The sequence below is a fragment of the Pseudonaja textilis genome, chromosome 2 (assembly GCF_049901715.1).
Source record: "Pseudonaja textilis isolate UNSWEBS1 chromosome 2, rPseTex1.2, whole genome shotgun sequence".
Taxonomy (NCBI): domain Eukaryota; kingdom Metazoa; phylum Chordata; class Lepidosauria; order Squamata; family Elapidae; genus Pseudonaja; species Pseudonaja textilis.
This window is the reverse complement of record NC_141991.1, coordinates 94352197-94496375: the sequence shown is the minus strand read 5'-3', so window position 1 is coordinate 94496375 and position 144179 is coordinate 94352197. Positions and strand designations below refer to the sequence as shown.

Sequence of the window (144179 nt, the reverse complement as noted above, 5' to 3'; positions counted from 1 at the left end):
TGCCAATAGGAACTCTTACTATACATCAATGATAAAACATATGATCATTCAAATTTTACCCTCCTCCCTCCCCTTTATGTATTGTAGTGCAGCAGATATTATATTATATTTGTTAATGTAGGCTTGTAGAGTAGCAATTTAGTTTATTTTAAAAAATACTGGCACAATAATGGCTCAGAAATGAATGGCATTACAATGCTCACAGCCGACTTTTTAAAGAATGATTGGGCTCACATATTGCACTAATACATGTCCCAAGGGGGTTGTTGTTTTTTTCTTCAAAAATCGGTTGAACAAAGCACCTTTGGGGACAACCATGACCTAGATGACTGAAAACCTCCATAGACATTTGCATGAATATCTGGTTTGTTTAACCAAAATTTATCAAATAATCCACAATTGGACTTACATGATGCCACATTTGCAAATCAGTGGCTCTTCTTAAATATAAGCTAACCACCCTTAAAGACAGTAAGGCCAGTTGTTGACAGAGCTGCTCTCTCCATGCCTATGGAAATTCTCAGTCATCCAGGTCATGGTTGCCTCTTGAAAAAGCACCTTTGGGACTGCTCTCTACATGCTTCATCCACTTAAAAAGAACTGGCATAAATGAACAAATAAAATTGGGTAGTTGGTTATAATGTTTTTCAAAGCAGTTTCCTGGGACGTCTGGACCAGAATGACATCAAGGGTGAAGGGGAGCGGCACTGATATTTCCTTTCTTCCAAGAAATGGAATTGCCACAGTGGCTGGGGCAAAAGTCAAGGTAGCCTTTTGGCTAGAGACTTCCTATTCTTCCTTTCCCCCAATTTCTGCTTGAAAAGGAGGACAGATGACTCCTATTTTCTGTATTTTCTATTTTGAAGATAAGTGCCAGGGTCAGCCAGCATGCCTTTCATGCTCATCAAGGCCCAAAGGTGAACATACTACTTCATCCTCCTAGTTTCCCCACAACAACCATACAAGGCGGATGAAGCTTTAAGTGCTAGCCCACTTTTGACTCTTCCACTTTTGGGCTTCCAGATACAGGTAGTCCTCAACTTACGACCACAACTGAGCCCAAAATTTACATTGCTAAGCGAGAAATTTGCTTAGTTTTGCCCCATTTTATTACTTTTCCCGCCACATCTGTTAAATGAATCACTGCAATGCTTAAATTAGTAACACTGTTGTTAGGAAGCAGTACTCAAGGACATTAGCGGACCTCGCCCGAGCGCGAGACAAACGCTGAAGAAAAAGAAGAAGAAGAAGAAGAAGAAGTAACACTGTTGTTAAGTGAATCTGGTTTCCCTATTGACTTTGCTTGTCAGAAAGTCACAAAAGGGGATCCACATCACTCCACTTTACGACCATCATAAATGTGAGTCAGTTGTCAAGCATCCAAATCAGTGGTGGGATTCAAAAAAATTTACTACTGGTTCTGTGGGCATAGATTGGTGGGCGTGGCAGGGGAAGGATACTGTAAAATCTCCAGTCAGAGGTGGTATTTGCCGTTCTCCGAAGGACTCAAAATTTCCGCTACTGGTTCTGCAGAACTGGTCAGAACCTGCTGAATACCACCTCTGATCCAAATGTAAATCATGTGACCACGGGATGCTATAACGGTGGTAAGTGTGAAAAAAAAAGGCCCTAACTCACTTTTTTCAGCGCCCTTGTCACTTCGAACAGTCACTAAGTAAACATTTCTAAGAGGAGGACTATCTGTACTGAGAACAGGGAAGAAACGGGGCTAAGTACGAAATAAGCATGTAGCCTTCAGCTGGGTCAACATCCGGTCTGCGTGGCCGTTTCGGGCTACAAAGTAGCCACGAAGCAGCTCTGCGCCTACATCCCCCGCACAGAGCTCCAGTTCTCGCTTCAAATCGTGAATCAGCCGCTCCAGTTCCTCGGCAACCTGTTCGATTTTTTGTTGTTGTTCCTGTAACGAAAGCACTTGCGCGGTTGGGGCTCTTTGAACTGTACTTAACTGCATTCCGACGACCACAATATTAATAACCATGAGAGAACAGTTTTACGTCTGCTGCGGTCGCCCAGACAAGAATGTCGAGCAAACGGAAGGAAAACGCGCCTTTTTCTTTCGGGATCTATTTTCGGAACAGCGGGGATATTTACTGCCACGATTGATAATGGGAGGGCTGTGAAGCAGGTGGATGTCACGACTGCGGAACAGGGCTGGAACAGAAGTATAATGTTTATTGAACGCCTCTGGAGAGTGTATTTTTCCCCTCCATCTAAATCTGGATTGATTGTTCCCATAGCAAGCGAAAACGCCAACATTGGAACAATGGCGCCATCTCGAGGCGGTAAAGAGGATCAAGAGATTTGGGGGTGAGGGAATCGGGTGGAAAAAGGAGAGGCGAATTGAATAGAGGTGGGTGATTTTTTATTTTTTTGCCTACGCTGAATTTGACAGTAATTCTAAACCTGATTCTGGGAATATTTTGAGTAGAGTCAGTCTGCCCTTCTACCCACGGGATTATCTTGTAGAAACAAAAAATGACTAACAGCAAACGATAGAGAACGTGGAAGCTAGGATGTTGCGAAGAAAATGCTAGATTGTCTTTTCATCTTTATTTCCTGGGTTTCAAAGACGTTCTCAGATAGCTCTTAGGGGTGTTCAGTATTCGAATAAAGAAGATAAGGACTTTAGATCCAAACACCCCACACCTGTGTGTCCAGAAATAAATAATCAGTGAATATGAACTCCAATATGAGAGCATGTCTATTCATCAGGGTTCAACTGTGGAGTTCCATGTGTTCTCTGAACTTGGTTGCTTGCAGACATTTCCTTATCCAACCAGGTAACATCATCAGTGTAAGGCAGTTTGGGATTTGCTGTCTGTTTATGTACAAGAGCTTTCCCTGACAGTTTTGGTGGGGATTAGTTTCCTCCTACACTCTACAAACTGTGAAAACATCTCAAAATTAACCAAAAAACCCCACAATCACCCAATATTTGATTTTAAAGTAATGTCTGCTGGAAAGAAGACATAAGGACAAATAGGAGGACATGTCTTCCTTTTGCTGTACCTTAACCATAATTAGGGTTGTGAGCAACCCGAACCATGACCACCATAGCATCTGTTATAAATAGGCAAGAGCTATTATCTTCTGAGAAAATGCAGGATATGCTCTCAAAAACAGGCTTCCTGACTTGGAAATATTAACTCAGGATATTGTAATCCTAACTATCAGGCCCATAATTTCCTATCAGCATAGTTCAAATCATTTGATTCTGATATATAAGCATAATATCTTGCATGCATGCTGTTTGTAGTCCTTAGTTACCAGCCAGATTGTTATTGTTAGATTTATTTGGCATTTGGGGGGAGATTTCCAAAGCTTCCTCACCTGCATTGCTGTTACAGTACCCCCATCTGCTAAATTCTTTGTTAAAATTCTCCATATTTCACCTCGTAAGACATCAGTTGAGGATTATTATTTTTTGTCCCCACAGAGAAGCAGGCCTTCCTATTTGACTTTGCTTTCATGTCATTTTTTTTTTTTGAGGGATTTTGGGATTTTATCCTAAATTTTTGAGGGGGAGAGTATCTGTTTTCCTCCTCTGCTAGTTACAAATCGTTGTAGGTGGGGGCAGGAAACAAAGTAAATATCCTTTTAGTGCTAACAGATGAAAGGAGGAAGTATTTACAGAAAGAGCTGTGTTATGTACAGTTCCAGAATTCAAGGTGAGTACCCACAAAAATGGTTTGCCACTCCACATGAAACAATAATCAGGAGTAGTCGTGCTTCATTGGTGACAGGACCCTAAACTTAACCTTTCAGTTACCTATGTATTTGTCAGACTGAAAAAGCACTCATGATGCTAGCCAGCTGAGAGAAAGCTAATCTGTAGGAAATGACAACATTGATTTCTCCAAGGGAACTGTCAGAATACCTGATAGAAATCACCATACTAGCTGAATTTGTCTGGGTCAACAGGGTAGCAAAATTGTTGAAGAAAACAAATGAGTCACCTGAGAACAAGTGTTTGATGTCAAAATAAAATGGAAATAGTGCTAGAAAGGGATCATAAGCAACAATCCTGGAAACCATATGAACCGCAAATTTTAAAACTAAACTAAACTAAAATTCCTAAATCTACTAGCCAAATATTGCAACTGATACTCAAACTCTAGAACAGTTGTTGGTTTTGTAAAAAAAAGAATACAGTAGACTTAATGGCTGTGAGAATGCAGTCAAGATGAAGGAATCAGTAGTTTGATTCTGTGTGCAGTATTTGGCTTAGTGACAACTATTTAAATCAGTGGTTCCCAAACTTTTTCAGTCCACCGCCCCCTTGGTGCTATACATTCATCCTTGGTGCCCCCCACCCAGGGGTGGGATTGAAATTTATGTGGGTATGGCCTAATTTGAGGGTGTAGCTTGTTGGTCATGTGACTGGGTGGGCGTGGCTTGCTGGTCATGTGACTGGCTGGCATGGATTGCTGGCTGGGCATGGATTGCTGGTCACATGATGGGGTAGGTATGATTTGGTGGTCATGTGACTGGGTGGGCGTGGCCAGGTGACTGGCAAACCAAATACAAGTGGTCCTCATTTAATGGCCAGTTGTTTAGCAAGTGTTCTAATTTATGACTGGCCTCCCCAGAGATACTTAACCTGTTTTTGGAGTTTTGACAGCCACGCACACACATACACATGACACACTCCCTTCTAACCCTGCTGGAGCAGGTTGTTGCACTAGAATCAGCAAAGCTGTGAATAAAATCTAATCAGAGATGCTTTGCCGATTCTTGTTGATTTGTTTTATTTGTATCTCATTATTTTATGTTGCTGAATTGCATAGACGTGTCTCCCTTCTTGTGCACAACCCAGAAGCTTTTGTGATTCTTTGCAGCAAAAATTACTGACCTCTGGCTTTGCTCTACTTTTCAAACATGCCGACACTGCCGCATTCTAGGTGCCGCCCCATTGAGCCTACTGCATTGGAGGGACCTGCCCAAGCAAGTCAAGTCAATGGGGTGAGCCTGAGAAAGGGAAAGAGAGAGAAAGAAAAGAGAGAGAGAGAGAGAGAAGGAAGAAAAGAAAGAGAAAAGGGAAAGAAAAAAAAGGGGACAAAGAAAGAGAGGGGGTGGAAGGAAGGGACAGAAAGAAAAAGAAATAAAGAAGGAGGGAGGGAGGAAAAAGATAATGAGATATCTATTCTAGTCCAATCACTTGCTCCAGCAGGGTTAGAAGGGAGTGTGTGTGTGCTCCTTGTAATTTACCAGTAGTTTGGTTTTGCCTTCTTCAGAATTGGCACTGTAATACATTGGGGAAAAGTAATTTTTAGGGTGGAGATCTGGTCCAATGGATCCTGTTTAAAGCCTCAACAAAATGTGAGAGTTTCCTGATAGCCTTGACCATGTTTTGTCCACTAAACCTTTAATAGAAGCCAAAAAGAAGTCAATGTGCTGGCAAAGATGTTTCAATGTGGGAAAGGGCCTCAGTCTAAACTAGGCCTCATTTCAATCAGATGCATCAGCTCTCTCTCTCTCTCTCTCTCTCTCTCTCTCTCACTCACTCACTCACTCAGAGACTGGCTTTGCTCTATTTTCCCAATGTGCCTGCGGGGCTGATGCTTCGAACATAGATAGATGGATGGATGGGTAGAGAGAGACAGACAGATAGGTAGGTAGGTAGGTAGATTGGTAGATAGATAGGTAGATAGGCAGGCAGGCAGAACTTTTGGATGAATGTATGGATAAGTAGGTAGGTAAATAGATTGGTAGATAAGTAGGTAGGTAGATCTATATTGGTAGGTAGGTTAGGTAGACAGAAAGACAGGTAGGCAGGCAGACAGGCAGACATTTTGGATGTATGTATGGATAGATAGATAGATAGATAGATAGATAGATAGATAGATAGATAGATAGATAGATAGATAGATAGATAGATAGATCGATCTATATTGGTAGATTGATAGATCTATATAGGTAGGTAGACAGAAAGGCAGGCAGACAGACAGGCAGATCTTTTGGATGGATGGATGGATGGAGGGAGGGATGGACGGACAGACGGACAGACAGACAGACAGAAAGAAAGAATGTGACAGTGGTGGCACTTTGGGAAAGTAGAGCAAAGCCAGAGTGGGAATTGAAGTCCACACAAGTTGCCATGGTTGAGAAATATGGGCTGAATATATCAATCCAGCCATTCTGGTTTAGAGTTTAGCATGCTGTTTGATTCCGGCTTAGTCAATGAATAAACCATGGCTAAGATCTTCCTGCTCCTTAATGCAGCTGCCCCTCTGCCCCTTCTCCAGCCCCCTTTGGCATCCAATTTTGCAATGTCAACCTCCCCGCAGGCAGAGATGCAGCCGACCTCACCCTCTTTGCTTCAACCCAAGGTCCACTTCCATCGAGCCAAGCAAGGGGAGGTACTCTGCACATGCTCAGAGACTCCCAACTTCAGTGAAGCATTCTGCCCATCTTTATACTCAGCCCGGGAGGAGGAAGGCGTGCAGAAGCAGCCCAGACCAGCGGAGGCAGAAGGAATGATCTCTTGGAAACTAAGCAAGCAAGCAAGTGCAGGGCTCGGTTGGAATAACTGGGCTGCAGAGGGAGGCTAGGTTCTAGGTCCAGGATGGCCACGTAGAGCCAAACTGAACCGAGCCATGCGCCTTGGAGAGCTGCAGCTGCACCCACCCGCATCCTGCGCACAAGCCCAGCTGGCTGGAGAGGCAGAGGCTGGGTGGGCACTGCGTGCTCCCTTGTTCTCCGGGGAAGGGTGCCCTAACGCCAGACCACCCACCCCTTTCACTGCACACCTTGGGAAGGTTTTGCTTTCGGGCCTTCTGGAATGCCTCCACCACTTCCACCGGAGAGGGCAGCCTCAAGTTTAGCACCCTTTCCACCACCTTCCCACCTCCCTGCCAGGCTTTGCGGGTCTGCACATGGGCCTATATTGGAAGGCCTCAGCCACTCCAAGCAATGAAGCAGTCAGCTGCGTGTCGGCACTCCTGTGGCCGGCACCTGAACACCCCCGCCATGTCCTTGCCCCTCCAGCCCTTGTTAAGTCACTCACATGCATTCCATATTCAGGCGACCATCCACTTTGGGAACCACTGATTTAAATTTTCAGGATTTTTCTGATTTTTTTTCTGGCTTGGTCAATTTATAATACCTTCATGGATTAGTTGGCTGGGTGGTTTTCTATATATAATTTCAGTTTAATGGGATAAATTTTCTTATATTTTCTTACAGCAGAGTTGGAAAGGACCTTGGAGGTCTTCTAGTCCAACCCCCTGCCTAGGCCAGAAAGCCTAGGCCATTTCAGACAAATGGTTGTCTAATCTCTTCTTTAAAACTTCCAATGATGAAGCATTCACAACTTCTGGATGAAAGTTGTTTCACTGGTTAATTGTTCTATCCCATTATCCCATCTATTTCATTCAGGCTGTGTTCACATGATGTGGTTGGTTACAGTGGTGGGATTCAATTTTTTTTACTACCAGTTCTGTGGGCCTGGCTTGGTGGGTGTGGCAGGGGAAGGATACTGTAAAATCTCCAGTCAGAGGTAGTATTTGCCGGTTTTCCAAACTACTCAAAATTTCCGCTACAAGTTCTCCAGAACTGGTCAGAACCTGCTGAATACCACGTCTGATTGGTTAGCCTTAGCACTTTTGTGAATCCAACTGATTATAGTTGCTAAAAGAAGTCTAATTAAATGTGATTTAGTAGTCACAGAATTCAAATTCATGTAGTGTTCTTGGTGCAACCTCAGTTCAACACTGAGCTACAAATATTCTCTTTTATTCAAATTCTTGGCCTAAATTCTGAATTACATACAAAAGATGGTCATGAGTGGAGGTATTTACAATAGAGGTGGGTGATCTGGAGTTCCACAGCCAAATATAACTCCCCCTTCTTCATGACACTTGGAGCCCTTTTAATAATAACTATGGAATTGACTTCTTGCTATTTTGCTTTAAATGCAAAGAGAGTCACCCAAAGTTTTCCCAAATTCCTGCTCTATCTACTGCATGGTTTGAATACAGTATTGCAGGCTAACTCTGCCCACAGCCTGGAGTTCGAACCTGACTTAGCCTTCCATCCTTCCGAGATTGGTAAAATAAGGACCCAGATTGTTAGGAGCAATATGCTGACATTGTAAACTACTTAGAGAGTGCTGTAAAGCACTGTGGAGCAGTATATAAATCTAAATGCTAAGTGATATTGGTATAAATATAGACATTGCTGCCTATTCCTGAAATCTTTAGTTATAGAAAAGCAAATTCCAGTTGAATGTCAAGACCAAAAAAACCCCCTAACCTTAAGAACAGGTCTACAGGGAAGCCAATTATCTAGTGAACTGGTGACCTTCCCTTTATTGGATGCATTTAGACACTTAGATAGCCATTTGGAAAAATTTGGATTCCTTCAAAGAGCAAGTAGTTGGATTTAGTGACCTAAATTCTTCCTCCCAGCTTTATGTCACCACAGCAAAGTGTTGTTCTGGGACGCCTGCTCCCTTTAACTTGCAATATAGGGATTTATAAGTATCTCCACTGCATAGGCATATTGAATAACTAACAGTGAGTAAAGTTAATCTTCATAAAGTCAATAAGGGAACATAGATGGAAACTCTGTAACTTTGCACAGTAGACTCCAGTAATTTAATCCTGTGATCTGGCTATGGAGATTACAAGAAAAAAGGGACACTAAGCGGGATTACCATTAATGTAGGAGGCAGAGAGTATTGATTGTGAAAGAAAACAAACTGTTGGATTGAGGAGTTTAGCTTTATGATGATGAGCCATGGTGGTGCAGTGGTTAGAGTGCAGTACTGTAGGCTACTACTGCTGGTTGCTGGCTGCCAGCAGTTTGGCAGTTCAAATCTCGCCAGGTTCAAGGTTGACTCAGCTGTCTATCTTTCCGAGGTGAGTTAAATGAGGACCCAGATTGTTGGGGGCAATATGCTGACTCTGTAACTCACTTACAGAGGGCTGTAAAGCACTGTAAAGTGGTATATAAGTCTAAGTGCTATTGCTATTTATTCTATTGGCTTTTTGTGTTCAGACAAGCGAGCAGATGCTGTCCCTCTGTTTGTGATTATTTCTCTCCCGTTCTCATTATCCTAGTTGGCCCAGATGATCAGTGACAGTGCCTTAAGCCGTTTTATGTTGGTTGGTGAAACATGAGTGATGGTGGGACATCCCATTAAGAACATAAGTGGTGTCCTGCTGGATCAGATTCTTGGCTCATCTAATCCAACAGTCTGCTCCCACAGTGGCCAACCAATAGAGAAACACACTAATCTCCCAGCAGATGGCTTTCAGAGCCAGTCATGCTGTCATCAAGGCTAATAGCGATTGATCTTCATGACTTGCCTGAATTGATCCAATCCTTCTTTGAAATCGGAAAGCTAGTATCCAAAAGCATAGCTTGCAGTGCCTAATTCCAAAGATCAATTATACGCTGTGAAACAACAACAACAACAACAAAACATTTGCCTGTCCATGGAATCCTAAAAGAAATCATAAAAGGGTGAATTCTGTTTCCACTATTTTGAGAAGAGGAAAAGAGATTTTCCTTTCCACTTTATTCATACCGGGAATAATTTTGTATCAATAATGTCCCCTCTTAATTGCTCCGTTTTAGACTAAAAGTCCTAAATTCCTCATAGGAAAGCTGTTCCAGCCTCTTGATCATATTAGTTGCCTCCCTCTGAACCTGCTCTAGCCTTGTACTGATTTAACTGATCGCTTTTCATTGCATAACATCTTTTCTACATTTTAATGGCACTTGGGCTTCTTGGAGTGCAGACCATGAGGAACTCTAGGGCTGTTAATTAGAATATGAAATTGGGAAGGAAATCCCAAACATAAATGGCAATCGCTATTGTGCTGTTGCCAAGAAAGCAAATATGGTTGTGTCAATGTAATTCCCAAGAACTCAAGCTCAAGTCTGAAGAGACTTGAATGGTACTTTAAAGGCTGAAATGTGATAAAGTGCTAAAAATAGAGACTGAAATCACAGAGGGAAATGTGATTCAAAGCAAAAATTGCTTTGGAAAAAATAATAGGGTAGCAAATATTTCTCATAACTTACTAACCCACCCTTGCTCCAATAAAAGTATTGACCCTGTAGATAGTTCTGTCTATCAGGAAAGTAAGTGTGTGAGAAACATGCAACATAGTCACTAAAATTAAGTCTCATCGCTACTTTTCTATCACAACATTTGTTTCCCCCCTTTTTTAAAACAGCAACAAAAGCTTTAATATGCTTATTTGCTGAATGTGTTATGGCATTGCACTCATGTTTTTCACAACAGAAAAAAATTGGGATTAAAAAATGCTTCCTTTCTGTTGAAATGTAGGCCAAGAATTTGCCTACAAATAAATAATATGTATGCATGGGTGATAAGCTTTCCAGATGTTGTTGAACTACAGCTCCCAGCATGCTTCAGTTTTGGCTTTGCCAGCTGGAGTTGATAGGAAATGCAGAACACACATTTCCTGACTCATTGGTATGAAAACTAAAGGCAGAGAAAAGCAAAACACATTATTAATGCTAGAAATGATTTTATATAGCGTGCTACATAAAAAAAAGACAATAGAGCCAAATAGAAGAACTTTGCCAAATAATGGAAAATAGTGGAAAGTGATGTGGTTTCATGAAATTATGATAATATTGGAAGGAAAATCTATCTGGTTTAATTCTAAGCTCGGAGAAAGACTCTAGAAACATGGTGGCTGATTGGAAAGAGGTTTATTGAAGACACATGTGATTCTGGGCAGCTGACAAAATGGAGTTGAGAGAGTTTTATACCTTCTTTGGGCTTTGTATTTGAGCGTTCTGTTCCTGCACAAGAACATGTCCTTTAATATTCTGGCTGTTGTCAGATTCCTATGAGATCATGTAGGGGTTATGCAGGGGTCATAGCTGGCTCTGTAGGTAAAAAAGGAAATGCAAATCCTAGGTGTTTGTTTGAGCTAATCTGGTCAACCATCGGCTTATTGTTTATCAGTTCCAAGGTTTCTATGACTTTGACATTTGAACTGCTTTGGGATGGAGGGGCTTGTGTTCTGAAAGGATGTTGGGCACAGCGGTGGTATTCAGCAGGTTCTGACCAGTTCTGGAGAACCGTAGTGGAAATTTTGAGTAGTTTGGAGAACTGGCAAATACCACCTCTGACTGGAGATTTTACAGTATCCTTCCCCCTGCCACGCCCACCAAGCCACGCCCATAGAACCGGAAGTAAAAAAAATTGAATCCCACCACTGGTTGGGCAATTCCTATTGTGGCGAATGGCTTTCTTCCTCTGTTGGATTTTGGGTGAGGGGCTGCTTCTAATCCTACCATTCTGTTTTTGTTTCAAAATATCCTGTCTTGAATGGATTACCAAATCAGTATTCATCTGGTTAGAGTCCTGTCAGTGTGTGAGAATGCTGAGGGCTGTTTGGAAAGTGAAACGGTATTTGCTGTGTGAGCAAGAAGGAGACAGCAAGGAGCCTTAGTTCAGCTGTTCTGTACTAAAGCTGCTTGGTGCTGTGAAACTAAAACTGAAACTGAAAGAGGAACTTACTGGCCAAATTTCAAGTTTGTAGGCTTTACGGTTCTGGAGATTTTGTGATGATGCACGAGTGGTATTTTGCATATATATATATATATATATATATATATCAGCAAAGTCATCATTATCATCAGACAATTGACACTTTTAATTCCTTGGAAGTATAATGTATATGTCATATTAATCTTAACTATGAATTTCATTATATAATAGAATAATTTAGTCACAGAGACAAGTTTAGATGAGCATTGAGCCAGTGTTCTGACCCAGGCTTCGTCAAACATACTGAAACACAAACTTATTTCAGAAGCAAAACCTATTTTAATGCAATGCTGGGAATTACTTTCATTTCCAGCCAGAATTCATTATACACAGTTCCCCAAGATAAGCCCATGCTTATCAGTGCTGGGGAATGCTGCCAAAAACAGAAATCTTCAAAGTAATTATAACAGAACCCATCCGAAGTATCAGAAAAAAATGACCAAAGTACGCAGAGTTTCAAGAAGGAGACGGAATCTAATTGAACTTTGTCATTGAGGTCTGACGTTTATCTCTTATGGGAGGGGCAATCAATCTGCTTCAGCTGTTCTCGCCTTCTAGCAGTTCTGCACACACAGAGACACTGGGAACAGGCTCCCCTGGGTCCTCTGCTTCGCTGCTGCCAGACTCCAAAGGCAGCACCCCACTCTTAGATGGTCCTGGCCCCATCCCTGCATCAGACACAGGACCCTCCTCCAATCCTCTCCAGAATCCCCGATTGGTCCCCTTTCTTCCTCACTGTCTGACTCCACTGCCATCTGCACTGGCTGCCAGCAAACCACAACAGCCAGTTTTTAGCTTTGTTTGCATGGAATTTCTCTTCGTCTTGACTTCCCCAATTTCCTGTGTTGAAGGTCACCCCCATTTTGCTTGTGACAAAAGATTCTGAATGTGTATATTTATCAATACTGAATGCAACTAAGTTAGTTTTATGGTAAAATGAGATTGTCTTATAAGAGAGAACAGCTAAGAAGTACTTAGAAACTGGCATTTTTCTGGAACACTACTTGCAGAGAAAGTAGCTTTAAAACATTTCAGTGTTAATACAGATGTTTTAATATTAACATAGTGGAGAAGGGAAAACGTATGTTGAAAGATCATTAGCAACAAAGATAGTCATTTTTGTAAGTTAGTAGATATTGTTGGAAGAAAAATCCACTCTGGTTCTAAGCCAGGAAAAAGATGCTGGAAATGAAATGGAGGCAGGCTGCTGGAAAGAAGATCTCTGTTTATTTGGATGCCAGCAGGGGTGGGATTCAATTTTTTTAACAACCAGTTCTGTGGGTGTGGCTTGGTGGGCGTGGTTTAGTGGTCATGTGACTGGGTGGACGTGGCTTGGTGGTCATGTTATTGGTTGGGCGTGGCCAACTCAATATCACTCACATCAAGCCACGTATCTCCTCACCTGGCCTCTCATGACTATGGGGTTGCTGCAACAGTCGTAAGTGTGAAAAATGGTCATAAGTCACTTTTTTCAGTGCCATTGTAACTTTGAATGGTCACTCCACACAAACAAAGTACCAGCAAAGGAGGGAGAAAAAAGCGCCAGAGACATTCCTGAGACAGGAAGTCTAGTCCTGCCAAGAATGTAATAACGGTTAACAGAGAGGCAGTTTCTATAAGCAACACCAGAATGTTTCCTTCCTGCCTTCTTTACAGGATTAGGCCAGTAATTTCTTCTAACAACCGGTTCTCCGAACTGCTTAGAATGTTAACAACCAATTCTAGAGAATAGGTGCGAACCTGTAGAATCCCACCCCTGGATGCAAGAAACTTCAGTGACAACAGCATGTTTCTGGGGTGGCTGACAAAATCGGGTTGAGATAGGTGGGCTTTTATACAGGTGAAACTCGAAAAATTAGAATATCATGCAAAAGTTGATTTATTTCAGTAATGCAACTTAAAAGGTGAAACTGATATATGAGATAGACTCATTACATGCAAAGCAAGATAGTTCAAGCCGTGATTTGTCATAATTGAGATGATTATGGTTTACAGCTCAAGAAAACCCCAAATCCACAATCTCAGAAAATTAGAATATTGTGAAAAGGTTCAATATTTTAGGCTCAAAATGTCCCACTCTAATCAGCTAATTAAGCCATAACACCTGCAAAGGGTTCCTGAGCCTTTAAATGGTATCTCAGTCTGGTTCAGTAGGAAGCACAATCATGGGAAAGACCGCTGACCTGACAGTTGTGCAGAAAACCATCATTGACACCCTCCCTAAGGAAGGAAAGCTTCAAAAGGTAATTGCAAAAGAAGTTGGGTGTTTCCAAAGTGCTGTATCAAAGCACATTAACAGAAAGTTATGTGGAAGGGAAAAGTGTGAAAGAAAAAGGTGCACAAGCAGCAGGGATGACCACAGCCTGGAGAGGATTGTCAGGAAAAGGCTATTCAAAAGTGTTGGGGACTTTCACAAGGAGTGGACTGAGGTTGGTGTCAGTGCATCAAGAGCCACCAACCACAGACGGATCCTGGACATGGGCTTCAAATGTTGTATTCCTCTTGTCAAGCCACTCCTGAACAGCAAACAACGTCAGAAGCGTCTTATCTGGACTAAAGAAAAACAGAACTGGTCTGTTGCTCAGTGGTCCAAAGTTGTCTTTTCTGATGAGAACAACTTTTGCATCTCATTTGGAAATCAAGGACCCAGAGTCTGGAGGAAGAATGGAGAGGCACACACCGCAAGATCCTTGAAGTCCAGTGTGAAGTTTCCACAGTGTTGATTTGGGGAGCTATGTCATCTGCTGTTGTTGGTCCACTGTGCTTCATTAAGTCCAGGGTCAATACAGCTGTTAAGTTTGGGAAAAGAGAGGCTGAACCAGAGCATGAGTGCAACAATACTTTATTATAACAATAAAGGGCTGACCGTGCTTGCCACGCCTGGAACTGGCTCGCAGCGATCAGCGACTGGTTGGACCCCGCAGCCTGCTTTTATAGCTGGCTGCTGGGGAGAACCAACCAATGGGTAAAGGGGAGAACGCCCCTGCAAAGTGAATGGACCTGAGTGAGAACTCCTAGAGTCCTCAGGACATAACACCCCTTCCCCCCAGATGCGAACACGCATAGTCTTTGAGGTAGGCAGGAGGTTTATGTTGGCGCCCGGAACGGCGCAGCTCTGGAACGCTGACTGTCCGCTCAGAGTCTGTCTGGGAAGGCAGAGCCGGATGAGTGTCACCAACGTGCCCCTCGGTTCGGGCAGACCTGGGACTCGTAGGGTTGGTCACTGGGGACATGCTCCCGTAGACTGGATCGGGCTGGTCCACCGTCTGGGCGCCGCTGTCCGTGCTCGGGTTTTCTGGACTGACTGTTGGTGTGTACTGGTCGCCGGGAAGGATGTGGATGTGGGGTTGATGCTGAGACCTCCCGTCGCTTTGTGATTCTGGGTCCCTGCTAGTGTGGGTGCTGAGGCGCCTACGCAGCTGGTCCAGGTGCCTTCTCCAGACCTGGCCGTCCTCCAGTCTGACCCGATACGACCTTGGTCCGGTGATGGCCACGATCTCGCCCGGGATCCACAGGGGGTCACCAGCGAAGTTCCTCGCGAATACTGGCTCCTGTAAGATAAAATGTCTAACCCCCGATGTGGAAGCGAGGGGAGAGTCAGGGCAGTATTGTGGGTGAAGTCTGTCCAATACAGTCCTCAGACGCCTGCCCATCAGGAGCTCAGCTGGGGACTTGTTGGTGACTGAACATGGAGTTGAATGCTGGCTCATCAGGAAACGCGAGAGTTTGTGGTGCCAGTCATCCTTACTGAACCTAGCCAGGGCTTCTTTAGTGGTCCTGACGGCCCTTTCAGCCAATCCGTTACTGGCAGGATGAAATGGGGCTGTGAAAATGTGGCGGATACCCAGGTTGGCAGCGAAACGGCTGAACTCGGTTGATGCGAACTGTGGGCCATTGTCGGATACAATGGAGTCGGGTAGCCCGTGTGTAACAAACAGGCATGTTAATACGTTGGTGATTGCTTGTGTGGTGGTCGTGGATAGCTGTGCAACATCAATCCATTTAGAATAGGCGTCCACGACCACTAGGAACATCTTCCCATGCAAGGGGCTGGCCAGGTCGATGTGAATTCTGGACCACGGAGCGCTGGCGCTCTCCCATTTAGTAGGGGTGGCAATAGGAGGAGCAGGACGGGATTCCTGGCAAATGTTGCAGGAACTTACCCATCTGACAACGTCCTCGTCGAGGCCTGGCCACCATACGTAGCTGCGTGCTAATGCCTTCATTCTCACGATGCCAGGGTGTCCCTCGTGCAACGCCTCCAGGACTCGGGTACGTAGTAAGGTCGGGATGACCACTCGAGTGCCCCACAGTAGACAGCCCTGCAAACTGGACAGTTCCTGCATGCGGGTCTTGAAAGGTGAGAATTTGTTTTCAACATTGCCACCCGGCCACCCCCTCCTCACCCAGTCGAGCACCTGGGCGAGCGTTTTGTCTGCCTTGGTTTTAGCAGCAATGTCAAGGGCAGTGATGGGGAGGTCCAATTGTGTTACCTCGAAAATAGTGTGGACAGGAGCAGGGTCTTCAGCCGGGGCCGGCAAGGGACAGCGGCTGAGAGCGTCAGCGTGGGACAATGTTTTACCTGGCCGGTGTATGAGTCTGTAGGAGTAGGCTGCTAGGAAGAGGGTCCATCTCGTCATCCTAGGGGAAAGGACTTGAGGGGTCTGTTTGTCCCCAGCTAGTAGGCCCAGGAGGGGCTTGTGGTCTGTGACCAGCTCGAAAAAATGGCCAAAAAGAAATTCGTGAAATTTTTTCACTGCTGCAACAGCTGCTAGAGCTTCCTTATCGATCTGGCTGTAATTACGCTCTGTTGCGGAGAGCATTCTGGAGAAAAAGGCAATGGGAGCCTCGGCGCCATTGGGAAGCCTGTGGCTTAATACTGCCCCAATTCCAAAGGGGGATGCGTCTGCTGCCAGCACTAAAGGAAGGTTGGGGTCGAATTGAATAAGTACCGCCTCTGACGTGAGTAGTGATTTCACGGCGTGAAAAGCATGGTCTTCTTTGTGCCCCCAGTGCCAAGGTGACTTTTTATCCAGTAATCTGTGTAGGGGTTCAGCTACTGATGCTTTATGGGGCAAGAAAGACGCGTAGAAGTTTAATAGCCCCAAGAAGGCCTGTAGTTCAGTTTTGGAGGTTGGAGTGGGTGCCTCGTGAATTGCCTTAACCTTGGACTCCAGGGGGTGAATGCCTGAGGCGTCAATTTTATAACCCAGAAAGTCCACCTGTCTAGTGGCAATGGCGCATTTTTCTTTTTTCAATTTGAGGCCATGCTGTCTGAACCTCTCTAACACTGCTCGAACTCTCTGGAAGAGTTGGGGTCTGTCCCTGGCCGAGACTAAGATGTCGTCGAAGTAGGGTACTACTCCAGGGAGGCCCTGTAAAATCCGCTCCATGAGGGATTGAAAGATACCTGGGGCAACACTTACGCCAAATTGGAGACGCTTGCATCTGAAAGCACCCCTGTGAGTGACAATGGTCTGGAGTTCCGCTGTTTGGTTGTCAACAGGGAACTGTTGATATGCTTGAGACATGTCCAATTTGGCAAAAATGCTGCCAGGTTCAAAAGTGTGTAATAAATGCTGAATGACGGGCACTGGGTAAGCGCTAACTTGTAGAAACTTATTGATTGTGGTCTTGTAGTCCGAGCAAATTCTCAGGCTACCGTCTTTTTGAGGGGTGTGACAATGGGCGTCTCCCATTTGGTGAAATCTGTTGGCTCAATGACCCCTTGTTTTAATAGTTTATCCAATTCAGCATCTAGTTTTGGCCGAATAGCGAATGGGACCCTACGCGGTTTTAGCCTGATTGGGACTGCCTGGGGGTCGACTGAGAACGATATTGGGGTACCGTTATAACACCCCAGCTCATCGCTGAATACATCTGAGTAATCAGCGAATAAGGAGTCAGTGTCTGAGGTTGAGACAGCATGGACTCCTGTTAGCCCTAGGCCGAGATGGGGAAACCAATCGAGCCCCAATAAGGTAGGGAGATTGCCGTTAACTACCACTAGAGGTAGGTGACCTTTAAAAGCTTTAAAACTGACAAGGAACTTGCCTCTGCCGATTACAGGAATGGTCCTCCCTGGTAGTCCTTCAGGCTAAACTGGCACTTCTGGAGCCGGCTAGTTGATAGGCTGGGCTGGAGCCTCTTGAGGGTGTTCCACGAGATAATTGAGAGCGCTGACCCTGTGTCAACCTCCATGCGGCACGGTTTACCTTCTAAGTAAACGGAGAGAGAGATTTTACTAACAGTGTGGCAAGTGTGCTTGGCACGGTGATGTGTGCGACAGTTCAATACTTGCCTCTGCGGCCCCGAGTGTGAGACGGGGGGGTGCCTTTGTGTTGAGCTTTGAGGGGCTTGGCAGACTCTCGCAATGTGCCCCCTTTTATGGCAGTTATTGCAGGTGGTTCCTTTAAACTTGCAGGTGGCCCTCAGATGAGGTCCACCACAGGCTAGGCACAGGGTGATGTGCTTGGGTGGACCGATGTTTTCTTGTTTGGCTCCTACCTGTGGCCGTCTGTCGTTGGAGAGGCGGTGGACATCGTTTTCATCACTCAGGGATTCCTCTGCTACCACCTCCTCAGAGTGGACTGGAATTGATGTCAGCTTGGCAGTCGGGCCATGGATTTCGGTGGCTGAGTGCGCTGCCAATTCTGCTGCTAAGGCCTCCTTGACTGCTTGTGCGAGATTGAGGTCTTTTTTCACGAGGAGGCGCCTTTGAAGGTGTAGGTCCTTGACCCCGCAGACTAGTTGATCGAGGAGCATGTCCTCCAGGTAGGTTCCAAACCCACAATGCAATGCTGCTGTTCTGAGAGCGGCCATATACTGATTAATGGTTTCCTTGTCCGCTTGCTTCCTCATACGGAAGGTGAATCTCCTGGCAATCTGTGAGGGCCTGGGAGAATAGTGGTTAGTGAGGATTTCAAGTAGCTCTGACCAAGGAATGTTTTTCAACTCACGTGGAGCCACGAGGGCTGTGGCAGTATCGAAGACGATGGCTCCACAGTAGATCAGGAAATATGATTTTTTCCGATGTTCTCCAGCATCAGCAAGCCCAATTGCATCGATATAATGGTTAAAACGGTTCTTGTATAATTCCTACTTCTCCTCATCCGGTTTGAACGCTGGGAAGACTGGACTGGAGTTCATGGTGATGGGGCCGGTAGAACAACCTGTGGAAAAAATCTCTCTGGGGCAGCAGAAAAATGTTCTAGTGCCTGTGGCAGGCAAGTGATTTCAGCTCTGGAGAGGCTTTTCGCAATCCTCTCTCTCTCTCTGGGTTAGCCACGTTTGGCCGTCAGCCGTTGGTGGCATTCAAATTCGTGCCTGTGTGGGCGTCAGTGACTTGACTATGGCACCGTGCTGTGCCTTTTAGGTTTGAAATTCAAATGACAGCCGTTTGAATTTCGCGCCTAAACAATGAGCGGCTGCGGCTCGCAGCGCTTCACTTTCCTGTAGCTGGGCTAACAAGCGGCTACAGACGCTTCTAACTTTTCGTTCTGACCGCTCTCTCTGGCTGCGGATCAGTGTTCGCCGATTGCTTGCTGGCCGCTTTCTCTGTCAGCGGACCAGCGTTTGCTCTTTTTGTTTGCTCTTTTTGCTTGCTGACCGCTCTCTCTGGCTGCGGATCAGCGTTGCTCTCTATCGCCGACCGATCGCTCTCTCTGGCTGCGGATCGGCGGCTAGTGACTCAGCGGTTGCATGGTGCTTCTGGTAGCCATCCCACCTTCGTCGCCAGTGTTAAGTTTGGGAAAAGAGAGGCTGAACCAGAGCATGAGTGCAACAATACTTTATTATAACAATAAAGGGCTGACCGTGCTTGCCACGCCTGGAACTGGCTCGCAGCGATCAGCGACTGGTTGGACCCCACAGCCTGCTTTTATAGCTGGCTGCTGGGGAGAACCAACCAATGGGTAAAGGGGAGAACGCCCCCGCAAAGTGAATGGACCTGAGTGAGAACTCCTAGAGTCCTCAGGACATAACAGCAGCCGTCTACCAGATTTTGGAGCACTTCATGCTTCCTTCCGCAGATGAGCTTTATGGGGATGCTGACTTCATTTTCCAGCAGGACTTGGCACCTGCCCACACTGCCAAAAGCACCAAAACCTGGTTCAATGACCATGGGATTACTGTGCTTGATTGGCCATCAAACTCGCCTGACCTGAAGAGAATCTATGGGGCATTGCCAAGAGAAAGATGAGAGACATGAGACCGAACAATGCAGAAGAGCTGAAGGCTGCTATTGAAGCATCCTGGTCTTCCATAACACCTCAGCAGTGCCACAGGCTGATAGCTTCCATGCCATGCCGCATTGAGGCAGTAATTGCTGCAAAAGGGGCCCAAACCAAATACTGAGTACATATGCATGCTTATACTTTTTAGAGGTCCAATATTATTCTATGTACAATCCTTGTTTTATTGATTGCATGTAATATTCTAATTTTCTGAGGTTGTGGATTTGGCATTTTCATGATCTGTAAGCCATAATCATCTCAATTATGACAAATCATGGCTTGAACTATCTTGCTTTGCATGTAATGAGTCTATCTCATATATTAGTTTCATCTTTTAAGTTGCATTACTGAAATAAATGAACTTTTGCATGATGTTCTAATTTTTTGAGTTTTACCTGTATATTCTTTGGGGCTTTGTGATTAAGATGCCTGCTCCTGTGTAACAATGTGTCTTTCAATAATTTAATGGCTGTTGCCTATGGCGTCATGTAGGAGTCATGGCTACTCTATAGGCAAAAGGGGAACTGCAAATCCTAGGTGTTTCTCTGAGGTAATCTTGTCAGCTCTGGCTTGCCTAATTGTGTTATTTATTTTGAGTCTCTTTGCTTATGAATAGTTTGGGCCAGTCTTTTTGAATGGGTACAAAATCTCCATTCCAAAAGACCAGCTTCTTCAAGCTTCTGTTTTCTAATGGCAGGAAAACTGGGGCTGCTTTCTGCTCTGTTAAGATTTTTTCTTCTCTCCTCCTTTAGGGGAACTATTCTATCCTGCCTCATTTAGAATAAAGAATATTTTAATCTGGGAAGGGGGGCTTCCTACAATGTAAAGCAGTATCCAAAATTTTTCAAGTATAATTCCCAAGAAGGGGTTAAATAAGGAAACCAAGTTGAACACTTTGGGCAAATATTGTCAACTTGTAATTCTATAAATGTTAGGATTAGAACTCTCATAAATTATTGCCATGGGCATGATGGTAAGACTGGGTTTAAAAGCAATTGAAGTGCATTAGTATGCCAACACCTCATTTAAACCAATACCATCATTCAGCATAAGGTTAAGGTTGGAGTGGAATTTGATTTAAATACAAGTTTCATTGTCATTTTTAACATTCTAAATTTAGCTCCAAGCACTTCACTATCCTATAAAAGCTAGAGGAAAGCTAACAGCAGAAAGATTGCTGGGGCAGCCAAATGTTCCTTTTCTTTAATCAGCCCAGACTTCTGAGCGTTTAATATATAGCTTTTTCTGCAGACAATAATACTTGGATGTTCAGTGAAAAGTTTTCTGCAGACAAGCACACTGATAATTGTAGGGCTGCAAACCTATATATACTGTATGTCCTTTTGGTATACAGAGGATTATCCAGTAAATGTAGATGTACTGGTGAGAATGCTGACTGAATGTTAGAAGACTTTGTAACACATTTGACAGAAACCTGATAGGGTTGCCCTTTGTTGCTGTGTTTAAAGAGAAAGTTAGACAGGCATCAGTGTGTGAAGTTTTTGCTTGGAAACTTCATTTCATCCGGGAATTGATCTCTGGGCATAAGTGAATCCTATGAATTCTATAATTCACAATTGAAAAGGCATTTCACTGTCATATAAAAGTCTACAGTTACTGCATACTAGATCTGGAAGCACCTAGTTATATAATCTCAGGGTTTACATTTTACCAGTATCAGAAGAAAAATCCAGTCTGGTCCCAAGCTAGGAGGAAAAATAAATAAAAGGAGGCTGGCTACAAGGAAAGAGGTCTCTGCATATTTGGTTTCCAGAAAATTTAGTGGCCACAGAATGTTTCTGGGGTGGCTGACAAAATAGCTGAGTGAGTAGATTGAATTTTATAGGGTTCTGGGGTTTGGTGATTGAAATGTTCCAGGGGATTGTGCAATGTAGTGAGCATTGTGGTTTCTTTTCTTTTTTTACTATTTCAATGATGGTGGGTTAATACTATTATGTTCTTCCTTAAAATTTGAGTGGGGGAATGTAAATTCTTAATCCCATCAGCTTCAGCCTTTTGTGGGACCTTTTCGCTGAAAGCATTTTGTTTATAAATAGATTGTCCCAGTCTTTCTGAGTGGATACAAAATCTCCATTTCAAAAGCCCAGTCTCTTCTGCTTGAGGCTGCTTTCTGCCTTTAAGAACATGTTCCTCCATTTCTTCTTTGGGGAAATACAATATTCTGCCTCTTTATGTATGTATGTATGTGTCTGTCTGTGTGTGTGTGTGTGTGTGTGCATGTGTGTGTGTGCGTGTGTGTGTATATATATGAATTTTATTTGGGTTTTCACAAAAACATAATACAAATAAAACATCTTTTTTTGAGAATAGCATGATCCCAGGTTATCACTTCTCCATACAGACACAAACTCAATTTCATATTCATCTTTGTGTTCTATTCCACATCTTATTACTATTTTAACATTTTCTCCATAATTTTTCCCTTCCCTTGGTTTTCTCAGCTTTATTTTAATTGTCTCATATCTAAATTCAATTATATATCTTTTTCTGTTTCAATGTCTTTCTAATCATTATATGTATACTTTTGTCTGTCCTGTTTCAATTTCATATTATCTTTTCTCATTGAACAAATTTTCCCCTGAAGTTACTAATTGCAGTATGACACCTTTGTATCTTTTAATTTTATCCATTCAACTCTTATTTAAACTTCAATTTATGCCTTTAGAATTATAACATTCAATACAGTACAGAACTTCCAATCGATTTCTGCTTGGTACATCCTTAAAATATACACTATGTTTTTTATATATATATAATGGTAATATTAGTTACAATCTTCTTTAACATTTCTTTTCAATTGAATATCATACTTCCTTGGGAACACTTATAGACTTTCCATAATTAATTCTTTTTTTCCCATATTTCTCTTCACTTATATTTTTATAAATCATTAATAATAATTAAAATGTTCCCATCCTTTCCTAATTTCATTCTCTCATTCTCTTTATTTCATTTATTTATTAACAAACATTCCACTGCATGACAATAAGTATTTGTCCATCATTTTAATCATACATTGTTTCATATTTTCTAAATATTTCTATTTCTAATATAACAATACTATCTTATGCACCTTTGCAGAATCCCTCTTTCAATTAAATTTTCACCCATTATCTCTAAATAGGCTTATACTTTCAATCCTTATACATTTTCCCTGGTTCTCTATATCTTGTTTCTGTCTTTTATAACTTTTCCTTTCCTTCTTTCCCCTCTTCTTCTTCTCCCTTCCCTTGTCTCTCTACTTCTAATTCTCTCTTCTGTAATCCTCTCTTCTGTTGCTTCCTAATATTGCAATTATTTTTCAAACTATTCCTTTTTTTGGTTGTTTTTTCGAATCTTAAACTTTTCACTCTCTTTCCCCCGCTTTCCTTTTTTTTCCCCCACAAAGAATTACTTGATTGTTAAAGATGGCTTCTACTTTGTCCCGACCTTCTTGTTCTACAAATGTTTCTTGTTGTTTCTCATAGTTCCAAATCTCCATTTCTAAAAATTGAAATTCGAAGCCAAAAGAACTTCTTCCTTCTTGTGCATCTTCTTTCTGTTTTTTAAAGATCCATTTTCAGTTCTTCCAAAAGTGATGCCATTTTAAACACTTTTAAACAACTACCCGATAATTTTTGATCATTTAAATCCAATAGCCAAAAATCCAAAAATCACCAAGTAATCCAAATAATCCAAAGCTGTTTCTTCTTGCTTCTTTTTTCCACTTTCTCTTCCTGGGGTTCTATTATTTCATTACAAAGTTTCAGTTAGAATGTATCTTTTAGGAATCTTGTTAAAGTTTCACTGTAAGTTCCTTTTAATTCCAGGCAGTCCCCTCCATTCTTCCAGATCCCGCCCTTTTGTTCTTTCCTTTTCTCTCCTTTCCTACTTTTAAAGGTTTTTGAGTATCCAAAACTCTTTATTATCCCTTTGACATTTTATTTTCAGCTTAAATGCCTATTGATATCAATGTGGATTTTTGTCAATTTCTTACTTAAATCTCTTATCTGTCGGTATAAGGAAGGGAAGAAAAAAAAGCCAAATCCTTTCCCTTCCCTCTCTTCTTCGCTGCTTCAAAATCTTCTTTGGGAACAATGTTATTTTTTATAGTTCAAATTCCAGGGTACTTTACGTTGTTGCTTTTTCAGTTCAACCTGGTAAACCAAAACTTTCTCTTCTTATCTTCTTCCTGCACATTCTTTTCCAGTCGAATTCTTCTTTGAGGTGGCCATTTCTGACCACTGCTGCAACCACCTTTGGGAAAGGGAGTAATGGCCACCTGAGGAGGAGAGATGCGGCTCTCCTCAACCCTGCTGGCAATCTCCCCCCTCTTTACCACCTCTACGGGATGGCTTAGCCCCAAATCCAGCCAGATCGGGGCGCTCCGGCAGCAAGCACAGATCAAAACTGCGCAGAATCGCAGATTTTGAACCGTCACCAAAGAAGCTTGTTGGGTATATGGATACTCCAACTGGTTTGGGTTGAATAAATATGTAAACCTAGGTTAAAGTGCTATGTAGCTTTAAGCACAAGAAACTGCAATGTCATTGTGGGTGCGGTTGCAGGCAGCCATATAGGTAGGAGGGGAAATGTAATAGCCCCGGCTTCTGGATGCAACTGTATGACCCGGCTTCTGCATGCACCTGGTTACTGTTCCTGGTCTGCTGCCTACTGTGTTGGTTTATCTGCTTACCTTGGAGGCTACTATGCCAGATACCACAACTGAACACAAGGACTGTTTACTGGTGAGCTGAGGATTCAGTGTTGTCCTTGAGAGGAAGGTATCGTAAGGAGAAGATATACAAGCAGATAAAGAGATTGTATTTACTGTTTAAAGAGACTTGATAACTGATTGATATACTGGATACTGACATATGGACTGAATGACTATTCTTAATCTCTGTATGAATTAAATATCTATTTACAACCACAAACAGTGTTTTTGTCTCAAGTGTGTGTATACTCTAGGGCCCAGCCTCATTCTCATTTGGCTGCCTGGCTTGACTGCTGCTGCACACTCTGCTAGGGGGTTTATCCCCAAACACTAACATTGGTTATGGGCCCAGCAGTGTGCACAGTCTAGCTAACCAGGATATACCAGTGAGAGTTTGGTCAAGAGTTACACATTACTGTAAAGACAAACTGTTTGTTAAATAGTTATTTTTCTGCAGAGCAATGGCACAAGTAAATTTGCCAAGTCTGTCCATGATAGCCAGACTAGATGGAACAAACTATGTTTCATGGTCAATGAAGTGTAGTTTACTGCTACGAAGAGAAGGTTTGTGGGACATAATAACAAACCCACCAGATGTATCAAACTTAAATCCTAATGATGAAGAGGATTATAAACTGATACAGGACTATGAAAGAAAGAATGAACAGGCTTTGTGCATCATAGGTCTCACCCTGTCTGACCAGCAACTCATTCATATCCGAGGAGTGGAAAATGCTGCAGAATGCTGGGATAATCTTAAAAAGATTTATGTTCGAGACAGTGTAGGAGCTCATATCAATCTTACACGGAAGCTGTTTAGAACACATCTTGAGATAAATGGAGACATGTTAACTCATTTAAACTGTATGAAAAGCATTTTTCAAGAACTGCAAGAAAAAGAGCTTGTATTTAATGAGTTGCAACAAGTATACATCATACTGTCCTCTTTGGATCCAACCTATGATGATTTTGTGACTGCTTTAGAGGTATTGCCAAAAGACAGTTTATCAGTAACTGAGATAACCGGCAGGCTATTAGAGGAAGCCAGGAGAAGGAGTGAACGTGAACAGCTGAGGGAAGATAAACATAACGAAGAGAAATTATCTTCAAAGCTTGAGAGAAACCAGCTGTGTAAAGTAAAGCACCCCGAGGAAGAGAAGTTATCTTCAACGGCATACACAATTAAAAAGTGTTTTAATTGTGGAGGCAGAGGACATTTGGCAAGATTCTGCAGAAAAGGAAAAAGCCAGAATTTAAAGAAGCCAAAGAAATCCTTTGAACTGGCCATGTTTAGCAATTGTGATATTAAGAATAATAAGTGCACACTGGAATGAGATAACAAAAAGGTAACTGCAGCTTTAAATGGAGCATTATATGTCTTACATGATAGTAAGAAAGGGGAGGCACAGACTGTATTTAATAATATCAAGCCTCATGATGAATGTATCCATTTATTGCATAGACGTTTGGGGCATGTGAATTTTAAAATGCTAAAACGTACAGTAGAGTTATCTGAAGGAATAAGGTTAAAGCCCTGTGATAAGTATTTGCGTTGTAATGTCTGTTGTGAAGATAAGAGTAAAATAATGCCTGCAAATAGGCTAAATGGTTTCAAAACTAAAGAACCTTTAGAAGTAGTATTTGCAGACATTATAGGTCCAAAGAAACCCAGTATGGGGGGTGCTCGATATATACTGAGCATTATGGACCATTACTCTAGATATGGGTTTTGCTACCTAATGAAAAGCAAAACTGAAACATATCAACATTTCTTCAATTGGTTAAGGTTTGCTGAAAGAAAAACCAAACGGCAACTTATAACCTTGGTGACAGATAATGGTACGGAATTTGTTAATAGCAAATTCCAGAATAGGTTAAAGGCAGCTGGAATAGCTCATAAGACATCTGCACCATACAGACCACAGCACAATGCATATGTTGAGAGGCGAGGCCAAACATTGCAGGCGATGACCCGTACTATGTTAACTGATTCTGGGTTACCTGATTCTTTGTGGGGGGAGGCCACAATGTGTGCTAATCATTTATTAAATAACGTTGTTAACTCAACCACTGGTGAAATACCATTCACCATGTGGCATGGCAGGAAGCCTGATCTGAGTTACCTGCACACATTTGGTGCACCAGCATGGGTGCATATCCCTACACAACTCAGGCATAAAGGGCAACACAGAGCTAAACAATGTTTCTTCGTTGGTTATCAAGCTAACCATAGGGCATATAGATTTTGGGAGAAAGGCACATCTAGGGTGTTATGTAGTGCCAATGCCCAATTTCTAGAGCACGTAGGATGGGATAAGTTAGTGCAGGATAACAATAAAGAGGTGGTTATTGAATCCTACAGAAATCCCATTAAGTATCCCTGTAACTTTAAGAAAGCTGTAAAGGAAGAAGTACAGGAAGAGATAGTGCCCATAGAAGAAGAAAAGGAAGAAATAGCTGAGCAAGATGAGGAAAAGGACCAGGCAGTAACTCACGAAAGTCCTCATACAAGCCCTGTAATTCCCAGAAGGACTACACGTATATCTAGACCGCCTGAAAGATACCAGGCTAACACAGTGTGCCAGGTAAATAGAGTTCCATCTACTGTGGATGAGATAAAAAGGTATCCTTCTAAAGAGAAAGAAAAATGGTATGCAGCAATTAATAAAGAATTGAAGTCTTTGAAGGATATGAAGGTGTATGAAAATGTGAGATTACCTAGTAATGAAAAACCAATTGGCTGCAAGTGGATTTTTAAAATCAAAACTGATAAGGATGGAAACACAATCCATAAGGCAAGACTAGTAGCCCAAGGCTTTAGACAAAGTGCAAAAGACTATGATGAAGTATTTGCACCTAGTCTTAAGGCAGCAACGTTAAGGGCAGCATTAGTGTGGGCAGCAAGCAAGAAGTATATAGTTAACCATTTAGATGTGGAAACTGCTTACTTGCATGCTCCACTAAGACATACTGTGTATATGAAAAGGCCTAATGGAGTTAAAGACAATAATAATGATAATGATTGTTGGTTATTAAAAAAGAGCCTTTATGGTCTTAAACAATCGGGCTATGAATGGAACCAGTATATTGTAAAGGAACTGAACAATATAGGATTTAAAGCTGGTTTAGCTGACCCATGTCTATTTAAGAGAGAAAAGAATGGGAAGATATCATTATTATTGTTGTTTACTGATGATATTGCTCTGATAACTAAGACTAATGATGAAGCAAATGAAATAATATCATCATTAGCCAAGAAAGTAAAAATCAAGCAATTAGGTGAGATAAAGAGATATCTAGGTTTAAATATACTGAGAACACAGAAAGGGTTTAGGATATCTCAAGAAGATAAGATATCTAAATTGCTAATGGATTATAAAATGGAACTTTGTAAGCCTGTAAAGACTCCAATGAGTCAGGATATTTGCAAAATGGATACACAAAGTCCCAAAAGTGATAAGGAACTGTATCAATCTTTGATTGGTAGCTTATCATATATTAGCAATTGGTCAAGGCCAGATATTGCTTTTAGTATTAATCAGCTGGCACGACACAATAATGACCCGCTTCAATGTCACTGGATAGCATTGAAAAGAATCCTAAGATATCTTAAAGGAACATTACACCATGCACTGTATTTAGAACCAGAAGGTGATCTCATATTGAGTGCTTATGCAGATGCTAGTTTTGCAGCAGAAAGAGATACTAGAAAGTCGACTTCAGGAACAGCCATAATGCTGGGTAAGACATTAATAGGCTGGAAGTCTATAAGGCAACAGCATATAAGTTTGTCTACTATGGAGGCAGAATTCTCCTGTTTATCTTTATTGTGTACTGAGTTGATTATGTACAAACAAATGTTGAAGGATATGGGTATAACTGTAAACTACCCTATAGTTGTACATGAAGATAATCAGGCAGCAATTAAAATGGCCACTAATATTGCAGTTAAAACGAGAAGTAAGCATACAGATTTGAGGTATATTAATGTAAGACAATCTGTACAGAGTAAATTGATACAGCTGGAATACTGTATGTCGGAGGACAATGTAGCTGATCATTTTACTAAAGCCCAAGGTGCCATTAAGCATCTACAGAGTTGTCAAAAATATGGGTTTAGAATGTAAAGGTTATATATTTATGTCACCCAAAAGGGGAGAATGTTGGGTATATGGATACTCCAACTGGTTTGGGTTGAATAAATATGTAAACCTAGGTTAAAGTGCTATGTAGCTTTAAGCACAAGAAACTGCAATGTCATTGTGGGTGCGGTTGCAGGCAGCCATATAGGTAGGAGGAGAAATGTAATAGCCCCGGCTTCTGGATGCAACTGTATGAGTCCGGCTTCTGCATGCACCTGGTTACTGTTCCTGGTCTGCTGCCTACTGTGTTGGTTTATCTGCTTACCTTGGAGGCTACTGTGCCAGATACCACAACTGAACACAAGGACTGTTTACTGGTGAGCTGAGGATTCAGTGTTGTCCTTGAGAGGAAGGTATCGTAAGGAGAAGATATACAAGCAGATAAAGAGATTGTATTTACTGTTTAAAGAGACTTGATAACTGATTGATATACTGGATACTGACATATGGACTGAATGACTATTCTTAATCTCTGTATGAATTAAATATCTATTTACAACCACAAACAGTGTTTTTGTCTCAAGTGTGTGTATACTCTAGGGCCCAGCCTCATTCTCATTTGGCTGCCTGGCTTGACTGCTGCTGCACACTCTGCTAGGGGGTTTATCCCCAAACACTAACAAAGCTCACACTAGAAGTGATATTCTGCCTCTTTTTAATATTAAGAATAAAGAATGTTTTAATGGGGGTCTTCCTATACCAGCATTGTTGTGGATTCAGTTTGAAGAAGGAATACAACACTGAGGAGAAAAACCATGCCTACTGTAACTAGTATTTAGTGCCTGCTGTACAAGATGATACCCCAACAACGGAAAATCAAAAAAAATTCTAGAAGTTGAGACTACAAGATAGGAAATCCTGGGGATCTGATTGGCTGGCAAGTTTGGGGAAGCTAGGCAGGTCCTTATCTGTGTACTTCAGGTTAGTCTATAGTTAGGCAAAATAGGCCTTTCATATTGGCAGCAGAATTAAGGAAGTTGATTATGAAGGAGATCAAATGTTGAGGTCATCAACTGATGGAGAAGGAGTTTGCATCGCTTGCATCTTTATTTCTACAGAAAATACATTTAATTTAGCAGCATTTTTATATCATTTTACCATATTTATCAGCCTGATACTATGCAGCAATTTAGACTAAAATACTTGCAAGAGGGAGCTATATTACATTTAAACAGCGCTGATATCACTAAATGCACATATGTCTTTTTTTAAAATAAAGCTAAGGGGGTAAGAATTACTCCTTTCTTTCATTGAAAGTACTTACAGTAATTCAGGAGGAAAAAATTTACCATATGCCTGAAAAACAAGTCTCTATAGCAGGGATGTAAAACCCGTGGGCTAGGTGCATCACATTCTGGCCACCCATACTCCGGATTTAGCAAAGGGGGGAAAAGTTGCAATATGTCACGTGACGATGTTTCATTGCAACTTTGACACCCCTGCTCTATAGCACTGTTTCTCAACCTTGATAAGTTTAAGGTGTCAGCTGTCAGCATACCATATCCACCATACTGCTTGGGGAATTATGGGAGTTGAAGTCTGCACCTCTTAAAGTTGTCATGATTGAGAAACATTGCTCAATAGACAGTAGTAGAGGTAGTCCTTGACTTGAAACTGTGCTTTAGCGACTGTTTGAAGTTACAAAGGCCAGTTCCTGTAAAAAAAATTACTTATGACAACTTACAACCACTGCAAGCATCTCCATCGTCACATGATCCAAATTCAGGTGCTTGGCAGCTGGCATATATTTATGACAGTTGCACTGTCCTCGGGTCATGTATTTACCATTTGTAATTTTTCTAGCCATCTTCCGATAACCAAAGTCAATGAAGGAAACCAGATTTGCTTAAGAACCCCATGATTCATTTCACAACTGCAATGATTTGCCTAACAACTGTGGCAAAAAGGTTGTAAAATGGGGCAAGACTCATTTAACAACTGCCTTGCTTACCACCAAAAAGTTGGGCCCAATTTATAAGGATTACCTGTATTCTCAAATACATTTCTGCACATCTCAGCAACCAGTAAGCCATATTCTCAGAGTAGACAATTATAAATGTGGTCTTCTAATAGATCTATATAGATCGAATAGATCTATTCTGCCTTAAGGAGTGCACAAATGAGAAATAATTAAACAAATTAAAAAATAATTAAGATCACCAATGGAATAAAGATTCCATAGATACACAAATCATAGACTATCCATAAAAATGTATATAAAAACTTTCTTGTTTTTCAAGTGATAATGTGTGGATACAAGCCATATGAAGCAGTTTTGAACAAGATCACAACTGTCTTTATTTCTAATGGATGTTCTCAAGACAAAAAAATATGCCTCAAGTGCCATGATTATGTATTAATTAGGGCAATTTGACATCCTATCTCTCTCACACACCCTCATGTGTTTGGGCTATAAAATAGTTAATTTATATATAGTTTTTAACTTAATTGTGCTCAATTCTGCATTACCTCTGAGCAAATGGCTCTGTCAGCCTAAAAACAGCAACCATAAAATTGTAGTTAACAGCTGAAAGACAGAATTATATGCAATCAACAGCTGTTAGTTAGACTTGCCACTTTAAGAGCACAGCTGTTTGATTGTATCCACTTTTAAAGTTTCAACCCTCAGTTCCCAAGCCCTTTTCTAAAGAACTGTCATTCTTCTGCAAAGAGGAGCTTGGTTGTAAACAACTGTAGACTGTAAAAAGAATATGTGCTGTCAGCAGTCTTTCCTCTTTTAGCCAGATCATGTTATTTTGCAAGGCCAAATGCTTTCATAGGATGCCAATTAAATCAGAAAAAAGCTGCAATTTGTAATTATTTCCTTTTCCAACCATTTAAGTGTTTAAATTATATACAGCACAGTTGTGTATGCGTTCATCCAGTCCCATTATGTTCATTGGGACTTATTCCCAGGTAAGTGGTAATAACATCAGCATGATATAATTTGCTGGCTGAAAGGGTAGAAAGCTGCTGCTCTCTCTCTCTCTCCCCCTCCCCCTCCCCAAACACACATGTATTCCTATAAAATTGAATAGAAAGATGGTGAGGAGGTTAAGTTCTAATACATCTATCACAGTTTGTTTGTTTGTTTGTTTATTTATTTATTTATTTGATTTATATTGCCACCTATTCGCCCATGGCGACTTCAAGCGGCTTACACAATGTAAAATCATATTTAAAACTAAAAATAAAAGCAGTAAGAACTAACAAAAAGAATCGAATAAATTAGTAAAGTACAATAGAACAAAATTTAGGAAAACAAAAAACAAAACAAAAACAACCAACTCCCACCCCCACCACCCCGACGACAGCGGGTCACACTAGCCATCTGATGGGTTCCATCTCTCTCTGGGTTTCCCAGACCCGTTGGCAAAACCAGGTCTTCAGTGCCTTTTGGAATAGTGTTAATGAGGGGGCCATTCTAATCTCTGGGGGAATGATGTTCCCCCAAAGAGATGGAGCCACCACAGAGAAGGCCCCACAAATCAATTTGCCAAAGGTTTGTGTGGTTTGAGAACACTGGCAAAAGGAAGGAACAAAACAATCAATTAGCCAGTTGGTGCCCTAACCGCCAGACCACTGGTATTGATCACTGGCTACAATACCTTTGAGGACAGTATTGACAAACTTTGGCCATGATTTTCTGTAAAGTGAAGAACAACACAACAGTAAACCTCAATCCCCTAATTTTGCCCTTCAGGAATTCCTTTATAACTTCAACTTTCTACAGAAAAAAATATTAAAAATATATCCATATGTTATGCTTTTGTGTTTTTATTCAGGTATTTCCTAACTACTTTTGGCTTAGTTTTCAGTGTGTTCCAGAAGACAGCAAAGTGTGATTTTTTTAAAACATAAGAACAAGACTTAGACAGCTGCATTTTTCAGGAGAGGCCATGTCATATTATCCAATTCAGAAATTTTCCTCATAGGTTTACCACATTATGATGCCATTACTTGCAATGTTACCCCAAATACAATATTCTCTAATAAGCAGAGGAAACATGAGTTTCTCTTCTAAAATAATCAGCTAAGGTATATGAAACAATGTAATTATATGCAGCTGTCTAAGTCTTGTCCTTATGTTTTAAAAAAATCACACTTTGCTGTCTTCTGGAACACTGAAAACTGAGCCAAAAGTAGTTAGGAAATACTTGAATAAAAACACAAAAGCATAACATATGGATATGTTTTTAATATTTTTTTCTGTAGAAAGTTGAAGTTATAAAGGAATTCCTGAAGGGCAAAATTAGGGGATTGAGGTTTACTGTTGTGTTGTTCTTCACTTTACAGAAAATCATGGCCAAAGTTTGTCAATACTGTCCTCAAAGGTATTGTAGCCAGTGATCAATACCAGTGGTCTGGTGGTTAGGGCACCAACTGGCTAATTGATTGTTTTGTTCCTTCCTTTTGCCAGTATTCTCAAACCACACAAATCTTTGGCAAATTGATTTGTTGAAGGTTGTCCCTACTATAAGTTTCAGTATATTTTGTGGTCATGTATTATTTAGTACCAACGATATCTCTGCTAGTAATTGTGTGGTGCTTAATTTTGAGAGTCTCCTTTTGTTTCTTTTTAAATAAATGAAAATGAATTCCTCTTATCATAGTAGTGTTGCAAAATTTTCTGTCCAAAAATAAAATTGGGAAAACAATTGTAAGAAACACTAGAAATCCTCTGTTTTGCACACAAGCATTGAGTGCTGTTTATGCCAAAAGCAAGTTTAAAATATATATCACAAATCATAGTTAAACAAAACTTAATTGGGACCAGCAAAATGACACATGTTGCTTTTTCAAACTCTCCCAAACACTCTGCTGTTCAAGACAGTAGAAAAGATAAAGTGGTCTTAATGATTAGTTGTTCAGGAATTAAATGCTTGCATTATTTGTGGATTTGTCTGATCTTAATATACATTTTACTAACTGGATTTGGGGCGGGTTTTATTCCTCTTCTCATCAATAAAGACTGCTGTCTTTTGTCTTTTAATTTTCTCTACTTTTCCCAGCTATATAGACTCTATAAAATTCTTTAGACTAGATATTACTAGACAATTTGAGGAATCACCATAACCAATTTTTTTTCATTAATGAATCTATTGCTAATGTATGATTACCCCCATTCCCTTCCAGGAGTAGAAATAACACTTGGATTTTCCATATTTTAACAGTGGTATTGAGGCTTTTGATGGGGAGGATGCTATTTTTATGTAGTTTTTTTATGCAAATATATGGCTAATCTGTCAATATGATAAGGAACACGACTCTCAAGTACCATGTCTATGGTACTTTTTATTTCCTATTTATTATTAGGGACTATAAACACAGAGAATGTATGTCTAATGTTTCCAAGATGACATTCAGTTGTTAAAATCTTTTGCAGTGCACAGGGCCCTGCCTAGAGTTGCCAGGGGACAGAGTTAAAATTGGCAAGATAGCAGATGGAGCATTACAGTGCAAACCTTGCCTCTTTTGATGTACATATGAAAGAGGTAGGATAGTTTGCTCTCTAGATTTAGCAGTTTAGACTCTCCCCGTTGCAGACCTCACTTTTCCTGCCTCCTGATTTTGTTTAAAGCAGTTGTCAAAAATCAGTGACAGTTTTTGAAATGGAAACACACAAGTACTGCAGAATAAGCCCTAAAATATTGTTTCTCTAGTGTAAAAAAGGAGGATCCCACCACCCAGAGAATAAAAATGGCCAATCATGATACAACATAACTCTAACCATCTACTGTGGCCCATGTCCTTTCCCCAAAGCTAAGTGTAGTTGCCACCCATCAAAAATATTATTCACCCTTAACCTAGAACTTGATCCAAGATCCAAAAATGCTTCACCTCTAACTTAACAAAAGTCATTTCTTTCATTGTCTTCAAAGTTAGCTGAATACAAGCTTAAGAATGCCTAGAATCAAACAACAAAATCTAGGCATGTACCTTTTGCAATATTTCTCATATGGTATGTAATCAATTGCATCAGACTTTGTGAACAATCCTTCGACAATCATCCAACCACCAATGCAGAAGAAGAGGAGGTTGATGATTTTTATGATCAAATTCATTTTGAAATCACTAAACATGCAAGCAAGATGTGCTCTTTGTAATTGGAGAGTGGAATGCCAAAGTTGGAAACATTAAACAGGAACCTGGACTTGAATTGTATGACTCAGAGAAACTGAAATGAGAATGGAGACTGACTTGACAATAATTATTTCTTCATAGCTATCAGTCCTCAAACAAACAAAATGATACACCTCTATAAATGGATGTCAGAAAGAATATATATAAATTAAATTGATTATATTATTGCTAAAAGGAAATAGAGGAACTCAATTATAGCATCAAAGACATGGTCAGGTGCTAACTGTGGAAAAAGTTCAGAAACTGCTCATATGCAAGTTCCATGTTAAGCTAATGAAGAACAAAAAGAAAGCCCGTTTTCAGGATATGTTCTTGAATATATACCCACCATTTTCAAAGAGGACACCAGAAACTGCTATGAAGTCCTGAGCTTCATTGATAGAGAATCAAGTAAATTATAGAATGAACTTTAAAGAAGTTATTAAGGATAAATGTGAAAAGTGACCGCCGAACATGAAGAAAGAGAAGAAAGCAATGGAAATTTGTCAAGAAGAGGAGAGAAGACAAGAAAGATGAAAAAGTTCCCAGGAAAGAATTTAAAAGAATTTTAGATACCTGTTAGAAGAGACATGAAGCAGTATTATAACATTTGTAAAAACCCTGAAAGATGGAAAGAAATGGAAGAACAACATATTTCAAAAGATCTTTGAACTCAGAAGAAAGTTCCAATCTTGCAGGAAAGAAGAGATGCCAGATGCTCAAACTGACTTTAGAAAAGGTTGAGGAACATAAGAAACTACTGCTGATGCATGGTGAATAATTGAAAAAGCCAAAGAATATCAAAAGAAGTCACCATGCTTCTTTGATTATAGAAAGGCCTTTGATTATGTTGATCAAGTTAAGTTGTGGATTTTGCTCTGAAAAATAGGACTCCTCAAATATAGCATTGTTCTCATATATACGGATAAGGAAGCTAAAGTATAAACAGAACATGGCAAAAACAGATGTGGGTCCAGGTTGGCAAAGGAGTGTGACAAGGTTGTAGCCCTTATTTATTCAGTCTATATGCTGAATATATATTAAGGGTAGCTGAATTGGAGAAGATGTATGGATTTAAAATTAGAGATAATGTGTAGTTTTTAAATTGGAAACTTCAATATCTATGCTTCCTGATGACAGTATCCTGATAGTGAAAAATACAACAGATCTGCAAACTCTAGTAATGACAGTCAAAGAGCAAAATGAAAAAAAGAAACAAAAATTGTAATATAAAGAACACCAAACAAAAGGCCGCTAGTAGAACAACCATCCTTAGAAGTGACAATAAAGATAGCAAATTGGTATGTATGTATGTATGTATGTATGTATGTATGTATGTATGTTTGTATGTATGTATGTATGTATGGCATTCAGCTTTGTTCAGGTATTTTCCCACATCATTATAGTTGTGCTTTTAAAGTTGTAGCAACGTTTCGGCAGAATCTCATCTGCCATCATCAGGCTTCTGTATAGTGTACAGATGAGATTCTGCTGAAACGTTGCTACAACTTTAAAAGCACAACTACAATGATGTGGGAAAATACCTGAACAAAGCTGAATGCCGTACATGTAAGTACCCGTGAAAATTTAAGAAAACACACACACACACACACACACACACACATATATATATGTGTTCGGATATTTTCCATCATTGTAATTGTGCTTTGAAAGTTGTAGCAACGTTTAGGCAGATCTCATCTGCCATCATCAGGCTTCTGTATAGTGTTCATCTGTGAGTCCGGCTTTTATCTGAAACCACTATAAAAGCCGGACTCACAGATGAACACTATACAGAAGCCTGATGATGGCAGATGAGATTCTGCCTAAACGTTGCTACAACTTTAAAAGCACAACTACAATGGTTTTGAACTTTTATTTTGGATAAAACTCTTGAACATTATGGATACCCAAGAAAACAAGCCAATGGATCATTGAACAAATCAATCCAGAGTTTTCATTACATCAGACTCAAATTTATTTATTCATTTATATATTTATCTCCCACTTTTATTATTTTCACAAATAACTCAAGGCAACAAACATATCCAACACACCTTCCTCCTATTATCTCCACAACAATCTTGTGAGGAGGGTTCAGCTGAAAAGAAAAGTTGACTGACCCAAGATCACCCCATTGACTTTCATGGCTAAGGTGACAGTTGAATTCATGGTCTCTTGCTTTTTCGCCTGGTCCTTTAAGTACTAGAGTCTAGACCAAATTGACTTCCTTTTAAAATTACCCTAAATTTATCCTAACTTTTTTTAAAATATCAGGGTATTTAAGACACATTATATGAAAACCTAGTTCATATACCAGAGAAAAGGTTAATGTTAAGAAAGATGGAAGAGAAGGACAACCATTAGCAAAGTGGATGGATTAAATTATAGTGATGTAACAGTGGTTACACTGTTGGAAGACCTGAGATACCATGTTAGGGAAAGATGGTCAGGGGAAAAAATCTATCCTTCTGGTCTTTAGGAGTCAAAAAATATTTGATGGCACCTAATCAAGTCATCGATCAAAGCATACTGTATGTCATTTATCTGGGAGTAAACTTTACTGATTGCAGACTTCTTACAGAGGGTGTTAAGTAATCTTTATTGCTTATATCCTTTCCAGTCTCCTGTTCTAGAAAGGCTGTAGTCAGCGTGCTGTACAAAATAATTGTTCTGACTTTTAAAAAAACTGAACCAAAAGTCCTGGGATTGGCAACAAACTGATGTTGCCGAGTTTATATTCCATAGTAAACCAACACATTTCTAAAAAGTCGACTTCCATGATTTAATGTAATGCATAAATCAAGCCAGCTGACAAACGTTCCGTGATTCGACCAAGGAAGCAATTTATGATGTATATTCGATTGAGAGCTTAACCATGTGATGCAAATGCTTAAATGCTGCCTATTACAGATGGACAGGCTGTGACTGCCAGGTATTATTTATGACAAGCCTATAATGTATTGCGATTCTATTACTTTCATACAGTAGGTTGGAATGATCGTCGTAGCAAATTTGTCCGATTGTCTTGTCTGAATCGAACGCCTGAGTAAATATCACCGTTGATATTGTGTGTGTGTGTGTAATTCTTTCATTCACTCAATCGTATTTCGATGGATAAAGAGGATTTTGTTGGTAGGAGTTCCTTTCTTGGGATTGCCTCTAGTAAATCATATCTCGTATAAATGTACCTTAAGCTGAAACAAGCTTTCTTTTCCCCCCGAACTCAACGAAAAGCCTAATTATCCGCCGGCGATCGCGGTACTAGAGTTGAAGCGCACAAAACACGCGCAATTTCCCAACTCCATATAGCTTTTCAGTTCCCGATTGGAGCAAATTGCGAGCTGAGAGGCTCTGATTGGTCTATCAGATTAAGATAGTAGCCAATCAGAAGAATACTCTTCCCCCCTCCCCTATAAAAGCCGGGGCGGAGGTTGAAGTAAGCAGAAGTGATGTTTGTAGAAACTGGTTTGGTCCGTAGTTGAAAGGTGGGGAAACCGCGTGATTTCTCCCCCCACCCCAAAAAAAACCTGCAGGCGTCACTCTAGCTCTGTGCTTTTGTAAAATAAATAAAAAGGCTTAATTTATTTTTTAAAATCTTGAGATCGCTATTTATATATTTATTTTTTTAAAGTCCATAGTTTATTATTTGTTTCAACTTCAACTTGGATTATCTGAAGACTGACCGCCTGTAATTTTCCCTAGAATAAAGGTAAGAGGCTGGAATTCCGGGAGCTGGGCTATTTATTTCACCATGCAGTATCTCACTCCTAGTGGCGAGTGGCTGTCAGTGTACTGTATGGGTCGAGAAAGCAAGTCCAGACATGTCTTTGAAGTTGGTATCGTTAATAGAAACTAATTTGACAGGGTCTACTTAAAGCGCAAATTCCTATGTCAATCAACCTTGTATTATGTCTGTGAAATAATACAAAGTAAGAAGAGGGAAGCTGCGGCGGAGGGCGAGGGACTAGAAAAAGCTTTCCTACATTTTCCAAATAAGGATTCCAGAAAGGAAAGTGAGTAAGATAAAGCCAGCTGTGCTATAGAATGTTGTTAAGATGTTATTTGATATATTCATTTGGTTAAACTTGGTCACACTTAACCCAATCACATACCCCATTCAGCCGCTCAGTCTTGGCAGCTCAGTCAAGTCCAAGGCTTCTAGAAGCCGCTAGATAGTGACAGGCTAGTTTAACAGATTTATTAAGTAAGGATCATCTAATTATGGTTAATCTTTTCCTACTGGGAGACAGCAAGGGACTTCCTAGTGAGGGACTTAGGATAACGTTCACAGCAGTGCTCTGTAACTAATACAGAATTAATGGACTGGTAAATAAATCCTGGGCTTCATCCTATTGTGTATGCTGCTCTCTTTACGAGGTCTTAAAAGCTTAAATCATAGGCCATTTATAGAATTACAGTTTAAATGTTTCACTTTAAAAAAAATAAAAATATATATAGAAATATGAAGGTAGGATCATAATATGAAAACTGCTGTGGATACAATAGCTGTTATAACTTTAATTCATATTTGTATTTTTAAATCTTTTTAGAGGCTCAGTTTATGTACTCTTCAATTAATCTGACCACCTGTGCTCATTTTTCCCTTCCTGTTTTTTTTTCCTTTTTGCCTGTCTATTTTATGTTACTTCTGCAAGTGCTACATATGTGGTTAAAGAGTGTAGAATATGATGTGCTGCAGGTCTCTGCAGCTTTGCTGAAAGGTGGCAAAAGCAAACATAAACTTCTCTAACCATTTTGCTTGGAACAGTCTTAATATAAGTTTTGTATTTCAGATGATTGATACGTTTGCAACAAATGGGACTCAGGAGTTACTAGTGCAGCTCAGTGCATTGCTTGAGCAGGAACTAAGATATCAGCCAAAACTCTCTGGCTTGCGAATAATTGAAACATCTCATGATAATGGGCTCCGGATGACAGCAAGGTTGCGGGATTTTGAAGTGAAAGACCTGCTTAGTTTGATTCAATTCTTTGGCTTTCGCACAGAGACATTTTCTCTTGCCGTGAATTACTTAGATCGTTTTTTATCAAAAATGAAGGTAGGTCTTTAGATTAAGAAGTTAAAGTATAAGTTAGTTTATTTCTGTTTTGATGCAAGACTTCATAGATTGCTGATAATTTGTTTTTCAGGTTTTCAGCTGCCAAAGAGAATTTTATCACTACAGCATTAGTCTGTAATCCTAACATGCAATTTTGCCATATAAATCTTATTAACTGGAATCAATACTTATTTTTAGCTGGATATAGTAGATAAATAGCTCATAGGAAGAGCATTTACAGCAGAATTTATAGCAGCTTAATATCATTATAAATACCCATTGCATTTGGACTTTCAGGAGATCTAATAAGGACCACCAAGGGAACCTAGTAGGATTATTTAAACCTTTTACTTGCCAGTCTGATTAACAGTACCAGTGTGTGTTTTTTTTTTTCCTTTTGGTAAATGCGGATTATTCTTTTGTAGCCCAGTACTAGATTGTTTGACTGCAACGCTCATCATTGTCATTGAGTCTGTGGTTCCTGGAATCTATAGTTCATTGCAGAAGATTGGCCTAATAGACCTTTCTGTTGCCTTATGCAGAGTATTGTTTCAAGCTTCTGTATCTGTTTTTGGAGAAGGGGCTTAATGGATCTATGTGGTCTTTAAAAGTTCTGGGTTCTTCAATGAAGCAAAGATTTAAAAAGTTCCAAACAAATGCACACCTCTAATAACATGTTTTAGAAAGTGCTATTTCAGATGGGTGGCCTGTATACTGAACTGAATTGCTTTGAGGGATAATGTACAATGATAGACGCTGCTTGATTGAGGTTGAACAGCAAGGCATGAAACTTACTTTTCTGGACAATAGATATTAATTGCATTGTACCAAAGTATTCCACACTGGGAATTCTTATTTTCTTGAATATAAACACACTAAAAGTTTAAAACTTAGCATAGTAGAAAATAGATTAAGGAATGATTACTTTATTTTATGTAAGAAAAGGTTGCTATAAGCCCACTCTTAACATTTTAGATCAAAAGTTCAATTGACTTACATAATATTTACTTTGTAGGTTTGCAATGTATGTAAGCCAAGTATATTATAGGCTTTAACTGAAAGTCTCTTTTTCTTCTAGGTGCAGCCAAAACACTTGGGCTGTGTTGGCTTAAGTTGCTTTTACCTGGCTGTGAAAATCGTGGAAGAAGAGAGTAATATTCCATTAGCTACGGACTTAATCAGAATAAGTCAGTATCGGTTTACTGTTAGTGACCTAATGAGAATGGAAGGAATTCTTTTAGAGAAGCTACATGGAAAAGCAATAACTGCCTTCCAGTTTCTGCAACTTTATTGTTCAATTCTGTGTGACAGCATCAACTGTAAAAGGTTAGTCTCCTTTTCTGGACCAATTTGGAAGTGTCAGTTCCTTTAAATCAAAGAGATTTATGGAGAGAAAATGTCCTATGTGCTAGCAAGGTGTAGTAAACATCCAAGAATCCCTTTTTAAAATAATCCAGGTGTGCATTTGCAATTCAAATTTTAACCATGAGGTTGAAACTGTTAAACAATACCCAATATATGTACATTATAGCAGACAGACATTATGGTTTTAAGAGGTATTAATATTTACAAGACTGAAGTACGATTCTATTAATCCCACACAGCAGTTTGGTGTAAAACCAGTATTCTTGTCATAGTTAGATTACAGTAGTGCTTTCAGGGTGGAACTACTTTTCCTTGCCCCTTAAATAGTAACTTTCTGTTAGGGGCCTTTGAGGTTTCTAGAAAAACATCTCATACCATGACAAATTCCTTGTGTGTCCAGTTATACTTGGCCAATAAATAATTCTATTCTATTCTATTCATACAAACATAGTTCATTTGCATGCAGATAAATGCAACTGAGTTAACTCTCTTTTAATAACCAGATTTACCTCAATCCTGCAGAATGCAGTGGAAAGTACTTGGGTAGCTTTGATCATAGTACAAGAACTGCATGGAGGAACCAAATGAAAACAGAAAATAAAGGGAAATCAATATTCATTTTGCTAATCTTCTGTTGCTACTCTCCACTCAGAGCAAATTTTTGAAAAACTTATGATTTTTCTACCAAAAATACTCCTTCGTAGCTGAATGTAATCTGAGCCTGAACTACTGTTAATTACTGTTTTTAAATATGCTATGACTGAAACATATTTAGATAATTTTCTTATAGTTTAAGAATTTAGAGATGTGTTGGCAAATATTAGGTAAAGTGCGTTCAATTTAAGTTAAAAATCACTTTATGACTTAGTTTTTCATATCTTCTAACTACTCAATTTATTTTTTCTTATTTTGTGCTAATCCTTATATAAAAAATATTGAAAATCAATAAATTAACCTTTGTTTTATTCAGGAACAATCTTAAATTAGAGAGACTTGAAGCCCAACTAAAGGCCTGTCACTGCAGACTTATTCTTTCAAAAGCAAAGGTATGGACTATGATAAATTAGTGATCAATTCATCAACTTGCAAAAGCTTAACATATTTGATTGATCTTAATTATTTTATTTTCCACTAGCCTTCAGTACTGGCGCTTTCAATAATGGCTCTAGAAGCTGAAGAGGAGAAAGTACCAGAATTGGTTGAGATTATACAATGCCTCCGAATACATTCCAAGGTAGGCCATGATTAAATATCTGTTTGATGTTTACTTCTGACTTTATTAATGTGAAAATATGATGACTGCTTTCTTAAACTAGGTATCAGCCAAGGGTTGCTTTTATCTAAAAATGTTTGATTTAGTTTGGTTAGAAAGGCAGAAATAACTATGTAGTGGCAAGATAAACAGAATAATTTTCAAGAGACTCCTTTTTGCCAGTTTTGGGAAATGCATTTTTAAAGGTATCTCAAGTATATGGAGTCACAGGTCCAATCTCTTGCAAATATATTTGATTACAATAGTTATTTTGCATTAATACATTAAAATAACTTGTGTAGCTTAACTCTTGTCATGGCAAATGGTACAGTTCAATAGATTTCATTGTTTAATTACTTGTTAAATGGAATAAAGTGGCTGGCTAGAGTTCTAGCCAGGAAGTCCCTTAGTGCCTCTCTCTTTGCTCAACAGAATGGTAGCTAAAGGGCAAACCTGACACTAGGAAACAGAATATCATTCTGGATTAAGGATGCTGATATTTGAGCAGTGGTGAAGGGACAGCTGAGTAGGACTGTTTTGAAAGAAAACTCTTACAGCTTAGAAAGTTTAGAAAGATTTTTGTGGAGATATGGTGAGGTTCATGGGCTAATTCATAGATTAGCCATGATTTGTTGAATTAGCCCCATGATGTGGTCCACTATGACACACTAGACAATCATTATTTTCCAGATCACATATTACCTTGTGTGTATGTTTGTGGATTTTACTTTATTTGACCCACCTGGTTTTATATATAAATTCATTAATTTTTAGATTATGGTATAAAAAACTTTTTTTTAAGATTGAAGTCTTAAATGGTGATAGCAAAAATGTCAGGGCTTTGAAGACTTGCATTTCCTAAAGACCAAATGGACAACATTTCAAGTCTTAAAACTGGTTATAAACTGATCATTTATTTTTCTCAAAGTATTTGGAAAGTTCAGATTATTCAGTCTGCTGCAATGAAAGAATTGAGTGGATTTAATTGTAGGAAATGCACTGGCAAGTTCATGTTTCTGGACACAATTCAAAATATTTGTTATAACTTTTACATTCTTCATTTGGATTGAAGCTTTTTAAATGATATCATTCCTTATGAGAGTGTATTTACATCTTTATATCTTTTGGAAGGGCATGCCTCTTTTTTAACTGTTAGAGATACATTTGGTAAGAGAGAGTCTTTTCAGCTTCATTTTATGGACTATATTTGCAAATGGATCAAATTTTATCTGTGTATGTGAATGAATATGTTGATACATTAATTTTAACTCCTATTTTTTCTCTGATGCATAACTATATTTCATTGTAAATAACTTAACACTAAAATCTCATTTTTGAGAAATTTATTTTAAAACACACTGCTTTCTTTTATATTTTTTTCCTAGACACTCATATATTGCATACAGTACTGTAATTATTTTTGTTCCTCACAACATTTATCTCTCATGAATCTTCATTCTAGAATTCTCCTTTTAATTATTTACCTACATCATCTTGCGTATATTTTTATGATAGATACTAATAATTGTGAACCTGATTGCATTTTGGTGTATTTTCCTACTATATATCAGTTTTTAACCTCATATTTATATCTCTAGAGTTTTATAGTAAAAAATTCTTGATAACCTAAAATCCTCTTAAATAAAGTTATGCATTGGATAAGCATTTTTAAATTCACATGATAAATAAAAGTGTGTCAGTTATGTGTTATCTGAACACCATTGACATGCATTGGTTGCTCATGAGTGGTACTGACTGGTTTTTAATTTCCCATTTTTTTTCTATAGATAAATAGTAGAGAATTTTCCTTTTGGAAAGAACTTGTATCAAAGTGCCTCTTAGAATATTCCTCAAGCAAATGTTCCAGGCCAAGTGGACAAAAGCTAAAATGGATTGTGTCTGGTCGTACCGCCCGGCAACTGAAACACAGTTATTACAGAATTGCCCATCTTCCCACCATCCCAGAAACTGGTCCCTAAAAGGTGAACTTTCTAACTGTATTTTTGACTTGGTGTCATAAGAATAATTTAAAAGTTACAGCAAAAAAAAATTATAGAATGTTTAAGTATTCTGAATTTTTGAATTGAAATAAAAATAGTGTAAAACTTGCAGTAATCTTTTTAGGAATCTGGAAGATATAACTTAGTATGCACAAAAATATGTATATGTATATATGATTCAGAAAAAATAATCTCTAGGAAAACATGTTGAAAGCCTATTGAAATCTAGTGTCTGTTCTATATTCTCAAGTTTCCTAATGTGTTTCAGTATACCGATAGTTCCTGCTTCCCCACTGCCCTGTTTAGCCACTGTTCAAAGTTATAAAGGTGCTGAAAAACTTAACTTTAGTTCCTTCAACTTACATTTTTCACAATTGTTTCTCCAATCACCTGATTGTCATTTGAGAGTTTTACAGCAGGCTTCCAGCAGTCTGGAGAAGCTGGCAGCTAAATCAGTTTGTAGTTACATGATGTCTCACTTAACAACAGCATCACATAGCGCTATAGTAGCCAATCCCAATTGCTCTCCTGAGGATTACCCATATAGCAATAGCAGACTTATATACCACTTTACAGTGCTTTACAGCCCTCTCTAAGCTGTTTATAGAGTCAGCATATTGCCCCCAACAATTTGAGTCCTCATTTTCCCCACCTCGGAAGGATGGAAGACTGAGTCAACCTTGAGCCTGGTGAGATTTGAACTGCCAACACAGCTCATCCTTGTCGCTAATATACTTGCCTTCAGTTTAAAATGGCACAAAAAACTGTTCATTGTAGATGGGCATGTAATAGCCAAGAAGTAAAGCCCTAAACTATGAAAAATATCAATGTTGAGTTTTCTGATGGTTTGTATTATATAAATGTACTTTTATAAGTACAAAGTCCTCCCTTACTGCTTATTTGGTTAAGACAGATCTTTGAACTTCCCATCACACCATCCCGATGGTCATGTGATTGTGATTCAGGTGCTTAGCACTGGTACACATTTTACAATAGTCATAGCATCCTACAGTCATGTAATTTCCATTTGTGACTTTCATAGCCAGCTTCTGGCAAGCAAAGTCAATAGAAAAGCTGGCTGGAAGCTGCAAGTCTAGTCAAAACTAATTTTGCAAGTGGGTTGTGATGTTTCATTTTATGAATGAGTTGCTTAGTGACAGGTTTGCTGATCCCCAATTGTGGTCAGCAAGGGAGGATTACTTGTAAACTTAAAGACCTTAATGAATTGGAGAATAGAGAGTTCATCTTTGCAAAACCATGAACCTTTCGGATATGTTAAACTTTCATTCTAGCAATGCCTTGCTGATAGGGTTGCCATCCATGACAGTACATTCAGCAAAGATTACAGGACAAGTAGTCCTTGACTTATGATCACAATTGAGCCCCAAATTTCTGTTGCTAAGTGAGACAATTGTTACATGAATTTTGCCTGTTTTACTAATGTTCTTGCCATAGTTAAGTGCATCACTACAATTGTTAATAACATGATCGTTAAGTGAATCTGGCTTCCCCACTGAAAGGTCACAAAAGGTGTTCACATGAATTTTGACTGTGGGGATGATACAACAGTCGTAAGTGTGAAAAATGTTCATAAGTCACTTTTTTCAGTGTCATAACTTCTAATGGTCACTAATGAGCTGTTGTAAGTATAGCACTACCTATAATATAAACACAATTTTGTTTAATAACATAAAAATGGAATAGTTAAAAATTGGAATCTTCAAAAGAGATAAATTCCTGTTCGTTCTTTTAGACTATACTATTTGTAAACAATGCTAATTCATTCCATATTTGCATCAGTGTATTTTTATGTTACAATAATTTTTAAATTTCTTTTTGATTTAGTGGTAATCCTGAAGAAGAGCGGATGGGACATTGTCTGGCCACATATGTTTAATCAATAAGGATATAAGCTTTCCGGTGCTGAAACAGAATTTGTTGGATTCTTCTGACCTATGGAAAGTCTAATTTCAGGAATATTAAATTGCAACAATTTTGTTAGCTCTGAGCTATACAACAATATAGTGTGTTACCACAAGACTCTTCTTAATCTTCTCAAGGTTCTTAATAAAACCGAGGACTTTTTTTTATAAAACAATGCTTGGGACTAAAATACAAACAAGTCAGCTGTTTTTGTTTTATCTGTCCTCTGGAAATGTGAAACCGTGAGTCATCATAGAGCTTGATCCTTAACAATTCTGCATTTCTAAACTAAATGGTGGCAGAAAATGAATATAAAAATGAACATAACCGTCACTAAATTAGTAAAATAGCTATGCATGTATTTTCTAGTGAGTAGGAACATTACCACTGGAAAGAAAGTTACTACATCTGATTCATAGTAATGGTAATGATTGAGAAACAGTAACATAAAATTCAATACATAATTAGATAATTCCTTTAAACCATAAGTGGGGAACTATGGCCCCTTCATGATGCCTCAGGAATTCTGTGAATTGAAGTGCACAAGTCATAAAAGAGCCATAGTTCCCCACCTTTGCTTTAAACCATGATTCACATTAGAGGTTTGGAACTGACTTAAAGATATTTTGGTCCTAGGTCATACAGAGTTCAAGAGCCAAATTTAGTGGTCTATATTTAAAGTGTATTAACATAAAGAACACATTTTTAACAAGTATCATATTGTAACCAAGTATTTGAAAGAAATTGAAAAGTACATAATATTCACTGGAAATTAAAGCTGTTTGAAGAATGCAAGTCAGACACCAGCTGAGAATGTTGGCAATGTCTAAAAATAGAATTAACATTTTAGATTTTGCCTCAGTCTTTCACCTCAGTCTTTAGCTCTGCTTGCACATACCAAAATTGGTGGCATGATATGACACATCTGCATTTCACTGCAAACCGAAGCTAACTAATTTTACTGCACTTCCCTGGTTTGGATTAAAAAAAATTACATGTTGCTATTAGAAGCATAAAAAGTTTTGTTTATATCAAGCACATATTTGGGGGGATGTTTGTGGTTTTAGATTAGTATCAAGCTTTCAGTAAAACATTGTTGAATAATTTCAAAGCATAGAATTTAGTGTTATGCTACTTTAAACAGTTTTAATTATCTTTTCAATTTGAGAATATATTCTACTGTATCATAGTGTGTTCTGCATTGTTCAGCCCAAAGTTGGAGTGAATTTTACTAGAAAGAACTTAAGTTGTGCATTGTGATTTCTTGAATGTTAAAAGCCTAAGGAAGCAACAGCTACTACCCAGCAGTGATCTATCAAATCAACTGTCAATGTTCAATAGCTTTTAGACTTTGGTTCTTTTTAAGATCACTTTTTGTAATAATGTGTTTCTAATTATATTGTGTTCATTTTCATTTTCTACCTAAGTTATTGTATGGGCATTTTACTGGTTGTATTTAAATTGCCACAAGAAAAATTGGAAAAACAATGCAACAATTCTTTTCTTTTTAATTTTAGCATCTATACTGTTGGTGTAATTCAATATTGTCCTAATGGCTCACTTAAAGCTGACTGGCTTGCCTTTAGAATCAAAGTAACAAATTTAGAAGACTTACTACAATTACAGAAATCTGAAGACTTGTTTTTGGACAAACCATTTACTTCTACCTCATTGCAAGCTGCTCTTCAGAACAAAACTGATGGGAAGTTTCCTCAAACTATCATTTTTTATGGATGTTATTAAATTGAATAATGTTATCTTATATGCCTTCAGTATTTGAAGATTGAAACTGAACTATGTTCAAGATGTTTACAATGTCAAGAAGGAACTCATTTTCAAAATGTCTTATTATGCCTATGAGCAACAAGAGTACCTTTCAATAAAACACATTGAAATGGAATTGCATGAATTTATTTGATGGCCTTGGATTGTGAAAGTAACTTGCTTAAAGAAAATTCTTTTCCAAAATGTATTTTTTATTGTGCTGTCAACAAGGCTATATGTTGAGATATGTATGACTGTGTTTACAAGACTTGGCTAGACACATACCTGGAACACTCTTTGCCAGCTATCAGTGTGGCCCACCTTTGATGCTCCCCCAGCAATTGCAAAGAAAAACTTTGTATTTCAGAAAAAGTAATTTCTGCAGCCTGATAGAATTGATTACATTATAGATGGATGGGAAGTTACCTTGTCTATAAAATAGATCAACTAACCTGGATTTGGAAATGGGTGTTGTGTGAATTGTCAGATACTCTGGTCCTAGATTATGGATAGCAATAGCACTCAGACTCCAGTCCATATTGCTTTAAAGCACTCTGAGCATTTTACAAATGTCAGTATATTGCCCCAAACAGTCTGGGTCATTTTACTGATCTCGGAAGGATAGAAGGCGGAGTCAACCTTGAGTCGGTCAGGACCAAACTTCAGGCTGTAGACAGAGTGAGCCTGCAATACTATACTCTTACCACTTCATCAATGGTGGTTAGATGTTTTGGATTTCAGCTTCCAGTCATCTTAGCCAATATGGCCAAGAATAATAAAATATATCTAGAAGTCCCCAGATGATACTAGCCTAGATTTAAGGCATTTAGTTAAGAACACCACTTTGGAACCCTACCTATAGAGAATGACAAAACCATCTACAATTATGTTCAAGGATTTAAATTCGCCTGTTCAAGTAGTACATTTCAGTGAATACAATTTTCCTGCAAATTTAAATGCATACTTATCACAATTGTTCAGGGATTCAAAAAAAAAATGTAAAGTAGAGCAAGTGCAAAAGTCTGGACACTTACACTTTGGACTCTAGTAAGTCATTGTCAGATGGCATATGAGTTTAATAAAGTACACCTATGGCAGAAATAACAGCTTTCAGGTTTCCTCTAGCCAGCTAAGAATTTCTTGTAGGATTTATCCCTCATCCCTTTGTAGATTTCTTCCAACTCAACTATATTCGGTCTCCATTGGCTGCATGTTTTGAGATTTTTTGCAGATTTTCAACATTCATCTAAGGATTGAAAAGATCATTCCAAAACCTTCATACTTTTCCTTCCTGTGAGCACATCATGGTTTGAAGAGAATTGCCTTGTCAAAATATTTTTTTCCAACATCCTCAGATAAGTACTTTTGATAATTATTTGTGAGAATGTTATTTGGGCTTAATGTACACTGCTTAAAAAAATAAAGGGAACACAAAAATAATATATCCTAGATATGAATGAATGAAATATTCTTATTAAATACTTCATTCATTACATAGTTGAATGTGCTGACAACAAAATCACACAAAAATTATCAATGGAAATCAAATTTAGCAACCCATGGTAGTCTGGATTTGGAGTTACACTCAAAATTAAAGTGGAAAAAAACACTACAGGCTGATCCAACTTTGATGTAATGTCCTTAAAACAAGTCAAAATGAGGCTCAGTAGTGTATATGGCCTCCACGTGCCTGTATGACCTCCCTACAATGTCTGGGCATGCTCCTGATGAGGTGGCAGATGGTCTCCTGAGGGATCTCCTCCCACACCTGGACTAAAGCATCCCCCAACTCCTGGACAGTCTGTGGTGCAACGTGACGTTGGTAGATGGAGTGAGACATGATGTCCCAGATGTGCTCAATTGGATTCAGGTCTGGGGAACGGGCAGGCCAGTCCATAGCATCAATGCCTTCGTCTTGCAGGAACTACTGACACACTCCAGCCACATGAGGCCTAGCATTGTCGTGCATTAGGAGGAACCCAGGACCAACCGCACCAGCACATGGTCTCAAGGGGTCTGAGGATCTCATCTCAGTACCTAATGGCAGTCAGGCTATCTCTGGCGAGCACATGGAGGGCTGTGCGGCCCCCTAAAGAAATACTACCCCACACCATTACTGACCCACCACCAAACCAGTCATGCTGAAGGATGTTGTAGGCAGCAGAACGTTCTCCACGGCATCTCCAGACCCTGTCAGGTCTGTCATGTGCTCAGTGTGAACCTGCTTTCATCTGTGAAGAACATGGCACCAGTGGCGAATTTGCCAATCTTGGTTTTCTCTGGCAAATGCCAAACATCCTGCACAGTGTTGGGCTGTAAGTACAACCCCCACCTGTGGACATCAGGCCCTCATACCACCCTCACGGAGTCTGTTTCTGACCGTTTGAGCAGCCGCATGCACCTTTGTGGCCCGCTGGAGGTCATTTTGCAGGGCTCTGGCAGTGCTCCTCCTGTCCCTCCTTGCACAAAGGTGGAGGTAGAGGTCCTGATGCTGGGTTGTTGCCCTCCTACGGCCTCCTCCACGTCTCCTGATGTACTGGCCTGTCTCCTGGTAGCACCTCCATGCTCTGGACACTATGCTGACACAGCAAATCTTCTTGGCACAGCTCGCGTTGATGTGCCATCTGGATGAGCTGCACTACCTAAGCCACTTATGTGGGATGTAGACTCTGTTTCATGCTACCACTAGAGTGAAAGCACCGTCAGCATTCAAAAGTGACCAAACCATCAGCCAGAAAGCATAGGAACTGAGAAGTGGTCTGTGGTCACCACCTGCAGAACCACTCCTTTATTGGGGATTTCTTGCTAACTGCCTATGCTTTCCACCTGTTGTCTATTTCATTTGCACAACAGCATGTGAAATTGATTGTCAATCAGTGTTGCTACCTAAGTGGACAGTTTGATTTCACAGAAGTGTGATTGAGTTGGAGTTATATTGTGTTGTTTAAGTGTTCCCTTTATTTTTTTGAGTAGTGTATTTTTCCCTTCCTCTCGCTTTGTATTCAAGTCTGCCTTAGGCATACAAAATCAATTTTATTGATTCCATTTTCTCAATTTGTATAAACAATACAAGTTCTCCTTGTGGCATCTTAATAGCTGAAATAGCAGCCTTGTATTCTTGGCAGACAAAACACTTGGCATTCCCTGGCAATGTACAATTAAAACATACTATAGAACAAACTGTGAGGTAGTTTAAATCTTTTTTAAACATGAAAATTACTACTTGACTTAACTATAGATAACTAAACATGTCTAAGCATAAAGATACAAAAATTAGATAGGGTACACACATGGTTAGGGAGTGAATCAGACTACAATTATCTCTCATTCTGTTAATTGGATGAGTATATACATGCATAAAGCAAAAAGTGTTACAACTATTAGAATTTTTAATTACATACGAAGTATGTACTTTCTTCTTACATATATAAACAAAAGATATATGCCATGTTGTCCAAATGGATTTTCAGTCACTCAATGAGAATTCAGCTCAGTGTTTTGTCCTGCCACTGGTTCCATATACCCTAACATGCTGGAGCCAATATGGGATGCAAAAGGGAACTTTTTGGGTAGTCCAGAAAAAGAACATCACTGGATACAATCTAGATCTTTTTAATAAGAGTGTTACATACTTGAGTATAAAACACACCTTGGGCTGCAGAAAAATATAAGTACCAGATCAAACAGAACTATGTCACATGAATAAGTTCACATGCTTGAATTATTTTATCGAGTGTTCCAGCAAATTTGATATATAACACAAAGGTACCCCTAGTCAAAACAGCAAAAGTCAAAAGCATGAAATAGTTATTTAAAGTGTCCAAAATGGTTCTCTGAATTTCATTAAGAGAATGTACACCGGAACTCCTATTCTTGTAAAGAGTGTCAGGGATAAATTTATGAATGCTAAATGGCTTTACCCAAGGATGCATATTGCATGTTATGGTTTGACTGACAGTACAGTTTGGCACAAATTTATGGAAGGTAATTATATCAGATTTTAACATTACTAGTTTTAATGACTATGTGAAATAGTGTTGAAACTGGCTTAGTACCAATTTTCAGGATAGAAAATCTGTTTTTAATCATTCACCTTCAAAATTTGTTCTTATACCATGTAACAATGTATTTGAAAATATATTTCCATATTTCTAAGTTCTTTTAGTTAATTGCCAGTGGAAAAAGCCAGAGCATTTAGGTAGTAATGTTTTTCACTTATATATTTTGCCAAAGAATAAGCCAGATCACAGACTTTCAAAACAATATTACTGGCATATCAATTAACAATTTAAAATGTAGCAATTGAAACTGCTGTTAACCTTGAACAAGAGTGTCATCATACCAATAATATTGGTCTCAGTATGCATGAAATGTTTATTTTTAATTACGTTAGTGCAATTCTGGTAACAATCATTATTTTGTGGTTTAAAGCTGTCCAGAAAAAAACAACAACAATAAGCTATTCTGAAGCTTAATGCTTTGTCATTTTGTACAAACTGGAGGAAATATAGCTGAAAGGACACATTATCTTTCAAGACTAGAAAAGTCTGGCCCGCCTTTGGTATAATTTCCAGAAATTTCTGCTCCACTGAAGTCAAATCCAGGGTTCTGCAAGAGAAGACATAGCATTTTATTTATATTCTTGCCAAATACACCTACTGGGATATATTTCAAACTAAGACTACACAGAATTCTGTTATGTACTCTTTTTAACATTTTCTATTTACTGTATTAGCACCTGAAAAAAACTAATAATTTAAAATTTGCCTGCATATATTTTTATTTATTGCATACTATTTATAACCTGCACCGATCCAAATGCCCCTTCTATTTCTTTCACCTTCCCCTAATTTTTCTTTAAATAAAGCTAAATGTAAAAGCAACCAGCTGTGTTCTAGAAACATTAATAACCATTTGAAAGCCAAATTAAATGTCAGAATGTATCTAAAAGTACATTCCATGAATCCTAATCCCGATAAATATAGGACTTCAAATAATAGTATATGTGAGATACACACACACACACACACACGTGTTTGTTTGTGTATGTATACTGTGTTTCTCATATAATAAGGCCCGGTATTTTTTTTTTTTTTTTGAGCCCTGAAAAACCAGCTAGGGCGTCTTTTCGGAGGTGAATTAATTCTCCCACCCACGCACCCTCGCCTAGGGTGCCCCGCGGGCAGCCTCACCACCAGCCACTCCTAACGGCTGATCATGGTGGAGCACGGAGGGCTTCCTACACCCACCAAGCATCTTTGCTGCAGACCCGGGTCAGCAGGTGGGCGGTGGCGGCGTGGATGTCCATTGGCAGCGTTTCAGCCGCTTCTTGGGCCTCTGTAGCTTCCATGGTTCCCGCTGGCGCCTCTCGCCAGTGCCATCTCCAACAACATCTGAGTCACCCCCACTTTTCCCCCCATCGCCGTCCCCGTAACAACAGGGGAAAAAAAACATTAAGGTATCTGGGATCGCAGCACGGTGCGTTTTCGTTTAATTCCGAGCAGTTGGTTGGGTGTGAGAAGAGCCGAGAGAGCGTCTCTGCCACTGTGACCCTTGGTGCTCCAGCCTCGGGCTCGGCAAGTTTCAAAAAGTCCCGGTGCGCAGCCCGTTCCTGCATTCCAAGCACACCCAGACCGAGCTGCAGCCATTCCTCTCTCGCCAGCGCTGTCTCCAACAACAGTGACAGCAGCGGTGGGAACCATTTCAACCACTTCTCAGGCGGGGGAGCTGCCTCCGTAACTTCCACGGTTCCCGCCACTGCTGCTGCTATTGGAGACAGCGCTGGCGAGAGAGGGACAGCTGCAGCTCGGCCTGGGCGTGTTTGGAATACAGGAACGGGCTGCGCACCGGGACTTTTGGAAACTTGCAGAGCCCTAGGCTGGAGCACTCGCTCGGCCAGCCGCTCGGGATTAAATGAAAATGCACCATGCTGCACTCCCAGGTACCTTAAAATGTTTTTTTTTCCCTGTAGTTGCGGGGATGGCAACGGGGGGCAAAACGGGAGCGACTCAGACGCTGTTGTTGTAGACAGCACTGGCGACAGAGACGCCAGTGCCGACGGGAACCGTGGAAGCTACGGAGGGCCCAAAACCGGCTGAAATACTGCTGGCAGACATCCATGCCACTGCCGCCTGCCCGCTGACCTGGGTCTGCAGCAAAGGCACTTGGCGGGGGTAGGGAGCCCTCTGGGCTCCGCCATGATCAGCTGTTAGGATAAGAAGGTAGATAAGAAGAACTTTATTGTCACTGTACAGGTACAATGAAACTGTGGATGCACCCCAGCAACTGTTCACAATACAATACCAGAGCACTTAAAAATGAAGATAAGAAAAATAAGAGTATCTGCGTCTCCATTTGCAATTAGAGTACAATATCTATGAATATACACAGAATATACATTCAACACTGTGAGAGCTTTGCCAAGTGTAATACACAAGAGATGGATTGTACTGTAATATGTTATTATACATCTGGATGAGGTATTGCTATTTCACATCTTGATAAGGTAGTGACTTTGTATTTATTTGCAGTTTGGATGGCCCGGGGAAAGAAACTATTTGTTAGTCTAGTGGTGTGGCATTTTATTAACCTAAAGCGCCATCCAGATGGCAGAAGCTCAAAAAGATAATTGCCAGGGTGTGAGGGGTCTTCTATGATGGCCTTGATTCTGCTTTGGCAATGGGACCTGGCTACGTCTTCCAGGGAGGGCAGAGGGCAACCAATGATCTTTTGAGCTGTGTTTATCACCCTCTGTAGTTTTCCTGTCCTCAGCTGAGAAGCCTGCATACCACACACCCAGACAGTATGTCAGAGTGCTCTCCACAGAGGCTTTATAGAAAGCCAGCAACAGCTTCTTATCCAGATTGTTTTTCCTGAGAACCCGCAGGAAGTGCAGCTGCTGCTGAGCCTTCTTCACTATGGCCTTGGTGTTAGGGGACCAGGAGATATCAGCTGAAATATGAATGCCAAGGAATCTGATCGTAGGGAGTTTCCACTTGTTCTCCGTTGATGATGAGTGGGGCATGGTCCTGTCCATGTTTCCTGAAGTTCATAATCAGTTCTTTGGTTTTATGGACATTCAGTGACAGATTGTTCTGTGAACACCAGATAGACAGGTCTAGGAGTGGCTGGTGGCGAGGCATGGCTGCCCACGGGGTTCTCCTAATGGCAAGTTCCCTCCCACCTTCCCCCCCAATTTTGCATGTTTTAAAATAGGCCTAAATTTGGGGGGAGGGGCTTAATTTCGAGGCATGGCTGCCCACGGGGTTCTCCTAATGGCAAGTTCCCTCCCACCTTCCCCCCCAATTTTGCATGTTTTAAAATAGGCCTAAATTTGGGGGGAGGGGCTTAATTTTATATTATGCCTAGAAAAAAAGCTGGGTCTTCCTATTGGGGGGGGTGTATTGTTGGAGAAACACGGTATATGTGTGTGTGTATATGTGTATGTGTATATGCGCATATATATATATTGTAAATATGGTATTTTTGTTTTGTTTATAATGCCTTTTCTAGGAAATAGTGTTTTAAACAAAAAGAGCACTTAGCAATAGTACTTATTGCTTATATAGTGCTCCATAATGCTGTACAGCACTCTCCAAGAGGTTTATAAGTGTCAGCATATTGCCTCTTCAATCTGGGTCCTCATTTTACTAACCTCAGAATAGAAGGCTGAATCAAGTTTGAAACAGTTAGGATCAAACACTTGTCTGTGGGCAGAGCTTGCAATGCTGCATTCTAACCATTGGGCCACCATATATTTTTTTTACACTATGGGTAATATCTATTGACTTGCCTCTCTCTGGAACCTTTCCAATGTAAGCTTCCTTTGCATTTGGTCTTGAACCCAGGGATCAGCAGCATACTCATTCTTCAGCAGTGAACTCCAACAGTTTGCAGCATCACGGTTGGTTTTTGTCAAGGTGATTCGTATCAATTTCTGATCCTCTTTTTAATTGAAAAAAACAACAACAACAACACTGGATTTATTCACAATTATCTTTGGAACAATTATTTGAAAGATGACGATGATTAGGTGGATGGACTATTACAGAACCAACAGTACATTGTTAGAAAACAAAGTTGAAGACAAATTATCCTGGAGAAATCTACCTATGTGATTCCCTAAGATTGAGCACTGATTTCATAGTATATAATCATGATAAATGCTCATATTTTGAACTGTAAGGAAGTACAACACAAATTATGTAGATATCCTCATTTGTTTTCCAAAAGGGACAAGGTCTAATGATATTCCAATTGAGATTAACCCGATACAACTGCTGGGGTATAGTCCTTTTTTTTAACAACTAAAAAAATGGACAGATACTTGTACTAATTATGAGAAATTTCAAAAATCAGCAAGATGTTTCAGGAATTTCCAAGAAGGTCAGTGCAACATGGGGAAGAACTTTGGCATTCTCCCATATTCTGAATGCAATGTAGCATTTGAGTAACCTTCAAACTGTTCTAAGTATAGGAGGTCCATAGAAGACTGTTTATTTATTTTCATATACTGAATCCAACAAAATATTAATCATTATAGTCTGTGGATCTTTGTATGATACGTGAACATAATGAGTACAAACCTTCCCTATTTCTCTTTTTCTTCCATCTATACATGTTCTGGCATTACAATAAACCTTTTAAGACTTTAAAGAGATTACTGCTGTCTTGTCCCCATGTCTCTTTTTCTTCAATGTTCCATCAAATTAGAAAAAATCTGAATATATCTTAACTCAAGATAGCTAAAGTATTTACACGGAAATCAGACTCATTTTTACCTCCACTTCTATTAACAAACCAGAATATGTAAAAGGAGCTTTCCTTTTATTTTAAAGTCTTAAGAAAAGGAAAACAATGACGATGTTATCCATTCTATCATGTCTGACTCGGCGATTGTATGGGCCAGATCTATTTTCTATGTTCTGCTTGGTGTCAGCTTTGATGGTGTCTAGTCACCATGTTCTTTGGTGACCTGCTTTGTTTTTATCACTAAGTCTTCCCAGCATAATTGCTTTCGCTAGTGAATTCCCACACATGACATGGCCTAAGTGAGATATAGATTTGCAATTTTGCCAAAAGGGAAAAATCACATTCCTATGTTATTATAAAACAATATTATATACCATGTGATTTTTTAAAAAAATAATTAAAAAATCCAAGCAAGTAGAAGGAAAGTCCACAATGAAACTAAATTGTGTAAAGTTCTCTAAAGCACAGATCTTACCTAGTGTCCAGGTTGCTTCATCAGCTATTGTAGAGTCAAATAAATTACCCTGGGGGAAAAATATAGGACCCCTGTTTCAAAAGCAAATATTATGGATTTATAATATTTGAATGTCACAAATACTATATACTATAATTTTGTATGTAATTTTGTAAACTTTGCTGAATTAAATTTAGTAGATCAACAAAAGGTCAGATTATTTAACAGTATATTATTGCATAAGAAGAGGTCACATTTTTAATTGTTTTGCCTATTTTAATTGAGGCCTTGAAGATTTTAATATATCAAAATTCCAAGCTTAATTATGACAATTAGTTTTCCTTTCATTTGAACTCTATCCTAATAAAATGGAAAATTTAATTTCAAATTCGACCCCTTTTGGAAAGGAGGAAGAAATTATTAAGTTGCCAACTGCTTAATGCCATCTAAGGTGACAGACAGGTTTTTAATTCCAAAGCCATAATTCCACAGATAGGGAATGAATTAGCACATGTGACCGTAGTCTGGGTGCTTGGAAATGTGTTCACACTTTCGATCAGTTGCCAAGTGCTCCACAATCATGGGATCACCATTTGCAATCTTCTTCACTGGTTTTCCCAGAAATTCATTGGGGAAGCCAACAGGGAAGGTTACAATCTGCTGTCACCTGCCAAGAGCACTCTCACTTGTTTCTGGGGCGCTGAAAGAACTTCTTTCTGAAGAATTTCAGTTTTGGATTACAGCAATCAGGATTTTCAGATCCTGAGTTGAGAAGCAATGAGATTGGGTGGTGAGAATCCTTTCTGAATTTCAGCAGGGAAGAATTTCATCTCCTAAGCAGAGAAAGACTCACTTGTGCCCTGTGCAAGGCCTCCTCCAACCCCCAAAGCAGATCTGATCCTTACCTCCTACTATGTCTGCTTAAGATCCTACAAGCTCATTTAACAATGCAACCAGAAGTTTTGGGATTGTGGTCACCAAGAAAAGCATTCATATGACACCTTAACAACTGCTTTATTCAATGACTGAGATGTCAATCCCAATTGTGGTCATAAACCGAGAACTACCTGTTAGCACAAATATTACATTTTAATCAGTTTGTCAAAATAGTCTGACTAAAAAGATTGTACAACGTATTTATTTTTCTAAGTGTATTCTTGGTTTTACTGTTAGCTTTTTTCATCAATAGTAGACTAGAAATCTGAATTGTCTGCCTAAGATGGGAGACCGAGAAGCTCTTATATGCAGCACTCAAGATGAGAGTGGGGCAGTTAAACCAGAATTCTACATATAACCTGTTTTGTTTTGTTTTTTTGTTTACTAATCAATGTGACCAGTCCACAAATTCCCTTGAGATAGTCCTTGCAGTTTTTTTGGTAAGGTTTTCATAAGTGTCTTGTCAATGCCTGCTTTCTAGGACTGAAGAGTGAGTGACCGGTTCAAAGTCACCCAGTTGGCTTCATGCTTAAGGCAGGACTAGAACTCACAGACTCCTGGTTTCTAGGGGAAATGATAAAATGACGATAAAAGTGATTTGTTGCCAAATCACTTCCGAACTCGTGACAACAAAACTGCAGGGGGTTATCCAGGCAGTCACCAGGAATCAAGATTGGAAACCCCCGCCCAAAAAAGTTTGGCATAGCAGAAGCATCAAGCAAAACTCAATATGGGACCACGCTGCAATGAGTCTGCGCTACGCCCTCCCGTGTCACATCATGAGGACTAAACCGAACTAGCATCTCTCTCTCTTTTGCAGAGGTACCTTGAGCACCTCCTTCCCAGCTACGGTCAAAGCCAGGTGCCGGCTCTTCAGGCTGCATTCCACATCCCGCGCTCGGGTCCCTTGCGGCACGTTGACCTCGACGAAGACCTCTTCCATGGTTTGGTACCAGCGTCCCCAGGGAGTGGCGCAGGGCACGAGCCCGCTCCGCTCTTCGAACGGCGCAGACATCTACTTGGCCGCCCAAGCCTGAAAAAGACGCATGCGCCTTTGTCCGGCTGCCGCTCGTTAGCCTGTCTTCGGAACTATTCCGGTAGAAACCGCGAGGGGCGGGGCCAAGCGTGCCAGGCTTCCGCCAGCTTCTTCCGCCCATAGATCCAGAACGAGGAGAAAAAGAGAAGAGTGTGCGGTTATAACGTTTCACAACAACCAATCACAGCACAATCTTTTGGGTGGGAGTAGCTGGTTCAAGTTTCTCGTTGTTTTCATTTTATTAATGAAAAACCTTTAAGTCAAGTAAAACCACAGCCTGTCAAGAATTAACTGCTGAGAGACAATATGGGGAACCGAGACTGAGAAAGCTCTATTGGTAATCCGCTACGTTTGGTGATTTTGTTTGCCCAGTGCTAGTAAAAAGGAACATGCGTAGATACACGGGACGCTTTAAAATAAAACCACACTCTATTTTTCTGTTCACACAGAACAACAATATTTTGCGTGAAGAAAGGGTTTAGAAACAATGCTTCAGTGCTATAACCACGTACGTCACTCTTGATCGAGAGATGTTTTGGAGCTCAATTCCCAAAATCACTGACTGGGCAGCAGATTATGAGAGTTCAAACAGGATTGATGTGGAAGTAAAAAGATGCCAGGCTGGGGAAGCTTGCTAAATATATTCCACAATCTAGTTGACGTGTTGGAAACTGCATTCTACGTGCACAGTATAAAATATATTTTCATTTGACAACATACAATGTTTTATTGAAAACCGAACACGCCATGAGTTTATTAAAAAAAAAAGTGGGTCTAAAGTATGTTAAATATTCATTTTACTTTGCAACCTCAAACTGTCAATTATTTCTGTTCACATTTCATTGCACTCAGTATGGGAGGTCTAAACTCATATCGCACCACGCCTAGCTTCGCAATCTTTATTATTATATTCTACTACCTATTAAGAACTTCTTAACCTAATTATGTCTGCCCACCTACGGCGCATGCTCCACCGTTGAGCCCTGATTTGTTGATAAATTGGTCGGTCGGATTATCCGATTGGCTGATTCGGGCGTATATTAAAGTGGGCGGTATCCTGTTCAGTTTTTGAATTTGTTCTGGACGTTCTGGCTGTGGGAAGTTGCGGGCTGACTATGTCTTTTCCGAAGGCTCCGATCAAGCGTTTCAATGAGGCACCAAGTAAGTAAATGGGTGCTGGGCCACGCTGGGCTTGGATTGTTTTTCCGAAGGAAAATATCTTTGAAAATATCTTTTTCGAGCATGATGCAAAATATGCGCGATAACGTGTTGCACCTCTCCTTCCGCCTTACTTTGTTGCACTGTGCAACGTTCTGTCTCCAAAAATAATCGTGAATTGTACGAAGTTCCGTTGTTGAGATGTTTAGGGTATCATTATTATATCACCATTTCCTTCCTCTATCATGTAATAAAGACAGCCTTACCCAATCCAGAACTTTCTTAACGAAGTGGATTATAATTCCCATTATCTCCAGCCAGCATTACCATTGGCCTGCAGAGTAACAAGGTAGCAAAGCATTGTTGGGAAAAAAAATCTTGGAATTAGTTGGCACTAGTGCATTAGGATAGTGCTATGATCAATGTAAGTAAGTAAAAACATTGAAAAAGAAGGTGTCTGCTTATAATAAATTAAACTACATATTTTTAAAATATATATTTAGCATCATATTTTCACTGAATTATTACAAACCTCACAAAAAGTAGAGATTAAACAGATAATTCATTTGCAAGTGGATCAGAAAAAAAAAACACATTTCAATAGGTTTTAGTGCATCCAGCTCTAGAAGTGATGCAAGGTAAAAGGTTGTCTCTTTTGAGCTGAATTTGACTCCTGATAATTTCATGGCAACATTTTACAAGTGGTTTGTTATTGCATTCTGGATTTTAAAAAACAACTCAGCTTTGATTTTCCTGGAAGTTTCCTACTCAGATTGTAACTCTGATCAGTGCCAAACCAAGACAAGGTAAGAGCTAGAGTTTCCTGTTGCTTTAATATCCTAAATCTAATGTAATCCTTGGCAGTTGTGCACTCACATTCCAGAGGCCTGGAATGTACCATTAGTAGTTGAAATCTTAGGAAATATTTTGTACTGTAACTGAATACAACATTGCTAACAAAATAAATCTTCAAATGAAATGACCTTTCTTCTGAAGGAAGAAATCAAGGTTCCCAATAATTTGTGAAATCTCAGTTGTGTATATTGTTAGATTGAAACATGGCTTATGACTCCATGAATCAATTCCTTAATTAGTCATATAGTCCAGTCTTCAGCCACCCAGCTTCAACATAGACCCAGCCTGCTGGTAACAGATCAGCTGGCCAAAGTCACTGTGACATTAAGATAGGTGGCATATAAATTTAATATATAAAAATGTTGCAGAGATCTTATTCTTTTTAAAGTGAATCTGGGTTCTCCATTGACTTTGCTTGTCAGTTGCAAAATGTGATCACATGACCCTGGAGCACAACAACCACTGTAAATATGAGTCAATTGTCAAGCATCTGAATTTTGATCATGACTGTATGGCAGAGACCTGAAGACCATCTGGCTGGCAGGAGGCACGTGCACATGCATGGTGGAGCTGAGCTGGGGTGACAGCACGCGTGCCCACAGAGAAGGCTCTGCATGCCACCTGTGATATGTGTGCCATAGGTTCACCACCATGATCCTAGGCTTCTGAATTCAAGTGCAAGTAAATCTGCATTTGCCTTGGTTATGCTGATTGGAAGAAGGCTTAAACCTTTATCTTACACATATTCCCAAATTAATTACATCCTCTCCGGAAGGAGGATATGCTGACAGAAAATGAGTTCCAGTCAGTCAATTAATACTGATGGTACTCCTCTCTAAATTCTTTTAAAGTACAGGTAGTCTCTGCTTATCAATGAAATTGTGCACAGAATTATGTCATAAGCCTTTGCAATTGTAAGTTGAGGCATTATGTGACTGCCAACGTTTTTTTGAGGTAGTCGTGTTGGAAGTTAAAGCCCGTCCCCCTCCTAGAAAAATGAAATATTTTAGGATATACTAAAAAGGCAGAATATTTCCCCTAAAAGGGAAGTAGAAACTCAGGCCCCCACCTTTGTCATTAATGCCTGGGCCAGTCTATTTTACATAACAAAGATTTACCTCCTTCAGGCAGACCCATAATAGGAATCCCAAAGCCCTTTCATTACATCAACATCCAGCAAGGCTCAACCAAGCCTCGGACTCAGGACAGCCTGTATGGCTCCATGGGAGTCTGACAAGCTCAAATTCAAGTCCCAACAGAGGGCATAAAACCAAGGGACTCTCAGCATCTCTTCCCTTTTTTCTCAGGAGCTCCAAAGCATGTAATCCTGTTCACCATTAAACCATCTTTCCAAGCAGTTACCATGTTTCCAGTGTCTTTCTTCCCCATTTGGAACTGAACCCAGATGGACATTTCTTTCAACAGTTGTTAAGCAAATATTGTGGTTGTTAAGTAAATCTACCTCCCACACACACTTCAGGAGTAATTTTTTCAGTCTAGACTCTAGACCTGTGATGGCAACTCTATGGCATACGTGCCGGAAGTGGCACACAGAGCACGCAAGTAGTCGACCCAGCTCAGTTCCATTGCGCATGCACACGCACCGCACACCAGCCAGCTGATTTTGGGGTATTTGCCGCACATGCACGGGGGGCGGGGCACATACAGGAGATAGAGGTGGGGTGTGTGCGCACTGCATTATGGGTGCAGGCACACATGCACATGTACATGCATGCACTTTCAGCACGCGATGACAAAAAGATTAGCCATCACTGCTCTAGACTCTAGTAAATGATGGGCAACAAAGCAAGATACTCCCCCAATGTTTCTGCAATTGAATTGGATTTCAATTCCCAGAATCCCTCAGCCAGCCTAGAATGTTAGGAGTTGAAATCCACTCATCTTAACTTTGCTAAGTTTGAGAATCACTGCTTTAGAGGTGCTCTCAAATCGAGAATTTCTTTGAAATTGTGTGACAAAAATTTCAAACAGTATTCTTTCCAAGTAGTCCATGGTAGATCACCCAAAAGGATAATGTGTTCTTTAAGTGCTAATTGTATCAAGGTCTCAAGTTATATTTTTGGAAACAGATGCAATTTACCTTCTCTCCCTATGCTGGGGGCACGTCATTAAGAGTTCATAAATATTCAAAGGTGCCTTTTACATTTAGTGGAACCATGCAAATAAGAAAAAAAAACCCACAAGATAAATATGAATTTCAAGTTAAATATAATCATTTCAATAGATTATATTTTTTAAAAAATAAACTTATTGTAACTGGAGCTCTGACTCTGATTAATATCTGTCTCCTACCCATCTCTAGCTTGTGCCCCACCACCCGGCTCTTATGATATCAAAACTTCAGACCCATCAAAAGGACCTGTGTCTTTTGAAAAGTCTCAGCGATTCAAGATGCAGATGGGTAAGTAATTGGGTTATGAATGGCAATGGCTTTTGCAAAGTTTCTTCATCAGCTTTTTACTTATATGTATGGTTGGTTGGTTGTGTCTGGAGATTGTCTGTTTCTAATTAACATTGTAGTTTGTTCATGTATACTTGCTGAATGTTGAATAACACTTTATACACTGGGGTATGTTTCCCAATTGATCTGCTCTGTAACAACCCCCCAAGAACATAGCAGAATTTTCCTATAAAATTCTAGGAGCTAAGAATTAAGCAGTGAATTAAGGCTCAATGCAGTGTCTAACTTAATCAACTGGCGATCTTACTCAAGATTGTTTTTTCTTAATTTCAAGAGATAGAGTGGGATAGATAAACAGGTGCATCAACAGATGGTTAGCAACCTGACAGTGAAGTAATATAAAAACAACAAAATTCAGAATGTATTACATAAGCAGTACAGTGAGTAATTTATTTTTTTCTTAAAAACTACCTACTGGAGATTTTGTTTTAAATTTGAAATTGCTGAAACGATTCTAAATAGCATTAGCACCCTTAACACTTTTTTTTGTAAATTTTATTTGAGTTTTCACAAAGAGAAAAAAAATACAAATAAAACATCTTTTTGGAAAGTAGTGTAATCCCAGGTTACATTTCTTCGTACAGGCACAAATTCAGGTTCATGCTCATTTTTATATTCTATTCCATATCTTATTACTATTTTACATTTTCTGCATAGCTTCTCCCCTCTTTTAATTTTTTCAATTTTATTTTAATTATCTCAATTCAAATCATTGTATTTATATTTTTTGTCTCCTGTTTCAATTATCTATTATCTTTTCTCATTAAACAAAATTTCTCCTGTAGTTACTGATTGGAGTATGACGCCTTTATATCTTTTCCCTAAAGTTGTAACATTCAATATAATACATAACTTCCATTCGGATTCTGCTTGGTACATTCTTAAAATACACACTGTATTCTTAGAAAAAGAAAAAAATATAAATGTATATAATTAAAACATTCGATTCCAATTCAGTTGTATCATTAATATTAATATTCATTAAAGTCTTAACATCTTTAACATTACTTTTAAATTAAATATCATACTTCTATGGGAACAATTATAAGCTTTCCATAGTTAATTCCCCCCTCTTCACTTATATTTTATAAAACATTAACTAATTACAATGTTTCCGTTCCTTCCTAATTCAATTTTCTCATTTATTTTATTTCACTTATTTTATTCACAAACATTTCACTAAATTACATTAACTATTTTATCCCTCATTTTAATCATACGTTGTTTTCAATTTTCTAAAGTTATATCTATTACTAATATAACAATACAATCTTATGTACCTTTACAGAATCCCTTTTTCAGTTAGATTTTCACCCATTATCTCTAAATAGGTCCTGTTTCTCTATATCTTGCTCCTGTTCTTTGTAACTTCTTTTCCTTTCCTTCTTCCCTCTCTTCTTCTCGCTCCCCTTTTTACCCCCTTGTCTCTCTACCTCAGTTTCTCTCTTCTGTATTCCCCTTTTCTGTTGCTTTCCACTATTATACTTATTTTTCAAATTATTTTTCTTTTCTTTGGTTGTTTTTTTAAGTCTTAAATTCTCCATTCTCTATCCCCCCTTTCCTTTTTCTTCCCCACATAAAATTACTTGTTCATTAAAGATGGCTTCTTCTTTGTCCGAGTCTTCTTGTTTTGCAGTCTTTTCTTGTTTCTCATAGTTCCAAATCTCCATTTCTAAGAATTGAAAAATGAAGCCAAAAGAACCCTACCCTTCTTGTGCATCTTTTTTGTACTTTTTAAGTTCCATTTTCAATTCATCCAGAAGTGGTGCCATTGTATCAATTTTTAAACAACCTCCCGATTGATTTTAGTCATTCAAATATAATAACCAAGAATCCAAAGATCACCAAATAATCCAAATACACGCAAGCTGTTTCTTTTTTGCTCTTTTTTTTTCACTTTCTCTTCCTGGGGTTACTATTTAGTTGTAAAGTTTCAGTTAAAATGTATCTTTTAGAAGTCTTGTTGAAGTTTTACTGTAGATTCTTTTTAATTCCAGGCAGTCTCCTCCCTCTTCCAGATCCTGCCCTTATTCTTTTTCTCTCCCTTCCTGCTTATGAAAAAGAAAATTTTTAATGTCCAGAAATCTTTATTATCCCTTTGGCATTTTGTTTCATTTTCAGCTTAATTGCCTATTGATGTCAAAGCGGATTTTTCCAATTTCTTATTTAAGTCTCTTAGTTGTCAGTATAGGGAAGGAGAGAGAAGGAAAAAAAAAGCCAAACCTTTCCCTTTTTACTTTCCTTAGCTGCTTCCGACTCTTCTTTGGGAACGATGTTATTTTTTGTATGTTTAAATTCCAGGGTACCTTAGTTGTTGCTTTTACAATTTAACCCGGTCAGCCAAAACTTTCGCTTCTTATCTTCCTCCTGCACATTCTTTTCCTGTTGAGTTCTCCTTTGTGGTGGCCATTTCTGACCACCTCTATAACCGCCTTTGGGAAAGAGAGTAATTGTGGATTTCTATCTGTCGCCGAAGCCCTTCAAACCGGAAGTCCCAGCACCCATAACTATTTATCTTATACAAATTGGATTTTAATCAAATGTTTAAATAATTGCTTATGCTGCTTTTAAATAAGGCAGTCCTTGACTTAACAATTCATTTAGTGACCATTTGAGTTACAATGGCACTGAAAAAAATGACTTATGACCATTTTTCACATTTATGACTGTTGCAGCACATGTGACTTCCAGTTGAATTGACAGCTCCAGATCATGTGATCACCATTTGCAATCTTCTGACAAGCAAAGTCAGTGGGGAAGCTAGACGCACTTAACAACCATGTTACTAATTTAACATGTAGTGATTCACTTAGGAACTGCAGCAAGAAATGTCATAAAATGGGGCAAAACTTAACAAATCTCACTTAGCAGCAGAATTTTTGGGCCCAATTGTGGTCGTAAGTTGAGGACCACCTGGCATACAGAAAAAAATTACATTTTTATTTTACTGTAACTGTGTCCAATTGATCTTGGTTTACTAAATTATATCTTGCAAAAATATGTGTATGTGTTTCCCTGCCTAATTCCAGCATTTTTATTCTGCCAGCTCACATTTAACATGATTTTGTTAAAACAAAGCAGTCCCTTTGATCTTTTTAGCTGGAAGACTCTAAATAGCTTAAACAAAAGGAATCCTATATTTACTGGAATTATGCGTTTAACAAGTTAACATTTCTCTTTGGGGTTCACATTAATCCTCTTACAAAACTGTAAATATGCTTGCATTTGTCATGTATAATAAGCTTTCATGGGGCATGGAAATGAGGAAAATGATAATGTTATTTTTTTTTTAAATGAGATCATTGCCAAGTGGTTCTTGTTACATACACCATTGATTTGGAACATTTGGAAGTCAAATAGATAATGTGCCTGGTTTTCTATTTCAAGCTTTCTTCATAAAGTGTCTCTATTTTTTAGTGTTTCAGTGTTGAGCTAATAGCTTTGAAATATATTGGGAGAAGTTACACTCTTTAGGATGGAAAATGAAACCTCTTATTTTATATTTTTGTAGAAGATGTAGGTGCTCAGCCAAATCCAAGCAACATGAAACCAATCCCTTCCCCGGCAACTACAAGAAAACTTCCATCTCTCGGTTCAAGAGTAAGAGTCATCTTCTTCTTTCATATGTTCAGTTAGCATTATTTTGTACAGGATGAAAGATTATTTTTTTCTAAGTAGGATTTTTTAAATTTACAATAGAATATGTAATATTTGCCAGTAATATTAATCAAACTTAATCACATTAAAGGAGACAGAATTTGGCATTGTAATAATTATGACAATTGTTTTACGAGGTGGGGTTATAATTTAAATTGTTTTTCAAAGTATTTTCACCAAATGTCATTAAAGAAATAGAACTATGCATCTAGGGTATGATTTCACAGCAGTTGGTGTGTTTCTCAGCTATGTGGCTATTCAAGCTGCACTTATACTTTTAAATGTTGTTTTCATAAAAAAATGAAAGCAAAATCTCATTTCAAACTTGCAGAGTTTTAACTTTAGTTTTGTATTTCTTGAATTTAAAGCCAAAAAGCATGGGAATAAAGTCTGACAAGAGTCTGACTGGCATTAAAGAATTGAAAAAACAAAAAGAGCTGGAAAAGGAGGTATGAATCAACATTACTTTGAGTCTGATGTGGAGTCAACATCATTATTAAGATTGATGATCTTAATAAGCTAGCTGTGCAAAGTGGGCTTATAGTTTTTTTTTTCTTAACCATATGTTTTTATCTTGTATGCCGGGGTTTCTTAAACTGTTGACCCAATTGCCAATAAAGGAGGGTATTTGTAGCTCATAGCTGAAATGAGGGGGTCCTTTGTATTCTCTGAGCTTATTTGTTTTCTTGCAGACATTTCATTACTCATGCTAAGTAATGTAAAAAGTTAGCAATCATCCCTTTCCTAGAAGAATAAAATACTCTAAGAAATATTAAAAAGGCAGAATATTATATTTCCATGGATGAGAAAAAAGGAGAAACAAGTTTCTAAAGACAAAGCAACTTCCTGCAGCTCCCTGCCCCCCTTCAGCTCCAGGGCAATGGGATTAAGACATGGACCTCAGGATATGATAGGATTAGCCCTCTACCCATCTCACCACATGGCGCCTGGGAGGATTACATCATTTAGTACTATTCAACCAAGCTTGGGACTCGATAACTTACAAAGTTACCCCTGCATGGCTCCATGGGAGTCTAACAACCCATCAGAATACATTTCTTGCCACAGGAACAGGAAGCAAGTTCAAAGCCCAACAGAGGTTATAAATCTCTCTCCCTCTCTTACCCATGTGCTTTTTTGCCCAGGACCTCAAATCATGTGATTCTGCTGTCCTCCACTAAACCATCTTTCCAAGCAATCTCCATGTTTGCAGTGTCTTTCTTCCTACTTGGAACTGAACCCAGATGGATATTTCTTCCAACAGTAACATCATCAGTGCTAATAAGGATGTGGTTTGCTGTCAATTTATATTCTATGACTTTCCATGTCAATGTTGGTGGGGCTGGTATTATAGATTCTTTGGTTGGGCTGTTTACTGTTGATTTCTTTGGCAGTTTCTTGATTGGGCCATTGTTTACTTGATTGTTGATGTGATATGGAATTAATCTTCGCTGATCTGGGTGACGATTGGGTCTTTTTGTTCTCTTTTTGGCTGATTGTCTCTTGCATAGTATATAGATGTAAATGTCTTTGTGTCTATTGATGGCTATATAAACTGACACACTCCTTTACTAGCACTGATGATGTTGCCTAGTTTGGGTAATGAAACATCTACAAGGAAGCTTAGAGAGCACCAATGACCCTTTAACTCTGTTGACAAATTCTTCCATTACCCTTATGATATTTCTAAATTATGTTACGAGTTGAGTGGTCTACGAATTTCATAAATAGGGTATCGGTAAAATTCCATATTTTTTCCAGATATTTGATGGAAGAGCTGTCTGATTGTTAGTCTTTGTAAACTAGCCTCTAGTTCAAGAGAATGTTATAAATGATTTCATTTATATCTTAAATTGTAGGAGTGCATTAATTACTTTCTCATTTTATTTAACCTGTATTTTGTGATTTAAATATGCTATCTTGAAATTATTCAGCTAAGGAGAAGCATATCACAAATAAATATATGGTTGCTTCTTTCAATGAGCATGCAAGGAATGGAACCTTTCAGTCCAGTTGGTTTTATATTGGCAATAAATTCCCATGTGTTTTGCCAAACTATATAGATGGACTTGCTTTCTATCTAAGGTTTCAGTTAATTTCATCCTGTTTGAGTAGATTCGGATCCTAATTGGAATACGTGCCCAGCAAGATAAAAGATTGCAAGCCCTGGAGGAAGATCATGCCAAGTCTGAATCAAAGCTGTCTGCTGCAGTCCGTGAGAAAAACACTCTTTTAGCAAATATTTCTTCTCTAGAAAAACAGCTTTTGGAATTGAGAAAAAGCAATGACTTGCTCAAAACAAAGGTGCATATCGATATTCTCTTTAAAGTCATCAGAACACCTTTTCTGCAATTTATAGGCTTCTGCATTTATAGTTAGAAGATAAAATATAATGTAATATAGATATGTAATGTATTCTGTGAAGATAGATGTTTTATACAGGTTACCCTTGTTTAACAACTGCCCTGTTTAGTTACCATTTAAAGTTACAATGGTGTTATAAAAGTAACAACCATTGCTTGCACTTATGACTGTCACAGTGTCCCTGTGATCATGCAGTCAACTTTGCTTACCATTACAGTGTCCTACAGTCCCATGATTACCATTTGTGAACTTCGCAGCCAAATTTCCAACAAGCAGAGTGAACGAAGAAGAGTAAAATCGCAAGTTGCGGTCATATGTCTCAATTGCTATGACGAATTTGCTTAACAACCAGAGTGAAAATGAGGTCATAAGTTTGTTATGGTCATGATGTTTCACTTAATTTTCCAATGGAGTTGTTAGTTCCAATTTTGGTTGTTACACAAGGAGTACCTGCACACTTAAAATACACATGTGAAAGTCATTTATTCTATAGGAGTATTATGGTAATAATGATGTGCGGCAAACTTATGCATGTTTGTAGAAATTCATATTAAGTGTTATGAAATAGGATTTGTTTTCAAAATAAGGCCACAGTTGGAATACTTTATCCAGTTTTGGTTACCACCAAGTAAAAAAAAAAATGTTGGACTCTGGAAAGAGTGCAGAGAAGAACAACAAAAATGATTAGGGGACTGGAGGCTAAAACATAAAGAACTGGTTGCAGGAATTAGGTATATCTAGTTTAACGCAAAAAAGAACTAGGGGTGACCTGATAGTGTTCTAATATATGAGGGGCTGCTACAAAGAAGGTTTTCCAATCTGTTTTCCAAAGCACCTGAAGACAGGACAAGAAACAATGGATAGAAACTAATCAAGGAGAGAACCAATCTAGAACTAAGCAGAAATTTCATGATAGAACAATTAATCAGTGCAACAAGTTGCCTCCAAAAGAAGTGGGTGCTCCAATGATGGAGATTTTTAAGAAGAGATTGGACAGCCATTTGTCTGAAATGGTACAGAGTTTTTGCTTGAGCAGCGGGTTGGAGTAGAAGACCTCCAAGGTCCCTTCCAACTTTATTATTCTGTTATTTCCTTTCAAGAGGCAGTTCAGTGAAATGTTAGGACAGAGTATGTTTTTCTTGACCTTCATAAGTTTTGAGATGGCCAAGGAATTTGGAGGACTGCCTTCTTTCTTTTTCATGCCACAACTTCTACAGCAGTCTGGAGTTTTCACGACTTTCCATAACTCCAAGAGGAAGGAGCATGAATGAAGTCCCATTGAAATTGTTTCAGACTGTGTAGGCAGCCAGGAGGACTTCAGAGTGGCGGAGAAATTCAGAGCAGAAAACATAATCAGTTGAGGTCTCTGTCACTCTCAGCAACACAGTAAAAACACTAAGAGAAATCAGAAAGAAATGTTCAGGTACCCCCATGAATTAGGTTAAAAAAAATTGAATGCTTGCAAAGCAGATTTCAGCACAAGATTTACCGGCACTGATGTATGAATAGTAATTATTCCATACAAGCAATTGCATATGTTATGTATAAAGTATACTAGCCCTGAGCATAGTGCATATTTTCTGTTTGCTTCTACTTGAATTTAAAGGAAAGGCTTTTATATTTTTATAATGAGCTGTAGTGGAGCATCTTCATGAAATATTGGTATCACTTAGGTATCTTATGTACAGGTAGTCAGTCCTCAACGTACGACCACAATTGAGCTCAACATTCCTGTTGCTAAGTGAGACATTTGTTAAGTGAGTTTTGCCCCCATTTTACCACCTTTCCTGCCACAGTTGTTATTTGAATCACTGTAGCTGTTAAGTTAGTAATATGGTTGTTAAGTGAATCTGGCTTGCCCATTGACTTTGCTTGTCAGAACCAAAGGTGATTTACATGACCTCTGGACCCTGCAACTGTCATAAATATGAGTCAGTTGCAAAGCATTCTGAATTTTGATCATGTGACCATGGGGACGCTACAGTGATTGTTTGAAAAATGGTCATAATTCGTTTTTTTTTAGTACCATTCTAACTTTGAACGGTCACTAAATGAACTGTTGCAAGTCGACAACTACCTGTATTATGATAACTGTTAAACCTCACTTATTTCCAGTGGAGAATCCAGAGATGTTTAAAACTGTATTTGAGAGCAAGTGTTATTGAACGCAGGAATTTCTGAATTAGGCATAGGGTATTATTTTTCTATTGGAATCAGATATGCCCAAGTCACATTTTCTTGTGTTGTTTTTGAAGTGAAATTTAATAATAAAACTGACTTACTCTGCCTTCTGTCATTTTTAAGTGTTTTGAAGATGGAACCCAGAAGAAAATGCACAATCTATATTTAGAATTAATGAAGCTTAGGAACAAAATAAATGCAAAAAAGGTATGCATATTACCGATGTGGATTACGTTTTCTCACTTCTTAAAAAATTTGCAAGTATCACAAGCTAGTATGTTATGCCTATAGTTTTCACTAGAGAATATGAATTAGAACTATTACTAGTATTATTATGTTAAGTTATTTTTCATACCTTTCCTAGCTTAAAGAAAGTTTAGGACAGTCATAGTTCCTCTCATAATAAACCACTGTTTGTTGATGCAATTTTAGATGGTTCCTGTTAAAAATGGAGACATGGAAATTAAACTAAATGCGCCCCAAGGAATTGTGGAGAAAAAACTGGCCCAGCTGGAAGAATTGTAAGTTATCTCATAAATTGTCAAGTACAAGCTATTTTTATTAACCTTGATGAAATGTAGTTTGAGAAGAACATCTTTTGGGTCTGGTATCCTCGGTATACTATTGGTACCCAGCTTCATTTCTGTCTGAGTTGGACGTGAGAAACTACTGAGCTACTGAATCTGTGTCTGGAGGCTGTTTGAGCCTAGATGGGGAGGTGCAGACCAGCTTAATCCTGACAAGGTGTTAATTCAATACAAATATCCTTTTTTTGCCAGCTTGAAGCTTGGGATCTATTGTATCCTTTTTTCTAAAATTTAATACTCTGATCAAATTTTATTTCAGAACAGAAATAGAGAGACCAGCAGAAGAGAAATATGACTTGGAGAAACTCCTGGAATGTATTGTAGAACTTGGGTAAGTTAAGTTGTACAAAAATTATGAGGGTTGTTCTCTATCTCCTAATAGAAGTATATTTAAATATTTGTATGTCTAGGCATGTTAAATGAATGAAAATTATAGATAGGCACATTGCTCATGAACCCTGATTTTTTCAAGCTACAATTTTATATGTGATAGATGGATCTAAGTTCCCAAATGGCTATCCTAACATACTAATATGTCTACGGAACCATGGGGGATGTTGCAAATATTACCAATTAATATTGGTGACTGGCAATACATCTTTTCTAGTTAAGTGTTTAATTTTAAATTTGTATAATGGGGAGATATTAAATCGATATTGCTAGATATGCATGTAAAAACAATAGGAAGCATGCATTCACATTTTCCCCTTCAAAGTAATAATTTGTATAAGGCTACATGTATCTTGAACACCTCAAGGACTGCAGAAAAGTAAACTGATTGAAGTGACTATTTTAGTTGTTTGTTCCTCAACATGACTTTTGCAGAAATTCAGATCAGAAAACCTGTCTATCCATTTAACCATCTATCTACTGATTATCACCTTATCATATCAAATATGTCAATATTTTCACATTAAATCTTTTAAGATTTCAGCCTGTGAAGCACTAAATTCAAATTAAGATCAGATAGGACTGCTGCTTTTGACCATTTTGACTTATTTTTGGACAATTATTTTTCGTGCTTCTGAAATTGTTTTGTGATGATTGATGCCACTCATGTTGCTGGGTACAATGCAACTGAAGAGTCAGTGAAAATTTTGGCTGGGAACAGATATAATCTAAACTTCAACTAGAAGCAAAAAGGTGTGATATAGAAGGAAGATACTGTGGTTTAACTTCAATGGTTATATATGGCTACTACTACTTGACTGTATTTCAGAAGAGATTACTTTAAAACAAGTTACAATAAATAAGACTCCTCTCCAATTAATTTGTATATCATACAGAAGAAAATGAGCTGGAATATACTTCTTTCACCAACCAAATTATAGTAAAACATAATGGCAAAATTAGTGTGATTTTTCTTTCTTTCCAACAGAAATGTTGCAGAACAAGTTTATGATAAATACCAGCTGCATATCGTCCAACTACAGGAAATAATAGAATCCAAAAACAAGGACATTGAAACATTGGAAAGTACTCTTTATCTGAAAGAAACTATGCTATCTACACAAACTGAGGAACTGAATGGAAAGTACAAAATACTTGAGGAGCAGAAAGGTAACTCCAAAAACATATATATTACTGTATAAGAAAATAAACCGTTTGTTAAGACTTTTGAAAACTATTTCTAAGTTTGGCTAAGAAATATTTTCTTTCTTCCCATCATGACAAATGAAAATAAAAAGTCTATTATTAGATGAAAGAATTACTAGATGGAAATGTCTGATCTTAAGCCAAACACTATCTTGAGAGCAATACCATTCTTCTTTAATTGGATTACACACTAATATAGATTATAACAGGAATATATGTCAGAAGAATTTTTTTATACTGACTTCAGAGTTGCTTCATCCCAAATGCATGTGCTGTGGGCTGGTTTCTATGTTAATCTGAACCTTAGAAAGGGATTTAAGGAAACTGCTTTTGGAATATATTAAGCAACATATAATTAGGTGCTTAATTCAACCATACTGAAAGTTGTAACATGAGCTTTTTATCTTGTTTCTTAGTAGTCAATGATTTCATAAGGGGATCAGATCACCAACGTACTTGTTTATGCATTCAGTTTTCTAACTTGAAAGAAGGAACCCATTAGCCTTTCCATTGGTGTTATAGATTGATGTTATAGATTGATTACTAAATATTGATATGAGCTTCATTTAGCATCACATTAATTTTCTTCTACCTGCATCTTTCTATAAAAGGTTCTATAAAAGGTTAGGACAGTGTTTCTCAATCTTTAAGATGCATGGACTTCAACTCCCAGAATTCCAGCTTTGCTTGAATGATAAGAAGCTTTGCTGTCTGGGAAATTCTGGGAATTGAAGTCCACTCATCTTGAAGTTGATAAGGTTGAGAAATACTGGGTTAAGGAAATTGGGGGCAGGGAAGTTAAGAAGTTAAGGAAAGGGAACCCAGTTTGCCTAAACTGATATTCCAAAGCCAGATTGAACTATTGGAAACATTATGCAAATAATCTCTACTATAATCAGGACATTGCTAAATCAGGGCAGAGCTAACAAAACACTTAGGTGCTTTGTTCACACCTCAGTTATATATTCTGTATACAACAGAAAAAAAATCTGTTAACAGTTATGCTAAGAAATGTACTCTTTTTGCCTTTAACAGCCTGATATAAAACTTTAGAAAGTGCTCTAAAATGTGTTGCTGTTTTAATGGATCCCAGCTGCATGAATGGAAAATGGGAAAATTTTTTTGAAAAAAAATTTAAAAACCCACTCTGGAAATCACTTTTGCTCTGTCAATTGCGTTTCTAAGAAATAATTCATGTTTGAGAGCTTCTAAGTAGTTCAGATAGTATTCAGTGGGCTCTAATAACATGTTATTATGAAACAGTTTATGGGGAGAAACCTAAGCTATCAGATTTTCCTGTAATAGTAATGGCGATAGTAAAAGTAAAAATCAAGGAACATAGAAATTATGAAAATGTCAATAGAATTATATTTATATGAGATCTTATATAAAAAGTAAAGTTCTCATTTAGAGAAATGTGTCCATGAATATGAAGAAAAGGAGCAAGTTATGAATGCTGAAATACAATGCTTAAAAGAAAAACTTTCTACAGAAGAACAGGAACACCAAAACCAAAAGAAGATTTTTAAGGTAAAAAAAAGATTAAGATAATTAAAGGTTTGTTGTGTTTATAAATGCATAAAATTCTGTATGTATTGAGCATTCTCTGGGTGTTGCCCAGTTATTCCATATAGTTTTCTACGTGGAAGAAGGAGTCTATGTTTCCTAAGATTTCTGACCCTCTCAGTGGCATTCAGTTCCATCAGATATGGTGTCCTTCTGGACAGTGCAAAGATTTAGAAGTGGAAGGCATTATTTTACAATGATTCTGGTCCTATCTGAATGGATGATGCATTCAGATGTAGGTGTAGAGGTTTTAGTTGAACCTCTATAACACATGGAGCCTAGCTCTACATTCCTACTGTTTAATATCTACCTAAATTTTTGAAAGATTATAAGCCAGTTTGGGGAATACAATCATCACTATGCTGATGACAATTACACATTTGTGAATAGCATAGATCTCTTGGTCAAATGGATATGAAGGGCCAAACAGTTCAAAATAAGCTCAAATTCCTGGAAGATGGAATTACTTATAGTGATGGTTGAAATTTGATTCCAATCCCTAAATTGCTTTGGGATGTGGGAAATATGGGGTCCCCCCTGAATTCATTAATTATGCTTGAGCAGATGGTGTACCAGGTGTAGGTATTTCTGGAGTAATAAACCTTACAGCAATGATAATCCCTGCTACTGAAGATGAGTGAGAGTGTAATAGGTTAAAAAGTAGAAGCCCAACTATTAACAGGTGGAAATATCTTTAGCTGTGTTATCTTTATGCTAAAGTTTTGCTGCAAGTTACCAATTTTAAGGTGATTTTAACCTTTTTCAGCTTTTCATGGCTTGACATTAAGGTATTTGCAGGATCATCTCCCCTAAGCAGAAACAATCTATGGAGAGTGTTCACCCCCAAAAAAAAAGCTATTCTGGGTGGATCTCTATGTCATGTGTAGAAGGAAAACTAAAAATCTTTGATGGCACCCTACGGTAGTATCTTGACTTGAGTTTTTAGAAGACAACTCCATCTGCTTTTTTTTTCACATGATATTGTACAGTGTTATTATTTTCTTCTATATAAAATTAAAATCATATTAAGTAGGATAGCAGAAAAATGCTGTTATAAATAGAAATGTAAAAAATAAATGGGAAGTCTGAGTAAATTGTCACATGTGAAGGTTGCAAGTTCTTGCCTCATTCCTTCTGTTAAATATATTTTTCAGGTGGGGGAACAACTTGTTGTTAATGGCCATATTTGTATTTTTGCTGATACCCACTTCAGGAAACTTCAGCTGATATGCATCAGAAGTTACTTAAATTCCAAGAGGAGGTAGCTAAAGAGAGAGAGATACTAGAGATAGAATTGAAAGAAGCCATGGAGGAGCTGGATAAATTGCACACCAAAGAAGCTAAAGTTGAAAAGCTTTTAAAGCATTTGGAACAGGTTAATGAATCCCAAAATGAGGAGTTATCACAGCTGGAAGCAAAACTGCAAAGGTTTGTAGAAAAGCAGGCTCTTATTGAAATTGTATCAATTAGCTAATAGGATTATAGAATAGATTTCCTTCTTGAAGCCTGTATTCTCAGATCTCTTCAAATTCCCTTTGGAAAGAATTGGGATATATGTGCTAAGAAGGACCATAATTTTCCCATTGAAGAAGCAGAAGTATGACCATGAACTAATGGATAATGTCCTTCTCATAAATGGCAGATAATATACTACAGTCCAGTAGTGCATGGCTTGAGATCACAGGTTTGTCCCCAGAGATTCCCAAAGTTATTACCAAAGTGTGAAGTTTTATATGACAGGAAAAGAAAATGAATATGTAAGAAATAATCATGTCAACTTTTGGTTTAAATTAAACATACTTTTATTGAAAACTAAGCATGGGAGTCAAAAGATTTTGTATTGTCTTTTCTACCCTTTTCTACCCTACCCTCCTATATTTCCCAAATGTTTCAAGCTATTTCTAGAGTTTCATAATACAGATTTCCAGAGGTCTCCCCTTTCCCATCTATTTAAGTATGAACTAATTAAATCAAATTTAAAATAATAATTCTGTTACCCTACACTCTGTAGCTTCCAATTCAATCAGTAGCTTTTGGAGTGCTAATATATTAACACTTGAATATTATTACTTTGTGCAGGAAAAGTGTAGAGTTGGAAGAAATGGCTGCATCACACAAGAGTACCATTGAAAAGCTGCAAGAGGAATATAACCAGCTCCAGCTTAAATTTGGAGAGACTGCCACTGAATTTGAAAAGTATGTCTGTACCATGGCATAGAAGAGTTGGAAGAGTTTTATTTGTTTGTTATTGGGAATTCTTGTCTTTCCATAATCTGGAAGCAGGCATCTGTTTCAGATTTACTGTACAGAAACAGAAGGATCAACATCTTGTACTGTGTTTCCTTGCTTTAGGTAGCAAAGGTTCACTGAAGTGAACAAATTTCACTTTAAAAATGAATAAGCTCTATTGTTTGTGTCTCTTAGTACAACCTGTCATACATGAGCTTTGGGATAATCCTTTGTATCTGGATGGTGGGTAAAAGTTTAGCATAAAGATGATAGAGAGTAAGAATACTATGCACAACTCAAAAGAAATGTAAACTTTTAAAATCTTTCTTAGTTACAAAGTCTGCATGACTGAAGAGATTGCATGCCTGAAACAAGACAAAGCTAATATGCAGGAGAGATTAACTGAGATGAGTAGGACAGTCCAGAATGTGACTCATGCAATGCAAGAAGAACGGCATTCTAAAGACCAGGCAAAAGAAGATTATATGAGGTATGGACAGTTAGGAAATTTTGCCAAAATGACTTGACTACAAAGACTGTACTTGGTGTTTTGGGGCATTTATAGAATCAGATAATTGAAAGAGATAGTCTATCTCATGAAGTCCAACAACTTTCTTTACATGGGAATTTAAATTAAAGTATCAATGACAATTGGATACCCAATCTCCATTATATATTCAGTGAAGAATTCCTCTCTTAACTGATTCTATTATCAAACTGCTATGACTTTAATTGGGACTTCCCCCCCACCCCAATATTTTCTTCTGTTGTGTTCTCGTTTGACTGCTTAAAATTATGTAGTTTCCATCAAAATGCTAGTTTATAGGAAATTATAATTCCTATCAAGTTTATTTTGGATTAGTTTAAGATAATAAACTACTTGGATAAGATTTTCTGTCTTGATTCAACCAGAAAATTTGCAGGTTGAGTGGAAATTTTATAAAAATATATAGCTCCTTTCACCTCCAGCTCTGCAGAATGTGAATTATATATTGCTGAATTAATATCTGCAATGATTTCAATAGCAAAAATATTTAAATCAGAGTAGCAGATTTTTGACTGTAGGATTTTATTCTATAGAAAAACAATCAAAAATCCTAGGATTTAGCTTCAACATCCAAGGTGCATTATCAAAAGACACAACAAGTATTTGGAATTAAACAATTTGTTTTATCAATTATTGTAGCCTTTTTCTGAAAAGATGTTTTCCAGTATCTGAGCTTCTCTCTTTATTTTAAGGATGCTTCTTGACAGTCAAACAAAAATAGAACTAAAAGATGCGGAAATAGACAAAATCAAGGAATTGAGCACTATGCAAATTGCTAATTTACAAGCCAAACTGGAACAGCAAAGTGAAGAATTGAACAAAAAAATTGAAATAGAAAGGTGAGTTTCAGCTGTCTTGTGTGGGAACTTCAGATGAAAATACTTTGAGTCTTTGGGAGAAAAAGAATGTGAGTTCTGTTCACATTTAAAATAAATCACATTCTAAGCATTAGAGCAGTAGTGAGCATCCTGGGACTCTTTGACAGGAATACCTGATTTTTTTTTTCAGATAAACCTAAAGTTGGCTATTGGATGACTTTTAATTGATCCCAGTTCCCCCAAATCCCAGATAAAAATATGGCACAGTAGATAAAAAGTAATTTTGATTTAATTTACATATAAATTACATTTAGTAGAATATAGTCAATATTATCAGTGTATGCATTAAAAAATACCTTACTGCCCCATATTTGGAAAGGTTCTAGCATTCAAATGCTTCCAAGGTGAAGGGGTTATGTACTTTAGCAGAAATTGGCCAAATTTCCAAAGCCAGACATTTTATTGTAAACCGGTTTGAGAAGCTTTGGCATATAAAAAGAAATATAAATATATTAATTAAATAAAAATATTTTTTTGCTGTCATCCTACTCTGGGGAGTAGGGAAGAGGGAAAAATAAAGGGGATGTCAGAGAAAAGGGCATCAGAAGAGGGGGAAAAACCCTCCAAAAGAGAAAATATTGTCTTATCCCATCCATTGGCATGCTGTGCTCCAAAAGAATGTGATTCCAGGGGGAATGGCTACCTGCATACATATATTTAGAAAACATATGCAATATTTTTTTATCCCCAGGAAAACCATTACAGAAAAAATTGGAGCAGATTACAAAAAGAATATAAAAACATGGCGTGCACTCTATGAAGACCTGTATAATAAAGTAAAACCTTTTCAGGTTAGTCCTTAATAAACGCTGATGGGTTTGGCCAGTTTTTGATAAAATTATTATTTTGGAACTCCAAAATCAACCTGGATTTTTATTTTTGACCTGGATGCTCCCATTGTTTTAATACTGCAGATGCCCTGTATTGATGGATGGCACTTCTACTGAATTGATTATTATGATTCATTGCACAGTTAATCAGATGTTCAGTCTGGATTTGGCATTTTTCTTCTATCCTATTGAATTTTTTCCAAGGGCCTGGAATAGGCAGATGTTGATGTTTGATAATGTTAAAGGTATCATTACAGGATTTAAGATGTTCCAAGTAAAGCTGCCTTTTGCAGTTCACTGATGGTAATTTTCTGGTGACACTACTTTGAACAAAGATAGTCAAGTGATGTTCCAGTTGTTTTTGGGATTGTACTCAAGGAACCTATTTACCTTTACTACCTTACTTTCTTTCTGACAGTCATTCTCTTTCTATTTGAAAGGTGTTTGTATTTTGTTATCTTCTCCAATTATTATTTAAACATATGTTTAGTCTGATGGTAGAAGATTTTTTCATCACAAGTATGCGCAGAAAAGCAATTCTTCCTATATCATTGGTAATTGTACCATATGTGGAGATTGCAGGGCCCTTCTGAACTATGAGAGGTAGCACAAGTGAGAAAGAGATCAGCACATCCTATTTTTATGGATACTATTGAGTTAATCAGGTACCTCAGTTGCTGGTCATCATGATTCAACATATATTTTACTTTGCATTTCAGCAACAGTTAGATGCATATGAGGCAGAGAGAAATGCCCTTCTAAATGAGCATGGTGCAACCCAAGAAGAACTGAACAAAATTAGTGATGCTTATGCTAAGTTGCTGGGCCATCAGAATCAGAAGCAGAAGATCAAACATGTAATGAAACTGAAAGAAGAGAACACCCAACTAAAACAGGTTTGCTACTCCATGAAGACACAGATTTATGTTTATCTGCGATAGGGAGAAACAGAAATGAGGTCAAATTGTGAGTAAAGAACATCTATTTAGCAATGGCACTTAGCCATAGTTTTTGACTTATATACCACTCCCTAATTTTACAATGTCAACATATTGCCCCTAACAAGCTGAGTCCTCATTTTATCAACCTTAGAAGAATGGAGGGCTGAGTCAACTTTAAGCTCCATCAGGATGGATCTTCAGATCAGAGTTAGCCTGCAATATTACATTCTAACTATTGTGCTACCTGGATCCTAATATATAATTTAGCAACTATATATTAATCAACTATGAAACAATCAAACATATGGTAAAGGTAGACATTCATGGAACTGTAATAGTGATAAGATCCACAGTTGATAGAAATGAGTAGAAAAATGAAGATCAAGAACAGCAACTAGTAACATTTGCTGGAGGAAAAGACATGCCTCAAATTAATTGTTAATTGTTAAACACTAGCCATGTGAAGGAGAACAAAAGCAAAAAGGAATAGGCAATTAATCCATCAAGAACTTGAACAGTTCATAATATATGCCTGAAAGGTGGAAGTGATAATCAAGATCAATGTCTCATGCTATATAGATAGTACAATATAAAAGACTAGACAAAATTAGGCTGATAAAACAAGACTCAAGAAAATAAAAGTCATAGTTTCTCAGCTTCAAACATAGCTAATTGGATTTTTTTCCTTCTCTAGGTTTAGTTGATATGTAAAGAAAAACCTTTTGTTCTTTGAACTAAAGATTTCAGTATAAAACAACAGTAATCCTATACGTGTATGTAAGTATAGTATAGTATAGTATAGTATAGTATAGTATAGTATAGTATAGTATAGTATAGTATAGTATAGTATAGTATAAATACAGTGCTCTTCAACCTCTTGTGGTCTTCAGCATGCTTTTCCAGATCCTATCTTTGTCCTCTTTGGGATCTCGACCATTTAGAACAAGGGTCTTCAAACTTGGCAGCTTTAAGACTTGTGGACTTCAACTCCCAGAATTCCTCCTCCAGTCATGTTAGCTCAGGAATTCTGGGAGTTGAAGTCCTCAAGTCTTAAACTTGCCAAGTTTGAAGACTCTTGATTTAGAATGATAGATAATCCTTGATTTAAACATTCGTATCTTAAAACTAACGAACTCTTTTCAACAGCCATGTTTTCTTCTCCATTTTATTTGCTAGAAATTTTTCACACTTCCATTCCAGTCCTTTCCACTGATTTCTAATTTAAAAAAATATTTTTCTCACTTTGATGTCAGCTCAGTGCAGAAGCCACTTCTTCTGTCTCCTAATATATGAACCTTTCTTGTAAATCAAAGTGAATACCTACTCTTGACTCCTTGCTAAACACAAAAGTTTGCACAAACTGGTTCCAAAAGATTTGTTTAGATTAGAGCAGGGCAGTTTTGATATGTGACAACAAAGATAGCATAAATTAAAGGTACAGGTCATGAGTGTTTCGAACGTCATAAACAATATCACTCAGCTTTTTGGTGGGTACATATATTGTCTTGTTGCAATATCTGGAATTTATCTTGCATTGGGATTTTTTTCTTTTTAGGACTTATTAAAGTTGCGTGCCCAAGTAGCAAAGGAAAAACAAGCAAGGGAAGAGCTCCAAGATCAAATTAATGAAATTCAGGGTATTAGGCGATTTGATCCTTCTAAAGCTTTTCAGCATCCTAGCAAGGAAAATGTTGCTCCCAAAACACCCTTTAAAGAAAGTGAGTACTTATAAGTATCTTCTATAAATATTAATAACTTGGGCCTGGGGAATTAGTTTGATGTATACATCAACTAGCAAAGTAGCTTTAATATGTTTATTCTTTTAAGCACTATCAATGTATTGTTTAATTGGTGCTTAATTAACATTAGCAGCAGTAATTCCAATTATTGGATAGATCAGAAATGCAATGAATATTAAATCTTCTGTAATTAAAATAATTTCAATTAATTGATCTTATTTAACAGGTAATGGAAACAAAAATCAAGCTGTTCTACACTGATCAAGAACAAATTCACACTTGATTCATCTTTCCAAGAAAGTATTGTCTACTGCCTTGTGTGCTCAAATCTATATTTCTACAATAGAAAGTTGTCTTTAAATATATATTTTAATACAGCAAGTAATTAGTACTTTTAAATTATCTAAAACACAAATGGCCGCAGCAAATTCTAAAAATATTAATAAGGTACAATTATCAAACATTTAAATGAAAACCTAGTAAGTTTTGTAGCCGACTCAGTGCACAAAACCTAAGTGAAACTTCTTTAGATGCATACACAGGGTATGTTACATAGTTAAACTCTTGACTTTTGTACAGTATTTTAAAAATTGAAACAGTTGTTTCAGTGATATAAATAGCTTATAGTTGTGGAAGTGCTTAGTCTTCAAACATTATACAACTCATAATTTCCCCCTTTTTAAAATTACCATGCTAATTTTTTTCTTCTGAATTGAAGTATGTATGATTGATTTTAAAGATTTGTCTGCATTAGGTTGTAGTAGTAGTTGGTTTTATTATTGGCTTATCATTTTATTAAAAGAAATTTATAAGACTCACAATTCCTAGATGCTTTCCTAAATCATATTTTAATTTTAGAATATGTAACTGTTATGTCCTTTAGTTTCCTATTAGTCTATGTCTTATTCTATAGACAGAACAAAGTGTGGGAAGTCCCCTCCGCCAGAATGAAATATTTTTGGGGATATTAAAAGAGGCAGAATATTGCATTTCCCCAAAAGAGAAATGGAGAAAAATCTTAACAAAGGCAGAAAGCAGCCCCAGTCTTCCTGTTATAACTTCAAGCAGAAGTCTCATGTCTTTAGAGATGGATATTTTGTACCTATTAAGAAAACCAGCCTATCCTATTCATAAACAAAATGCCTTCAGCTCAGTTCCACCAGGCTGGAATTGATGGGATTAAGAATTTACATTCCCACACCCAAATTCTAAGGATAGGGCATGGCCTTGTAGAAAATTAGCACCCACCCCTCTCTTAGAAGAATGAAATATTCTAGGAAATAATAAAAAGGCAGAATATTATATTTCCTGGATGAGAAATGGAGAAACAATGTTTTTTTAACGCAGGAAGCAGACTCACTCTTAATAGCCCCCCTCCTCCTCAGTAGCCCACAGCAGATGTCCACACTTAAGAGATAAAGAGATGGGTCGGTTTATTCATAAGCAAATGCCCTCACTCAAGATCCTTCAGGGCTAGGCCATAATAGGAATTGCCCAAAGCCCCTTCATTACATCACCCAGCAAGATTCAATCAAGCTTGGGACTCAAAACAAATCTACAAAGTTACTCTGCAGGGCCCAATGGGAGTCTGATAACCAATCAGGATAATTTCTTGTCACAGGAACAAGAAGCAAGTTCAAAGCCCAACAGAGGTTATAAATCTCTCTCCCTCTTACCCATGTGCATTTTTTTGCCAAGGACTCAAATCGTGGTCCTGCTGTCCATCATTAAACCATCTTTCCAAGCAATCTCCATGTTTGCAGTGTCCTTCTTCCCACTTGGAACTGAACCCAGATGAACATTTCTTCCAACAACCTTTAGAACAGTGGTTGCCAACCAGCGGGCCGGGGACCACTGGTTGTCTGTGAGAAAATTTTGGTGGTCCGCAGAGAAATGTCACCCCCTAAGCAATTAATCCAGGCTGCGTGGTAGCACAAGGCTGCGCCGCCCACATGACCCGTGGGAACACAAGACTTGCATCACTTGCATTGTGAACAACACGAGGTAGTGAGGGGAGGGGGGGAAGGGCAGAGGGGGGGACTTTGCGCCTGGCCTGGCCACCGGGCTGCTCCTGGCTGCACGCAAGGAAAGCAGCAAAGATCTTCCTTTCTCTACCCCAAACTCCGCTAGAAATGAGTCTTTAGGACCCTGCAGGGCCTCCTGCTCCAAGAGGCTGTGCTGGCAAAGGTGGTGGAGTTTGGGGGGGGAGAAAGAAAGACTTCTGCTTCTGCTGCTTTCCTTGCATGAAGTCAAAAGTCTCTCACTCTCTCCCCCTGAGAATGAAGCTGGAGACGGTATCCTGTGGTCCCAAATAAAGAACGATCAACCAATAGGAAAACGGGGTGGGGAATTTTCCTGCAGACTTTTTGGGGGGATTTTCCCAGGATCTCTGGTTTGCGGGATTTAAAATTATGAGTTTGGTGGTCCCTGATGTCCAAAAGGTTGGTGACCCTTGCTTTAGAACACAATAGGATTAACCAACCACCATTGGAATAGTAAAAGACACAAGCTCACTACACTGTACAACACGGCAGCATTTCAATCACCAAACCCCAGAACCCTATAAAAATCCACCCCCTCACCCAGCTAATTGATTAGCCATCCCAGAAACATGCTCTCAGTGAAGTTTCTGGAAACCACATAAACAGGGACATTTCCTTCTACCCAGCCTCCGTTTTATTTCCAATGTTTTTCTCCCGGCTTGGAACCGGACAGGATTTTTCTTCCAACAAAACACAAAATAAAATTCTTATTAACAAATGATGAGAGAAGAGTCACTGCTTTTTGGTTAGTTCCTTTGGCTGGCCAAATAGCTTCCATCAGCAAAACAAACAAGGCAATTTTTTCCCCATCTATTTGAGTACCCTGGGGAAATTCTTTATTTTCACAATACTGATGATGCTAAGTTTATTACTAACTTTACTGTGGAACTTATTACATTTCCATAAAGATCTACAAGAAGCCTTTGTGGTAAGGATCTCTGCAGGGCTGAATGTGATATGTTTTCAACATGTTGAAGGTTGAACTTCCTTGAATATTTCTTCTCTTTCTTTCTTAAATTTATATGGCCACGCCCATCTCACAAGAAGTGACTGAGCAGTGAATAAAAAAATATACAAACAAATGTCAATAGTGATAATTTCAAACTTGTTTACTGTGCAGTTTCTGAAAGCTTGTAATACAAAGTAAATTTAGTTTAGTTACAAAAATCTTGAGGGCAGTCAGATTGAAATCTTATTTCAACAGCTGTAAGGCCGTAAGAAATTAATATCAATTTCACTTTCAATTTGATATATAAGAACTCACCAGGTTCCTTTTTACTTGCACATTAACCTACTTTAAGCTGAGTGGCAAGTTTGTGCATGCTGTTTTTACGCATATTTTTAGTACATGCCCAGCCAGGTTACCTCATTTGCAAAGATTTCTGGCTTGGAGAATAAAGAAACTATAGTCTGTCTTGCATACTAAACCAGCAGCGTTGTGCTAAAACGATTTAAGTGCTTTGAGGCAAAGAACAAGCAGCAAGAAATTCAATTGATGGGGAGGCGAGGTCAGGATGTTTTCATGTATTCTTTTGCCCTTCGACTCTAATATTTCCGGGATAGGAAAATGTATAAAGAGCGGTCCCTGGCTGCTTTCTCGGGTGGGTGGGTTTCTAAAACATGTACTACAGAGAGTCCAGTTCAGAAAGTTAATCAGCACCCAAAGAAGGTAGCGAAAGCCTTTTCCGAAGACGAAAAGCTAGGTCGAGCTTGCCCCGCCCCACTCGCCATAGCGCACGTCGTCCGCACGTCCGCAGTGAGGCGCTCCCTCTGAACCCCGCCTCCCACGGAGGAAAGGACCAATCCGCGGCTCGACTGGAGGAAAGGGGTGGGTTTGGGGTTAACAGCCGCTGCCACAGACTGTAGCTGAATTCGGGCGGCGGCGTTGTTTACGGACCAAGGCAGGAGGGATGGTCGGGTGGGAGAAAGGGCTCCGCATCCATTTTGAGCCGGGGAGCTGCTGGCTCGAGGAGGTGAGGAAGGATTCTCAAGACGTTTCCCCCCCTCCCTTCTTCCCTCCTCCTTCTCCGTTTGCTTTTCCGTGATAAACAGACTAGCCGCGCCTCCTCGCCCTTCTTCCGGCTCGACTGCACGGCTTTGGCGACGATTTCCTTGTTGCCTGCGGGGCTGACGACCCGCTAAAGGGGTCCTCGGGGCTGCAAATCTGGAGTCGGGTCGCAGATCTCCCTCTGTGCTCCGGGAAGGTTTCCTTCCAGTGCTTGTGTTTACATGACAGTTTTCCCCCCGTCCCCTTGCTGGTAATGTCTGAATGTATTGGACCCGGACGCCCATAATCCTCAGCCAGCATTAGTTACGGGGGAAGGTTTTTCGAGCTTGGGGGTTCGAATCCAACTGTAGGGTGCCATGGTTGAATGAACAATTGTAAACACACGGGGGAGCGAGCTGCCGAGGTACTTTCGTTGTTCCCGTTAGGACTGCGTGGGAGAGAGTTGTTAAAATAAGCCATTCGCACACTTGTTTAAAGCTGTTGAATGAAAAATAGCCTATCCGGAAAAGCGAACAGTTAAAATGTAAATATTGCATACAACTAAATATTCACAGTTCCATGATAATGGGCCTAGTAATCAATATTTCAGCAATGAAAATCCTAAAAGTAATGAAATCCTAAGGTTTTTTTTTTCCTCTAATGGTTGCTCTGGACAGACTTTGAGGCTCTTTCTCTTGACTGAGGGGGATAATTCATTTGCATCCCTCCTCTTCCTTACTTTTTGCCTGGCCTGAAGTAATCATTCCTAGTTCCTATGGTCACAAAAAGAAAGAAAAAGTGCTGATTTTATTATTTGTCAAGTATTTGGCTTTTTTCTACTCCAAAGACAGACCCTGTGCTTGCTTAAACTGGTTTCAATGTTTGATAGGGATATGAAATTCCATTAACCCTTTGCTGATCAGCTACATTTTCAGAGCATTTTTACCCTAACCCTAAATTTACATAGAACACCAGACAAATGGACTGATCAAAAAAGGCAAGATAGAACTTGCTGTCAAACCTAGCAATCAAAAGAGACAAGTCATGACTGGGAAAAAAAGAGTAAAGAAAAACCTCTCAGTATCAATGTTGTGTAATTCCAACTATTCATTATAAGCAATTGGAATTACAATTACTGTACATCAACTATAATTCCAGAAGCCTGCTAAAAGTCATTGATCCATCTGGAATGGAAATGCTTTCTGGAATAATTATAAGGAAGGTAAAGCTTCAGCAGGACTTTTGGTAATTCTTCTCTATAATTAAAGAATCTTGATAGAAAAACTACTGGTTGATAGGTAAAGAAAAGTAATTTTGTATTTCATTTTTTTAAAGAAATAACTTGCCTTGGAAAGATTTTTTCTTGACAGTTTAAAGTAGAATAAAAAGAATACATAATTTTTTTCTGTTAACCTTTTCATAGATATCAGTTTCAGTCGTATGCAATGAAAAGTTATAGTCATTTATAGTATGTTATCTTTCTGTAAGTGTGTTATCACTTAAACTAATCTGACTCATTAATTTGATCCTGTTCTGTTATGACTCCATCAAATTTTTAATACAAACTTAGAGCGGGAGGTACATAATACATTATCTTTGATATTTGAACTTTATTTACCACACAGATTATTATTGTAGCTGCTTATTCTGTGGCTTAAGTTCAATTGAATATGTAAAAATAAGGGAAAGAGATATGCAGGAGGAGCATACAAAAAGTCTGGGGAAAACACTGATAATTTTATATGACTATAGATCATATTTTCTTTTCTTAGGAAGATGTTGATATCCCCAATAGACGTGTCCTGATTACTGGTGCCACTGGACTCCTTGGCAGAGCTGTTTATAAAGAATTTAAAGTAAATCATTGGCACACTCTTGGCTGTGGCTATAGTAGAGCTCGACCTTTGTTTGAACAAGTTAATCTTTTAGATACTGCTGCTATTCACAGTGTAATCCAAGATTTTCAGGTGAGAATTTTTAAAAGAAAGGAAATGTTTATCATATTGTTCAAAGTTTGTCAATGATTTAGCTGGTTTTCCTAAATACTACAATATCCTATTCATTATGTAGCATGAATATTTGCTTTTAAACAACTGGGAGTTTATTTTTTAAAATGATTTAATTAGAAAAAATGATGCTGCAAAAAGTAGTCTTTTATTGAATTTATTAAAAATAGGTTCATATTGCTAGAATTCTTTACTTCATGTTGTATGTTTGAAATTATTTGGAATGGAACAAGGAAATAAGGAAACTACTAAACAGCAAAAGAATTTTGGAAGGATAAATATTGTATACATTCTGGGAGATCTCGGCTAAATTAGTGTTTCAGCAATATAACATAAAGTTTTACGTAGATAAAGGGTATTTAAATGAAAGTTCAATGAACTTGCTAATATGTCTATATCTTTGAATGAACTTACTAATGTGTGTATATCCCAGCCTCATGTGATAATACATTGTGCAGCTGAGAGAAGGCCAGATATTGTAGACAGTCAACCAGATGCTGCTGTTCAACTCAATGTGACTGCTTCAGGAATTATAGCAAAAGAAGCAGGTAAAAATTGTTGATTTTTTTTAAAAAAATAAGGTTAAATTATTATCTTTTATAGTATGGATAATTTGACCAGTGTTGAAGAATTGCTATCAGTTAATGTTTTATAACATGGTTTGTTAAAAGAGGAATGTAGAATCTGCTGATTGCTATTTTAAATAGAAGGTGTTTGATACGATTCAGCAAATTTCTGTGGTTCTAATAATTTACTAAAGAACTAAATGCCAGATGGAATAGTCCCTTAGTTACACATTTAATTATGATAAATGTATTTCAAATTTAGCTCAAGTGGAAGCATTTCTGATCTACATTAGTACAGACTATGTATTTGATGGAACAAACCCTCCATACAAGGAGAATGATGTACCAAATCCTCTAAATCTTTATGGCAGAACCAAACTAGAAGGTGAAAGAGCAGTCTTAAAAAACAATGAAGGTAAGTTTATTTTTGAGTACGCATTTCCCTTTCTCTCTTTTATTGTTTTATAGCAGTGAGATACAATAAAAACAGTAAATGGTTTTATATATACATATATACATACATACATACATACACACATATATATATTTTCTTAAGTTTTCGCGGGTACTTACATGTATGGTATTCAGCTTTGTTGGGTATTTTCCCACATCATTGTAGTTGTGCTTTTAAAGTTGTAGCAACGTTTCGACAGAATCTCATCTGCCATCATCATCATCAGGCTTCTGTTTTCTCAGAAGCCTGATGGTGGCAGATGAGATTCTGCCAAACGTTGCTACAACTTTAAAGCACAACTACAATGACATGGGAAACTACCGAACAAAGCTGAATACCATATATGTATGTATGTAAGTACATACATGCACACACACACACACACACACACACACACACACACGTGTGTGTGTGTGTGTATATATATGTATGCATGTATGTATGTACATATATGTATGTATGTATGTATGTATATATATAATATATATATATATATATATATGTGTGGATCTTTGGTTGTTCGGGTTTTCTCCGCGTAAGATTCAAAGTATCTAGGCAACGTTTCAATGAAGTCTCATTCATCATCTTCAGGCTTCTGTCTCCGGCTCTGTGCTTCTCAGAGTAATGTGAGATTGCAGCTGCTTCCTCCGTTTAACTGCCAGTGGGGTGGGACTTGATTGGGTGGGGGCTTGGCTGTGTTCTGATTGGGTGGGGGTGTGTTCTCATTGGTAGGGGGTTTGGCTGTGTTCTGATTGGTTGGGGGGTTAGCCGTGTTCTGATTGGTTGGAGGCGTGTTCTGTTCAGGTGGGGGCTTGGTTGTGCTCAGGTTAGTCTTAGTTGCTGGGGGATTTGAGCTGGTGAGTTGTGATCTTGCTGTTTGGCTTCGAGTTCGTGGTCGTGCTGCATCTTCATAGTGGGTGTCGGTTTGCTTCATGTATGGCTCGGAGGGGTTTGAAGTGGGTAGTGATGCAGCTGCAGTGCAGCTTCTGGTCCATGGTCGTGTCTCATCTTCTGAGTGGGTGTGAGTCTGTTTTCTACATGGAAGTGTGGTGGTGGCATCTTGTGTGGCTCTCATGGGTGTGGGTCTGGTGTCCTTCTTCATGTTAGGTACTCGTCTGTTCATGAGGGTGGGTTTCCAAATGGCTGGAAGGCGGGAGGTGTCATCTCGTTTGTTCATGCTGTGTGGGCGTTTTTCTATCTCTATGGCTTCTCTGATTATTCTGCTGTTGAAGTGTTCGGTTTTGGCGATGGTTCTGGTATTTTTAAAATCAATTTCATGTCCTGTGGCCTTGAGGTGTTGGACCAGGGAAGAGGTTGTTTCTTCTTTTTTGATTGAGTTCTTATGTTCTTCAATGTGTGCACTTATTCTTCTGTTAGTTTGTCCAATGTATGTGGTAGGGCAGGCAGTGCAGGGGATTTCGTATACTCCTTGGTTTTCTAATTCGATTTTGTCTTTGGGGTTTCTTAGGATGGTGGATATTTTTCTGTTTGTGCAGAATGCTGTTTTGATGTTGTGTTTTTGGAGGATCTTGCTAATTTTGTCTGTAGTGCCTTTTATATATGGGAGGAGGGCTTTGCCGTTTCTTGCAAACCACCCAAAAGCAACTTATCCAAAGAAGAACAAACTGCACTACTTAACCTGAAAGAAGACACCAGCATAATAATCCTACCAGCAGACAAGGGCAATGCGACAGTGGTTATGAACACATCTGACTACCAAACCAAGTTAACCAACCTACTCCAAGACCCCGCATACAAACCCCTAAAGACAGACCCCACCACCTACCTAGAAAAAACTACCAAATCCAAAATAAAAGCCTCCCCCATCAGTGAAGAAATCCAGCAACGAATCATACCCAGAGAGAAATCATCCAGATGTCCCAAGCTTTATGGTCTCCCCAAGATACACAAAGAAGGAACCCCACTCAGACCAATAGTCAGCTCCATAGGCTCACCTCTACAAAACCTGGCCAAATTTCTTGCCAAACAACTACAACCCTATGCAGAATCCATCAACTCACACGTAAGAAACTCATTCCAGTTCATTGAGATCATAAAGAAACAAAACTTACAACCTAACGACCTACTAGTAAGCTTCGATGTCATATCCCTCTTCACCCAGGTGCCAATAAAAGAAGCCTTGACAGCCATCCAAAACAAATACAACCCCCCCAAGCACATCCTAGATCTGACCAACCACTGCCTATCCAATACATACTTCACCTACAATGGACAAAAATACAAACAAATAGAAGGAGCACCCATGGGATCACCCCTCTCACCTGTCATCGCAAACCTCTACATGGAACACTTTGAAACACAAGCTCTAGAAAATACGACCACAAACCCAAACTCTGGCTCAGATACGTAGATGACACCTTCATAATCTGGCCACACGGGAAAGAAAAACTGAACAACTTCCTCACACACCTCAACAGCCTACACCCCAAAATACAATTCACCATGGAAACAGAAGCCAACAATCAACTTCCTTTCCTAGATGTCTTGGTATACAAAAGACCCAATGGCTCCCTAGGACACACCATCTACCAGAAGAAAACACATACTAACCGCTATCTACATGCACTCTCACACCACCACCCAGCACAGATCAATTCCGTAGCCAAGACACTCATCTCCAGAACAAAATGCTTAGCCGATGAACAACACCAAAAACCGAACTACACACTCTCACCAACGTACTTACAGCCAATGGATTCCAAAGAAAGAAGATTACCTACCTAATCCAAAAAGAAACCCCAACCAAAATCCAAGACAGAGAACAAGAAAACGGCAAAGCCCTCCTCCCATATATAAAAGGCACTACAGACAAAATTAGCAAGATCCTCCAAAAACACAACATCAAAACAGAAAAATATCCACCATCCTAAGAAACCCCAAAGACAAAATCGAATTAGAAAACCAAGGAGTACACGAAATCCCCTGCACTGCCTGCCCTACCACATACATTGGACAAACTAACAGAAGAATAAGTGCACGCATTGAAGAACATAAGAACTCAATCAAAAAAGAAGAAACGACCTCTTCCCTGGTCCAACACCTCAAAGCCACAGGACATGAAATTGATTTTAAAAATACCAGAACCATCGCCAAAACCGAACACTTCAACAGCAGAATAATCAGAGAAGCCATAGAGATAGAAAACGCCCACACAGCATGAACAAATGAGATGACACCTCCCGCCTTCCAGCCATTTGGAAACCCGCCCTCATGAACAGACGAGTACCTAACATGAAGAAGGACACCAGACCCACACCCATGAGAGCCACACAAGATGCCACCACCACACTTCCATGTAGAAAACAGACTCACACCCACTCAGAAGATGAGACACGACCATGGACCAGAAGCTGCACTGCAGCTGCATCACTACCCACTTCAAACCCCTCTGAGCCATACATGAAGCAAACCGACACCCACTATGAAGATGCAGCACGACCACGAACTCGAAGCCAAACAGCAAGATCACAACTCACCAGCTCAAATCCCCCAGCAACTAAGACTAACCTGAGCACAACCAAGCCCCCACCTGAACAGAACACGCCTCCAACCAATCAGAACACGGCTAACCCCCCAACCAATCAGAACACAGCCAACCCCCCTACCAATGAGAACACACCCCCACCCAATCAGAACACAGCCAAGCCCCCACCCAATCAAGTCCCACCCCACTGGCAGTTAAAAGGAGGAAGCAGCTGCAATCTCACATTACTCTGAGAAGCACAGAGCCGGGGACAGAAGCCTGAAGATGATGAATGAGACTTCATTGAAACGTTGCCTAGATACTTGAATCTTACGCGGAGAAAACCCGAACAACCAAAGATCCACATACAAATACCGAGAGAACATACAAATACCCGCTGGTATTTGTATGTGGATTGTTGTTGGTTTCTCCGCTAGTGATTCTAGCAGGCAGCGTTTTGATGAAGTCTCATTCATCATCATCAGGCCTCTGTCTTGGTTCTTGCTTTCAGAGTGATGTCACTCTGAAAAGCAAGAACCGAAGACAGAGGCCTGATGATGATGAATGAGACTTCATCGAAACGTTGCCTAGATACTTTGAATCTTACAGGAGAAAACCCGAACAACCAAAGATCCACATATATATATATATATATATATATATATATATATATATATATATATATATGTATATATATATGTATATGTATATGTATATGTATATGTATATATATATATAATATATATATATATATATATGTGTGTGTATATATATATATATATATATATATGTGTTGTGTGTGTGTATATATATATATATATATATATATATATATATATATATATGTATATATACACACACACACACACACATATGCATATATACATGCATATACGTATTTGTGTGTGTGTGTGTATAATAATGTGGTTAAAATGAGCTAAGTAGAAAAGGGGAAATCCAAATAATATTAATACAAAAGTAGCTCAGGCCTTGGACAGCTACACCATATCAAAATGTATTTTGACATATTTTTAATAAGATTTGAAAAAGAATTCAAGAGCCAATCTTTTGAACTCGTTGACACCTAGAATGTTGTTTTATTTTCATCTACCATGATTAATACTCCGCAAAGTGTGAAAGTCCATATTTTTGGAATGTTAATTCAGTAACACTTTTATCTCATTAACTATTACGTCTGTCTGTCCCCAAGTTTATGTTTACAGATTTGATGGGAGTCAGAACCAAACAGGACCAAATCAAAACGAGTCAGATTAGTTTAAGTGCTAACATACATACAGAAAGAATCTGATAACCATCCTTTTCTAAAATATTCTTTGAAATTCCAGTAGATAAGATTTCTTTTTTATTAATTAACATCTAAGTCATAAGTCGTTTTGCTTCTTGGATGAGAATGTCTTCAAAGAAAAAACAAAAGTCAGTTGTGTCTTGGAAAAGCACCTTTGCAATAACCATGACCTGGATGACTTAGAACCTCCATCGACTTTTTGCTGGATTGGATGTGCACATAAGAATCAGATTGCTATGTTCTTAGTGGGAAAATTTAAGGAATGGAAGAATGCTACATAAACAACTGTATTATGGCCAACTGAAAATTAAAGGCAACATACTCTGAATAAGTTGTGCATTTCATAGATCCGGGATGGCAAACCTATGGCACATGGAGCCGTTTGTATGGGCACACGAGCCCCAGCCAAACTTACTGCGCATGTGCGTCTCCCAGCTGATTTTTGGCCCATGTGAGGCCTTTTTTCGGCCTCCCTGAGGCTTGGGGGAAGCCTCTGCATCCTCAGAAGGCTGAAAAATGGACCTTCCGGAAGTACTGGAAGTGCCAAAAGTGGCCCGTTTTTTGCCCTCCCAAGGCTGCAGAGGCTTCCCTTGGCCAAAAAAGAGCTCAAATGGGCTGAAAATCAGCCAGGAGGCATGTGCATGAGCATTGCAAGTAAAAGGCGCAGGGGGTGTTACGCATGCATGCACAGGGCGGCAGAATGCTTTCAGCACACCACACCAACACTGACATAGATAATAGAGGAAAGGCTGAAATGAAATGAGCAGCTACAAAGACTTTGTATTTTGAATTTTTAAATGATATTTCTTGTATATATTTCAGAATATGTTGGATTTGCAAGCTCATGTTGGTACTTTCCCAAATATTATTATATTAACAATACTGTACTATGAGATATTTTATTGTCAAAGTTATCATGGGAAACAAAGCTGTCTGGAGTTCATTTTGACAGTTGAAATTATTCTAGTAAACATTGCCAGTAGCAATTTTCAGCCCCCCCCCCTTTTTTTTTTGTTCACACACCTTATGTAAAATAATTTGGCTTGTCCCAGTTAAATCTGTCCCTTTTCCATTTTTTCTATTGATGTGAATGAAGTTTACAGCATGATGGGCAATTGGATGCACATGTATTTTGATTTGTGTAACATTTTTTTTCTTTTCTCTTAGGTGCGGCCATCCTTAGAATCCCTATTTTATATGGAGAAGTTGAAAAGCTGGAAGAGAGTGCTGTGACAATTATGTTTGATAAGGTGCAATTCAATAACAAATCAGCCAATATGGACCACTGGCAGCAAAGGTTTCCAACATATGTCAAGGATGTAGCCATTGTTTGCCGACAGCTAGCTGAGAGGAGAATGATGGTAAGAACTTTCTTACAATGTATTATATCAAGGTTTGAAGTACTGCTTCACAGGTTCAATGTCTAGAAATAATTTTTTTATGTATTTGAGGTTTCAAAAATATATGCAGACTTTCCAGAACCGATAACGTGTATCTGATTGCAGTGCAACATGAACAATGTAATAAAGTTCTGATTAAAACATGTAGAATACTTATATAAGAACATGTTAAAATTTTCAGTACCCATGTATGATGCTATAGTTATTGTAAAGATTGTGATAATAGGTAAATATTCCTATGGTGGCAGAACAATGTTATTGTTAGAATATGTGAAATAAATATGGAGATTTTTTATGTTTATCTGAAAAAAAAAAACACAATGATTTAAAATTTTAAACAAAAATCGCTTTTATCAACTCCTCTTTCCCATGTATGTCTAGACATTCTGTGTTTTATTTGCCAGCTTTGAAACGTTTTAAAAAATATATAGCTGTGATTACACCTATCTTTCTGACGTTTGTTATATTTATGAAGCTTCCTGCTGTCAATCTAAATGTGTATCCAGAAGCTGTAATCATTTAACACATAGTCATCAGATAATCCCAACCAAGGCTTAACTTTTAATATTCAGAGAGTCACTAAGATTTTTTTTTAATGTTGCCTTATATTAATGCATCTTGAATTGTTAGAGTTTATTTGCAACAATAACATCAAAACCAGTTGTAAAACAGCTGGAGAAGATGAGTACATTGAGTTTTTTTCTAGTAACACTATTGTGTACAAAGTAACATGTATAGTAAATATTACATTATGTAGCAGAAAAATATGTTCTAATAATGCAAAAAAAGAAAACCCAGTACATTGAATTAAATGTTGCTTCCGATATTATTTAGTGACTTTCCACAAAGCCTGTAATTTATATGCCCCTTCCTGGAACTTTTTAGCATAGGAAAATCGAAATGAATTCAAATTGTATGTGTTTGTTGCTTTTCCAAGGATCCATCCATTAAGGGAACATTCCACTGGTCTGGTAATGAACAGATGACTAAGTTTGAAATGGCACGTGCTATGGCTGATGCTTTCAATCTTCCTAATAGCCACTTAAGACCAGTAAGTAATTAATCGGAATGAGCTAACTTGTAATTGGTAAACATTTGGCATTTGTTTTGCTATGAAATGTTAACTTTGAGATGTATGAACTGTAAACTTTAAAGATAACAAAATAGGCTGATATTGAAATAGAAGTTTGATTTATATGATTAACATGATCTGTATGACCTGTATGATTTGAATGTATTTGTCTATTAGAGCACTGTCTTAAGACGATTGTGGGTATAAGAAATCAAAAAGGAGGCTTTCTCCTTTAATTTGAAATAACTTGATGGTATAGTTATCTTGACTAAATAAGATTATTGGGTTAAGGAACGTAGTGATAAATAATCTTAAGAGTTTTTAAGAGTTTTTATTAAGAGTTTAAGAAGAATATATATTGTTGTGCGTATAGAGAATCTAAACCTTGACCCCTCTTTTATTTTATAAAGGAGAAACTACAATACATTGTGTATAGAAAGAAATAGAAAAGGGGTGTTTGAGTAAGATATATAGAGATACATGCAAATATAGATCTTTCAATTGGTAAATTGAAACCCTGACTACTGGATTACTGCTCTAAGTTAAAAGTGAATTAAGAAATTAAAAAGGGGGGCTTTTTGTCTTTCCTCTCTATTGGGATGATATTTGAGGTTATAATTACTTTGATTAAGTATTGTATTTTGAACTAAGGAAATATAGTGATAAATAAGTTTTGATTACAATATTAAGAGATTAAGGGAAGTCTATATCTAGGTGATTATATATAAATAGAAATTAGATTCCCCCTTTTATTATAAATAAAAGGAAAAAAAGAATAAACTTAATACTTTGTGCATAAGAAAGGCAGGAGGGCTTAGTCTGTGTAGGATATTGTTAGATATATAGTGATATTGACTTTGAAATAGAGAAAGGGATAGCAAGTAGTGCTAATTCTATATAATTCTAATAAAGAGATTTGAAAAGAAAAAGGAATAAATTGAAAGTAAGAGATTAGTTTAAAATATATTGTAAAGGAGATAATAAAATAGGTAGAAATAAATAGAGCTTGAAAATACAACAAGTGCCATGACATCAGCCTGGAGAATGGCAAAGAAGACAACATCTAGTCCAACATTGACAATTACGTCACCTGCTGGTCAAAAGACAATTGAAGGAATGTCAGGAGAAAAAAAACAAACTGTAGCCAATATGCAAACAATACAGGCTTCGTTAATGACCATTCAAGAAACTATGCTTAAAATGCAAGAACAACAGATAAAAACGTGAGAGTATATTTCTCAAAATCATATGGAATTGAAAGGCAATATTAAATAAATTAGAAGTCAAAGTTGATACTATACAGCAAATAATGCAAAAGAACGAGCAGAAACTAGAAGAGGTGGAACTTAGAACAGTACAAAATGAAAAGAAACTGGAACTAATGGACAACAGGATGATGAAAATAAATAAAAGATTAGAAGAACAGATTATCCACCTAGAGATGGACCGCGCTGCCTATTACGAGGTTTCAAAATATCATTGAAAGTAGAGATGAAGATCTGAATGTGCTTAAGGCAGAATTAATTGTGCCAGCTTTATAAAGGGAGACCCGAGAGATCCTGCTAGAAACCGACGAGGCCTATAGAGTTCAAACGAGTTATGCTCGACGTAACAGGTTACCCAGGGAAGTCCACATGCGATTTGCCAGAAAACAAGTACATGACATAATATACAAGATAACTCGAGACAAACCTTTGGTTAATAAAGATAAAGAAGTGCAAACCCTGAAGCAGGTTCCCAAGAAGGTGCATGAACAGAGAAAAGACTATAAGTTTTTGGCAACACAATTTATCCAGAAGAACATAATGTTTTGATGGTTAATTCCAGAAGGCTTGTTGGTAACATGGCAGGAAAAGAGGATCAGGATAGATAACTTAGACAAGGCGCAAATTTCTATGAGCAGATTGGAGGAACAGAAGCAGAAAGCAGTGGTAGAGAGGAGCTAGAGACAGAAAGCCAAGAAGAACAATAACAGCAAGATATAGGAGACCTAGAACAAGAAGGAGAGAACAAGGAGGAGATGGAAGGAAGAAGATTAAGAACACACCCGCAAAGAGAGACTAGAATTAACGGAAGACAGATAATATCCCACAAGTAGAAAGACGGAAATGGAAATGAAGCTATTATCATTAAACATAAATGGTCTGAACTCACCCATTAAAAGGAAACAGATACTATCTAGATTAGTCAAACAGAAATTAGAAATAGGATGCCTGCAAGAAGTTCATATTAAAAAACAATTCTGGAAATGTTTAGAATATCCTAAATTAGGAAAGTTATTTGTTGCCCTAGCAGATCAAAAACAGAAAGGGATAGCGGTATATGTTAAAAAAGAAATTAAGGCAGTAGAAAAATATGTAGACCCACAATGTTATTAGTTACAGTTTTTGCACCAAATGACAACCAAAGTCAATTCTATAAGGATTTACATGAGAGAATCGTTGAGATGGGACAAGATAATGTATGCACTGTAGAAGATCTTAATGCGGTAGTAGATATAAGGAAGGATTATTTTAGTAATGCAAAGAACAAAAAGAAAAGGAAAATTTTGCCCAGATCCTTTTTCAGTATGACACAGGCACTAAATTTGATAGATCAGTGGAGGAGAATAAATTTGGGGGAAAAAGAATTCACGTTCTACTCTAATCCACACAAATCGTGGTCTAGATTAGACATGGCATGGATGAACGCAGAACTAGGAAACCAACTAGATTCGATAGAGATTACGACAAATGTATGGGCTGATCATAATCCATCAAAAATAACTTGGAAAGGAAGGAAAAGGAAGAGTAGAAGGTGGATAGTTAATCCCCAAATTTTAAAGGAGAAAGATTTTGTAGAGAAAATTAAGAAATGGAACATTTTTTTTTTAAGGAAAATACAGTGGAGCAAACATCATTACAGAGTTTATGGGATACAGGAAAGGCAAATAACAGCATATACAGTGAAAAGGAATAAGGAAAGATGGCAAAATCAGAATAAATTACAGGAGGAAATTAAAGACCTAGAAAGTAGATTACAAAAAAACCACAAGATGAAAAATTGAGGAGAGAGATGATTCTTACTAGGCATAAATTGAACATTCTAAATCAGGAAGAGAGAGTTAAAGAGGTGAAAAGGGCAAAACAGAATTTTTTCGAACATGCAAATAAACCAGGGAGGTGGTTAGCCCATAAATTAAGATTAGAAAGAGAAAGAAGGTTGATACAAGAATTGGAGGATGATGATGGAAAATTAGAATATCGAATGACTGAGAAAAAGAAAACAGTAGAAAAATATTTTGAACAACTATATAGGGAGGATGGAATAAACTCTGAGAATACAGAACAATATTTGAAAAGGAAAGGTCTCCCAGAAATTAGAGAGGAACAGAAAGAGATATTAAATAAAGAAATAACAGTGATAGAATTGAAAAGGGCGGTTGAAAGGCAGAAAGATAATAAGACGCCAGGGCCAGATGGTCTTCCAGCAGAACTGTACAAATGTAGTTATGAATGTCTTGAACCAGTGATGTTAGATGTGTACAACGAGGTATTAGACTTTGCTAAATTACCTGATTCATGGAGAGAAGCAAATATCTCACTAACTCCTAAAGAAGATTTAGATCACAAAGAGATTAAAAATTAGAGACCAATCTGACTCCTGAATTCAGACTATAAAAGATTCGCAACAATAATGTTGGAAAGACTAAAAATTATATTAAATGAACTTACTCGTATTGACCAGAACGGTTTTCTAGCTTCTAGACAGATAAGGAACAATATAAGGATAGTATTAAACGTATTAGAATACTATGAGGCCCACCAGGAAAGCAGGCAGCGTTGATTTTCTTGGATGCTCAGAAGGCCTTCGACAATCTCAGCTGACAGTTCTTGATCCAACAGGTCGAAAATATAGGATTTGGATCTAAATTCAAGAAAATGATTGGCACAATTTATTTGAACCAAAAAGCTAGGGTAATTATAAATGGGGAGATTACTGAAAACTGTAAGATTATGAAAGGTGTTAGGCAGGGATGTCCAATGTCGTCTCTGCTTTTTATCTTGACCATCAGTGCTTTTAAATCAGATTAGACAAAGAAAGGAGATAATTGGACTGAAGAGCAAAAAAGAAGAATATAAAGTACAGGCGTTTGCAGACGACTTAGTGTATTTTGTGAAAGATCCAATGGATCCAATGCTGGAAGTGCAAACAAAAGAAAGGAACGTTTTTCCATATGTGGTGGCAATGTATAAAAGTCAAAAAATACTGGAAGAAAATACAGAAATGGCTTTTTAAGATTACAAAATATAAATTGAATTTGGAACCCGAAATGTTTTTATTAGGTATGATCAAAGGGAATTTGAGTAAAGATAAAAGATACCTTATTGTACACATCTTAACTGCAACAAGAATCACGTTAGCACAAAATTGGAAGAGTGATAAAATACTACCAGATGAAGTTTTGATTCAAAAAATAATGGACTGTGCTGAACTAGATAAATTCACTATGGAACTGAAAGGCAAAGAGGATCGAGAATACTATGCGATGGGAGAGGTGGTACGAATGGGTGAAGGATAAGGATAAAAATAATGTATAGTCACAAAGTAAGAAACATGTATATACAATGACACAATAACTGTTAATGGAAATGAGATTTTTGCATTTTTTTGTTTTTAAAGAATAAATTTTTTTTTAAAAAAGTTAACTTGAGGAATAATTGCCCTTTATCTAATGAAATTTTGAAATTGATAATCCAATTATTCGATTTTCCTTTCACTCTTTGGGAAGCAATATTTGTTTTTGTCCCTGCAATTTTAAGTAATAACCGTACAACAATGTAACTCAGAAATTTCAGCTGCAATTAAGATGCTATGTGGAAAGGATAAAAAATTGCTTTCTGATTATAGTTTCTCATAGCTCAGTGAGTGACTATCTGAATTGTCCTTTTACGTTGCCTTTTATGTAAATACTCACTTAAATGATTACATGAAGGCAAGTGCAAGGAATTCTAGACACCTTAGGGCCTAGAAAATTAGAAATACTTTCAAGCATATCAAATTTATCAAATCTAGAAATGAATTCCTCTCTGTCTCTTCTTTCTGCCTCTAGTTTCCTAGTAAAGTTAAAATGTAAGGTAGAGGTAGAACTCACAACCAAACAAGAGTGTAGCTAAGTGAGTGTAGTTAAGTGAGTTTTGCCCCATTTTACAACTTTTCTTGTCACAATTATTAAGTAAATCATTGCAGTTGTTAAGTTAGAAACACCGTTGTTAAGTGAATCTGGCTTCCCCATTGACTTTGCTTGTCAGAAGGTTTGTGATCACATGACACCGGAATGCTGCAACCATCATAAACGTACACCAGTTGCCATGTGTCCAAATATTCACATAACCACAAGGGTACTGCAACAGTCATAAATATGAAAAACAGTCATGTCACTTTTTTCAGTGCTGTTATAACTTCGAATGGTCCTTAAATGAATGATTGTAAATCGAGCACAACCTATAGCAACTTTTGCTTGATTTACAGTAGGCTCCCTTTAGAAGCTTTTTTTTCAGAAGACACAAATGACTTTAATGTCTGCATGTATCTTTGATTCAGTGACTAAAACTTGAATAGAAGTTTTGGCAAATAATTTGTGATTCTGTTTTGCACTTTTTACAGATTTCAGGATTTCTTGCTGATATTATTACAATATTACAGTATGGGAGAGAAAAATGGTTTGGGGATGGGGGAGAGAGGACTCTTAGAAACAACTGCATTTTGGTTTTCTTTTTATTTTGAACAATAAGTACATTGGTCTTTTAAATTAAAGATTACAGATAGCCCAGTGCTGGGTGCTCCTCGTCCTAAGAATGCTCAGCTTGACTGTTCCCGTCTTCTGATGTTGGGCATTGGTCATCATACTCCGTTTCAAGTTGGGATCAAGGAATCCCTTTGGCCTTTCCTTACTGACAAGAGATGGAGACAGACAGTGTTCCACTAGCTTGTAAATATTTTAGTGTAAGTATGGTATATGATGCACTTTTTTTAAAAGGGAAGAAAATAGTTTTGTATTCGGCATTCTGTGTTTCAAGTTGAATCAGGTAAAAAATATGGTCTTGCACTAGTGAAATTGTAAGAAGTGTTGATAAAAAAAATTAACTTTGTTTGAAGCTGTTAATATATGTTTATGTTTATTACTGGCTTATAAAGATCTAGTGAGCTACAATTATTACAGTCATCAGTAATATGGAAGGAGAATGTTTCCTCTCATTGCAATTTTTGTGTTTAAAATTGTTGGATAGAATCTCTCTTGGCATTTATTTTCTTGATCACTATAAATAAACATTTTAATGCAGAACTTCAATGTTTCCAATGCAATTTGAAATTAAAGTTAAAAGCACTGGAGATGCTTTAGATATGATTAAAAAATTCTAATAAAATAAAACTTTATTTTTGTTTGGAATGAATGTGTACTTACACTTCACATGTTTCCACATTGTACTGCATCTTGAACCTCCAGCATTGCATTAAACTCTTCACAACCTTTTCTCAAAAATGCCATTGTAAGTACACATTGAGGTGTATTAACTAATGTTATTTGCTATGTCATAAAAGTACATTTCCCCGAACTTTAATTAATAATATTTGAAGGTGATAAAATCCTGAAAACTATTCAAAGAAATACTAATACATTAAATTCCAAATAATTACAGAATTTTACTTGTTTGGGTAAAGAGAGCTGTTGCAGAATAGCTATTTTCAGGCAGTGACATCATTAAGTAGTACACTATAGTGTTATAAAAGGCAAAACCTAAAGAATGCAAGTACTTAATAGAATTTGGAATCCATATCCACGTTAAGTTTATTTTTTTAAATGCAAATGTAGTATTTTTACCTAAGTAATGGGAATATCATTTACAAGAATTCTGCTAAAACAGAAGATAACATATATTCTGACAGCACCTTTTTCCTACTGCTCCTTGATCTCCCAAGACAATGCACCCAAGAAGAAAAAGTGTACTTCTTCCTATGACTTTTCCTTCAAAATATGCTGATAAGAGTAGCAATCTATTTAATAAAATAATTTGAGTTGTCCTGGCTGTCATTTCTTTCACATAAGAAAATATTGCTTTTATTTGTCCCAAGGTGCTTTTTCAGGAAGAACTGGACTTTTGTTTTGTTTTGTTTTTTTCAAGATGTTTTGCTTCTCATCCCAGAAGCTTCTTCAGCTCTGACAGGATAGTGGGGAATGGAGCTGAAGAAGCTTCTTGGATAAGAAGCGAAACATCTTCAAAAGAAGAAAGTCTAGTTGCCTCCTGAAAAAAGTACCTTTGGGACAACCATGACCTGGATGACTGAGATTCTCTACAGACTATTGCTTTTATTTGAAGTCTTGCTAACGCTTTGCTAAATTGAAAATATAAAATTAAATAACATTAGCATAATATGTAATGGTAAAGGTTTTCCCTATCTAGTTGTGTCCAACTCTGGGAACAGTGCTTATCTCCATTACTGAGACAAGGGAGCCAATGTTGTCTGAAGACATTTCCACAGTCATGTGGATCAGCATGACATCACAGCGCAAAGTCTGCGGCAAAACACGGAACACTTACCTTCACACCAAAGTGGTGCCAATTTATCTACTCACATTTTCATGCTTTCCAACTGCTAGGTAGGTAGGTAGGCTGTGGCAAGAAAGGGAGTTTGTCCTTTGCACAGCACTTGGGTCTTGAACCTAGACCAGTGATGGCGAACCTTTTCGGCACTGAGTGCCCAAACTGCAACCCAAAACCCACTTATGTATTGTGAAGTGCCAGTACGCAGGGTGGGATCCAGCCAGTGTTATAACTGGTATGGTGAGCACGCATTTTACACGCAGCCATGAACACAGCCACGCCTAACATGCACTGTGCGCACGTGCACAGGGTTTGGAAGAAATCATCAGCTCTGCTGCCTGGACAGTTGACAAGCGTTGCACGTGGGTGTGCAGCATTTGAAAATCCTTTCCTGCTTTTTCAACCTCAGCTGTGCTGTGCAAAGCAGCTAAGGTTGAAAAAGCAGGAAATAAAAAGCAGCCAAGAGCCCAGGCAGGTGGTTGGGCCAAAACAGAAGCCAAGAAGATCAGCACAGAGAACGGTTCTCTGCTGATTTTCCCAGCTACCACCAGGAGCGGGAGCAACTGGCCCTGGGCCAAGGCAAGCAAGCGAGGGAAGGGGGGAGTCACAAGGTCAGCAACTTACCAAATATGTGGTCAAGTGAGGAGTCAGGGCAAGCAAGCAGGCAAACAAACAAGCCGCAACAATAAGATGCAAGGAGAAGGAACCAGAGCAGCCAAAGAACCGTTAGGCAGTGTGCGTGACTCCGGAGGCAGGAGAGGCAGATGGGGCGGGGCGGGGCCAGCTAGTGAGGCAAAAAGTTAAGGTTTTTGCAAATAGGATAGGGGAGGTCAGTGTGATCTACAGACCCGGAAATCAGCTGGGAAGTGCGCATGCACGGTGGAGCTGAGTTGGGCTGACCACTCGCATGCCTGCAAAGTGGGCTCTGCATGCCACCTGTGGCACACATGCCATAGGTTCGCCATCATGGACCTAGACTGACAAGTTCGGCTTAACCACTGAGCCAGAGTGCCCCCCCCCCCATCACTAACATAATAAATATGTTAGATTTCTTGAAAAATCTCTTATAGAAATTAGTAGCATGTTTATTTTAAACTTGGAAGGAATTAAAGCATATATATTAGAATTTCATTTAATATATATTTGGGTGTTTTAAAATACAGAACATAGAGAATATCTTATAAGAGTTCTCTTTATGGAACATATTAAGGACTTTTTTAAAAAAAAAATAAAGGTTTTTTCATTTATGAGAACTCAACAGATCACATCAAGCACTTAGAGTAACAAAGCATATACTGGAGCTAATACACTCAGAACAATTTGAATATTCTTTGAAATTCATTAACAAAAAATATTAGGAATCCTAAGAGAAAACTAGAAAGCAGCTGGCTTATCACTTGAAACAACAAAACGGAGAAAGTTTCATCCCTGCAGTTCAGGCTGATGTTGGACAGTTATTTACTGAAACAAAATCTATTTTATGGTATTTGTATTCACTTATGTCGACTAGGGATTGTGGTAACTGCACAAGTTATCAATTTCCTGAAAAGTACTAAAGAGATTTCTTGGGATGATAAAATTAAATAAATACAGCTGTTGACATTACAAGAAAATGCTTTGCAAATATAAAGAGGTTGAGTATTGAATATGATTTATCTTTAATATTCCCTGAAAATACATCTGTAGAAGCATAATGAGACTTCCGGTGGCAAGGCAAGGACGAACAGAGATGTATTATTAATCTCTTTTTGCGGTTGGCACAATCCTTTGAGGGTGCACGAGTCCCATGCACGAGTCCCGGAGAGATTCGTGCCAGCGTGGGGGAGACTCGGGTTGCAGTGTGGGGAAAGCAACCCTCCTGCAGCGAAGAGGAGCCCTCCAGAGTCCAACAAGCAAGAAACAGCCCCCTATAAATGGCGGCTCCGAAGTCTGGATTGCCACCGATGTAAAGAAGCGAGTGAGTGACAGTTTGTGAGATCATTGGAGAAGAGTGTGGCAGAGAAAATTAGCGGCGGAGAGGAGGATTGGAATGCCATAGACCTTTATAAGGCTGTTACAGGTGTCTGTCTGGAGCACTAAAAGAAAGCAGCCAAAAAGCGGATGGGAGGCAAGTGAAAGTGAAAGGGCTTGGCAGACAGAAGAGAGAGAGAGGACAATAATGAGTAAAAAGGAAAGTTTATGAGGTTAGGAGACTAGCGGCTGGAAGGTGCCTGGAAGTTGTGGAAGATTTGGACTACCTCATTTGATTTTTATTCTGAAAAACTTTATTAAAGCAGAGACAGGAAGATCAGAGCTGACAGAACAGAGACAGTGTGGCGCCACAGGCGATACTTAGAAACCCTGAAGCTATCGTAAGAATATAACTGATATAAACCACTTAACAGCCCTTTAGGGAGCATACTGATCTAATTGAGGAGGTGGTTCCATCTGAAGAAAATCAGGAAAATTGAACTTAGGAACGCTAAGACAAAAAGTAAAAGGAAGCTTCCAAATGTGTGGAGATACCATGTAATTGCCTTATATCTCCTGTCCTTTTCTTCTCCCTTTCTTCTTTTTCTCCCTTTCATTTATGTATGTGTTGTTGATTTGTTTTAATTGTAAAATCAATAAAATTTATTTTAAAAAAAGAAGCATAATGAAACAGTAGACCTCAGATGTGCTAGCAACCTGTGAGGTACCTATTTAAATCCATGTTTATATTAAATAGGGATGAACATTGACACTAGCAGTGTAAGAAACTTGAAGGTTCATTAAATTTCACAATTGTCCAGTTGTACTTTTGGTTTCAATTCACTATGTACAGTATATCAAAACTGTTGTTATGAGCAATCCTGCTTTATAAAAAATGGCTTAAACTTTAAACAGCAGTAGTCTTCCTTTTATAGATTTTTTTTTATAATTTTGTTTTAGAAAGCGGAATTTGGGATGCTTATAATGTGACTGGTTTTCTAGGGAAGAATTTCCCTAAGAGTAGCCTAAATTACTAAGTGAAAGTAGCTGAATGCTTTCTGATTGTTGGCTAAAATCACAAAGTTGTTTGTTTCAAAGGACAGAAGAGTCATTAATTGCCTGTCATCAATAAGAGTCATTAATAAGCTGTCAAAAATATTCTGTGAAAATGAAGCAGGAAATAGTTACTCAAGTGTATGTAGAAAAATATGGCTAACTTGCTTTTTTCTTTTTTTAACAAACTGATCCTTGACAGTTGAACTGCTGAATATCTCAGCTGTCCTATAAAAATGTAGGGTACAGTCCTAGTAAGAATGGAATAGTTCTTTGTTCCAATTATAACATGATCTCAGTAATCTGAGTGACAATCTTGCATAGCCCATCTACATGTGAGTTGGAAGTAGAGGGAGGGAAGTAGCAAAGTTTGTGGGAAAGTCCCCCATTTTCCTAACCCAGGAATATAGTTGGTGAGCATGGAGGGCTAAGTGCTCTATTTTAATGTGACAGTGTTTTGCCTTACAAAGACAAATACCAAAATGTGTGTACTGTAAGTCTGTGTATAAATATTCACCTGACAAAACATCTCTAGTTTGCATAAGCATATATTTTTATGCAATTCAAACATGTTATTGAAAATTAAGCCTTATAATTTTCTGACATAATAATATGAAAGAAAAAGTGGAAAAGCTTTGTCCAATTATCATAACTACCTTCCTTTCTTCCCTGCTGTTTTTTATATGTTTCACTGATATCTTTTAAACTGATCTATTAAAAGTCTCTATTTAAGTAACAAAACTGGTGTCCTTAGGAAACTGAATTTTCTGCTCCTATTTTGTTTTTTGTCTTCCTCCACTCGCATATGAAGGGGTCTTCCCCCAATCTCAGATGCATCCCTATTTAATAGCAGTTGGGAAACGTAAGATTAAAATAAATGATGTCAAAGCATTTCTATTAATAATTTGAGAAGTTGGTGAACAAAGAAAAAGAATGATGTCTAAGTGATAAATGCAGTAATTCATATAAATATCTAAAGCTTCAAAAAGACAGTGGGAAGTCAATGAGGAAAAATGAAGATGGATGGTGCTGAATTTGCTAAAACCCCAAATGGTAGCCTATTATTCATTAGACTGACTGAAGGAGGTCACATGCTGCAAGCAAGAATAAGTGAGATGTCAAAAGACTTGATATTATGGTGGAATCAACAGACAATTATAACTGTTATAGGATGATGTGAAATGCCATGTTCATCCAATGTTAACTGATCAAAATGTAGCTCCTTTAAAATATTTGAACTGAATGTGATTATCTTTTAAAGGTAATAATTATCCAAAGGGTTAGAGTCCGGAACAGTGCTCATCATTCACTATAATGTGAAAGACTGTTTACATATATACTCAGCGGATTTCTAGGCAACAACAATTGTTTTAATTCTTCCTTTATTATTATAGAAAGTCAGTACTTATCTTCCTAGAAGAATGAAATAGTTTGGGAAATATTAAAAAAGGCAGAATATTATATTTACCCAAAAGGAAAAATGAGAAACATGTTTTTAGAGGCAAAAAGCAACCCCCACTTTCCTTAATAGCCCACAGCAAATGCCAGCACTTAAGCTTATTGAAAAAGGAAGACAAGTATCTAGATATTTCTATTCATAGGTGAAGCAAATACTGCAGGTAGAAATCCATTCAAGACAGGATAGTTCGAAGCTCCCTGCAGCAAAGTTTGAACAAAGGTAGAATGATGGGATTAGTCAAGATCCAAAACAGGATGAAAGCCATTAAGACACAATAGGAATTGCCCAACACCCTTTCATAACACAAGCCCCTTCATTGCATCATCTCAGAAAAGTCCAAACTTCAACCAAACCTGAAAGCTCAGACAAACACCTAGGATTTGCATTTCCTCTTTTGCCAGCTTTGACCCCTACATAACTCCTACATGACCCCATAGGAATCTGGCAACAGCCAATAGAATACATGTTCTTACATAGGAACAGGAAGTTCAAGTGCAAAGCCCAAATAAGATATAAAACCTTCCCATCTCAACTCCATTTTGTCAGCTTCCCAGAACCGCAAACTGGTGTAGTTCTGCTTCATCAATAAACCATCTTTCCAATCAGCCTCCATGTTTTCAATGTCTTTCTCCCAGCTTAGAACAGAACCAGATGGATATTTTTTCCCACATGAACTTTTCTTAATAACTCAAGATGGTAAGCATACCTAATACTTCTTCCTATTTTGGTTTTCATGCTTAACACAGGGACTAGAATTCATAGTCTCCCAATTTTTTCTCATTTGACTGAAGGAAGTGACAACCTACAAGCAAGATGAAGTGAGGTGAAGTGGATCTGTTGTTTGTGATATCTGACACTCTCTTCTAACCTTTTAATAGTAATTTCAATTTTTTATTTTTTTTTATTTTAAAAAAGAGTTTTTATATTTTGATCATACACAGTCCAGAGTCACATTTTGTGAGTGCCTTTATAAATGTGATACATAAATAAAATAAACATTCAATAGAAATCTGTCTTTTTGTAAGGATGGAAAGAAGATGCAGAAAATTATTTTTCAAAAGTAAATTGCATGTCTTTCAGATAACATGGATTTTATTAGCAATTTGAATGAGGAAGTGGAGATGGAGATAACATAACATCTAAAGAAGTGTAACTAAAACACCAGAAGACAGAAATAATTTATTTAAAGAAAGAGCAATGTTGATATGTTAGGGAAACGTCCTGAAAATAACAAGGAAATTAACAAGGAAAGAGCTGTGGTGGTGCAGTAGTACTACGGGCTACTTCTGCTGATCACTAGTTGCACTAGTTTGGCAAGTTTGGGTCTCACCAGGCTCAAGGTTGACTCATCCTTCCAGCCTTCCAAAGTTAGTAAAATGAGGACTCAGATTATTAGGGGCAATATCCTGACTCTGTAAACTGCTTAGAGAGGGCTGTGAAGCATTATGAAGTGGTATATAAGTCTAAATGCTATTGCTATTGCAAAGTGTATGCAGAGTGATTTATTTGAGAAACAAACGCACATGAGGGATATAGGATGGTAATAGTATTTGTGAAGAAGAGTAACAGTACAAATTAAACATTACTCAGCAATATGAAGTAGCTTCCAACTACACGCACACACACATGCACACAATTTTAGGTTCCATAAATAGAATTAGATTCTCTAAACAAGAATTAATACCTCCTTTTTTTCCTGCACTGATCAGGCTACCTTTAGTATTGTGTGCCATTCTGGGCATCACACTTTAAGGAAAATTGGGACAACTTGAATTAGATTAAAAGAAGATCAGTAAAGATAATCAGAGGACTATGTCCAACAAATAGAAATTGAAGCAGTTTCACCTGGAAAAGTGTGAAGAAGGATTTATCCTGGAAAAATGTGAGGAACCTTTCATGGGAAGAAAGTCAAATTCTGTTATTTTTCTTGATGAATCAATTAGATGAGTATAGTTGATTTAAGTGACAGGAATGCAAATTCTAGCTGAATTTTAAGGGGAAAGTCCTAAGATCAATAGCTGTTCAATTATTCAACCAATTATTCAGAATATCTTTATTGGATGAGTTCACTCTTCTGGTTATGAGTCAGATTACAAAAGAGTTTGCATTATTTTATTTTACTAATAATGTGTTGCCTTTTCTGAATAAAAAGCTATATAGTTGTGACTGGTTATGGTTTCAAGCCCCAGCTTAGCCCTGAAAGCCAGCTGGGTGACATTGGGCCAATCATTCTCTTTCAGCCTGACCCATCTCACAGGGTTGTGGAGAAAATAGGAGGAGGAAGGTATATTGGATTTGTTCACCACCTTAAGTAATTTGTAAAACTAATAAAGGCAGGATACAAATAAATTAAATCAGATTGGACTCAGTGACCTAAATAATCTCCCTTAACTTTAAAAGTTTTTTTGACTTTGATTTATACTTAAAGATGGAAAGAACTATGGAAAGAACTTAGATAACTTCAGATAAGTTATCTAACCTGAATCTGACAGGAGTTAAAATTCAGGTATATTCACTTTCTATAACTTTGATTTTAATTGGATTTGAATCCAAGGTCCAATTTCAAATGGTATAATTGCTCTGGATGCGTTGTACTACTTTGGTGTGCTAGGCATATCAAGCTATAACAATTACTTTCTTGCCCTGAAGTATCATACTATTCAGGGGTGAGCTTCAAATAATTTAACAACCAGTTCTCTGCCTGGTTGCTGGGTGGGTGTGGCCATGGTGGGTGTGGCCTAGTCGGCTTCCTGCACCAGCCTGGGAGCAAAAATGGGCTGCAGAGGGGGGCGATTTTGCCCTCCCCAGGGACCAGAGGCTCCCTGGAAGCCAGAAACAAGCCCATTTCCGGCCTTCTGGAACTTCCAGTAGGCCCATTTTTCATCCTACCCAGCCTCCAGAAGCTTTCCTTGAGCCTCTGAGAGGGCAAAAACAGGCTCCCTGGGCTCTGGAGGCTCTCTGGTGGCCAGAAATGGGCCCGTTTCTGGCCTTCCAGAATTTCCAGGAGGCCAGTTTTTCACCCTCCCCAAGACTGTGCATGGGCCCTGCACTTACCTGTGATCCCAAATGGGCCACGTGGGGACTCCTGGGAGGGTTGGGATGGGGTGAGTGGAGCCAGCCAGGGGTGGGTTCACTGACCTGGCCATAAAATTAACTGGGTCTCCTGAACCGATGCGAACCGGTAGCAGCCCACCCCTGGTACTCTTATACTCTCTAATAATATATTTTAAGTAATATTACAGGTATTGGGGTACTTTTGCCCCATTTTATAACCTTTCCTGCCACAGTAAATCACTACAGTTGTCAATGACAGTTGTTAAGTGAATCTAGCTTTCCCATTGACTTTGCTTGTCAGAAAGGCACGAAGTGTGATCACATGACGCTGGGATACTGCAATAGTTTAAAAAATCATTAAAATTACAGTTCTAATATGTGCATCCCCTCCCTGCATTGAAGTTTTGTTTGCTTTCTTTTTAAAAAATAGTCCTTTTAATGTAAATTAAGGGTAAAAGGTGTTTGAAAACAAAACAGAAAAGGAAACTTGTGAAAATAGCAAAAAGGAAAATGTTATTGATGTAAAAAAAAATCCCTTTGAGGGTGGGTCTGCTTCCATTATTTTTTCTTTTGACTCTGTAATGTAGTTTGAAAGTCGAATGCTAATCCAGGTTTAAAAAGAAATAAAGGTTGTAAGAGATCAAACAGCAAAGGCCTTATCATTCCAGGACAAAGTTCCTTGTCTCAAACACTAGGGGTCAGCCTTGCCTTATAAAAAGGACTCCTCTTTTAAAGGTTGACTTGAAGTGATTTGTTAGATTTCACTGTGCATGTATGCATTATTTTTGCAAACAGACAGAACCTAATTATAAGTGTATATGTGTATTTTTCTGTGTGGGATTTAGATCAATGGAAGAGGCAATGCCAGTCCAATTGACACACATTAATAATTTGAACAGGTAGTTCAGTTCTGCTCTGATAGAGCAATTACAGAACAGGAGATATAAGGCAAGAAATGTCACTATGATAATATGCATACCAAAGTAAATGGAAGAAAATCTGGACACTGTTTAGCAATCCCTGTCATTCATCTAAGTAATTCAACTGACAGCGAGAAACATGGGGAGGGTTGGCAATGATCTATTTATGTCTAATTTTAAAACATCATTCTGCTGTGTGTGGAGTTCAGCAGGTGAGCTTCAGGAAGCAGAAATAGGCAGTCTTTATGACACCAACCTCCAAAACAGTTTTGTGGGCAGACCCACAATGCAACTTTGTGTTCTATTTTTGCAATCCACTTGTCCATTTCTGCCCACTCTGAATTTGGGGTCAAGATAGATGTGACATTAAACATCTTTGCATCCTATACATGGGATCACATTTCATCTTTAAAAAAATTAATAGCATGTATGAGGCATCCCAATCACATCATGACATTATCACTTTTCTTCCACTTAAATTCCTCAATGAAAACTGGCATTTGCACTGTGCTGCGATAGGAACCTGGCTTAAAGACTGGGTTAATCTGATAAATAAAAGGATCTTAACATTAGAGGGCTTTGATCTCCAACTTGGATGGCGCACATTTATGTGGGATGAAAAGACTAAACACCACTTGTATTTTTAAAGGCATTATATAAGGAATGTGTTACTAAATATTTGGGAAAAGATAAAAAAGTACATTACTATAAGGTCCCACTGTGGTTATCTACAATGGAGGCAGTTACACATCCAAACATTTTAGATTTTGATAATATTGCAAGATATAAAGATCTATTACATGAAACTGGAGAGTTAAAGGGTAGGAATCAAATACAAATTCAAGGAAAAGAGATAGCATGGTGGCCCTATGTGCAGATACAAACGCATTAAAAAAAAGATAAAGAACAATTTGGTTTTAATATGACCTACAAAGAATTAGATAAGATTTGGCATGGAGAGGAAAGGAAACTTATTAGTAAAATATATAAATATCTGTTGGATTATAAATTAAAAGAAGAAACAGCCAAGGAGTGTATGATAATTTGGGGAAAAAATGTGGGCCACGGTATTGAATTAGACAAGTGGGAACATATTTGGGAAATAAATTACAAACTGTCAGCCTCGTACAAAGAGAATCTCTATAAAATGGTGTATCGTTGGCACTTGCCACCTGTGAGACTGGCTAAGATGTTCCCGAACCTCCCCCCAAACTGTTGGAAGTGTAACTGCATCCAGGAAACATACTTTCATATGTGGTGGACATGTCCATATGCCCAGAAGTTTTGGAAAAGTATCAAAAATTGGATTCTAAATATAACTAAACAAGATGTAAAAATTGAACCCGAAACCTTTTTGCTGGGTATGATAGACTCAAAAATAGAAAAAATATCAATATTTAATCTTGCACATTATAACGGCAGCCAGAATAAGCTATGCTCAAATTGGAAACTGTCTATTGTCCCTTCAGAGGAGATGGTCATTAAAAAAATTCATGAGTGTGCAGAGATGGACAGCCTAACCAAATTACTAAAAAACAACAAAGATAGTGAATACTACGAAGTTTGGAATTGTTGGTATGAATGGTTAAAGAAAAAGTAACATTTGACAACTGAATAAATTATGAAACTATGAAGGATGTGTGTTTAATCATAAAGTATTCTGTGAAAATAAAACATTAAAAGAAGTATTATAACAAGGTAGATCACGTCAATGTTATGGATAAAAGAAAAAAAGAAAAGAAAAATGTAAGCAATGCTCAATACCTGCTGCAAAATGTATATATGTATATATATATGGATCTTTGGTTGTTCGGGTTTTGTCCCGCGTAAGATTCAAGTATCTAGGCAACGTTTCGATGAAGTCTCATTCATCATCTTCAGGCTTCTGTCTCCGGCTCTGTGCTTCTCAGAGTGATGTGAGATTGCAGCTGCTTCTTCCTTTTAACTGCTAGTGGGGTGGGACTTGATTGGGTGGGGGCTTGGCTGTGTTCTGATTGGGTGGGGTGTGTTCTCATTGGTAGGGGTTTGGCTGTGTTCTGATTGGTTGGGGGTTGGCGTGTTCTGATTGGTTGGAGGCGTGTTCTGTTCAGGTGGGGGCTTGGTTGTGCTCAGGTTAGTCTTAGTTGCTGGGGGATTTGAGTTGGTGAGCTGTGATCTTGCTGTTTGGCTTCGAGTTCGTGGTCGTGCTGCATCTTCATAGTGGGTGTCAGTTTGCTTCATGTATGGCTCGGAGGGGTTTGAAGTGGGTAGTGATGCAGCTGCAGTGCAGCTTCTGGTCCATGGTCATGTCTCATCTTCTGAGTGGGTGTGAGTCTGTTTTCTACATGGAAGTGTGGTGGTGGCATCTTGTGTGGCTCTCATGGGTGTGGGTCTGGTGTCATTCTTCATGTTAGGTACTCGTCTGTTCATGAGGGCGGGTTTCCAAATGGCTGGAAGGCGGGAGGTGTCATCTTGTTTGTTCATGCTGTGTGGGCGTTTTTCTATCTCTATGGCTTCTCTGATTATTCTGCTGTTGAAGTGTTCAGTTTTGGCGATAGTTCTGGTATTTTTAAAGTCAATTTCATGTCCTGTGGCTTTGAGGTGTTGGACCAGGGAAGAGGTCGTTTCTTTTTTTTGATTGAGTTCTTATGTTCTTCAATGCATGCACTTATTCTTCTGTTAGTTTGTCCAATGTATGTGGTAGGGCAGATAAATCAGATTTTAGACTTACACTGAGGTAGATAATCATGTTTTAAAATCATATTGAAAATCATGGGTTTTGTTTAAAAAATAATATTTTTTGAGCATTGATAATGTTACCTAGTTGGATAATGAAATGTCTGCAAACAAACAACCACACTCAGAGAACCTCAAGTCCTCCACAGTTCAACCCTAAGTTACATGTATATCATTCTATTGACATTTTAAAGCCTAATTCAACACAGTGAAACAACAATTAATAACTTAGTAACACCCAGTAAATATGATTGGTAGTTGATACGGAGAAAACAACAGAAGCCATTTCTTTGGATTTATACTGTTAATATTTGGAATTGTTGCTAGTAGCCTCCATGCCTATAAAATAATTCTAGCATTTAAAAAGGATGCATCCATTGTCATAAATCAAGATTAGTAACTGAATTGTAACCATTTGGTAGTAGAAATAGAATAATCGGATCATTTATGCACTAGTGATTTGTGATTTGTAAAATCTTCTACATTCATCCACCCAGTATTGTGTGAAAATAATGCAGACAAGCTTTATAACCGTTCAATGATGGCTGGATGATGCTATCAGTCATTGGAAAAGAAATAACCTCCGTGCAAAGAAAAATGATGTAAAACGATTCTCACCACTAGCATTATCATTTCTGTGTCAGCTGATATGGAGCCCACTATGACAGCCAAAATTGGCATCCCTACCATGGTGCCCTGTTAATTTTTTTCCTTTATAGTAGATGATGCAGTGGTTAAGATGCAGTATTGCAGGTTAACTCTGCCTATAGCCTGGAATTTGATCCTGATGGGGCTCAAGATCGACTCAACCTGCTATCCTTCCAAGGTCAGTAAAATGAGGATCCAGATTGTTGGCGGGCAATATATGTTGACATTATAAACCCCCAGAGAGTGTTGTAAAGCACTATGAAGTGATATATAAGTTTAAGTGCTATTGCTATAATCCTGAGTCATCATGGCTTTGTATGAGGATTATGTAGCCGAACCTGAACACACATTCAGAAGCATCCAGTCCAATAGAAATCACATCTATTTTTAATTAATATGACCAAATTAATCTAAATCTCAATGAAGGTGTTCAGTCACAAATTCCAGTTCAGAGTGATTAGTTTTGCAGCAGAATAGATGGTAACCATCATATCAAATCTCTGCTTGATACAAAAAAGCAAATCAAGAAAAATGTACATTTAAGAAAGGTTTCAATTGATTAATATTAGAACTATATAAATATGGGGAGCATGCATTAAAAAAAGTTCCTAATACATACAAAATTTCAGTATAAATGAGAATGATTTTTCAATGAAATAAGCATGTACTTCGTATGTAAAAATCTGTGGCAATTTAATGATGTGCATACTACTGAATGTGCATTAAGCATGACTGAAGTAATGATTACACAGACAAATAACAAAAACCAGAAAGTTGCCTTTTCATGGTGTGAACAGAAGCAATATAAGGACAAAATACATGGAATTGTTTATGGTATTTAGTGTTGCTATCTAAGGTAGGAATAGAATCCCAGATTTGTGGTACTACAATAAGATTATCTTCTAAGTATTATCAAAGAGAGAGATCAAAGTTTCTTATACAGCTTTATACATTTCTACAAAATGTAGAAAATTGTATACACCAAAGATATATAACCTGATACTTTGCATAGTTTAGAATTCTTCTGTGTTTTCCCAGCCTAATAATCACTGTTGTTCTGCTTCTACTTTGTTTCTTTATTTCATCTATTTCCAATCATTTTGATCCTTAATTTAAATATCCTAGGCTAAAATATTGAGATAAATCAGGCTGGAGTTTTACTAAGCCCCTTCTTGATTCTCTATTTGGATCTGATCGACAAAGTTACCTCTCATGTTCCACAACAGCATGACGACTCATGTTCTGGATGATGGAGAAGCTTCAGAGGCCTTTCCCATCACAAACGGCAGTGCCTTGTTGGCACTGACCCTGTTCAGCATAATGTTTTCAGCCATGCTGTCAGATGCCTTCCTGAACAGCTCCTTGGGAGTTAGCCTGAGATACAGTACTGATGGGAAACTGTTCAACCTGTGAAGACTCAAGGCTGTCACCAACATAAAGGAGACTTGCTATGAGACCTCCTTTTTGCTGATGATTGTGCCCTGAATGCTGGCTCAGAGCAGGAAATGCAAGCCAGCGTGGACAAATTCACAGCAGCATGTGACAATTTCAACCTCCTTATCAACATTAAAAAAAACCAAAGTGATGCACCAGCCAGCTCCAGAAGCCCACCATCAAGAGCCCACCACCACAGTGAAGGGTCAAAAGCTGCATGCAGTGGATCAATTTACATATCTTGGTAGCACCCTCTCCCATGCTATGACAATTGACATTAAGGTGAACCGCAGAATCGCCAAGGCAAGCTCTGCATTTGGTGCACTACTGACCAACATGTGGGACCATCATGGAATAAGCCTTGCTACAAAGCTCAACATCTACCGAGCAGTAGTGCTAACTATCCTAATGTATGCCAGTGAGACTTGAACTGTATACAGGAAGCATGCAATGAACTATTTCCACATGACCTGCCTTGGCAGGCTTTTGAGGATCCGGTGGCAGGACAAGGTGCCAGACACAGAAGTCCTCTCCAGAGCAGGCCTGCCATCAGTTCACACCTGCTGATGAAAGCCCAGATATGCTGGGTAGGCCATGTTGCAAGGATGCCAGACTACTGCATCTCTAAACAGCTCCTCTATGGTGAGCTGTCTCAAGGAAAGCGATCGCATGGGGGAGAAAGGGAAGCAATACAAAGACACACCGAAAGCCTCTCTCAAGTCCCTGAATATTGACACTACCTCCTGGAAAATCCTGGCACAAGATCAATTGACCTGGCACCTGCATGATAGCTTCTATCCCAAGGTAGTAGCTCTTTTGAGTTCTGCTGTATAGTGCAGTGTTGGTGTAGTGTCGGGGATTTTCGGTTCAATGTGTGAAGGGTGAAGGATGTGTGTTTGTGTTTATTTTCATGGTCATGGTCATGATGTGCGTCGAAGATGGTGTTTGATTTCATTGTACGAGGTGCAATGACAATAAAAGTAAACTAAACTAAACTGATCAATTAAGGTTGCCAGACATTCATATAGTACAAGAGAAGTGTGTACTCCACTGTCGCAGCGAGCGACCGGTCCGTTGCTCCGTCTGCGTTCTTTCGCTGCCTATGGAGTTCCCCGCAGGGAAGAAGTTTAGAGGGACCCTCGCAAGGGTGAATACCAATAACAGACACCAGACATCCGATTGTTTTCATAGGAGGCAGCACTTCACACCGAGGCAGATGGAATGACCCAGGCAGCAGCCGCAGCAGGAGGAGGGGGAGGAGAAGGAGGGGGACCTGGAGAAGGAGCTGAGAAAGAGGGGCCTCGGGTGCTCTGTACAAACCTCATTTATTAACCTCTTTCAAGCGGGTGGGGAGCACACAGGGGTAGCAGAGTTTTACCTTATATGGAAGAAGATCATAAACAAAGAACAAAGAACAAAGTATGTGATAGTTTGCAAGCTTGCAAATATGCTTATCATACTAGGCTATGGTGTCCTGGGAAGAAAAGCAACAACAGTCAGTGTTTCGTGATCATATTGAAACATTATTCAGTTGGCTAAAACAAGGTCATTGGATACGTGCAAACATCCCTGTATCCGTGTTTGACAATGTCTGCTTAATGGTGGAATAGCCACAATTCCTCCTTTTTTATTATTTTTGTGATGCTGTCTCCAGGTAAAGTCCTTTTTCCCCTGAAATGGATTCAATGGGTGGCAACAAACCCTTCGGTTTGTTGAGACCCTGCTGCACCAATTCATACGAGGAGGAACACTCACCTTCTGACTCTTCATCACTCATAGCCAATAGGGCTCCTTTGGGAGCATAGGAGGCATTTGCATCTATTTCATTCTCTGACTCTTCGTCAGAAGACCATTCCAGCAGAGGCTGTTTAACGGAATCTTTGGATACAATAACAGATGTGAGAAAACTGACCGTTTTTGAGTATTACTGATTTCACTATCAAGTGCTTGTGCGACCTTGTAAGAATTTTAGCAATCGTCCCATAACACATGGACCTATTAAACAGGCAAGGCATAGCAATATCAGAGGACCGGCTACAGCAGACAACAGGGTAGTTAACCATGGAGAATAATTGAACATGCCTTGATACCATGCTTGATTCTGTTGTCGCTCATTTTCTCTATCCTTCAATCGTTTGCGTAATTCAGCCATTGAATCTTTAACAATACCTGAGTGATCAGCATAAAAACAGCATTCTTCTTTTAAGGCTACACATAATCCCCCTTTGTTTAAAAATAGCAGATCAAGACCTCTTCTATTCTGCAAAGCGACCTCAGCTGAGAGAAGTGAGCGAGGCCTGGAGTGCAGAGATCGAGGTCTCAATACGTTTAAGATCTTCATCTACTTGTAAACTAAGTGCTGCTACTTGTTGATGACCAACAGCCAGAGCTGTGACCCCAGTTGCTGCGCCAGCAGCACCAAGGCCCAACAACAGAGACAATGTGAGAGCTGTGACAATTTCTCTTTTTTGAAGTGGAAATTTTGGGGTTCTAACACATTAACAAGTTCGGCCCTGGGTAATAAGTTATCTTGGGGAGCAATTTTACTTGTATGCAAAAGGATTTTTGAGCAATGAGAACGTCCCCATGAACACAGGCTGTGGCTCCCGTGGAGCATGCCCAAACAGAGTTGTTACCTGGAATGAAATACTGACCCCGGAGGCGAGCAGTTATGTTGTTTCCAGAAGAGGTATATAATGGGTTATATCCACCATGCCCGGTAAAGGATGTGATGGCTAACCGTTCTTTGGGCAAATAGACTTGGCAATGATGACCTAATGAAACATTATGACAATACTTGGAATAATTAGCAGGGATATTTCCCAAACAGCATCCTTGACCTATTATGTCAGTAACCGTGATGGAAGAAGTATTCCATCGGCATCCGTTATCTGAGGTGGCATTGCGAATGGGTTCATCTGAGGCTACTGCATCATAAAAGGGTGGCAGGTCAGATAGGCAGAGCCAGCATTGGTCCGTTTTGGAGGAGTCATTAAGGGTGGCTTTTAACAATGCAAAAGAAGAATTAACCAATTGAATTAATGGATTGGCCTGAGTGTCAGATTTTTGTAAAAGGCAGACTTCAAATTTTGATTTGGACCTATGTCATACGTAGGCAAAGACATTGTTAAGCGAATAGTGAAAATGTTACCTTCATCCCTATGACCATCCCATTGCCGTCCCCCCATGTAAACCCTGACATCCATTGTTGTTGAGTCAATGTCTTCCCTTTTTCGGTAAAGGTAATGGTGAGCGGGTTCAGTCTCTGGCCACAACATGGCCACGAAGAGCAGGGAAGGTGCCCACGAGTGCGGGTAATGTTGATATAGTCTCCTTTGGTAGGGGGTGACCACCGAATGTGGCCAGTGGACACACAGTTCCATTTTTACAATACCTATCGATTGGACCACCACAAGCAGCGCGGATTCGCCGGTACTGTGAGCAGGACAAAAGTATAAAGGAAAGTTATGAGCAGGATTTGGAGTGCAAGAGCCTTGTTTGTCCCATATATCAGCTTGCAGTTTTTGTCAGCAAATTTCTCGACCCCAGTACCCATTTCAGCAAAGTCCATGGATAATGGGGAAACCATGGCCACAGAGTGTAGTTGGTGGTGCTATTAAGAACTTGTCCTTGAACGTCCAGGATAGTCCAGGTATAGGTATGTGGCTGATGTGCATTCGTGGAGACTGCTCGAGGAGATCGACGGACACGATGGGCGGTGTGGGAGCGTGCTGTTGATACAAAGTGAGAGTCAATCGGGAGGAAGTGGCAAATCCATTGACCATTTTGTAATTTCACACTGGTACTGTCCATAGTCAGCCAATCGCACGTGGTGAAGGGCCAGAGTTGTAGCACGAAAATGAGAAGTGATGGAATATTGGGTGTCATCTGTCAACAGAGTGTCATTTCGAAACCACCTCCAAATAGTTCCCTTCTTTTTACCGGAGAGCGCTGGACACATTCCATGGCGTTGGAAATGGAGCTGAGACCGGAAATGCAGGGTATCTGAGGCGATGCGTCTGGATGAGTGTGGTTGTTTTGTGAGAAGTGCCATCGAGGATGAGGTGATGTCTGCGGTCCAAGGGTGACTTATAACGGCCTGGCCAATAAGATGGAAGAGTAGATCTCCAATGGCAGGCAGCAGAATCGCAGGGTGGAATGCAGCAGTGAAGGTGTCTCTCCAGGCGTTCCGAAAGAAGAGAGACGTTGGAGTCAAGCAGCTGTAGCCAGGATAGAAACGGTGGGGATAGGGGAGGAAAAGCAGAAGAGGGGTAGACAATAAGAGAACAGTATGATTGAGGTAAGTATGATTAAAAGAAAAGCCTAAACAAGAATAGGAGCCAATTGTTTGCAAAGTTACCTGTATAGTCAGAGAAATGAAGCAAGGGAAATAATAATATGAGAGAGTGATTTCTGAAGCAGGCAGAAGAGTGTGGCCATTATGCTGAAAGGCATAATTGCAGGCAGGAAGAGAATTGTCTTCATAAGTAAAGGTTACTGTGCTGTGAAGGGGGGCTAGGATAACCCCTGGAGATGCATTAAAGAGTGAAAAGACTGGAAATATCATTGTCAGCAAGAGGGTGAGAGATAGAGGAGTCGTGGCCATTGGGTGGCCCATGGTAGGAGTGGACACAACGGGCAGGAACCCAAAGCACTTTGTCAGGAAGTTGTACTGCAGCGTATCCTTTTCCCCACGTGATGAGCTGTGCAGGGCCTTTCCACGCAGGATCTGGAAGTTGCCTGAAATAGACAAGAGGGCGAGAGGAGGGGGCACTGGCTTGGTAAAATGGCGAGAAGCAGCGTAGAAGAGGGAGAGCCAGTGAGGTTAAGAAAGTTAAGAGCATAGAGTGTAATGTTCAAGATGTTTTGTAACGCCGGGAGGTTGGGGGCCTAAGCCCTTTTTCCCGTGTGCCGATCAAGGGCATTTTCAAAGTTTGGTTTGCCCTTTCCACAATAGCCTGACCTTGGCTATTGAATGGTATACCGAATTTATGAGTGATGGCCCACTTATGACTAAACTCAGCAAAGGAGAGCTGACATAAGCAGGACCATTATCTGTTTTGAGAATTTTGGACATCCCAACGTTACGAATGTTCGAATACAGTGATTAATAACATTTTTAGTTGCCTCTCCTCTTTGCAATGTTGCCATAATAAACCCTGAATAAGTGTCTACGGACACATGAATGTATTTCCAGGGAGCAAAGGGAGGATAGTGAGTAACGTCCATCTGCCATGTGTCACAAGCTTGATACCCCTGGGATTAACACCCTCAGGGATACCTCTAGCCTGGAGACTACATGTGGGACATTGTTGGATTATTGCTGTGGCTTCCTGGTACGTAATCCCGAATTGCTGTACCAGGGCCTTCTTATTTTGATGGAAATAGTCATGACTCTCCCCAGCCGAAAGTGGTTGAGGAAAAGGGGAGGAGGTCATGATTTTGCAGGCCTCATCGGCCATATGATTGCCTTCTGATAAAAATCCAGGCAAGTGTTGATGACTTCTAATGTGAGCCACAAATAAGGGCTTACTTCTTTCCTTCAGTAGCGCTTGGAGCTGTAAAAAAGTGTCATGAGAGAGGGAGGGGTAACAGGGGAGATATAGGCATCAAACATGCAAACAGCCATTTGAGTGACATACATACTATCAGATATGATATTTAAAGGTTGCTGTGGAAAAGAGACAAGGCTAATGAGAAAGCAGCCAATTCAGCCTGTTGTGCTGATTTCTGCGGGGCAGTTAAGCGTTTATTCCATTGAGCATCTATGTACCACACACAGGCCCCAATAGTCTTAGAGCCATCAGTGAACACAGTAAGGGCTTCTTTCAAGGGCTGTTGAACAAAGGTGACTTCAGAACAAAAGGCACTGTTCGCAAAACTTGTAGCAGTATCAGGGGGAAGATGGCATGACACTTGACCACACCAATCTTCCAATGCATCCTGTAATACCATGGAGGTTTGCAGGAGAGGTTCCCATTGAGCAATCTTAAAGGGATATATAGTGTAAAAACATCCATTCCCATCAAGGCTTTGGTTCGTTTTCGCCCCTTCTCTATTAGGAAGCCATCTGAGCTGCTCTAGTGGTTATAGATGTCTTGGGAGTGTGTGGTAGGTGTAACCATTCCAAAATGTGGAGGCATTTTTCATCCGAAATTTGAATCACTATAGCAGTTAATAGCTGTTGGGTAGAGAGAATGGCAAGGGAGGGTGGTCTATCAGTGAGGGCACGGTCCACCCATCTAGTGGCTAAAGCTGTATTTACCTGGTGCAAAGCGTGTAAGTGTTGTTCTGAAAGATAAATTTTGTCTGCTGGATGCTTTAATCCTACTAGTGCCTGAAACAGTGGTGACAGCATATGTGTGGTCAATGCAAGATAAGGTCTAGCCCAATTGATGACTCCTAGGCATTGTTGCAGCTGAACCAAGGTGGTTGGTTGAGGAAGTGTAAGTGAGGGAATAGATGGAGAAGCTGTGGAGGCTAATACCTTGTGACCTAAATACTGCATTGGGTAATGAGACTGGATTTTTCAGGTGCTATGTGTAACCCTGCTTTTGCTAATGTGGTTAAAAGGATTGGAAAGGTTTTCTGAACTGTTCCTTTTGGCCCATCTGCAGCTATCAAGATGTCATCCATGTAATGATAAACAAGAAAAGTGGGAAATTGAGACCTATAAGGCTGCAAGGCCTCGTTAACAAAAAATTGACACATAGTTGGTGAATTTAACATGCCCTGCGGAAGGACCTTCCACTGGTACCGAGCCGTGGGTTTTGAGTTGTTGAGCTCGGGTACTGTGAAGGCAAATATGATCCTGTCCTTTTGTGCTAAAGGTATGGAGAAAAAACAGTCCTTCAAATCTATAATGATAAGATCATATCCGACAGGAATTAAGTTAGGATTAGGCAAACCACACTGCAGAGGTCCCATGGGCTGCAAGACAGCATTGACAGTCCTGAGATCCTGCAGGAGGCGCCATTTGCCTGATTTCTTTTTGATGACAAAAACAGGAGTGTTGTAAGGACTTGTAGATGGCTCAATATGCCCCTCCGTAAGCTGTTGCTGAACAAGAAGGTGCAATGCTTCTAACTTTTCTTTGCTAAGAGGCCATTGATCAGTCCATACAGGCAAAGATGTTTTCAATGTGAGAGATAAGGGTGCAATAGACATATTGAAAGAAAGCAAAGATTTTACACAGAGGTGTTAGGGTAGTTGAATATAGGCATGAAACTGAGAAAGCAAATCACGTCCCCATAGATTGCAATGCAGGGGAAGAACATAAGGCTTAAGATATGCTGTTATAGTTGAATGTGGAGTAGAAGCAGAGAGCCAATTAGAGCTGACCTTAGCGGCTTGAGCTCCGCCTACGCCTTGCACTGAGGCAGCCTCGGTAAGAGACCAAGTAGGTGGCCACTCAGCAGAGCAGATGACAGAAACATCAGCACCGGTGTCAATCAGGCCATCAAAGTGTAACCATTCAAGGTAACAGACAGGGTAGTTTTAGAAGCGTGCACAGGTTGCTGTAATGCAAATAGGGAAGGCGGATCAGTAAGTGGCATTAAGATAAGCGTAGCGACCACAGTCCCCTTTTTTAAGGAAAAACAGCGATCCCTATTGCAGCAAGAGCTAGATTATTGAGAGCAGAGGAGTCATATAGATAAGGAGCAGCAACAATACCTTCTATAGTGAGAGTGGAATTGGGAATGAGCAGAATAGGCAATGAGGGAGGCAAGGATGTTAAAAGAGTTGCAGTTAAAGGAAGCGTTACAACAGCACCAGGGTCATCATACACAAGGTCTTCAGATAACACTACCGGGAAAGTGGTAGTGGGGAGGTCAGCAACAGTAGCGGGGCTAGCTGAGGGGCCCCATAGTTAGTTTCGAAGGCTGAGCAGAGGGGGTTACTACGACACTGCGAAGCCCAGTGAAAGCCTTTACGACAGCGAGGACAGATAGTTTTGGTTTTTAGAATCAGGAGGCGGAGGGCCCCTAGCTTGGCTGCGGGTGCCCCTCCTCCTCCCGGCATCCGACACTGACTTTTAAAATGTCCAGGCTTGCCACAGTTGAAACAATTGCCATTACGAGTTAAAGCAAAAGCGTCGGAGAAGAAGCAGAAGCAGGGAAAGAAGAAGAAATAGCTGCAGCAAGCGCATCCATTTATGGGAGGTTGTGCCAACAATTCTACAAAGCTGGAGAAACTCAGCCAAAGTAACCCCTGGCTTGTTAGCAACAGGTTGCAAAATCTTTTGACAGTCATGATTAGCATTAGAAAAGGCCAATTTCATGAGTAATTCCTGTTTAGCAGTAGCATTGTCAATCTGATCGATCCAATGCAGTTTGCAAGCGACTAATGAAAGAGGCATAGGATTCATCAGGATTCTGCATTACTTTTAAAAAGGTTTGGGTGGATTGTGAGTCTGTATCATCCACCCGTTTTAAAGCATTCATTGCACACATATGAATGATGGCAAGCGCCGGTGGGGACAAGTCTGTTGTTGAACTAAAGTGGCAAATTGTCCTGTCCCTTTAAGATGAGCTTCCGTGACTGCTGCCGGCAAACCTCGCCTTATTTCTACATCAACACATTTTTCATACTCAGACTGCCACACAACATATTGTGCTGGGGTCATAAGCATAGAAAACAACATTTTCCAATCATAGAGCAACATGACAGTATTACCAGAAACTAAGGAATCAAGTATGCCTCTAGTGTAAGGTGAATGCAGACCATAATTAGTTACAGCATCTTTTATGTTTTTCAAGACCTTAAATTCAATGTTAGTATGTACAGGGTTGCCGCCACCTCCCGGGGAAGGGCAAGAGGGAAGGCAGAAAGAGTTTCAGAGTCATCCAACAGTAGAGGGAGGAAAGGAGATTGCTAATAAGGCCTCCTCGAGGAGTTAGTGGAGAGGAAGAAGGAGTGGGGGCAGAAGGGGAGGATTAGAAGATTCTGCAGGATTGATGTAAGGTGGTGGAAGAGAGGAGTTTCCACCTGTGCCACAAGAGGATCTCCAGATTTAGCAGGATTAGTTGAGGAAGAAGAAGAAGAGAGGGGGTTTTAGAGGTAAGAGGTGCAGCATTCTCTTTTGGAGGATAGAGTGTGTTTAATGCTGCCATGACAGCCCGCCAAGATGTTAATATTTCAGGCGGGGCTCGGGGGATATCGTGTAGATATTTCCCCAATTTCTGCCATGAGGAGTGTCGGAGTGTTCCCTTCTCAGGATAAGATGGACAATGTTCCTCTATATATGTCAATAAGTTAGTCAATGATTTTTTTTGAAAGAGGATATACAGTGGTGCCATTAAGTTTTTGAAATGAATTAGCCTTCTTCACTATAGTATAAAGTTCATCCCTATGACTTGATGAAACTTTGGAAAGTGAGGAGCCCATTACTTACGATTGTGCGATGCCTTTGCCAGGTGCGTAGAACGGGAGTGAAGGAGATGCACCTCTAGACAGAGATCACACCTTTGAGACAGCGAAGGCGGACGGATCCCGGGCGAGCCCCAGTTGTCGCAGCGGCGACCGTCCGTTGCTCCGTCTGCGTTCTTTAACGCTGCTATGGAGTTCCCGCAGGGAAAGAAGTTTAGAGGACCCTCGCAAGGGTGAATACCAATAACAGACACCAGACATCCGATTGTTTTCATAGGAGGCAGCACTTCACACCCGAGGCAGATGGAATGACCCAGGCAGCAGCAGCCGCAGCAGGAGGAGGGGAGGAGAAGGAGGGGGACCTGGAGAAGGAGCTGAGAAAGAGGGGCCTCGGGTGCTCTGTACAAACCTCATTTATTAACCTCTTTCAAGCGGGTGGGGGAGCACACAGGGGGTAGCAGAGTTTTACCTTATATGGAAGAAGATCATAAACAAAGAACAAAGAACAAAGTATGTGATAGTTTGCAAGCTTGCAAATATGCTTATCATACTAGGCTATGGTGTCCTGGGAAGAAAAGCAACAACAGTCAGTGTTTCGTGATCATATTGAAACATTATTCAGTTGGCTAAAACAAGGTCATTGGATACGTGCAAACATCCCTGTATCCGTGTTTGACAATGTCTGCTTAATGGTGGAATAGCCACACTCCACAAAGCCAGAGCTGCAAATGTTGCAACAGTGGTGCCCACACTTGTCTGCCTGATATGTGGCAGAACATTCCACGCCCGTATTGGCCTTATCGCCACTTGCGGACACACCATGGACAATCCACTACCCACTAGATGTCAATCCTCTTGGAAAACATGATATGGATCTGCCTATGTGAAGTCATTCCAGTGGCAGAACATTACCCTCCCCCAAACCAAAAAAAAAAACCCAAAAAAAAAAAAAAACCCCCCAAAAAAACAAACAAAAAAAAAAAAAAAATTAAAAAAAAAAAAAAAAAAAAACAAAAAAAAAAAAAAAAAACCAAAAAAAACAACACACAAAAAAAAAAAATCCTCCCATTCTATACCTTTTTTAAATAATAATTAAAAATAATAAAAAAATTTTTTTATATATTTCCTTCCCTAAAAACTACCCCTCCCAAAAAAAAAATTTTCCCCTACACATTTCCTCTAAAAATAAAAAAAATAAAAAAAAATATAAAAAAAAAAAAAAATTTATATTTAACTCAAAAAAAACTCCCCCACCACCAAAAACCCAATCCACTCATAAATTAATTAAATCAAAAACCCCCACCCAATAATTAATTTATATTCTTAAAAAAAAAAAAAAAAAAATAAAAAAATCCTTTCAAGTGTAAAAAGGATGGCACTTCATTACAGAAAGTAAAAGAAACTAATCAAACTTTCTTGGCGAAATCATTGACTTTTTTCAGTAAAGGGCAAATTTAAGAATTTGAAAGTCCAAGATGTGAGTGAGCTGCATTGGGTGTTTCTTACTTTGACTTAAATCTTGCATTACACATTCCTTAGATTTTCACGTAACCTGAAGAAGAAAGTGGCACAGCACTGCTCTCTAAATGGATTCCAATTACCTAACTGTTGCCACTCACTTTCCGCGAATCCTTTTCAGTATTCTATCTCTGGCAGCTTGTCTGATTTGTAAGAGGTTTCCTGCACAGCAGTGTATTGGAAAAGAGCAAAACTGCCAAGATCAAACACAATGCACTGCTTCATTCTTAGATGTGTAGAATGATTTGCAAAATCTGAAATCATGTGCTTTTCCTTTTCCAATTTAGCACACATAATTGGAAAGGGACCAAGGAATATTTCATAAACAATAATTTAAACAGGTGTTGGGTTCTCCTCCTCCTTTGAAATTTACAGTTAAAAGCAGAGATATCACATTTCTGTTAGAATTGAAACTGAATGGTCTTGTCTATCTAAAGTTTTGTTAACACTTTGCTATGTAATATTGACAGTGCAGAAATCTTGCAATTATTACCATATTTTGCTTTTGACTGAGCATTAAAAAATTGCATGGTGTTGGAAGAAAAAAACATCTTGTTCAGTTCCAAGTGGGGAGAAAGACACTGGAAACATGGCGGCTGATTGGTTTAATGAAGCAGAACCATCAGGCAGCTGACCACATGGAATGGAGAATGAAGGTTATTTATACCTTCTCTTGTGTTAAGTATGGTCGGTGGGTCCCATAAGAACGAGGCTTGAGTAGTGAACAAACAGCTCTTTATTTAACAGGAAGAATTCTGAGACCAAAACCCTAGTGCGTGACAGCTCTTCTTATAGAGCTGGCCGTGGCTAGGCAGCCAATGACAGTTCTTTGAGCTTGCCGCGCTTGGTTTTAGCCAATTGCTGCAAGCCCTATACGAGCCAATCAGGGGTGTTTAAGACGTCCAATCACGGTCTTACTTTTCTGGACCAATAGGAATGCAGGTCTTCAAGCCAGGTAATATGGAACACCCCTCCCCTCTTGGTTCCATCCAAGGGGTGGGGTGATGTAGTCACATAAGTAGGCGGGTCTACGGACCGGCCTACTTGACTTGTGCAGTTCATAATGTCTCTGGTCGTCATCAGGTTCAGATGGGCACCGCGTCGCTCTCAAGCTTCTCAATGGAACTGCCTGGAAGGGTGAGCCAGGCCTAAAGCTGCGACTCCCGCCTGGTGTATCCGGGTTGGTCAAGTCGTTTGCTCTGTTGCTCCTGCCTGGATTCTCTGGGCTGGTTGAGCTTGTCCAGCTGCCGCTTCCAGGTGAAGCACCCGTCTGCCACGGTTCCCTGTTTGCAGGTAAGTATTGTTGGTTTAATGTTTGATTTTTATTTAATGCGTGTGGGGGGGTGTTCTGCTTGCGCGGGTACCGGTTCTTTTTCTAAGTTTGAGGTTTCTCCCCCCCCCCTCTGATTCCTTGGTTAGAGTCTGAGAGGGGAAGGGTGGCCAGCCTGGACCTTAGCTGGTCAATATGGAGTTTCCAGCTCCTCCCATCGGTGGTCTCGAGTCAGTAGGAACAAGGGCCGGTGATTTGGATGATTTTTGCAGGAAGCTATAGTGCAGTGGTCGGGGAACAGGGGTAAATTACCCCAAATGGGGTAAAAGTGAAAATCTGGGGGTAATGAGGAGGTTGCGCTGGTCAATGGCGGAACTATCGGCATAGCAGCAGTTATTACGGTCCATTATAGCACGGACGGCCAGTGTCAGTGTGTGTCAGTGTCACCGCATCCTCCTTCTCTGCTCTGCTCCCCCCGCTCTCTCAGTGGACTGCTCCAGCGTTTACGTGTATGGCGCAAGCGCTGTAGAGAGAGCGGGTACTGGGGGTCATCTGGCTACTGACTACTCTAACCAGACGGAGCGCGTGCCGGAGAGGGAAGGGTGGGGGCAGGGGGCGAAGGCGGTCGGTCTGAAGCTTTCCGGGACAAGCCTAACTTGAAGGCGAGGGGTGGCGGAGCGCGCACGTGCCAGCGCAGCTGTGGGCGAGGCGCTGGAAGGCCGCCCGCTGCCGTTAACAACGACTGCTGCCGCTCGGCTCTCTTATGGGAGCATCTCAGTTTACACGCCTGTTTTTAAAGTGCTGAAGTCTAAACCGCGCGCCCGACTGACGTAGCCCCAGCGCTGCCTGCCGCGAGCTCGCAGCTCCTGCCGCTGCACGCCGGAGGTCGCGTTGCTTCAGCCAGCCAAAACTCGCGAGCTGGACTGAAACCGGGAGGGCGCGGTGGGGAGAGACGGGAGGACAGGGGAGGGCTTCTGGCGCTGTCGCGGTTCGTGTCTCTGGAGCCCGCGAAAACAAGTCGGGCGCTGAGAGGCCGAGCGAGCAGGTTCCCTCCCTCCCTCTTCCCTCCCTGGCGGCTTTTTGTGCCAAGCGGGAAAAGGTCGGTTTGGCTGGCAGCAGCTCAAGTGTCCGAGGCGATGGCCATTTGCGCAATTAAGGCGGCTGAGATAAAAGGTTGTTTTCTTCCCGCTCCCACCCATCTCTGGAGCCACCTGGAGTAGTTTGCCTTACTCGGATTGCCAATTTTCTGCGCTCTCTCGCAGACGCGTCTATAAAAGTTGGAAGGTGGCGCGAAGTCAGCAGGTGCAGCCACAGAGAGTGCAGTACAGAAGAAGCCTGCTCTGTCATCCAAAGAGATTCGCATTACAGAAGCCCCTCGAGCTGCATGTTAGGAGACGATTCCTAATGCTAAGTTTCTCCCTGAGCGATCAATTAGCCAGAGAAGCGGTGGGATCCCCTTTACTGGCTGGGTTCAAGCACAGGCTGGAGGCAGTCACTTGCATTCCTTTGCATTCCTGACAGAACATAAAAGTTGACTTCTGTGGCCTAAATCGCTTTTTTTTTTTACTGTCAATATTTTTATGAAACTTTCTGAATTGCTGAGCTGAAGTGTTTTGACATGGAAGTTTGTTGTGCCTATTGCCAATTTGAAGACAGTCTCTACTGCCTTTGTTTTGAATAGAAATTGGCAATAGCCACAACAAATTTATTTATTTATTTGATTTGTCAATTGCTTACAAGATAATAGGTATAAGTATAAACATAATTATGAATACATGAAATGGATACATATAAGAAAATAAAAGGAAACAATAGGACAGGGAAGGTAGGCGTTTGGTGCACTTATGCACACCCCCTACAGACTTCTTAGGAAAGGGGTGAGGACTGGTGTATTTGAATTCAAAATGTTATTGGATGTATTATTTCCTTACTTTCAAATCAAGGGGGTAACGTCTGCGTTTATAAATTTTTTGGGGGGTAAGAGGTAAAAAAGTTCCCTGACCCCTGCTATAGTGGGTCCCCGGTAAAGTTTTTGGCAAAGACAGTGTCTCCTACATTGAAGGCGCGGTATCGGCTACTCGATCCCGGGGGTTTCTCTGGAGTGTAAGTAGGGTGCAGACGATCTAGAGGTGACCGGAGCCTTCTGCCCATGAGTAATTCAGCTGGCTCTTGTTGGTAGTGGTGTTGGGCATGATGTGTTGTAGTAGAAGCATTTTGTTGATTTTCTCGTGGATGTCACCATGTTCAATCTTTTGGAGAGGTTTTGGGTGAATTGGACCATGCGTTCAGCTCGCCCATTCGCCGCCGGGTGAGCTGGCAATGTCAATGTGTGTCGGATGCCATGGTCTGCCAAGTACTGCTCGAAGGCCACTGTGGTAAATTGGGGACCATTGTCAGATACTATCACATCTAGCAGACCATGCGTGGTGAAAAGTTTGTTTAATTTCTTGATGACAGCTTCTGTGGTGGTTGTTTTCATTTTGCTCACCTCGAGCCAATTTGAGTAAGCATCAACAGTGATCAAAAAGGTATGCCCTTTGGTTGGCCCTGTGAAGTCAATATGGATGCGTGACCAGGGGCCTCTGGGGGTTTCCCATTCTAGCGGAGGAGCTGTTGGGGGAGCCGAGTGAGTCTCTTGGCATCTGCTGCAAGCGGCGACCCAAGTTTCAATTTGTTTGTCCATGCCTGGCCACCAAGCGTAGCTTCTGGCCAGGGCTTTCATTCGTACAATGCCCGGGTGCCCGTCATGCAGCATGTTTAAAACTTTTTTTTGTAACGTTTCTGGTATAACCACCCGGTCTCCCCAAAGGATACACCCCCTTTGTGAAAAAGGTTCAGTTTGCCGGTTTTTAAACGGTTTAAAAAGTTCATTTTTCTCAGTTTCTGGCCAACCCCTTTCCACCCAGCTGAGGACTCGCGCCAAGCGTTTGTCCCTTCTTGTTTCGTGGGCAATGTCCTGCGTGGTCAATGGTGACGAGGATATGGTTTCTATTTGTAAGATTGATAATGTGGGTGCTGGGTCGTCTTGCACGTCAGAGAGTGGGGATCTCCTTAAAGCATCGGCGTGCGAGATAGTCTTGCCAGATCAATGTATTAATTGCTAATTATAAGCAGCAAGAAATTCAGACCATCTTGTCATTCTAGGTGACAGGATGTGTGGAGTGGGTTTGTTCCCAGCCAAAATGCCAAGTAGGGGTTTATGGTCCGTAATAATTGAAAATGTCCTACCATAAATGTATTCATGGAATCTTTTTACTGTGGAGACGATGGCTAGGGCTTCCTTGTCCAGCTGGCTGTAGTTCCTCTCTGGCTTGGACAGGGTTCTGGAGAAGAATGCAACGGGAGCTACTGTTCCATTCGGCAAGGTGTGGCTAAGGATTGCCCCAACCCCAAAGGGTGATGTGTCGCAAGTAACAGTCAGCGGCAGGGTTTCGTTATACTGAATGAGGACTGCTTTGGAAGTCAAAAGGTTTTTTTATTTGTTGAAAAGCATGTTCTTCTCACCGTCCCCAGATCCAGGATGCCTTTTTATCCAGGAGTCTATGCAAAGGTTCCGCAACAGTCACCTTCTGGGGTAGGAAAATATTATAGAAATTAATGAGTCCAAGGAATGCTTGGAGTTCAGTTTTATTTTTCGGCCTGGGGGCTTCTTTGATGGCTTTTAATTTTTTGTCAGTAGGGTGAATTCCCTGTTTGTCTAGGAATTCGACCCTTTCAGTACATAATTGGCACTTCTCTTTTTTTACTTTGAGGCCGGAGTCTTTAAATTTTTGTAGGACTGCTCTCAGTCTTTTCTCCAATTGTTTTTTATTGGGGGCTACTACTAACACATCGTCAAAATAGGGTACGACTCCTTTAATTCTGTGCAGCAGTCTTTCCATTAGGCTTTGGAAAATGCCAGGTGCGACTCTGACTCCAAATTGGAGTCGGTTGCATTTAAATGCCCCTCAATGTGTCACGATTGTTTGAGCCTCGGCGGTTTCAGCATCAACCAGCAGTTGTTGATAGGCTTGTGCCAGGTCGAGCTTTGCAAAGATTCTGCCATCCCCCAGTGAGTGTAGGAGATGCTGGACTACTGGCACGAGGTAGGCATTCTGCTGCAGGGCATGGTTGAGGGTGGCCTTGTAGTCTCCACAAATTCTCAGGGAGCCATCTGGTTTGATGGGGGTGACAATGGGTGTTTCCCATCGGGCATGATCAATGGGTTCTAATACACCTTGCGCTATGAGCTTATTTAATTGCTCATCTATCTTAGGCTTGAGTGCAAACGGCTTGAGGCGGATGGGAGCGATGTCAGGGCTAAGATTGAAGGAGATTGGGGACCCCTTGTATTTGCCTAGAGTGTCGTCAAAGACCTCTTGGAAATTCCGTACGAGTGCCGCTTCCCAATCTTCGTCATCTGTGTGATTGATGCCTGCCATCTCGATTCCTAGTGGTGTGAAGCATTGCAATCCGAGTAGGCTGGGGTGGTCCTTATCAACACTTGTAAGTGGTAAAATATTGGTATGGTTTTTGAAGGAGATTTTGAAGTGCCCGATGCCAGCCACTGGGATACGGTTCCCTTGATAGTCTCTCAGAATCAATTTCTGGTCGCTTAGTTCTTGGTGGCGTATGCTGGGTATTAAACACTTTAAGGTTCACCAGGAGACCATGGAGAGGTAGGATCCAGAATCTACCTCCATGATGCATGGTTGGTTTTCGATACCGACTTCGATACGTATCTTCCGTGCATCAATCGGCGAAGAGTGAGCGATGATAATTGTGTGATGTGTTTCTTCTCTTCATGGTGCTTCGTTGAATCTTTTGTTGTGGCTGTCATGGCTCCATCTGTCTGGCATCCTCCCATCAGTCTGGCAGTCCCGGTTTTTGGTGGGGGTGCCATCTTGCCTTCTCGGACTGTTTCCTCGATGCCGGGGACTGAGATTTCTTTTATTGCGGCACACTTTGGCGATAAGCCCTCGCTTCTTGCAGTACTGGCAAACAGCGTCCAGGAATTTGCATTCAGAACATGGGTGGTTTCCTCTGCAGCCAGCACACTGGTACCCCAACTTACGACCTTGCCAGTCTCGCCGATCGTGTTCTGATTGAAGTCTGTGAATTTCTTCTTTGCTGTCAGAAAGGGATTCGACATCGCCATTGGTGGGTGGTGGTTGCGAGTTTTTCTGGTGTTGTAGTTGCCTCGCTGGTTGATTGGTGATCGGTTCCGTTTGAACGCCACATTCGGGCCGCTGATTTGCGGGTAGCTTCGGCCGTGGTGGCTTCGGCTATGGAGTCGGTGAGGGAGATATCACCCTTGGCCATTAGCCTGCTTTGGAGCGCTGGGTCTTTTAGGCCGAGAATGACCCGGTCTCACATGGCCTCATCTAGGTTGGCGAATCCACACAAACCTCCCAGGACCCTTAGGTTGGCTACAAACTCACTCGATGCTCTCGCCCTCACACTGGTCTCGTTGATAGAAATCATGCCTTTGGATAAGAGTTGGCATGGCTGGAACGTAGTGGTTTCAGAGGATGGGAGCTAGGTTGTCCCAATCCATCGTCTTGACATCTGCAGGCTTTGCTAGTGCCTTGGCCATTTTGAAGATGGCGGGTCCGCAGTGCATTAAAAATATCACTCGCTTCTTGCTGCCTGTGGCATCTTTTAAATTGTTAGATTCCAAAAACATTTGGAATCGATCAATATAGGACTCCCAGTCCTCGCTGGCTGGGTTGAATGGAGCAGGTGGCGCGGCGCTACTGGCCATTTCGCTGGTCATGTCTGCGCTGTTTGCCACGTGCTGGTTAGTCTTGTTGTCTCAGAATCCCACCCTCGTCACAAGTGTTGATGTGTAGAATGATTTGCAAAATCTGAAATCATGTGCTTTTGCTTTTCCAATTTAGCACACATAATTGGAAAGGGACCAAGGAATATTTCATAAACAATAATTTAAACAGGTGTTGGGTTCTCCTCCTCCTTTGAAATTTACAGTTAAATAGCAGAGATATCACATTTCTGTTAGAATTGAAACTGAATGGTCTTGTCTATCTAAAGTTTTGTTAACACTTTGCTATGTAATATTGACAGTGCAGAAATCTTGCAATTATTACCATATTTTGCTTTTGACTGAGCATTAAAAAATTGCATGGTGTTGGAAGAAAAAAACATCTTGTTCAGTTCCAAGTGGGGAGAAAGACACTGGAAACATGGCGGCTGATTGGTTTAATGAAGCAGAACCATCAAGCAGCTGACCACATGGAATGGAGAATGAAGGTTATTTATACCTTCTCTTGTGTTAAGTATGGTTGGTGGGTCCCATAAGAATGAGGCTTGAGTAGTGAACAAACAGCTCTTTATTTAACAGGAAGAATTCTGAGACCAAAACCCCAGCGCGCAGCAGCTCTTCTTATAGAGCTGGCCGCGGCTAGGCAGCCAATGACAGTTCTTTGAGCTTGCCGTGCTTGGTTTTAGCCAATTGCTGCAAGCCCTATACGAGCCAATCAGGGCTGTTTAAGATGTCCAATCACGGTCCGGCTTTTCTGGACCAATAGGAATGCAGGTCTTCAAGCCGGCTAATATGGAACATCTTGGGCCTTGCCCTTGAGCTTCCTGTGCATGAAATGCATGCTATTGACTGTAGTCAGACTCCCACAGGACCACATGGATGTTTGTCTGATCAAGTTTGTCTGAATCTTGGACAGATGCAGTGTCTTTAGATTTTTCAATGGAGTAACCCCTTATGCTAGATAATCCTGATGATTAGTCAGTGGGTTAGAAAGAACATTTTCTGATACTTTTTGTTGCCACTGAGTAGTCATTCAGATTTCTTCAACTCAAATATGTGTCATTCTTGTAAGGTAGACCAGATAGGAAACATGTACAAGTAGAGCTAATTCTACTTTTACATTTTATTAACAGAATCTTGCAAGTCTAAAATACACCAATCTGCCATATCCTTAGCAGCCCCCTTCCACAAAATGGGGGAGGGTGTTTCTTGACCCACTCACATTTTGGCTATGGGCTAAGGAAAGTAACTTAGGAAAGTGTTTTTTTTTCCACATGCCTTCTATCTCTTCACCATCATTTTCTATTTTTAAGTTTCCATTCCTTTCAGTGGTCATGAATTTGGTCTTTTTGATATTTAGAAAGAGACCAAAATTCTCACTTTCTTCTTTGATTTTCCTGATCAGATGTTTCAGGCCTTCTTTAGTTTCATCACTTTTATCAGGCTTTTGACCATTAGATAATCTTAGAAATTATTTTATTGCTAATTTTAATCTGCAATTTTAACATTTTATAAATGTTTTTTATTTTAGATTTTTGTCAGCTACGTTAAGGATGTTTCAGATGAGGAAGACTGGGTATAAATGAATGAAACAGCTAAATAAAAAAAAACCTATAGTATAAGTATCAAAGAATGGGAAGTTTGTGTATGTGAATTTTAATTGTATGTGCATTAAGGGAAGTTGTGTCCTTGGTTATTATACACATTTGACTTGAATAGCAAAATGTGTATGCTTGTCTTGAAAGAACCTGCATCATGATGGCAGAAAGAGAGAGAGAAAAAGAATAATTTGCAAGATAAAAAATTCTAAAGATAAATTACTTACTAGAGATTTGCATGCTCAGAAAATGATTCAGAAAATGATTCAGATTTGGATGTTGTGTGAGTTCAATACTTTCTGGCTATTCATTAAAGCAGCCTGGCTTTTTGCAAACTTCTATGTGAAAAATGTGCTATTGTTTTAAGAATCAGATCACCTATAGTAAGAAATTAAAATGTACTCCTCTCTCTGTCACTCTATCTCTCTGTCTGTTTCTCTGTGTCTCTCATTCTGTCTGTCTGTCTGTCTGTCTGCCTGTCTGTCTCTCTCTCTCTCCACACACATCCTCCAGCTCACATGAAAATCTGAAGAAAGTTGGGATGACTTCAGGGGTGGGATTCAAATTTCTTAATAACTGGTTCTGTGGGCGTGGCCTAAATTGTGGGTGTGGCTTGGTGGTGATGTGACTGGGGTGGGAGTGGCTTGCTGACTGGGATGGGCATGGCTAGTTGTTCATGTGACTGGGATGGGCATGGCCAGGTGACTGGCAAACCAAATGTAAGTGGTCCTTGTTTAATGACCAGGTCCTCACTTAACGGCCAGTTGCTTAGCAAGTGTTCTAACACATGATTTTAGACATGGTTTTAGATTTTGAAACTGTATTGGGTTTTTTTTTCCTCTTCTTCCACCTATTCTTTCTTTCCTTTTTGACTTTATAATATTTTGGGCTAGAGACTCCCTTCTAGTCATCTTTTTGAATATCTTTTCCCCTTTTTAATTAATTTTTATTATATCTTGTTTGGAAAAGGAGGGGGAAAGTGAAAGCAGAAGAAACTTTGTAACAGTGCCAACTAGAGGCTTGGAAATATTCTATCTCTTTTTTTTCTTGACCAGACAAAGCAGAGAAAGAACTGAGACTTCTTTTCAAGGACATTGCCTGTTTGATAAGATAGAGGGAAGAGCATGGGAGAGTATTATTGCAGGTGCTCTTCTGGGTTTCTATCAATAGCTGAAGTCTGGTGTTGAAGTTTATAGAAAAAAAAGGTGATAAGACTCTGCAGAAGAGAGTTATAAATTTTAGCAAAAGCCTTGGATAACCAAACAAGGTGCAGTGTGTCTTTTTACTTTTTTTAAGCTGGGCTATATCTTACTTTAACAAACCCCCTCCTTACTAGCTTACTTTTTGTAATAGCTGTTTGGATCTTTGGCCTTTTGGAACTGGTTTTTGTCTTTCTTTTTGTTTTTGAAGTCTAATTTTTACGTTTGCATTTTATTTTAAAGGAAAAACTTTAATATTAATGATTTCCTTCCTTTTTCTTTTCTTTTTTAAAGAGTAGTCTCTTTTCTTTTTTCTCTCTCCCTCCCTTGTATTTCTTTTTTTCTATTTATCTTTCTTTTTTTTTTTTTTTTGTGGCTTTCTTTTTTTTGTTGTGCATCCTTTTATACCTGACATTTTTTAATTGGATTAAGGTGTTGAAGAACCTGAAGAACTTTTCTTTTCTCTTCTTTAGTTTTTTATTTTTTATTTTTCTGCCTCTTCCAGGATTTAACATTTTTTTCTTTTTGTGTGTGTTTATGGTCTTTTCTTCCATTTTTTGAGTTTTTACTGCTATCTAACCAATCAATTGGATTAAGGTATACAAGAACCTGAAGAATTTTTTAAAATTATTTTTATTGTTGTTATTTGGCTTCTTTTCCCCCCACTATTTTTACTTGGAATTACAATTGGTTATTTCACAAGCGTTCTAATTTACAACTGACCTCCACAGAACTACTTGGCCTGTTTTTGGTGTTTTGACAGACACACACACACTTACGACCAGTTACAACATCCCACACAGTCTGGTGACTGAGGTTTTCTGGTTTTTGCCAGTTTCCAAGGCCTGGGGAGCCCTGGAGAGTGCAGGGCGAGGCCCGGGCAGGTGGCCATGTGACTGGCAAATCAAATGTAAGTGGTCCTCACTTAATGACCAGGTCCTCGCTTAATGGCCAGTTGCTTAGCAAGTGTTCTAATTTACGACTGACCTCCACAGAGCTACTCGGCCTGTTTTTGGTGTTTTGACAGACAGACAGACAGACACACACACACACACACTTATGACCAGTTACAACATCCCACACAATCTTGGGACTGAGGTTTTCCCTTTTTTGCCAGTTTCCAAGGCCAGGGGAGCCCTGGAGAGGGCTGGGCGAGGTGCGGGCAGCTACAAGGAACTATGGGGAGTGTTGGGTGTGGCTTGCCACATGACTGGCTGGGTGTGGCTTGGTGGTCATGTGTGGGCATGACCAACACAATGTCACTTACGTGAAGGGGTGCCTCGCCTGGCCCCTCCCCTCCCAGCCATTCCTTGTCACACTCAGCTTCAACTTTATAGTTATGTAAAAATGTTGTTCACCATTTTTTGACTTTATTATCTGCATACTATAGATCTACATGGACCACTGAAAAGAGGAAATGGCTCACATGCTTTGCTCAAGAGTGTGACAGGCAACAGGCTTTTAAGGGGCTGCCAGAAAGAAAGTGGGGGCAATGTATTTTCCAAAGCACCAGAAGGCAAACAAGAACCAATGGATGGAAACTGAACAAAGAGAGAAGCAACCTAAAACTAAGGAGAAACTTCCTGACAGTGAGAACAAGTAACCAGTGGATCTGCTTGTCTCCAGAAGTTCTGGGTGCTCCAACACTGGATGTTTTTAAGAAAAGACTGGACAGCCATTTATCTGAAATGGTATAGAGTTCCCCCCAAGGTCCCTTCTAAGTGTTATTCTGTTATTCTGATACCTTTCCCAGGACCTCTACTCAGAGTTTGGCATTCTCAGTTTTCCTGCGTGAGGGGGTTGGACTAGAAGACTTCCATAGTCCCTGTCAAGTTCAACTCTGTTAAAAACACATGTATTTATGCTCTGGACTATAAAAATGTAAACCCTGAAAAATACCTGGGCAAAAGAAAGGCAGTAAAATAAATCTAGGTGTAGGGACAGTACAAAATATTAATATATGATAAATAATGGTACAATTAAAAATAATAGCACAGAATTTTCTCTCTTCTTCCCCCTTCCTATTTCTTTCTTTCTTTCTTTCTTTCTTTCTTTCTTTCTTTCTTTCTTTCTTTCTTTCTTTCTTTCTTTCTTTCTTTCTGTCTTTCCTTCCTTCCTTCCTTCCCTCCCTCCCTCCCTCCCTCCCTCCCTCCCCTCCCTCCTTCCTTCCTTCTTTCTTTCTTTCTTTCTTTCTTTCTTTCTTTCTTTCTTTCTTTCTTTCTTTCTTTCTTTCTTTCTTTCTTTCTTTCTTTCTTCTTCTCTCTTTCCTTCCTTCCTTCCTTCCTTCCTTCCTTCCTTCCTTCCTTCCTTCCTTCCTTCCTTCCTTCCTTCCTTCCTTCCTTCTTCTCCTCTCTCTCTCTCTCCCCCTGTATTTCTCTCTGTGTGTCTCTCTCTGCCCCTCTCTCTGTGTGTCTGTCTGTGTGTCTGTCTGTGTGTCTGTCTGTCTGTCTGTCTGTCTTTGTTTTCGTCTCTGTCTCTCTTTCCATATCTCTTTCCACATCTCTCTCTCTCTCTCTCTCTCTCTCCTGGGGCATCTTCTGAAGGATACCCTTCAATCCTGGCAATGCCCTGGGATACCTCATTGAACTCCATTTCATTCATTTCCATTCCATTCCATCCCTATTCCCACTCCATGTTATTGTTATTGCTATTCCATCCCATCTCATCCTATTCCCGTTCCCATTCCATTCTCTCCTATTTCCATTCCATTCCATTAACATTGCGGCGGTACCAATCAGCTTTTGGAATGTCATTAGAGCTTCCTCCACATGTGCCGAACGCATGCAACAGGCTCAATCAAGGGCTCCACATTTCTGACAGGCAGGATCCTACTGGGCAGGCATTGCTTGGAGCAGATCAGGTGAGGAACCCCAAGGCAGGGGCTCAGCGGTCACTGAAATGTGAGCAAGCTAGTGAGCGGGCATCGCAACAGCTGCCTCACCATCATCTTTCCCCCACTGTCACCGCTTGGATGCCCTTCCTGCCTCCCTCTGCAGGAGCAGAGACAGACGTTCTCCTTCAGGGGCAGGCAGCCTCACTGGCCATGGCCCTGGAACTGCTGAGTGGGAGAAGGGCAGGCAGCCAAGTGGTGGCAACAGGGGGCTTTGAGCACCTCTCCACCCTGATCCTCCCAAAGGAAATGGGAAGCATTTGGCATGCTTTGGGAGGGCTGGGGGGCTGCTCAAGGCCCATGGGTGGTAGACGCAGCGATCCTGGCTCTGGGGGCCTCATATAAGCTGCTGCAGTGGCACTTTGCTCACCTGCCCCCTGGACCTTGAAAAACACCACCATTCCCAACTAAATCGTGGCATCACTGACCCAGGAATATCAGGTAGGCATCGGTGAAAAGCAGGCAGCAATGGCAGGCAAAGGCAGATTAGCAATGGCAGGCGAGATGAAGAATAACTGGGTGGTGCAGGAAGGGCCAGCCAGGGGTACGATTTACCAGTTCTCCGAACTGTGCAGACTCATAACTACTGGTTCTATAGAACCAGTCTGAACCAGTAGAATCCCACTCCTGGATGACTTCCTGAAAAAAGAAATGCCTTTTGGGCTCATGACAGATGGACTTCTAAATCATTGTAGAAGTACATCCTTTTTACTTAAACTCTTTACTGATTTTTTTTTAACAAAGTGGTCCTCAGATGGCTTATGGTCTTTATGTCAGACTGTCTACTGAATCAATATTTCCAGACATGGATCAGGATAATTCTGCTGCATTCATTTAGTAGGAATAGTCAATACAATTTGTTATTTGAAATATATCTGCTTCTCTGCTTCCATTGGTAACTGATGCTTTTGTGGACCTTTAGCTTATTACTAGCGGATCTTCAGATTTTCTTTTCTTTTCCTAATATAGGCATTAATAGAACTGTTATGGTCTCAGAATAAATGGCAGGCAGGCAGGGCTTTTATTTCTGCTAAATCAATTTGAAAACAATCCATGAAGTAGATTCTTGATGAAGGAAGCTGATATTTTTTTTAAAATGCACATATTCAAGTTGCTATTAATATTGGTATATTTCTGCCAAAGCAAGTATCAATCTCTGTGTTAACTAATAAATTGTGAAGCTCTAAAAATAAGCTAACTAATCCACAAATGCCAGTATTCATCTCCAAGGAGACTATGTGAGCTATCAAGCAATGTCCCCAGTACTACTCATATTTGGTATCTGATAAACATAATTTTAATGAATAACAAGCTTTAGGAAGACTCTGCCAAAACACAGTGTTAAAGGGCACATTTGTTTATTTAAAAATAATAAGTAATAATAATTTCTATATTTCTATTGAGTTATTCCTTCCCCCTTTTTGGTACTAATTTTAGTATACCAAGAAAAGCCGTGGAGTATAGAACCAGTACTGCCTTGAAAATCCTTTTTTCAGCCTCTTCGCTGAAATCTATGGGTGGCATTTTGAGCCATTCATTTCAAGTGATGTTTAAACTATTTGACTTGAGGTGAGACAGAATTGTGTGAGATTATTAGTTGGTACTGAAGAGAACAGTCAGGTATTTCAGTAGGGAGCCACTTCCTAATAAGTGGAGAGGTCTACTACTATCCCTTAAATGGTCTGGGCACCCCTGAGTACACACACTGACACTCTGCCCTGGAGTTGCTATGGTTACTGTTGTTTTCTTTGCTCCCATTACCTGCTCATGACAGGACTGGTGGATGCAGATGTGCTTGCCCTTCACAATCAGCAGAAGATGATCAGGAAGGCAGTGGTTAAGAACGAAAGTCATAATTTTCAGCCAGAAGAAGTTCTGCCTCTGCCATAGCTGCCTCAAATTTACCTTTGTTTCCCAAGAGTCAGTTAGATTTGTGACATTTCTACAGTCTGTACAGTTCACACAGTCATTTGATTGTTTTCCTGCTCTCACCAATTACTTAGTCACTATCGATGGCGTAATTTATAAGGCTGCTTTCCTGCTGGAACAGAAAAGCAGTTGTGTTTATAAGAAGAAAATGACAGCAATGAAACTGTATGTGCTGGCTATCAACTTGTGTGGGATTCTTGTAAAGACACTGTGTTACTGAAGGATATAGTTTTATTTTGCTTAGCATCAAAGAGTCAAGCTTTCTTGATTGGCTTCATTTTATTGTATTTGTATTCTTCCCACAGAGTGAGCGATACTTGATATTGTTCGCTTAATGACATGGCAAGACATGTCTGAGGCACTCAAAATGAGATGAACTAAACTTCTATTTTGTTGAAGGAACAAGGTCATCCTACCAGAATTAATCGATGGGTTTCAAATCAATAGAAAAAGCTTATTTTATTGCCCTAGTCTGCAAATTGGAGTCTAAAATTTATTCAACCTTTTCTTTCTGAAGTGTGCCCATATTTTACACCCAGGGCACTTTACTTTAGTTGTTTATAGTGATATGGTAATTGCTTTCAT

At 39.3% G+C, this 144179-nt stretch overlaps 4 protein-coding genes across 5 annotated transcripts; 3 read left to right on the top strand and 1 right to left on the bottom strand.

The window, feature by feature from the left end:
• The first annotated feature begins 38200 nt into the window (after nt 1-38200).
• Nucleotides 38201-48276, top strand: CCNG1 (cyclin G1). 2 transcript variants are annotated; one of them, XM_026696331.2, is made up of 7 exons: nt 38201-38488; nt 39573-39836; nt 40915-41162; nt 42172-42247; nt 42337-42435; nt 44241-44435; nt 46299-48276. In XM_026696331.2, the coding sequence occupies exons 2-6, from the start codon at nt 39573-39575 to the stop codon at nt 44430-44432; spliced, it is 879 nt and encodes a 292-aa protein (XP_026552116.2). In that variant the 5' UTR covers nt 38201-38488; the 3' UTR covers nt 44433-44435; nt 46299-48276. The 2 variants fall into 2 exon arrangements, with proteins under 2 accessions (XP_026552116.2, XP_087780694.1); XM_087924568.1 differs by lacking the exon at nt 38201-38488 and adding an exon at nt 38572-38792.
• Nucleotides 48277-51512: 3236 nt separating this feature from the next.
• NUDCD2 (NudC domain containing 2) lies at nt 51513-59382 on the bottom strand. The gene is made up of 4 exons (XM_026696332.2): nt 59108-59382; nt 57367-57415; nt 55933-56084; nt 51513-52748 (listed from the first exon to the last, which is right to left on the bottom strand). The coding sequence occupies exons 1-4, from the start codon at nt 59294-59296 to the stop codon at nt 52665-52667; spliced, it is 474 nt and encodes a 157-aa protein (XP_026552117.1). The 5' UTR covers nt 59297-59382; the 3' UTR covers nt 51513-52664.
• Nucleotides 59383-60362: 980 nt separating this feature from the next.
• HMMR (hyaluronan mediated motility receptor) lies at nt 60363-84673 on the top strand. The gene is made up of 18 exons (XM_026696333.2): nt 60363-60478; nt 63654-63752; nt 67324-67412; nt 67838-67918; nt 69585-69773; nt 72138-72221; nt 72447-72535; nt 72861-72932; nt 73980-74161; nt 75609-75727; nt 76977-77191; nt 77843-77959; nt 78324-78482; nt 79232-79378; nt 80109-80208; nt 80967-81143; nt 82744-82906; nt 83154-84673. The coding sequence occupies exons 1-18, from the start codon at nt 60433-60435 to the stop codon at nt 83186-83188; spliced, it is 2163 nt and encodes a 720-aa protein (XP_026552118.1). The 5' UTR covers nt 60363-60432; the 3' UTR covers nt 83189-84673.
• Nucleotides 84674-86775: 2102 nt separating this feature from the next.
• Nucleotides 86776-104306, top strand: MAT2B (methionine adenosyltransferase 2 non-catalytic beta subunit). The gene is made up of 7 exons (XM_026696334.2): nt 86776-86942; nt 88729-88923; nt 89396-89510; nt 89791-89943; nt 95940-96133; nt 97110-97223; nt 103042-104306. The coding sequence occupies exons 1-7, from the start codon at nt 86880-86882 to the stop codon at nt 103210-103212; spliced, it is 1005 nt and encodes a 334-aa protein (XP_026552119.1). The 5' UTR covers nt 86776-86879; the 3' UTR covers nt 103213-104306.
• The last annotated feature ends 39873 nt before the right edge of the window (nt 104307-144179 follow it).

What these genes read in the sequence shown, in the direction of transcription:
- CCNG1 (XM_026696331.2), top strand. Translation starts at nt 39,573, where the DNA reads ATGATTGATACGTTTGCAACAAATGGGACTCAGGAGTTACTAGTGCAG. An exon ending in GTTTTTTATCAAAAATGAAG is followed by an intron (nt 39,837 to 40,914) that starts GTAGGTCTTTAG and finishes TTTTTCTTCTAG; the next exon opens with GTGCAGCCAAAACACTTGGG. An exon ending in TTATTCTTTCAAAAGCAAAG is followed by an intron (nt 42,248 to 42,336) that starts GTATGGACTATG and finishes ATTTTCCACTAG; the next exon opens with CCTTCAGTACTGGCGCTTTC.
- NUDCD2 (XM_026696332.2), bottom strand. Translation starts at nt 59,296, where the DNA reads ATGTCTGCGCCGTTCGAAGAGCGGAGCGGGCTCGTGCCCTGCGCCACT. An exon ending in CTGGGAAGGAGGTGCTCAAG is followed by an intron (nt 57,416 to 59,107) that starts GTACCTCTGCAA and finishes TTTTTCCCCCAG; the next exon opens with GGTAATTTATTTGACTCTAC. An exon ending in TGGAAAGGTTCCAGAGAGAG is followed by an intron (nt 52,749 to 55,932) that starts GCAAGTCAATAG and finishes CTTCTCTTGCAG; the next exon opens with AACCCTGGATTTGACTTCAG.
- HMMR (XM_026696333.2), top strand. Translation starts at nt 60,433, where the DNA reads ATGTCTTTTCCGAAGGCTCCGATCAAGCGTTTCAATGAGGCACCAA. An exon ending in GCGTTTCAATGAGGCACCAA is followed by an intron (nt 60,479 to 63,653) that starts GTAAGTAAATGG and finishes ACCCATCTCTAG; the next exon opens with CTTGTGCCCCACCACCCGGC. An exon ending in AAAAAAATTGAAATAGAAAG is followed by an intron (nt 79,379 to 80,108) that starts GTGAGTTTCAGC and finishes TTTTATCCCCAG; the next exon opens with GAAAACCATTACAGAAAAAA.
- MAT2B (XM_026696334.2), top strand. Translation starts at nt 86,880, where the DNA reads ATGGTCGGGTGGGAGAAAGGGCTCCGCATCCATTTTGAGCCGGGGAGC. An exon ending in TAGCTGAGAGGAGAATGATG is followed by an intron (nt 96,134 to 97,109) that starts GTAAGAACTTTC and finishes TGCTTTTCCAAG; the next exon opens with GATCCATCCATTAAGGGAAC. An exon ending in CTAATAGCCACTTAAGACCA is followed by an intron (nt 97,224 to 103,041) that starts GTAAGTAATTAA and finishes TTTAAATTAAAG; the next exon opens with ATTACAGATAGCCCAGTGCT.